Source organism: Tiliqua scincoides, chromosome 1 (assembly GCF_035046505.1).
Source record: "Tiliqua scincoides isolate rTilSci1 chromosome 1, rTilSci1.hap2, whole genome shotgun sequence".
Lineage (NCBI taxonomy): Eukaryota > Metazoa > Chordata > Lepidosauria > Squamata > Scincidae > Tiliqua > Tiliqua scincoides.
In genome coordinates, this window is record NC_089821.1 from 83055124 (window position 1) to 83199302 (window position 144179).

At 43.1% G+C, this 144179-nt stretch overlaps 3 protein-coding genes across 5 annotated transcripts; 1 reads left to right on the forward strand and 2 right to left on the reverse strand.

Moving 5' to 3' along the window:
* Positions 1–16213: 16213 nt before the first annotated feature.
* CCDC93 (coiled-coil domain containing 93) lies at positions 16214–61876 on the forward strand. Of its 2 annotated transcripts, XM_066611862.1 has the most exons (24): positions 16214–16355; positions 18676–18789; positions 20725–20819; positions 21958–22069; positions 23629–23727; positions 25099–25155; positions 31820–31920; positions 32282–32299; positions 34077–34113; positions 35554–35646; positions 36332–36382; positions 37349–37435; positions 42206–42322; positions 47551–47613; positions 48404–48477; positions 49310–49391; positions 50339–50410; positions 51453–51524; positions 51813–51921; positions 57275–57357; positions 57622–57659; positions 58943–59027; positions 59480–59593; positions 60223–61876. In XM_066611862.1, the coding sequence occupies exons 1-24, from the start codon at positions 16314–16316 to the stop codon at positions 60274–60276; spliced, it is 1869 nt and encodes a 622-aa protein (XP_066467959.1). In that variant the 5' UTR covers positions 16214–16313; the 3' UTR covers positions 60277–61876. The 2 variants fall into 2 exon arrangements, with proteins under 2 accessions (XP_066467959.1, XP_066467960.1); XM_066611863.1 differs by lacking the exon at positions 32282–32299.
* LOC136645251 (5-hydroxytryptamine receptor 5B-like) lies at positions 60170–72524 on the reverse strand. The gene is made up of 2 exons (XM_066621492.1): positions 71559–72524; positions 60170–63016 (listed from the first exon to the last, which is right to left on the reverse strand). The coding sequence occupies exons 1-2, from the start codon at positions 72522–72524 to the stop codon at positions 62684–62686; spliced, it is 1299 nt and encodes a 432-aa protein (XP_066477589.1). The 3' UTR covers positions 60170–62683.
* A 17438-nt stretch (positions 72525–89962) lies between these two features.
* Positions 89963–108460, reverse strand: DDX18 (DEAD-box helicase 18). 2 transcript variants are annotated; one of them, XM_066632851.1, is made up of 14 exons: positions 108333–108460; positions 106959–107141; positions 105714–105866; positions 104567–104702; positions 103804–103904; positions 103482–103681; positions 103276–103390; positions 102240–102379; positions 101105–101266; positions 98107–98259; positions 96606–96719; positions 94871–94927; positions 92886–93063; positions 89963–91512 (listed from the first exon to the last, which is right to left on the reverse strand). In XM_066632851.1, the coding sequence occupies exons 1-14, from the start codon at positions 108433–108435 to the stop codon at positions 91367–91369; spliced, it is 1941 nt and encodes a 646-aa protein (XP_066488948.1). In that variant the 5' UTR covers positions 108436–108460; the 3' UTR covers positions 89963–91366. The 2 variants fall into 2 exon arrangements, with proteins under 2 accessions (XP_066488948.1, XP_066488940.1); XM_066632843.1 differs by having other exon boundaries at positions 108306–108460.
* Positions 108461–144179: the final 35719 nt, after the last annotated feature.

Genomic DNA, 144179 nt, shown 5'->3' on the forward strand with positions numbered 1-144179 from the left:
TCACCTCTTCCCTATTTGAGCTTGGTGATGGGAAGGATTACTGAAGACCCAGATATATATACACCCCAGTAGCATTGCTAAGAGTGTAAGGGAGGTACATTGCCCCAGGTATCGGGCCTTGAAGGAGTGTCAAAAGAGCTTGACACTAGTGGCCAAAATTGTGGAAACCTTGGATTTTTGAATAATACCATCATATTATACAGTGGCGTCACTAGGGGGTGCGGGGGGTGCGGGCTGCACCGGGTGACACGCCCAGAGTGGGTGACATGCTAAAATCACAGTGGTTATGAGTAATACTGTCATGTTATATATCGTTGGATGTGGAATTTCCAGCAGAATGCAATGCATAAAACTAGAGTGAAATATCTCCTTTCTATCGAAAGTTATGGCCAAAAAACTGGAGGAACAAAAAATGCATGAAGCCCTATGGAAAGTGAAACTGAGTTGTATTGCGTATTTACTTGTGAGTAGGCAAACTTGCATTAGTCCATCGAAAAGGGGAGGCTGAGAGGAATCCAGTGACACCAGAATGGTCCTGATCCAATGAACGCAGCCCCCAAAAACACCTGAGAAGGAAGTCCCTCCCTCCAAGCAGATGAATGCCACCAGAATGGTCCTGATCTGATGGAACTGGAGCTCAACAAATGCTCCAGAAGGCATCCCCCCCCCACTAAAAAGGATCAAAACAGAGACTTCAGCTGATAAGGTGAACTTTTTTGAGACTTGCAAAGCCAGATAGATCGTGACAGTGATCTGGTTGAAACAGAAGTTCTTAAATTGAACTGGGCAGTGGGTAGGGCTGAAAACTTTACTGATTTGGGGGGGGGGATGTTAAAAAAGGAAACCAAAAAAGGAAAACACAACTGCCCTTTGTAACAAAGTGTATTTTTAAACTCAAAACTGACTGAGACTGATTGTTACAAGAGTCAATAAAGTGTTATTACGACACAGCAGTGAACCGATAAGGCAGTGGTTCTCACACATTTAACACAGGGACCCACATTTTGGAATGAAAATCTGTCAGGACGCACCAGAAATGATGTCATGACCGGAAGTGACATCATCAAGCAGGAAAATTTTTAACAATCCTAGGCTGTAATCCCCCCCACTCTTACCCAGGAGTAAGTCCCATTTACTGTCATCGTTTGAAGAATATACATAGTGGCTTGTTAAAAGTACAGGTCTGTAACATTTCCCCAGGTGCAGTCACATACCAAGATAGCATCAAGTCTAATTTATTAAAAATAAAATATTGAAATTTATGGGAACCCACCTGAAATTGGCTTGCAACCCACCTAGTGGGTCCCGACCCACAGTCTGAGGAACACTGCAATAAGGTGTTCATATTAGCCAGCTCTAATTTCCATGTATCATAATACAGTTACCCCTGCTAATTGGGTAAAGAGGCTGTTTTTCAGTTATTTGACTTTGCCTGTGAACCACTCTGTGAACTTTTTTATTAAAAAGTGGTGCATAAATATTTTTAATAATCATCATAAGAACTAATACTAGAACTATTCAGTTGTGAGCCATTAAGCTGGCTACTAGTTTTTTATTGGTTACTGATTTGTTGGGTGACCAGTGCTCCCCCCCCCCCGCCTTTGAGGGGGGAAAGGGTGCAAAAACCGCTATGTGTGCAATAACTCCAAGCACACTGTAACCTGGGGAGAATTGCCAGTGACATCACTATGTCACCACAATTACTTCTGGATTTTGTTTTGGGTGTGTGTGTAAAAAATTGTTGTGCCCCCAGATGCCTTAAGATACCTTAAGGGTCCCTATTTTCATTAGTGAGGTACCAAATTATTTTTTTAAAAAATGTAATATAGTTTAAAATGTGTGATTTTTAAATGGTTTTATATTATGATACTCAAGGGGGCTCTCTGAGACAAAAGACTGGCTATAAATGAAGCAGGCAACCAAATAATAAATAAATTGCTTAAATTCTTTTGAAACACATTCTAAGAGAAGGACATATACAATAAGTCTGAAACTGAACTTCTATTTTTGGAGACTCTGTATATAAAATTTGACCACAGCCAAGCAAGTAGTACCAAACATAACAAATATATAAAGCATATATACATACAGAAGGATAAGGCAGCAAAGGGAATCCCAAAGAATTTGTGAGGTTAAGTCAATATATAAAGCAATGTTTTTCTGAATGAATTTACGTGACTTGTAAGGAAGATCAACTTAAGGCGTGTTCAGATGGTGTTTAAAAAACCCAGGTTTCACCTCCTACATTTATTTACCTCACTGGGGTGGTGAGATTGGTGATCAGCATCACTAAAAATAATTAATGAACCTTAGGTTTTCCTCTCCATCCACAACAAGGAAACAGAATCAGTTTTTGGCAATCTGAGATTGTTAGTGAAGCTTTTCACCTATATTTATGGATTGACTTGAGTTATATATTCTTTGACCTGTACTTGAGATTTATTGGCAGATACATAAGTCACAGTAAATAACCTAAGAAGTCATTGATGCGCTGCACATTTTTTTGCATGGATTGATTGACAGATTAAGAAGCTTGACTCCATCACAAGTGATTGAAACTTCATGCGCTGCTTGTTATGAATATGTGTAGTGGTGTGTTGTGCACGCATTTTAAAAAAAAATGAAGATCACAATGCAACCACAAGATTAAAAGCATATGCAAAGTATGATCCATACAGAGAGAGACCTGAAAAGAAAATATGTAGTTAGCCGTGCTATGATATGGATAATGAAATCATGAAGTGAACCTGATGGCTCCAAGAGCAATGTACCAACTACTTCTGTTGAACAACTTCCATCCATTTCAGAGAGGCTTGTGCATGAATGTACAATTGCCTCTGTGTGTGGGTGTGTGTTTATCCCTACTAGAGTGTTTAAGATCCTGTTCAAAAGTTTGTTGAACACAATGAGAGGTTCCCCCCCCCCTTCTTTATCTTAATGGGTTTATGGATATGCTCTGGATGTCACATCTCTGGAGTATCTGGTAAGTATCTCTGGTACAACTGTGCATCATTGACTAAATGCATTATGGATAGGCAAGGGAAAGAGAGTCATTTCTTCTGGAGGATCATATACCATCCACAATGTAATCAGGGCATCAAATGTGAGTGATCAGTAGCTTGATCTGAAGTGGTAAATCCTATATCCCTTATGGATTATATTTTATGGTACCTCTGTTTAATGTGGGCATGGTATTGAAATTAAGCAGGCTTCCAAATCAATATTTCAAATTATGTTCCAAGGGAAAATAAAACTTGACTTTCTGATTCTCTTTTTTAATGTGAAGGAATGTTAAAAGTGATGACAAATATTCTGGCATGCCATTATTTCCCCCCTGGAAAGTTACAGTAAGTGAGAAAAGTGAATGAGAGAGAAATAAGAAAGAATATTGTTAATTTTAGGATTTTCAAAATGTATATTCCCTTTAACGCTTAATTTTTATCTATAAGTAAACAATACTTTAATGTTGCTCCTTCTAGCAACTGGGGGAAAGGGGGCTCACCAGATAACATTTTGTTACATTTTTATTGACAGAACACAGACACAGCACAATCCTAGGCATGCCTACTCAGAAGTAAATCCCACTGAGTTCAATGGGACATATTCCCAGGTAAATGTACATAGAAGTGCAGCCGTAATAAACTACAAGGGAATGTATATTAAAATGAGAACAATATCATATGTGAATGAGGTGTACAGTAAACACGCACCCCTCCCCCCCCCACACACACACATTGTTAAGACACACAGACAGTCAGTCTTCCATATAAGAGCTAGAATGTGCGCTGGCACATCCTTGATTAAAGTGCGATATTCAAAATATTTCTGTTATCAAAGATAGTAATGCCAATGGAGATGTGCTAAGAACTTTGCGTTTAACACCCCACCTGCACTGAATCTCGACCCCATGTTGACAGTACCGGGCATGCTTCCACATGACCTCTTTCCTCAGAAACCACTGCATTCCTGTGATTTCATCACATGTTTTGAAGGGGCTGGTTTATAGCCATTTTTTGGGTATCAATCAGAACAGCAGTGTAACATTTCAGGTGTGAACTGAGGTTGCGCTATTGTCTCAACTGTCTCCAAGTATGGCTTTCACCATGGAGGGTAATGTCATGTAATTCTGCCTCCCTTTGTTACCTGTCCCATTCTCTGCTTCAGAGCTCTTGGTAAGGATCACCTTGTCAATTTCATCTCTACCACAGAGGTCATCCTAAGGCACTTGCAGGCTTTTCACCCCTGCTTGTCCATTTCTTTCTTTTTTGCATTATGGTGCAATCTACTACAGGTGCATACATAGAGCATCTTCTTAGTGCAATAAAAAAACTTTAGTGCATTAAAAACAATGGCCTTTTAGTGCATCAGAAGTAACAGAGGCAAAAGCAGGGAGTAGGGAATGGCTTGAGAAGACCATCTTCCCTCAAGGCAAGAGGCAATCTAAGCTTATTTCATAAAGCCTTGTTTTAATATAAACATATATTACAATGCATTGGGGCATGCACGTGGAATTTTGAAGGATGAGAAAATCTCTCTTCTGAGAGCAGCAACAATGCAGTGACGGGAATAGTGGTGGATGGGTGAAGTTATAGCAGTTCCTAGGTCCTTGTCTGGAAACCAGATAATGCACATTGACTACAGAACGGAGCTAGTAGCAGTAGAGTGTTAGTAAGGTATGATGATGATGATGATGATGATGATATGGTCATCTGAAAAAAGTTCCAAAGAGCTGAAATTTCAGGTTTTTCAAAATTTGCACCATTACATATCATCTTAAAGCCATTTCTGCCCAACGTTGCATATGCACAACAGGGATCAAATGTGTACACCTGTGGGCTGGGCAGAAATGGCTTAATCATTCCATCATCCACTCAGTAGACATGGGCCAGATGATTCAATCATGCTGTTCCCCATTAGTCCAAAATAGTTCACAGGCCCTGTTGTGAGATTGGTGCAGGATGGGAATTTGGGAGAGCTGGTTTTTTTTGTTCTGAAGATAAGAGATAACTGTAAAAAAGAGATTGACCCTTTTTTTCTTATTATATTGTCCATGTGTCCAGCTGTATAATATATATAGAAGGTACAGGAAACTTGGACTCCCATGTGAACATGGAGTTGCTCTGCAAATATTTCTCAAAGAAGGATAGGGCCTTTACATTGTGCTGAAGGCAGAATTGATATTCCATTGTTTTTTGTGTGTATGACAGAGAATGATTGCAGCCAAGTGTGATGGTGGGTTCTAGTTTAGATGACTTTCAAAAAGAATCAGGCAAATTCATAGAGGTCATAATGAAATGTATCAGCCATACTGATGGCAACATACCCCTGATCACCAGATGCTGACAATAAATGATGGGGTGCAGGTATCTCTAAGGTGTTCTGCTTGTGAACTCCTCTGACTGCAAAAGGTTGAACTGGTCAGGCATGTGATCTGGTCTATCAAGGCAATTCATAAAGGCTCTTTGTGTGTGCGCGCGCGCGCGTGTGTGTGTGTGTGTGTGTGTGAGAGAGAGAGAGAGAGAGAGAATAGGCTCATTGTGCTACATATTGTCTTGCCCCCCAAACCTACGCATTTAACATACCTCATCTAGCCAGCCAGCCAAATTTGACAGCAGGAGTGAGTAAGATACACCACAGTATTGTTGCCTAAAGGACAATATTGTAAATTTACTTAGGAAGAGTAAATGCTATCTTAAGCAAGTTGCTTGCTGGGTGTTACTGCTACTCTGGAATGTCAAGAATAGGGCAAATAATTATTCTTTCCCAAACTCAAAATATGTGATCAGTTTAGACACTGGAAGTCCTTCTTTCCAACAGAAAAAAAAATATATCTTTCTATGACTGCCCACCAAGCACTGATCTCTGTTTGCACTAACTGGGCAGCCAAAATTCATTTCCTTTTTCAAGGTTGATTCATTTGCTTAACTTCAGCGCCATCTGTTGTTGATTTAAGGGAATTAACCATGCCAAATTTGAGTGGAAAACTATAGAGAATTGAAAACTAATTTTCACTTTCAGTTGTGTATAAAAAGCAAAGAAAGGTGGGATAAAAGACTTTTTTCTCGGTGAAAAATATGGAACTGCCCCAATGCAACAAACAGTCCAAGCCTAGGCGTGTCTACTCAGAAGTAAGTTCCGTTTATTTCAATGGGACTTATTCCCAGGTAAGTGTGTATAGGAACACAGCCTCAGGGTTGTCACCTTGTTTTGTGGTGCTGTTGCAATGTTTTCAACAATAACCTGTTTGATCCACTGAAATTTAGAAGGTTATCCTTCCTATCATGGAGAGAACATAAAACGAAAAGATTCACCTGCTTAATTTTTGTGCAGCAGGTACAAGGTACCCTAAAAGCAAAGGTTTTTTGCTTGTCACCTCCTTCGAGGAAAGTTGACAACTTGAAGCAGGGCTTTGGGTCGGCTTTTTGACTGGGCTGGCCTTCAACTGACAAGTGTAGCACCTTGTCAGACACATCTTTTCTCTCAGAGTGACCAGAAAAACCATATGAGAGAAAACTGGAGCCCATTCCAGGATTTGGATGCCTTAATTCCAGGTCACCAATCTTACTTCTTATCCTGCTTTCTGGCCTCTTATTAAAGGTATAGAAGTTCTGTGTTTCTCATGCTGTATGCTGGGTATAATTGAAACTTTCCTAGCTTACTTCTGGCAGCAGAAGGAGGGAGACTTTGAACCTCATCCTCAGCATTGGCACCGGTGTTGGATGCTGAAAATGTGCTGTGAGGTATATCCATGACACCCTGTGGGGAATCAGCACCCAATGCCAGTCGGTGTTGAGCTCAGCACCGGACAGATGCTGCCCGGAGCAAGGTAGAAGCTCTGGACAGTGGTGAGGGACATGGAGGTGGAGGGAGGTGTCTGGGGTAGGGGAGGACAGGGTGGGGGGAGGAACTGGAGAGGGAGAGGGGTGGGACCGGTGGAGCCCTGCAAAGCCCAACATAGAGCACCTCCAGACTGCACAGGCAAAATAGCAAGTGCAGAATGGAGGAGACCCATTGTACCCTTGTGCCCTTACTTGGGGGAAGGGAACAAAAGTCCCCTTCCCAAGTGGAAACCTCTAGCAGCCCCAGCGGCAACTCTGGATGCATTTGGCACCACTGCACCCAGCGGAGCTGCCAGGGATAGGACTGGGCTGCCTGTCCCTCCAGTAACACTAAGGAGAAGGAAAGAAGCAGTGCGGATGGCTGCTCTGTGGGATGAACCACCAGAATTGTGGAGCTGAACATCTTCTTGGGCAGCATTCTCAGCCTCTGGCTTCACTCGGCACCCTCCTGCTGCCCATGGCTCCAGGGCTTAGGGATGTGTAGTTAGTCTGTGGTATTCCTTGCCACAAGATGTGGTGATGGCAATTGGCCTGCATGCCTTTAAAAGGGATAGGACAAATTTCTGGAGGAAAAATCCATCACGAGTTACAAGCCATGAAGTGTATGTGCAACCTCCTGATTTTAGAAATGGGCTATGTCCAATGGGCTATTACCTCTGCTGATTGGGAAAGAGGCACTTTTTCAAGTGGGTGCTCCTCTTTTTAGCAGGGGGAGAGTAACTGGCCCGCCTCACCCCAGCAGTGTCTTTTCTAGTGGCTGTCTGCTGGTGTTCTTTTTGCGTCTTTTTAGAATGGGAGCCCTTTTGGGACAGGGAGCCATCAGTTATTTGATTATTCTCTGTAAACCGCTTTGTGAACTTTTAGTTGAAAAGCAGTATATAAATACTGTTAATAATAATAATAATGTCAGAATGCCAGATGCATGGGAGGGCACCAGGATGCAGGTCTCTTGTTGTCTTGTGGGCTCCCTGGGGCATTTGGTGGGCCACTGTGAGATACAGGAAGCTGGATTAGATGGCCAATGGCCTGATCCAGCGGGGCTGTTCTTATGTTCTTATGTACTTCTGCCGTCTTGAGTGCCCTTTATTGGGATGGAAAGGCAGAATATAAATAACTAACTAACTAAATAAATGTCTACTCAGAAGTAAGTCCCGTTATAGTCAATGGGGCTCACTCCCAGGAGAGTGTGAATAGGATTGTAGCCTTACTTCTGAGTAGACATGAATAGGATTGTGTCTGCACATGATGATGAAAATAGCAGCCAGCAATAGATGGTAACAAAACTCTAGCTAAAGTGCATCTTATCAGACTTGACACAACAGTGCATACCTAAGTGGGATAGAGACATTCAGAAATATCCAATGATATCTAGCTTTCTTATTTGGGGGGGAAAAAGGTCTCAGTTGCTATACAGCCCAATCCTGAGGTGCCTGGGGTGCAGGACTGCATCGGCGCTGAAAATGGCTACCGCCATATCCTGCGTGCTCCAGGCAGCCGCCAGCAGCTCCTCAGGAGAAGTGGACTTTCTTCCCCTCCCCCCAGGTAAAGAGAGTAGCCTCACAATGGGACTACTCGATTCACTGCCAACCCAAAGGTTGGCAGGGAATCAAGAGCCTCTGTGTAGGGCGGTGAGCCCAATGTGGAGGCTCTGGATCTGGTGAAGTGAAGCTCCACTGGTCCCGCCTCCCTCCCTCCCCGCTCCCTCCCCCAGCACACCTCCTCCCCACCCTCCGCCCGCCTCCCGCCTCTTCGAAACACCTCCTCCCAGCCTCCCCCACACACCCCTGCTTACCTCTCCACTGCTCGGCAGTCCGCGTGACCACTGAGTGGCAGAGCTCCAATGCTCACCCGGAGGTAGCCCAGCGCCGACCAGCACTGGGTTACCACCAGCACTCACCTGGTGGTAGGGCCTGCAAATGTGCCTTATGGCATGTTTGCAACAGTGCATGCCAGCGGTGAGCTGGCACACCAAGCTCAGGATTAGGCTCTTAAACATCAGGAAAAATGGCTGTAGAATAATCTTACATACTAAATGTTGCAGGAAATACTTAAAAATCTAAGAAGTTGGAAACAGAAAATGTTGGTTCTGCAAAAAGAACAAAGAGACACCCAAAAGGAGCCTTCTATAGTATCTGTTGCAAATTCAATAGAGCAGTAATCCTAAGCATTTTGGAAAATGGTGATTGATGTCTAAAATGAGATTTTTTTAAAGCTATGTTTAGCCTCAAATCCAGCAATGTGTCAACTCAATTTTGCTAAAAATATAATCCTTTGACAATGTCTTGAACCTCTGCAGCATAGCTGACATTTGCAAGACACTGGAAGACAGAACAAAATTGAAAGGCTTAGGAAAATTTGAAAATTAGTATCTTGGATTAAATTAATGGCATATTGAAAATCCATACCAAGTGCCAAGCCATTTTCAAAGACTGGAATTCATCTGTCTTTTATATATCAGGTCTATGATAATGTATCTTATTATTATTTCAATTGGATCTAACTATTGCTCAATTTTGTTATTTGTGTCCATATGGATCTGTTTACAATCATGTCTAATATGTATCAATGTTTGCTTTTTTCTCTATTTATAGGTATTTTTTTTAACTTTCTAAAATTTTACTACACACAATCCAACATTTATATAGTATAACAGGGTCAAACCAGAGGAATGCCCTATTTTTTATAGTAAAGGTGAGGGCCTGAGCCATCCTACTCCACTATTACATATTACATAAGGCATTTTTTCCTTTTACATTGGATACTGAACTCATTTACTTTGCAATAGCATCCTCCATGAAAGATTAAAATCCATTTAAAAAGCAAAAGCGTGATTGTTCTTTGGTTATAAGATATTCTAGGAAGCAGGGAATTGAACCAAACCTGAAGCCAAACAGTTCAGAGAAGTCTTTCCAGAGAACTGGAATGGAAATGGCTCTAATGGAGCCAATTATAAGTTTGCCCCAGTGTGTGCATCTGATCTTCCACTCTCTATTCAGAGATTTAACTTCTAGAAACCCTAGTAAAGAAGGGAGCTAAACCCTGCAGAATGACAATTTGAACAATACAACTGTTGTATAAACAACAAAGCAGCGTTTCTCAGACAGTGGTACTCATACCACAGGTGGTACTCAAAGTGGTGTCTGGTGGTACCCCAAACCCACCTCTGGCAGTGAGACCAGCAATGCAGTGCAACAAGCAGTGGTAGGAGGCTTGGCTCAGCAGCCAGACCTTCAACATGAGTTTTTCACGTGCTCGAAAAAGCCCTCCCTTCCACCTGGAGCCTCTTACCAGTGTTTGTCGTGTTGAAATTGGCCTCCCAATCCAGAAGCAGAGGCGTAACGAGGGTGGAGCTTGAAGGGTACCTGCCCCAGGTGCTATACCAAGGAAGGCACATGACTGCCCCTCAGGCTCTACCCTAGTTACAGAGAAGGTGCTGCTTTGTGCCTCCCATTCCTTCTCCTTCAAAGGGGAGCCTCCACTGGAGATGGAAGCCCCTGCAGTGACTGCCCCCTCCTCTGGAGAGAACCCAGAAGTGATGTCACACCATCATGTGACATTGTGATGTCACTGCCCCAGGTGCTGGAGAAGTGCATTACGTCTATGTCCAGAAGTAACTGGTGATGACATAATTGCCAGTAACTTCCGGTGGTACTTCCAACAGGTGGACAATGCAAAGTTGTACAAGAGGGGACAAACATTGAGAAACGCTGCAACAAAGCTATTGTTTTACTCAGTTGGATGAAGATTTGGTTTCAATGCTGCTCTTTAATACTTTACATTCTTTTAACCTGTTATTATATATTGCCATTTATGTTGTGCATTTTGTTCTCTGCCATCTTGGGCTACCTTTTGAAAACATGAAAATATACTTGAGTAACTCGTGCTAACAAAAAAAAATTAACGAGGTGGCCCTCAAAGATGAACATGGGATTAGTAACTTACCAGGAACATGGACTAGAAAACAGGGACAGCTAGACTGCAACCCTGTACACACTTTCTTGGGAGTAAGTCCCATTAAACACAACAGGGATTACATCTGAATAGACATGCCCAGGACTGCACTGTTACAGCTGTCCATCTGAGGCAGAGTAAAGTGGCAGTAGTGATACAGAATTTAGTGATACAAAAGACCTCCAGTTCAATCCCGGCATCTCCACATTGGGCTAAAGTCCCCTGTCTGAACAGCTGAAGCACCTCCACCAGTCACCCTTGACAGTACTGACCTAGAGCAGTGTTTCTCAAGGTTTGTCCTCCGCCATACCACTTTATGTGGTCCACCTATTCGAAGTACCACGGCAAGTAACTGGTGATAGCATCATCACCAGTTACATCTTGGTTGGGAGGCCAGATGCACCATGAAAAACATGAATAAGTGGACAAGCTTATTCATGCTTGGACAGGAAGGACAGGAAGGACTTTTTCAAGCACGGAAAAGCATGCTTTGAATTCTGCTTGCTAAGCTGAGCCTCCTACTGCTGTTTGTTGTGTCACATTCCTGGTCTCGCTGCCAGGTGGCAGGTGTCCAGGAGTCCTGCGAGTACCACCAGACGCCACCTCAAGTACCACTGGTGGCACCCGTACCACTGGTTGAGAAACACTGACCTAGAGGGTCTAATGGTCTGACTCAGTAGAAGGCAGCTTTATATGGAACATGTGTGAATAATAATAGGAATAGTAAATCCAATGCAGAAAGAATATCACTGGACCAATTTTCTTACATCTGATAGTAATTTTGCAGGCAGCAGGATTATTCGAAAATCACTTTAGCCCCCATCATCTCCCCCTGGGGTAAGTTTTAGGCTATTTGCATTGTGGTAGGTACCCTGAAATATGGGTATCTGTGTTTGTGCTCTCAAGTGACTTTCTCTCTGTGCAGTTAGAACAAATGATGTTGCTGTTTCCAAAGATTACAAAAGCTGTGGTTCCAGCCCTCAGAGGTAAATCCATGTGTGAACAAGGCTTAAATTTATTATGCATGTTGTTTTGCTTGTCTGTTTGCCGTTGAAGTGTCAGATATCAACCGCTGCCAGGCGCAAGATGGATCAGGCACAGCAGCTCCTACTACCTGCTTAGCTTACTAACAAATAATTACTACTGAAGTCAATGTTGCTGCAGAAAACTGTGAGATAGTTTATCACGCCCCCTCATGCACCTACAAGGAAACTGCCATCTTACTGCTGATTTTCAAATCAGAATTACAGGTCCTGATAGTAGGAGCTGAGCCATGAAGCAGAAGAAACAGGGCTTGATTTCCTGATACTGTGTTGAGTTTTGCTTCTTTTTTGTAGTCAGAAATAATCTTATAAAATGAGCATCGGAGAATATGGAACATAACCATGGGATGTTGCAATGGCTTTCATTTGCTTATAACACAAGCTGATGGAGCATTAATACATGCGTGCAAGTAGATAATACAGCAATGGAGTCTCATTGAGCTCATTTCCTTTTCTTTGGGGTAGGAGAAACAGGAATCATGAGGATCTCCTCATGATGTCATTCAGTGCCGGGTTGCTGTGAGTTCTGCAGCAAATCTCTGCACTGTCCCCCATGGCATCCCACCTGGTGTTATCTCTGATGTTATCACTGCCACTGGTACTGAGGGATCAGGGTTTAGCCCATTTGCGTGGACTTTCTGGTGGACCAGGCTGGATGAAACCTGATGCAATTCTGACATTATTCTAAAATAATGTTCTGATACCAATGCAAAGAATAAAAATCTCTTAACCCACTTCTCTCTCTTTCTGTCTCTCTCTCTCTCATAAAATATCCTGTTGAACTGACAATCAGCAGTAAAACAAGGAGTTTGATTTGCACCACAACTTGTATGGAACCAGTTGATACAAACAGTGTGTGTGTGTGTGTGTGTGTGTGTGTGTGTGTGTGTGTGTGTGTGTATCTGCAGGGTCCTAAAATACAAGTCTGCAGCAGGGTTTCTCCTAGGGTAGGGGTATCAAACGTGTTTCATACATTGGGCTGAACAGCATTCATGGCGCTTGCTGAGGGCTGGTAGTGATGTTATTAAGCAGGAAGTGACATCATTAAGCAGGTGATGACCATAAGAAAGCACTTTTTCTCACTTAGGACATTAGCTGAAAATGACAGAAGAGAAAATACTCAAATCTTGATCATATTTTCAAGATATGGGAGAGCCTTGATATCATACAGACTGCCCTTTCAGCAGCACTGCTTCTACTGAGATGTCCCTTTGCAGCTTTGCTCTGCAAAGTGACATTTCAGCAGAAGTGGCACTGCTGAAAGGGTGGCCAACATGACAATTGGGGTCTCCCAGCAACTCAGCAGCATCTTCCTTCTCACACCTCTTCGCCTGTTCTTTCCCTTGTGCTGGTCCTCACATTCTGAGGCCTCCTCTGTCTCTCCCTCCCAGTGCCTCCACAGATGCTGTGCTGCTGAAAAGGCAGAGCTGGGAAAGCTCAATTAACACGTGGGATGCCCCTTCAACAGTGACCTCAGCAGAAGTAACACTGCTAAAAGGATGGCCTGCATGATAATTGAGCTCTCCCAGTACCACCTGTCAATGCAACACTTCACGGCTCAGTAGCTGGTGGTGGTGCTGAGAGAGCCCAATTATTACAGGGGCTGGATATAGACCTTTCATGGACCATATCCAGCCCATGAACCTTATGTTTGACACCCCTGTCCTAGCCAAGAGAAGGGGGGGCACCGGGGAGACTGGACTGTCCCTCAAGAGACAATGCACATTTAGCTAATTCTGCTTCACTAAAGTCAACACAGGCAACACCTTCCAGCTATCCCCCCCAAAAAAAAACCCACTTATTGTTATGTAACAGTACTGCAGAGCTGCACTGTTTTTTAAAAAAGTATTTCTATCCTTTTTTCCTCTATTCACTTTTCCAAGTGCTCAAAGCAGCTGCTAAGCAGAAATAAGCACACGGTACAAATGGAATGGAACAAGGATGCTGAGCAACAGCCAAGCAATTTGCTGGCCTCAGCCTGCCTGGGATCAAGGCCCAGCCCTGCCAAGAAGGAATCTCAAGGGGGGCAACATCTGACATACTGCCTCAGGTGTCAGGATGCCTTGGGCCTGCCCTGGAAAAACCCCTGCGCCTCTTTCCCCAATTTCCCTGTGTTAAGTAAGTTTCTCTTTCATGTGTTCCAATAAACTAGGGGTGTCCAAAGTTTTTGGCAGGAGGGCCACATTGTCTCTTAGACAATGGCCGGGGGAAAAAAAGAATTAATTTACATTTAAAATTTGAATAAATTTACATAAGTTTACATAAATGAATATATTAAAGATGAACTTATATGAATGAATGACGGTCTCGCAATAGCTGAAGGCCTATAAAAGGCCTTGTACAAAGCAAGGCTGGCCTTTCCTTTGCTGCCACGACTACATCACAGACGTGAAACAACAAGCAGTGGAAGGAGCCCTCATCCCACAGCTCACACGAGAGGTCAAACTGTCTCCCTCAAACTGAGAGCAGTTGCGTTGGGCCAGTGTGGCCTCCAACAAATCTCCAGAGCGCCAGAGGCTCACTGGAGACTGGGGGCTCCCTGAGGGCCGCATTGAGAGGCCTCGAGGGCCGCAAGTGGCCCCAGGGCTGGGGTTTGGGCACCCCTGCACTAAACATGTGGATGTTTGAAACATGTCTAGAGGGGGCATCAATGCCCCTTTCCCCATACCTTTTCAGAAGTGGAACTGCTGCAGTGAAAACTGAAGACAATGTAGAGAGTGTTTTCCTGCATAATTATATCCTTTAAACAAAAAACACCAAAATCTCATTTTAAGGCTGCAATTCTATGCATTCTTTCCTGGAAGGAAGGCCCATTGAATTTCTGAGTACACAGTCATAGGATTGGGCTATAAGGTTCCAACCCTATCTAACTTTCAGTGCTGATGCAGCCACAATGCAGACCTGAGGTAATGGATCAAGTGTTCCCTTAGCTTGAGGAAGTCTCCATGCATGGCTGCATCTGTACTGGAAAGCTGGATAGGATTGGGCCCTAAGGCTGCAGTGCATAATCAACTTAGAGCCCAATGCTACCCATGCCTACCCAGAAATAACCCCCATTATAGTCAAAGGGCTTATTCTCAAGCAGGGATAGGCTTGCAGCCTTAGTTCTGGAAAAAAAAAATTAAGGCTGCAATCTTATATTTATTTATTTTATTTATTTAATGTGAAAAATTTATATCCTGCCTTTCCCATACCAAAGCAAATGCCAAGGTGGCTTACAAAGTTCCATTGTAAATGTACAATGTATTACAACAAGTAATCACAAGTAATGCATCACAACCATTTTATATGCCTGTACCTGAGAGGAAGCCCCTGTGGGACTTCTGAGCAAATACAGATAGGCTTGAGTTACACCACAAGTTGCTCACCTTGAAGACAGCTATGTTGGGGGCAGCAGTTGTGCTATCAGAATTTGAGGGAGGGGGAAAGATGGTGGGGACCTCAAACTGACTGCTCAAGCTGGTTCTCTAAGAGGTACTGTGAACATAAGTTACTGCAGGACTATTTTCTGCAGGACTGCACCTCCATAAGAAGAGCCCTGCCGGATCAGGTCAAAGGCCCATCTAGTCCAGCTTCCTGTATCTCACAGTGGCCCTCCAGATGCCTTGAGGAACACAGAACAAGAGACCTACATCCTGGCACCCTTCTTTGCACCTGACACTCTGAGGCAGCTGACTTCTAAAATCAGAGGCTGCACATACCCATCACGGCTTGTAAAAGTCTGGATGGACTTTTCCTCCAGAAATCTGTCCAATCCCCTTTTAAAGGCATCTAGGCCAGATGCCATCACCACAACCTGTGGCAAGGAGTCCCACAGACTAATTACATGCTGGGTAAAGAAATATTTTCTTTTGTCTGTCCTAACTCTCCCAACACCCAATTTTAGTGGATGTGCCCTGGTGTTGTGTGAGAGGGAAAAGAACATCAAGAGAGACAGTAAAGGCATCCAGGTCAGATGCCATCACCACATCCTGTGGCAAGGAGTTCCACAGACTACACACTGGGTAAAGAAATATTTTCTTTTGTCTGTCCTAACTCTCCCAGCACCCAGTTTTAGTAGATGTGCCCTGGTGTCATCCCTGGAATAAAGGTTGGTCCTTTAAAACCCTCCTTGTTACACAGGCCGCCTTATGAGGCATAGAAGCAGTAATGTATGGGCAGGCACCGGTCTCACTCCCATTGCAGCTTGACGCCCCTTTGCTTTGCTTCAGCCACGTCTAAACCACCCCTTCTGCCTCTTTCGTTTCAGGCAGTCACATGAGCAGCCTGCCTTCTCTCCTCCTTCCCCCCCCTCTTGAGAGAATAGTACAGCCCTACAAAGCTGGGCGTTCCAACGCGAGGGACTAACCAATGAATGCGAACGGGGGGGGGAGAAGAGGAAGAGCTTTGCGGAAGGAGAAGACGCCTCTCCAGGCTTGGAGTGGAGGCTTCCAGGCAGCGCAGCCAGCCAGCGGATGTGACAGCAGAGCCAGGAGCAGGCATGGGTGCCCCCAAGGGACAGGACCACCAGCCTCCCCAGGAGGTAAAGAGGATGCTTTGCAGTGCTCCTGCGCATCTGGTTGTCTTTCCTTGCGTTTGGTCTTCAGTGCTAGCAGAGTAGTGGAGTCAAGGCATCTGTGCAAGATGAGCATCTTAGGGAGCACCCCCCTTGCAAGGGTGGTTCTGTATTTGCAAAGAGCTCTCTATGAAATTGTGGGTAGGCATCACTTTTTCATGCAAGGCTTGGTTTAATCCAGTCTGTGGGACAGTGTTAGGGGCAGGCTGCAATCCTATCCACACTTTCCTGGGAGTAGAGCCCCCCCCCCCTTTGAACATAGTGGGACTTACTTCTGAGTAGACATGCATAGGATTGGGCTGCTGTTAGTCGTGAAGGGCCACCAAGATCCTTCATGGTTTTGGTAAAATGGGAGCTGCAGGCTGGAATCTTGTATAACCTAATTTAACATATGTTGCAGGGTTAGTTAGTTGAGAAAAAGTTATACCCTGCCTTTTCCATGTGGAAGCAAATCCCCAAGGCGGCTTACAGAGCTCCATACTAAATGTACAATGCATCAAAACAAACACTTAACCCATTGGTTCTCAAACTGTAGGTCTATGGCCCACGAGTGGGTCACAACCCAATTTTTGGTGGTTCGTGAAACTGACAGACTAGATTAAGCTATGTGCATCAAGGGTTGCACAAGCTGCTATTGGGGGGCAGTTCTGCCCAATCACCATTATAGCCACCATTATAGCCACAGATGTTTGAGTGGCTAGCAAAGTGAAACTTTTTTTAGTGGGGCCTGATTTTTTTTTTTAAAGCTTGAGAACCACGGACCCTAGCCCACAACACCCTGTATTTGATCATTGTTGAAAAGAACCGGGTCTGACTAGAACTCAGGAGCAAAACCTAGAACAGACTGAAGTTTTCCTGAAAATCTTAGTCCTGGGGTGTGTATGTGTGTGTTGTGGTGTGGGAGCCAGTTAGGATTACTTACTGCTGAGTCAAAGGCCCTCCATACTTCTCTATGGTATTACTGTAGTTTCAAATGTTCTTTGTCTAGAGCTAGTATTGCAAGGAGGCCCCACACTCCAGCTGGGCATATCTTGTTCCTGGAACAAAGCTCTGCCTTCAAAGTGTGTAGGTGCTGTGAGTGAGATTATTCTGTAGAGATTCTTGTGTAAGGTGGTCAGGTATTGACTTGGAACAGGGAAGACTGTATGTTCTGTTCCAGAATATATTTTCGCAAAATTTAGTGGATGCTTTCTCTTGTATTTGAAATGCCAGTACTCCATAGGGGAGGGGAGGGGTTACCTGCAGTTTCTTTCATGTTCAGGAATCTGTACTGGTATTTCAATATGTGTGTATCCTAAAGATCTCCGTGTTGTGTGCCTGTGGATTGTGCAGTGATGGTCCATTTTGCTGTAGTGCATCTACTTGGACTCCTGAAGGCAGAAACTCTGCTTCCTTAGGACTACAGAAGCCATCTCTTACGTCTGTATTTTGCCACTTTTAATTTTGTTTCAGGCTATTTTTATTCTGTTAAAGCATTTTGAGGGATTGCCACAAAGCAATCTAGAGCAGCAAGACTCTTTTTCTTGTGCTACATGCACCCTTATACATGAGTGTGGACCAGCATGCATGAAAATGTGGCAGTGGAATGGATGTGAAGTATCGCAGACTGTCTGCCTGATCAAATCCACAAAGTGTGTTTAAGGTGACTTTTAAATAGTGGAATAGTTTGTCTGTGAATTAGTTCAGCAAAACTGTTGCCGTTGTTAATTCTAATCAGTTTGGTGGGAGGTAGACTCAGTAATACAGTATTTTTGTTTGTTTCTTTAAAACATTTGTATCCTGCCTTTCCTCCTGCACCTGAGATGCCCAGGAGGCTTACAATCAAGTTATTAAAAGACAGTGCAGTTAAAAAAAATGCAATACTAAAACAGGCAGCACATAGCTAGAACAGTAAAAACAGCAATAAAAGCAAGCAGTGAAATACAACAACCCACTCCTTGACTAGCAAACCTAAAACAGACAACTAAAGCACCAGAAAAGAAACTAGGTTAGAAAACTTAAATGAAAAAGAGACATTTGAAGCCCTCACCAGAAGGTATATGTCCCAATAAGTTGAAAAACCTTTGTCAGCCTGTTTAAGGAGTATGGTGGGCCTTGGTATCTATGGGGGATGTGTTCCAGAAACCCCCCCCCCCCACTGTGGGTACTGAATTCCACAGATAATTAAATCTGTGTTATGATATAACCTGTATATCTGCTATGAGGAGATATTTTCCACTGTATTACTATAGTGAGGCTTTAGAAAGGGGGTGGACTTTTTAAATTGAAACTTTATTATATATTTTAGGTTGAAACCCGAGAGGATGAAGAACAAAATATTAAGTTAGCTGAAATATTAGAGTTGCTGGTGGCAGCTGGATACTTCCGAGCAAGAATTAAAGGGCTGTCTCCCTTTGATAAGGTAAGCTTGTTTTGCAAACCCCTACATGATGCAGAACCCTGATCAGGCAGAGTTCCACACAATGGCGACAAACCCTCCATAGGTTCAGCAAGGTCCCCTTCAATCAAATATCAAACACTTGGTTGTCTTGGGGAGTGGTGAATGTTGCTTGCAGCTGCAGATGCGATCCTGTTCACAGATTCACTGAATGTGTGATGAGAATTTCTGAAGAGAGTTGTTGGCAGCCCTTTTTTTCCTCCTTGTAGAACATCCACAGTTCTTGGAAACCCATCAGATGTTGTCCCTGAGGAGAGATCTTCCCCAAGGTTTAGAATGATTGGATATCCAGTGTTCTGGATCTTGGGGGTGAGCTCTCCCTAACTTACAGCATTTACTTCTGCAGGCAAATACTGTCTCTGGGTGACAAACAGGGGGTGGAGCTATGGAGCATGTTGACATCTAGCTGCAGTGCTTGCCTCCCCTCCATCATTGCGGACACCATTCAAACCATTATCTGGTGTGCTCCCTGGGGCATTTGGTGGGCCACTTTGAGATACAGGAAGCTGGACTAGATGGGCCTATGGCCTGATCCAGCAGGGCTCTTCTTATGTTCTTACACTTTTACAGTATCTACCTAAGGGCCTAATTCTATCCAATTTTCCAGTGTCACAAAAATGCTTTCCAATAAACAGCTGTCACAAAATGCTTTCCCATGATTAATGCAGGATTATCCTCTTGAATATGAAAATGGTTCTCAGTATGATTTGTGGTGTTCCTTGCTGTGTTAGCAAAATTATAAAATTCTCAGGTTTTCAATCTTTACCCTTTTTAGGGGTAGTCTCCCTTTTCTTTGGCGGAACTTCAGAAGTTAATGGCTTTAGCAGTTTTTCCTTTTAGAATGTTTTCCCTGGCTGCCTGGTACATGGTATCCCCAAAGGAAAATGAATTGTCATTAATCTTTTCCTTCCTGTGAGCAAGAATGTGACTAGATACAACATTACACCAGAAATGAATAAGTTTTCCCAGTGGGATAATTTTGTACCTTAGTTTTTGATACGCTGTCTTTCTGTATTCCAGCTAGTTTCTCCACACTATCACACAATTTCTTTTGGTCTGAAAAAAGTTCAGAAAGAATTCTGACTGTCTGTGTTTTGAAAGATAATGTGAATGGTTAGCCCAAAGTAATCTATGTAAAGAGGGAAAATAGTTCGGAAGTTCAGACCTTATTGAATTCTGTATGCACTTACGTGGAAGTGTGTTCCACTGAAGTCAATAGTAGATATCAGTTGCGGACCTACCATATCAATAATAGTAGATTATTTTTAGTAGATATCAGTTGCAGACCTACCATAAGGTCTGATGGGGCTAAAGCCCCAGGCGCGATATGCTAGGGCCCCACAGAAGCCTTTCTGAGGCTCCTGACAGGGTCGGAAACTGTGCTTCCAGTTTCCCGGAAGCACAGTTTATAGCGTCGGGAAACCTCACAGAGGTCTCCCCGCTGTGGGCGGAGATCGCATGAGGCTCCAAGAGCCTCTGGTGAGTGGGGGGGGGGTGGATTTCTGCACGGGGGGTTGGCGATATTGTGGACTTTTGCCCAGGGCACAGAGCTGGGAAGGGCTGCTGCTGCTAGATATAACATAGGACTGCACTGAATGTGCATATGGAGTGCAAATGTGTACCACAAGACTCAAGCACATGCATGTATTTTGTGTTTGTGTTTTTCTTTACAGGAAATGTAGTGATGTATAGTACATACACGTATTGCTACTATAATATATTGCCATTTTCTTGGGGTTTGTTAAGAAAACAAAATCTATCTGGGGTAAAACGTTAACTCCTCCAAACAAAAACTTTGGGTTCTTTTTATGTTTCCAAATCAGGGTTTAAAAAAAGTCTGTGATTTATGCATTCTTTCCTCCTATCATGGTAATTGGTGTGTGATTTGCCTTGTTTTAGGTGGTAGGTGGCATGACCTGGTGTATCACAACATGCAGTTTTGACATCGATGTGGACTTGCTGTTTCAAGAAAACTCAACCATTGGTCAGAAAATGTAAGTTGGCAGAGAAGTGGTTAAAAGTAGGTACTTTCTCTTGTCTTGCCTGCTGTGTTCAGCACAAATTGTGTTTCAGCAGAACTTGTTCAAAGGAATGAGTTTTAAAAGCTCTTATCTTCTTAACCAACTGGTCCTTAAGGACTGTCGTTTGACTTTCCCCACTCATCTACCACCACCACCCACCCCCTCATTAAAAGGCATTTTTAAGCATAGTCTGGGTTGAAAAGATAGCTGCCTAAGGCTGAGGTTCTGTACACATTTTCCTGGAAGTAAATCCCATTGAATTCAGTAAGATTTACTTCTGAGTAGACATGTCTAGGATTGTGCTGTAAGTTGCATGGCAAGAATATGTAGAAACTCACAAATACTAGATGCTGTTGTATTTTTTACCCCAGTAATTGCATGCTTTTTCTGCAGATGCATTTCTTCTTCAGTATCAAAAACTGTTAGAATGCAAGGCACTTTAGAGGTCATCTAGACCAACCTCCCTCTCAGTGGAGGCAACTTCTGCAGCATCCCTTACTGTTGTCCATCCAGCCTCTGCTTGTAGGCTTCCAGCGAGGGAGAACTCATGACTGCAGCAACGCAAGCAATTCCAGTGCCAGGGTGTTCTTAACTTTACTAGTTTTTGGAATGTGTTAGGCAAAATATTAGATGTAGTCCGATGCATGCTTACTTTCTAATAAGTACGCAACTTATTTCAGAGTAAACATGGTTTTGTGATAAGCAATATTTTTGTGTTATATTTACCTTGGAAAGCTCAGAACAACTTAGAGATTCTGTTATTTCCTGTCCAAGCACAGATCCAGACTTCAAGACTTGCCTAACTTGAAGAGCACTACAACATTTGTATGATGCCAGACCATTCTTGGAGTGCATTCTGAAATATTTTCTTAAGCCAGTTCTGCCCAAGGTTGCATGTATGCAACAGGGATCAAATGTGTACACCTTTGGGATGGGCAGAAATGGGTTAAGTATATTACTGAACACTGATGAAAGGCATTATTATTATTTTTTGGTGGTTTTTCTCCATTGTAAAAATACTCTTACTTTATATTAGCCACTAGAGGGCGCATTCATGCTGCTATATGTTATTGGGAACATCTAATTTGTCTCTCCCTTCACTTACTTGCAGTGCCTTAACTGAGAAAATTGTATCTGTCTTGCCAAAAATGAAGTGCCCTCATCGCCTAGAGCCTCATCAAATACAGGGGTTGGATTTCATTCACATATTTCCTGTTGTGCAGGTACAGGATGAATATTTGAAAGGCTGTCTCAGAACAAGTGTCCTGTTGTGGTCATCATTTCTCAGTGTGTGCTTCAGAGAGAAACTTTATGGAAGAAAATGTATCTTATTTTCCCTTAGGACGTACTGGTTTTTTGTGGGGGGTGGGAGGGCAAGACCTTCCTTAGTTAGTCAGAAAATAATAACATAGTAAAGTTAATCAGAAAATAATTCTCTATTGAATCATGGTGAAAAGAATCATCTTAAAACTGTTCTAGATTAATGGTTCCAGCGTCTGTTTTCAGAATGAGATGCTAGTAGGATAGATAGGGGAACTTGGTTTTTTTCTTTTGTTTTAGTCTTTTGCAGTATAGTGATTACTAAAGCCACGTCTATGAAATTCTGTAAGACTCCGTGTATTTGACTAGTGCTGTACGTATACAATTAAATAGTGAAATTATAGCGTTGGCTCCTGTGTTCACCAAGTAGTGAGAATCTGGTTGGAACCAAGTCAGTGATTGCTAAAGGGTTGTTGCAGCATGCTAGTTGAATATATAGTCATGCTTCGGCATCTGCAGGGGTTTCGTTCCTGGCATGGCCTTTGGAATGCTTGTGAAACTGGGAATAGAACCTGGCACTTCATCTCTCTTTGCCCCTCGACAGATTCTCCTGGACAATCATGGGTTCAGTGTCTGGCTCAGATCACACCATTGCACCTTAAGTAACACATTTTTGGGATGTAAATCAATGATAGAGCACATGCTTTTCATGCACAAAGTGTCACGCTCAATTCCCAGCTTTGCTAGCTAAAAGATTTGAGAGAGCAGGTACTTGGAAAGACCAACCCGTACTTTCCTGGATCTTCCTTTCCCTCTTTTGGTTGGGAGGGAGTGACTGGCCTGGGGTCACCCATTCAACTACTTGGCTTCAGTGGCATATGAAAAGGGTGGCCAGGGCTCCCCAGGTCCTGGTGCCAGGCTGTGGGGGGTGTCAGAGAAGCTGTCCCAAGATGGCAGTGGGGGTGACCCTTGCTGTTAATTTCTTAACTTTTTTTATTCAATTGTTTGTTTGTATAATTATGTATACTAAGATACAAAGTTATGTGTAAATATACAAACTTGAAAGCTTATGTAATTCAATAAAGTTCTCACTGCCTGTTTTTCAATGGTTTTAATAATAATAATAATAATAATATTGTCTTAACTATTGAAAATTTTGTCATGAGGGTGCCAAAAATTTATGGACCCCAGATACCAAATGACCTTGGTACGCAGCTGCTTGGCTTATCAAAAATTTGAACCTAGGTGTCCCTGGTCAGAGTGTAACACTCTTTCTACTATGCCACACTTACTCACATGGTCATAACATGCCATAATTCAGTTGATGGTCTTGTTCAGTGCCTAAATATTCCAGAATAGGAAAAGGTGTGGCAACAATACATTAATGTCTTCTTTTGTGGCTATTATTGGTTTTTCTTTCTTGAAATTTCCTTTTTGATTAAATGTATCTAATTCCATGTAGGCGCTTTTAGAACCATGTTTTTGCTTTACTGCGAGCAGTTCCTCTTTGTTTTGTTCCCAGTGGCTGGTGAAACGTGCCATAGAAACCCGGGAAGAAATGGGGGATTATATCCGCTCATATTCCATATCTCAGTTTCAGAAGACGCACAGTCTGCCGGAGGTAAGCGTTCAGCTGCTTCTCTTGAAATTCAAAACTATGAAGATCAATTTTTTTTAAAAAAAATCTTTAAATTGGATTAGTTTGTTGTAGGTTTGTGTCAGCTGAGCTGGTTCACAGGCTTTAGGACATAAGCTGATAGATCAAATTCTGTGGGGTTCCATTGAAGCAGAAAATTGTAGCAGAGTAACTCAGTTGAAGTCCTTAAGTATCAAATTTTCAGCTGTGTGTATCGCAATGGTTTATGAATTTGCAGAGCGTCCATGTGATACATAATGTTGGAAGCTGTTATTGTAAGTGTTTTAAGGAAATACTCTTATTCGGTATTGACTGTTGTGGGAAACCCTCTTTTAGCGCTGCTGTTGCAAGAGGCATTTTGTTCTGGTTTGTAACTGCCTGTGCTTGTGCAGTGGCATCACTCATTATTCAGCAAGCATCCAGCACTAGCATGTCTCCCTTTCAGAAAAGTACATCGCCCACCATTTTCTAGTGCGGCGGTCTCCAACTGGCTCATGGCATACCAGGGTTATTGCTCCAGGTGCAGCGGTGGTGAGGCCTTATCGTGTCGTAGTCACCATTGTCATGCCAGATTGTTGCAGAAATGTGCACTGGGGAGCCGCTTCCACCGAGTAGGCTCTGCGCCCTGAGTTCCCAGGGGAAGTGGGTCCCCAATTTAAGTTTCTGCAATGATCCTGTGTGACAATCAGTGGCCAAGGAGTAAAATGATAACTCGGCCACTACCATGATACACCCAGATCGATAATCCTGGCAGTCTGGATCCAGCCCTCGGGATGGAGTTTGGAGGCCAATGTTCTGTAAGTGCTTGGAACTTGGGAAGGAAGTTTGGACGTAATGTTTTTCTCTGATTAAGATTGTTGTTATAAATAATCAATCATTTTTTAATCATTTTAATACTGCGCCTGTTTTCAGGAATAAGATATGTTGCCCAAAATCTTTCAAATGCAAAATCTATGTGTTAGGAGCCGTCATTCACATTTTTGAAAGTGCTTGGAGGAAAACGACCTCAACGGGTTGCTTTTTCCTATATGATGCTTATAACCGATAAAGCTGAATTACCACTACATCTCTGCTTTGCTTGCCAGTGTGATAATTCTGATGTCAGTGCTGTACAACAGTTTGATAGTCTTCCTATCTCCTTGACCAAGTAACTTCAGATGTTTATTGTGAGCTCCATTTATCTGGTTTTAAAAGCAATCCATTGAGTATGATTATACAAAACTGGCACTTCTCTCCCAAGTGAATGTAGAGCAGTACTGGTAGTAGCCACTTCAGCTGGCCAGTCTTTATTGGCACCATTGAGGTTGAAACTGTGTGTTAACAGTTAAAAAGTTAACTGAATTAATTGCTTTGCAGGATGATGACTTCATGCAAAGAAAAGAGAAGGCCATCAAAGCTGTTGGTGAGATCTTCGTAAGTATACTATACAGAAGTGAATGTACCAGAGAGTTTTTTAGTGTTCTAAAATGATTAGTTGGGATCAGATTTAGCACCTGTTTGCTTCTTACGTTTTATTTTTGCTCCCCACCATTACCCTGCCCTTTTTAAATACTTACTGTATGTTCCCTTGCATACGTACACACAAGGGATTATCCCCTCCCCAAAAAATTAATTAGAGCTTTGAAACTGATACTGGTATTGTATCCATTCATTCTGTTTCTAATTAATTTTATGAAGTAATGGAAAATTGCTTTAGAAATGGAAAATTGTCTGTGAAAAATGTAGTGCAGGAAAATTTTCCATTTCCCCATCATTGGCTCACTGAGTGCTTTCAGGTCAAGTTGTGGAACGTTGAAGAGAATCCCAACCCCTTAGTAATGATATGCATTCCTATAATTCACACCACTTCTCCTGGGTTTGCGTTAGAGGAGACTCCAGTTAGAGGCCTGGTGTCGTATCTTGATTTGAGGCAAAAGTCAATTTATCAGAAACTATAAGACTTCCAAGAACATTACAGTTTACATAAAGCATATCAACTTCCCTCATAAGGAATGTCTCTTGTATGTGTTATCAAATAATCCTTAAAGCTAAAGAGCAAACTAAAACACCACAGAGAATCTGGGATATGGATTTGCTTATAACTGCCATCTCTCATTTTGGGACACAATCCTAACTCCTTATTCAGTACTTTCCAGCACAGACATAAGGGCAATGCAGCTCTGAGGTAAGAGAACAAACATTCCCTTACTTTGTGGAGGCCTCCGTGAGTGACACCCAACTGTAGGATGCAGCACACGTCCCATTGGCTGGAAAGTACTGACATAAAGGGTTAGGATTGTGCCCTTGATCTCATGCCTGCTTAAACTGGATGCTTTTATGGGAAGGTGGAAAACCAGGATTACTCTTATGACAGAGTTACTCAGTTGATGAATTAATATGATATTCTCTACCCCCAAACTCCCTACCTTTTGAGCAGTTTACTTTTTCGCTCTGATTCCCCTGAACTGCTGTTCCACCTGGATCATGTTTTTTGTTAGGGCTTTTTCTGGTTAACTATGTGATCAGAGTTGGCTATATGCTAATGGCACTGATGGCAGAAGAACCCATGGCATTGTTCTGAATGGAGGGGCAAAGAGGAAGTTGAACTCTCAATTGCCAAGGCAACTGGGCATGTTCTTTTCTTGCACTGCCTGCTAGCACAGTATAGTCGTGGCAACAGGCTAGTACATTTCCTCTCCCTGTGAATGCACCAAAATATCTGAAAAGGGAGCTTTTGAGGGCTTTTGAGGGGAAATCCAAGAACAATCACAAACATGCCCCCATCTTCTTTAAGATAATCACAAACTGTAGGCCTTTCTGGGACACCTGGGTGAGTGTTTTGGGCTGCCTGCCTCCAATTCCTACCTAAATTCCCATGCTATGATGCAGTGGTGCTGGCATGTGCTATGCTGCCTCCCGTGGGAGATTTTGGACTGTGGAAGTCTCCTCAGGGTAAGGGGATACTTGCCCCAACAAGTCGCTGCTACAAGTCTGAGTTGACTGGTGCCAGCAGATTGGACCTGGGAACAGGGTTGAGATACTACGCACGCCACCCCCCCCCCCCGTGGGCCTGATTTTTCCCTCTCTCACCTATCTGCTCCCTACCGTCCCCCCACCCCTGCACTGGACTTACCTGGTTTGGCAGGTATCCCAATGACTGTGCACACAGGAAGGTTCCAACCTTCCCTCTCGCACACTGGCTCTCTGCACTGTTGCAAAGAATTTTACAATGCTTTTGCAACAGTGCACATTGGCATGCATTCTGCCTTTGGTCCTTTGGTAAGGATCAGGCTGTTAGGCTGCAGTCCTATACACACTTTCCTGGGAGTAAGCCCCATTGAACACAATGGGCCTTACTTCGGTGTAGACATGCATAGGATTGTGCTGAACTAAGTGGTCCATTGGTATGACAGTGCATGATATGTTGTCCTGATCAACGAGCACATGCTTAAGCCATTCCCAATGTTGGGATCCACATGGATCTCCATCATATCTCCTCATCTAGTGATGGCAGGGAGGAGATATATGAATCTAATCTCTCATGTGTTAATCAGTACAGGGAGTTGATTTGGGAAGATGCCAGGTATTACTTTCTACATGTGAAGCAGAGTGTGGGGACATCATAACTGCAGTTTGCTTCTCTCAACTTCGGTAGGAAATAGAGTGTTTCTAGGACATTCTTATAAGCCCTGCATTATTCAACTAAATAAGATGCATTTAACTTAGCAGCATTTTCTTATTACCTAGTATGCATACTTAGGACTGCAATCTCAATTGGCTGCTTTCTTACCTGAGGAAAGTTCACTGTGACAAGGTTTGGATGATATGGTACTACTGCGTTTCTCCTAGGAAAGATAATTGGTGTTGTCCAATTACTTTTCTGGAGTCTGCTTCTGAGATGGAAACCTTCATAATTGGGTAGGGATCCCATAGGTGCGAAGTGCAACCAGCACCCACAAGCAAGTTGAAAGATCAGATATGAAAGTTGTGGACTGGTTTCCTTCACTGTATTCTTCAGCAGTTGATGACTGGTAGCTTCTTAGTGTTCCACTGACCTCTGCAGATGCTTCAGTAGTTAGTGAAGTTTCTTTCATTCTGTAGAAACTATAGATCTGTCCATGTCTCTGTGGTCATTGTTGCTTTTTAGTTGTTGAGTTTTAAGATTTAGCAGTTGACTTTAGTAAAAATACACAGGAAGAATAAGCTAGCCAAGCACGCTATGGCAAAAGCTGCTCTAAGTTAGAAAAAAGACTGTGAAGCTGGAATTGTCAGATGCAGCCATCACCCTCCTCCTCTCTCCATCACACATACACACGCCCATGTATTTAAACTGTATCTTTTAATGGATTAAATTGCAAGCTGTTTTGGGAGCTGATCTTGGCTGAAAATCAGGTCATAAATATTTTCAAGCACTAAATACAGTCTGTTTAGCTTCACTAACTTCACATCAATGCCTGTTTCAATCGCCTCATGGTTTGTTGAGGTTGGGGGGGGGGGTTAGAATTCCAATTGTATAGATTTTTGAGTGCTAGCAATGTGTATTCTCTCTGTTGTCTCTTTGTATGAAGCTATGTCAGTGTAAAATACCACATGAAATGAAACATTATGCTGCAGTGAACACAGAAGTGTGGAATTTGAATGGATTCTCTTGCATCTCAGCTGATATGCTCCAGTTTAAAAAGATTTCCCACTTGTGAAGCTGCCAGCGTTGATCAAAACCTTTTTTTCCAAAAGGAGAAAAGCTCTTGACATATCTTCCTCAGGCAGAGTCAACAGGGTAGAGTAGCCAAGTTGTGGAAACAATGATCTCATTTGTCATTGTATCTTGCAGAGAGTAAACTGCCTTTGTCATTGTGTCTGGAAGAGAGTGTGGAATGTCATCAAAAGGAGTTAAGCGCTGCTGTTCGACAGCAGCTCTTTTCACAAAGAGTGTCTGGCATTGATTAGTTTTTTAATTTTAGTATGGTACAAGAACTGCTGGCTGTTTCTCTCTCTCTCTCTCTCTCTCTCTCTCTCTCTCTCTCTCTCTGTGTGTGTGTGTGTGTGTGTGTGTGTGTGTGTGTGTGTTTTAGAAGAGGATCTATTTTGAACTTTTATATTTGTATTTTGGGGGGCCTTTGAATACTACTTTCACCCTGTGTCACCATTCAGTACAATTGCAAAGCTGTCTCTGCAGTAAAAAGCAGTGGGTGACCAGAAAGACCCTGGGAAAGCTGCATAATTATTTGGGAAGGATTCATTACTTGGCAGGCAAATGTACGGTTTTAAGCCAGGCTCCTTGGAAGAATGCGGAGTTGCAACAGTGAAGCACAGAAGATCAGACAGTACGAATCCTTTGCAGGTGCTGTTCCAACATTCGTACTGTTCTGCAGCCACTGAGAACCAAACTAGCACACAAGCCACAAAATGGCTTCTTCCTACAGCTGTGTTGGCACAATCTCTTTCTTCCACAGGGCTCAGGAGAACCATGCAAGAGGTTTTTTTATTTGAGAGGAACTGGGATGGAAGTTGGCACTCTCTGACCATTGTGTGCTACCTTTTAGTATCACCCCCCCCCCCCGCTATAACTGCACCTATTGCATTAAAAATGTCTTGGAAACAGCTTTGCTTACCAGGGAGAGGATGCTGTCTCATTTTATTTTGCCTTTACATGTAGGAAAAATGATTGCTCTAGTGAGCGTGTTGTGAAGAAACACAGCAGAAAGGCTTTTACATTTGGAAGAGAAAAGAGTGAAGAGAAAAGCCTTGAAACTTAGCAAGAGTGGGTTGTCAGACTCTGAAATGGGAAGGCAGTTGGGTCCTGTTCATACCACTGTGCAAACGGTGGTTGAAGAAAAGACCCGGCTCAGTGCTGAAATAAAACTGCAGCCTCATTGCAAGTCACAATTATAAGATGAGGAATTCTGGCTGAGATAGACTTCCTAGTTTAGTGGATTCACAATTGTGCTCTGCCCTGTGTTCCTTTAAACCTTGCCACCATTCAGTCTAAGACTTCCAGTATTTTGGACACTGAAAAAGCAGTGCAGGAGGGATAAAAGGGTGAAAGTTTTAGTTCAAGTAACATACTTCATATCCTTTGAAGATAAGTATGCATTGCACTGAAGCTGTTAGTGGTGTTGCAGTTTAAGAGGCAAATGGAGATTTCCCCAAGAAACTTGTTGAAGAGGAAAGTTGTTGTTTTAGACAAGTCTTCAGCACTGATTAATTTGGGCTGTTTTGGAAGAAGATACCTTTGTGAACCTACATTGCCCAGGAAAAAAAATTGGTGCATGTAGGGGTGTCAAACGTAAGGCCTGCGGGACAAATGCAGCCCCAAGAAGCAATTTATCTGTTGCCCTTGTTATATTTGGGCTTGATGATGTTCCTTCTCTGTCATGTGTTTTTTTCCTTTCTGTACTCCCAACCCCTACAAAGAAGAACTTCCTAAACATAGCAGTACTTGTAACACTATTATTGTTTTTTTTTAATGTCCTCTATAGTTAGTTAAGCACACTTATTTGTATTCAAAAATGCATAAGGGTGCAGTCCTAACCGGCACTTATGCCGGCATAGGGGCCCCGGGAGGGTTGCAAATGTGCCGTAAAGCACATTTGCGGCTCCGTGGAAGGAGGCTGCGTTAGCACATGTAGATGCATCGGTGCACAGAGGCTGGCAGAAGCCTCCACAGCAGCTTCGTCCCCGCCGCTTGTGCCAGCGCACCCATGCTGACACAAGCGGCAAAGGTAGGCATGGAGGAGGCAGGAGGGGGCGTTTCTGGGCAGAGGGAGGGCAGGCAATGGGCGGCCCGAGGGCGGACACGCGGGGAGCCAGGGGTGGGGCTGGGACCCAGCGGTTATGCCGGATCCCAGCCCCCATCCCCGGGGAGAATGGAGCGGCTGCAAGCTGCTCCACTCTCCTTGGACTTGTGCCACCTCTAGAGGTGGCGCAGGTCCGAGGAGACCCATTGGGGCGTGCATCCCTTACCCAGGGGTAAGGGGAAGAGCTTCCCCTTGCCTCTGGCTGAGCTGCTGCAGCCAATGAACCTGCATTGGATGCAGTGCAAGCCTCTTGGCTTGCCTGCTCCAGCGCAGGTTTGGATTGCACCCTAAGGATCCTTGCCAGGAGCATAACCCCTGATTTCCTCCCCCCCATTGTTTCTGTAGCACTTTTCCTAGAAACATAACCTGCCATAAGCCTGCCTCTGTGCCACTTGGTTTGGTGTTATTGTTTCTGTTCCAAGCAAAGCTGTTCCTATCAGTATGACTTTTACCCCTGTTAACTGGTTAAGACACACATTTTCAAGTGGGTGCTCCTCTTTAGCAGGGGGAGAGTAACTGGCCCTCCTAACCCCAGCAGTGTCTTTTCTAGTGGCTGTCTGCTGGTGTTGCATCTTTTTAGATTGTGAACCCTTTTGGGACAGGGAGCCATTAGTTATTTGATTTTTTCTGTAAACTGCTTTGTGAACTTTTTGTTGAAAAGTGGTTTATTATTATTATTATTATTATTATTATTATTATTATTGGAACTCAATCCCTATAAGAAATACAGTCATGTATGCAGAAGAAAAGAACCTGCTGGATGATGGTGATGAATCTCCAGCTGGAGATTCACTCAACACGACAGTGACTTTTTAAATTGAGATGGTGTGAGCTATAGTTTGTCTTGCATTATGTAGTGGAGACTTTAAACTAAAATGGATTATTGGGTCCAGGTATTGGTCAGTTCTTCTGGCTCCAATTTTGCTACTGTGTCTTAAATCTAAGTGGTCTGGCTTCTATCTATTAATAGATGCTGTAGTATATTTCTTCATTTCTCTCCCCTCCATCCATTACCTTAAAACCAATTTTCTTGTATGACTTGTTCAAGCAGCCATAATTAAGTAGATAATAATTAGACGTAATTATTCAGTAGGTGGCTGGAAGTAGAATTAACAAGCACTTAACTTCAGTGACTCAAAATTAAGTCTTTAATTATGTGTGATATTAAAAATAATTCATCAGCATATTGTTTCAGATGTCACACAGATCTGTTTAGGGTTAGGGTTAGTGACGGTGTTATCCATAATTCATGTACTAATAATGTAACTTTTGAAACACTGTGCTCATTTGTTGTCTTGCAGGAAGTGTATAAGCCACAGAGGAAATATAAAAGACAAACAGGACCAGAAACGTTAGTTGATGAGGAGTCTAAGGTTCACTCTACACTGCTGGAATATGGCAGGTAAATTTATCCTATTAAGAGCAAAGGTTTTCAGACTGCATTCTGAGGATCCCTAAGGTTCCTTGGATGATCATCAAGGATTCCTCAGTGAGAAATTCAGGAAAAGTGGACAAGTTTGTCAGGAAACTGCTTGTGTCATGTTTCTGATTTTGCTTTCCGGTGTTTCTGTGTGCCACTTGGAAGGAATGAAAGCAGTTATGTCAAAGTCTAAGAAATTGATTTAGCCAGTGCCTTTAGTTTTTGTCTGAATCATTTCTCAAGGAAAGACTTGGGGGGAATTGTTTGAATAACTTTTCTTCTGCAGTCTTAAGTCATATTTTCATTTTCCATCTTTTTGTTTTGTTGTTATCCTCCCTCTTAGTTTCACTGATTATTTCTTGTGAGTACTTTTACTCTATGTGTGTCTGTGTGGTTTTTTTTTTGTTTAACTTTGTATGATTTAACACCAGAGTTTGCATTTTTCTTTTCACATTTTGTTGTTTTTGACATTTACAAATGCTGTGTCAAGTTTTCATGGGGTTGATTTTCACGGCAGAAGTTGCCATGGGGCACAGTGGGATAGGAAGTCTGCTAACCCCCTCCTGGCCCCTAGTGTCTTCTGTATGTTTTTATAGCCTGTTCACAGCCACTTCTTTCTCTAAATCTGCCACTGCTTCAATACAATTTCTTTTTCAAGACCTTCATGTTATGATCCCAAGCTAGGAATCTTCGAGTGAATGTGATGATGTCATGGAGACAATCGGATTTAACTACATAGTTCCATCAGTAAAGGCAAGCAAAGCTGTATTGCCCACACTCTGAGGCCTCCAGTCTTGCCAAAATTTGCATTTGAGTGCACATATTCAAGCACTTATTTTCATTGAAGAGTTATGTCCAGATCCAAATCTGTACTAATCTTGTTTGATACAGTTCCCTTCCCACTCAACTTGTCTTGGCCACTGATGGTGCTAAGGTTTAGGGTTGATCAGATATCCAGTCAGACCGCAGTTACTCAGTTTTCTTGAACTTGCCCCTCCCTGAAGTTCTCCACCTTGTGCACTTCCATTGCTTAATGCTGGTAACTGCTGAAGGAAACACATGGTGTTCTGGGTGCAGTTGCATACATCCCCATTACTGCTACCTGTAAGGCCCTGTGATTGCGGTACTAATGTAAAGCTAGAGTCTGAAGAGTGAAAGGCTCTTGGAATGAAAATGGGCTGTTTGCAAACTCAGCAACAAATTTGTGAGCAGCATCCTCAAGCTGAATTGTGCTCAGAACTGTTCAACTTCCACAGAAGGTGAAAGTCATCAAGGTTCTGTGTGTTTGCAACTGATTTCTGTTTAGAAGTAAGGCTGGGTTTTCCTGTTCAGAAACGTGAATTGCCTGCTTGTTCACTTGGGACTTGGCTGTACTGCAAAGTTTTGGGAAGCACTATAGCACGCTGATGTAGGATACTGTGAGAGAACATAAAAGTTCAGGGTCATTTGTATCCCTGCTTTCCTGTTCTACAAGGGAGGCATTCACTGTGGCTTACAACATTTACTTATGGATTTATACCCTGTCTTTTGATCTCAATGCTCTTGGGGGTGGGGAGGGAAGCCTTACAATGCCAGTAGAAAACTACCCAAGGTACCCTGAGTCCTCTGGCTTAAAGCTTCTACTCGTTTTTCCCGTCCTCAGGCAGCTGGCAAGTTGTTTTTAGGCATGGAGGGGCATATATATATATATTTGTTGTTGTTAGAAAACCCTTTGCTTGCAGCTTAATTCAGTAGTTCCCAAACCTTTTAAGCATTGGAACCCACCTAAAAACAAGTTCCACTTTACCAGTCACTCAAGCTTACGTGGCTGTAATGGTGATTGGGCAGCAGTGCTTCCTCCGTTGTTTAACCATTGATGCACATAACCTAATCTGCATTGTCAGCTTTGCAACCCACCAAAAATTGAGTCTCAACCCACTGGTGGGTCCCAGACCCACAGTTTGGGAACCGCTGGCTTAGTTGGAGCATACGACTAATTCCAAGCTCTTTCTCATAGTTTGCTTTAAAAAATAATTCTAAGAAGCTCTGAGAGCATGTCTGACTTGTGCATGTACAAAGAGGCATGTGTAAGAAGTTGGAAGTGCAATCTAGCAACACAGTCTGACTGGTTTGCTTTCCCCCATCCCCATGTATTATAGGAGGTATGGATTCAGCAGACAAGAAAAAATGGAGAAGGTAAGATTCATAAGCAAGAACATATGTCAATCAAAAGGAGAGGGAAAAAATGATAAAAACTGTAAAGCAATTAAAAGGCATGTAGTATTTGGATTTTTAAACTTATTTTTATTTAAGATATTTATCAATGCATCAATGCATGTTATCCACTGGAGATGTTACTGGTAACTCCAGCAGATACCAGATCCATGGATACAGAATCATTGATCCTATAGAAACAATTAGGTTAGGGGGAGGGGTAGCTAACCTGGTCAGGAATGCCAGTCGTGGAAGGATTCAGAATAGTGCAGATGTCCACAGTAGCAGTTTGCAGCTAGCTGAAAATAGTCAGTGGATGGCACGAGGTAAGTTACAGTTTGTTCCCTGCAGAGGAGCGAATCTGCAGGAAAGGAGTGCGCAGGTAAAGAAGATTGACTGTGTCACAGCACATTATGTAACATTTTTTACAACGGCAACCATCAGTTAAAAAATTATATAAAAAACAGCAAAAAAAGGCCAGCTCTTTCCATGCCTTACTTTTAAAGCAGTATCTCTTCCCTTGCCGCCCATAGTATGATGGTTGTTCAGTCACCCTGTGGTGACAGTTGGCAAGTGGAGGGAGGTGATTGGCTGTATCAGAAGGAGCTGGATAGTGCAGTTATGTTGCAAGCTATTGTTATGGTTGCTGCTTCTTACATAGATTGCCACTTTTTCTTGTACCATCTCTGCATATGACTCTTCTGACTGAATTCCCTCTGTGCTCCAAAGGACTGTGAAGATGCTTCTACCAGCATTTAAACTAATTTGTCTTTAAAATAAAGTAGCATGTGTCAGCTAAATGAATCCTGGAGAATGAAGAGTTCTTTGCCTTGGAAAGTTACGGATCTTAAACCAATAGATCTTCATTGTCTGTAGCTTGTATCCAGCTGAGGATAAAAAGTAGCATTATATTTACATGTTCAGAATCTACAAACACTGATTTTTGCGAAAGGGCCAAAGTGTCATGTAGAAAAGTTCAGCTCCTAAAGCCACATCACACTTTTTTTTTTTGTTGTGGTACAAAATATAGGAAACATTTCCTGTTGATTCTGTGCATTTATAGAATATATAAATGAATAGAATCACATTCCAGAACCACCTTTCAGAGCGCGATACCATAGTCTTTCAAGACTGAAGGTTGCCAACATGGTGATAGAATCACATTTTTTAGGATTTGATGATCACATTTTTGAGGACTGGGAGGGTTAGTGTGCAGGCAAATGATTTGTTACCAAAAATTTTTTGTTTGTGTTATATATTTCTTATTAGGTGTGTCTTGTCTGTATTTTCAATATGTGTAAGTGTTGTTCTTGTTTGCCATATGTATAAACTGTATGGATATTTTTGGGTGGTTCTTTCTTTCATATTTTTCTTCAGTGGAAATAGTCCTTCTTTCAGCTGACTCCATTTTGATTTTAATAGTCTGAAGATAAGAAAATGGTGCTGCCTGCAGGGCTTGCATCAGCTGGGAAGACAGATGCCTATACTGAGGATGACCTTCAGGCGGCAGAAGAGGTGCACTTTACTGCAACAATTTGAGGGCGGCTTAAATCCAGGGTGTTTTCTCCCTACTACGTTAAAGCACTGTGTTACTTTGGACCGGTTCAGGCAATGCTATCAGAACCACCCCCCTCCAGTGCAATTGGCACATCTCGCTCCCCCTTCTAGCAATTTCCATTCTAATATCGATGTGGAAGTACAGTGGTGCCTCGCAAGACGAAATTAATTCGTTCCGCGAGTCGTTTCGTTTTGCGAAATTTTCGTCTTGCGAAGTGCGTTTTAAAACAAACCAAAAAAAAAGGAAAAAAATTCGTCTTGCGAAGCACGGCCATAGAAAAATTTGTCTTGCGAGTCACCAAAAAAATCGCAAAACGCTTTCGTCTTGCGAGTTTTTCGTTGCGCGAGGCATTCGTCTTGCGAGGCACCACTGTACTTCTAATCTCCTGGGGGAGGGGCCATGCATGTGGTCCATGTGTCATGAATGCCTATTATGACTGCTTTTCCAAAGGAAGTCAAGAGTTGCATAATTTCTTTCTTGGTTTAAAAACCCACTTTGAAATCCTTGTAAATGTACGTATCGCTGTTTGCTAATTGCTATACATCTGGAAAAGCGGTCAAATGAAAATTCTCACCTAATGAACAAGAGCTCTGTACTTTGAAATCGAGAATTCTGATCCTGTTGCTTATTTTTTTTCACCAGCTCCGTATTAAGACACTGATGACCGAGATGGCTGCAATGGGGACAGAAGAAGTGAGTAAACCGTAGCTTAATTGCCCAGTTTCAAAATTAAAGGCAAAACTATCGTCTTTTTGGTGGTTTAACAGGGTAGCCTGAGCAAAACGTGGCTCATGCTCAAATCCTTACTATCTGTAAGATTCCTTCTTCACAGGACTTTGAACTGAAATTAGAGTGATCTGTGATGTAAAAAAAAAAAAAGACACAGGGAAAACATAAAGAATTTATTGTTCCCCAGTCACGCTCTGTACCTGTTAAACCAACCTGGTAATGCAGTGTCTATAACAGCTACACCTGCAGGTTGACTTGAGAGCTGTCATAACCCCTGAAATAGGGTTAACTGGGATGAGACTGCCAGAGGCATTGCTCTTCAGCATAAATTGACATGGGAAAAAGACTACAAAGCGTACACTTCTCAAAAGGTGTATTTTTTTGTTCTCTGAGCTGTGTTATCTATTGTGCCTATATCTAAAAGATGAATAATTTTAAATTGTTCAGTAGGAGAGACAGTACTTGCAAATTCTCATTGTAAGAAAAGCATTTACACTCTTGAAGAGCTTTCTTTCTCAGCCAGGCTGTAGCATGACCCACTTTGTTCTCATTCATAACTGATCTTCTGCTCCCTTGTCTCACAGTATCCATGTCAGTGCTTATGCCTTCTGAACAAGTATGCACACTCCTTCTGTGAACTCCCATGTTCATTCACAGGCAGATTTTTCCCACCAGATCTTGTAAATTGATGGCACCAAAAGTGCCTTGGAAGCTGTTGGCTGCTCTTCCAATAACCTTTATGACTCTTTTTAATATTGTTATCCCATACTGCCCAAACTCCATCCTAGCCTTACTGCTTTCGTGAAGGCCAGATAGTGCATTTAGTTCTGCTCGCTTCAGAAAGAGAGATTGCATTTATGTTGAATTGCACTGGTTTTTGAGAAAAGTTGTGACCACTGATCATTAGTAAGCCTTGTGTTGTACTTTCAGGGCAGACTGACCGCAAGCTCCGTAGGCCAGATTGTTGGACTTCAGTCGGATGAGATCAAGCAGATTGTGTCAGAATATGCTGAAAAGGTATGGCACTGACCTGTAAATCATATAAGGACAATTTTTATATTAAGGTTTCAACTTTTAGGGCTGCAACTTGGTTTGTTTGGTTTTCAAGACTTGCTTTCTACCATGGCAGTGTTGGTTAGCTTAATCCCAGTTAACAAAAACCCAGAAGTACTGTCATTTTTACTTGCAAGCAGTTTATACCAATAGCTTGTAACATTGTATTCTGTCATTCATAAAGCAGACAAATAATTCCAGCTTTGTTTTTTCCTTCTCTTTCTCTCCCTCCTATCCAATTCCTCCTACTTAGTTGAGCCAGATGCCTAAAATCCATTATGAACAGATACTTTTTGCTTTTGAGCTGGTATAATGGATTTCCAGTCAGTATGTGATGAAGACTGCTTAGAACAATTGGGTTTTTATGTTCTTATTTTTTGAGTCTTTGAGCACAGTGCTTGATATAGAGCTGTTGCTTCATTAAACCTTGAATTCAAGGGAAGTCGATAGTGTTGTGGTTGTTGTGGAATCAAGATATGGAAGCTGTGTTTGGGAGATGAAAAGGGTGAGGATAAATTCATCTTGCTTGCACTGAGAGGGACAGATCGGTAGAACTGCATGGGCCCATCTAACCAGAGGCAGTAAAACTGAGGTTCTCAAACTGAGGCATCGTAATGGCCCAGCCTGAGAGCTCCAGCCTCTGGCCCCTTAATGGGTGGGGGAAAGGGGAAGACAGCAATGTGATCCCCAGGAAAAAAGGGGGGTGACGCAGCAGCCTCCTGGAGATGTGGGGAGCCCCACAGAGCCTTCCGCAGGGCTCCCCATTTTGTAGAATACTAAAAATAAGTGCTTGGAAACCACTTGGTTTTGGAATCCCGATACCAAAAGTTATTTCCAATTGCTTATTTTTAGTATTCTACAACTTGAGAAGCTCTGCGGAGGGCTCTGAGGGCTCCCCACACATCCGGGAGGCCGCTTCATCATCCAGTAAGTAAAACATTCCCTCTTGGCCCCTGCCAGCAGCATGATCCTGGAGATCACAGTGCTGCCTTCACCCCTTCCTGCCAAGACTTACCTCAGGAGTTTTACTCCTGAGAAGTTTGGGAAGTCCTGAGAAGTTTGGGAACTGCAATAAGGAAAAGTACTGGACATGCTTTACATCAGGGGTCTTCAGACTCTATGAGCTAGATCCAACGCACCAGCCTAATGAGCCTGGGTGTGGTAAAGCCTTCCCTTTTCGCCCCACAGCCTCCTGTCTTCGTGCCTGATCTTTGCAGAGCCTTGCGCCAGCTGCGTCCCCCAGGAAATTGGGGCACAGAGCCTTCTGGGGAGATGTGCTGCTGAAGCGGCTGCCCAGTGGAGGCTCTGCAAAGATTAAGAATGAAGTCAGGAGGCTGTGACATGAAATAGTAAAGTTTCACCATTGCCACGCCACACGTGAGCTGATTACGTTGGCGCACGTTTGGAGACCACTACTTTACATAATAGCTGGAATGTCGGAAAGGAATGGTGTTGTGCGATATAGCAGCTATGCTGAGAATTTATTGCAAGTTTATTGCAATAAATTTATTGCATGTTGGGTTTTAAGGATGTGGGAAGAGATTGGCTGTCCTAGGGCAATAGCGCTCAGATGGCTGTCAAGGATGCAACCAGCTACTTGGGGGGCACTGGGAACTGTTTTGTCAGTAGCTGTCTGATCAGTGTCATAGGAAAGGGTTTCAGAAAGGGGTGTTCTCTTGAACAGCATTGAGAGAACAAGGAAAAAAATTGCACCTTTTGTAAATTCAAGAATATTACTGCAAATTGCAAAATTGCCCAGCTCCTACAAAATTTGAGTAATTACTACATTCTCCTTTGAAATAACAACTTTGAAGCTCCAGGGGAGGGAATTGGAGTTCATTGTGATCATTGTGGCATCTGTTGGCTACAGATGATCGTGCATCAACCAGGCTATAGAACTGTCTCAGCAAAATAGTCAAAAGATAATTATATGCATACTTATTTTTTAAAAATAACTTTTATGCTACCTTTTCCCTCCAAAGGGCTCTCAAATTAAGACAGGCTGAGGGCATTTAAAACTTTCCGTTCTGGTTCACTATGCCTCCCCCATTCTAAATATCTGATTGTTTGAAGGCCCTGGTAGTGACACACATTATGTTATTGTCTAGATCTGCTCAGGCAACGAGACAGTCTAGATAAGACATCGCCTTGTCTAGTTTGAAGCTTATTTTTTTTATCATTGTATGTGTCATGTATATGTTGCCATGTGAAGGCCTGATTTGGATTGAGACTGCGGTGTGGATCCAGAGGTCAATAACCCTTCACCTGCGCAATGTGTTCACGCCAAAAATCTCCTTTCTAAGCTTCTACGGATCCCCATGGATACAAATTGCTTCGGTAGCACCTTTTGGGACAGTGGAGGGTGAAGCGATATTTTCAGCAGGAAAAAAAATGCACAGGTTAAACAATCCCTACCCCTGTGCTGCAGTCCCAGTCCAGATTTTGTTGTCTATTCAGCTGCTAATTTTAAAAAGAAAGTAACCCACAGACCGACAGTTACATGCTTCATGTTGCATCTGGTTTGTTCCAAGGACCACAGAAAGCCTCTCTGTCACAGTTTCAGACTAACTGACCTCCTATAGTTTAACTCCAGTGTCGAACCAGGTAATAACAGACTGTAGGGAAAAGTGGGAGTTGAACTCCAGCACTAAATGTCTTTGTACTTGGAGAGCAATTCTGGGAGCTTGCAATCACGGACCCTGTTAATACTCGTGATAATGTTCCACCCGCTTGCTACAATGTTGGCTTTTGTGAGTTACTATTTCGTAGCTTGGAATGTTGTTATGGTGATGACATCTGTCATGGGGTATGTGTTGTAGTGTCATAAACTCAATTTACTCAGGGCAAGGGCATCCACAGATTTCTGGGCATGATGCAAGGAATGGGATTTTACTTTAGCCTACTCTGCTTCAGCCTTGAGTTGCCGCAATCATGCCTGTTTTGTAAGCCACCTCCAGTAAGGTGTATTCCTTTTTTAATAAGACTAAAGATACTTTCTGCTGTGTTATTCCACTCGTAGTGTTGGCAACCTGTTACCTGGGTGGCCCTCCTACAGGCAAGAATAGTGTTGCCACCACTCGGAGGATGACTGTGGTTCTGATGCTTTAGTCAAAACCACTCCGAGAATTGCACTGTTTAATATACAGTTCCTTAGCCTGTTTGTGGCTCAATCTGGGCTTTAAAGTTTATTCTTTTTACCTTGAGAAATAGTTGGTGGTTTTTTGTATTTATTTATTTATTTGCTGCTCTGATGCAGGGACAGATTTTCATGTGGTTATTTTTTCCCCTCAGTCAATCAATTAAGTGGCAAGTTGTTAAAGCAATGTAATGTTTTGTTAAAGCAATGTCGGGGGTTGTAACAACTGCTGTGCATCTTAATTAGGAGTTTAAGAATAAAATTGTAATCTACAATGGGATTACATGCAATAAACATCTCTAGGCTTTGTCATCCATCACTGAATGAAAGTGAGTGCAGATTTCTCGAATTTACTACAAGGATATTGGCATGCTTTTGTTTGAAACTACTACTAATCTGATGTGGGTTTAAAAATTAATTTAGTAGAAACATTTGGATTTCAGTTTCAATTAACAGCAAGGAAGCTTCAGTCATATTGTGCCATATGTTTTATGGATCCCTGCTTGCCAAACCTCTTATTTCAGCAGTGGCTTCGCTAGGGTTTGCGTCACCTGGTGTGGGAGGCCAGCACATGGCCCCATGATAGACCTCCCCCCCCCCGCAGTGGACAGGGCAATGCAATGGGCAGTAGGTGTGGTAATGTACCATTGCCCCGCACCCTCTGGTTATAACATGTGATAGAATAGAGATTTCAACACAGTTTGTTTTATTGCATTCTGCATGAAATTACGCATCAAATGACATATAACATGTTGGTATTCAAAAATACAAAGATTTTAAAAAATTTTGGCCAGTAGTGGTATCACCCCCCTGTACACATCATCTGGGGAAGCCCGCGCCCCCTGCACTCCCCTAGCAACTGTATTTCAGTATCACAAATAAATTCATTCACAGGTTTATTTTACAGGGCAGATGTTACTGATGGACCATTTTTCTTAATAGCGTCAAAGATAAATCATGGACAAGTTTCTAGTAGCTGAAATTCTGGTCTTTAGCACAAACAGTTCTCAAGCAAAACAAAGTGCTGTCAGTTGCTACCCAAGTGACCATCTCTGCTGCATTTTGCTATGAAAGTGGGCCTCCGATTGGAGCACTTGCTCATTACAGTGTTATAGTATTGTAGGCAAGTTAAAACAAAATCGGTAGTCTTGCACCACAATCCTATCCATGTGTATTCAAAGCAAGGAACATTTATTTTCTGTAGGACTTCCTCCCAATAAAATGCATATAAAATTGTAACACGGTTGTATATGTGCTGATACAGAAATAAGTCCTTCTGTGTTCTGTGGGGCTTTCTTGAGTAAGCATGCATGAAATTGCAGCTGTAATTGGTACATTTAAAATTGATGCTAACACTAAAAGGTGCTAAAGGTTGTGCTCTTCTTTCTTGCTGTAGAGCTCTTCAAAATTAGCTTGCTCCCCATAATGGCAGAGACGCATGGGGGAGATGCATACTCCTGAATTCTTGTATGAGGCTGTGGTGGTCCTACCTATGCAGAGTTAGAGAGATGCATCAGTCTTCTAAATCTGACAAAGTGTGGAGCAGTAAAGCATTAATTTCAAGTTCTTCTCTTTTCTTTTTCTCCCCTCCCCATCAGCAATCAGAGCTTTCTGCAGAAGAGCGTCCAGAGAGACTTGGAGCTGCCCAGCAGCACAGAAGGAAGGTGGCATCTCTAAAAAAGCAGATATTGCAGAAGACCAAGCAGCTGGATGAAGTATGTCTTTACCAAACTTCATTTCAAATGAATAACAGCCCAATCTTATGGAGGGCTGATGGCAGTGGATCACCTGATCCACCACTATAAGTCCTCTAAAGATATAAATGGTGCGCAGCTATTGCTCACTACAGGGCTGCCAGTGCAAATTGCCAGGGCCCCTTGCCCACATCTGTGGCTCCCAGATACCATGGCTGTAGGGTAGTGGCAGGGGCAGTCTGGGAGGGGGGGTTCAAGGTGGGGAGTGGGCCAGGCAGGGTGGCATCATACAGGCTGCTGGGGTATAGGATTGGGTTGTTAAAAATTCTTGATTCTTAATGGTAAATAAAAAACTAAAACAATATATGGCAACATAAAAGCAACAAGATTTCAAGAGCAGATAAATGAAACTGCATAACAAACAATTTGGCTGGCATTTTTTTCAAAAGGTCTAGGAAATATAACACTAAAAGGTTTTTGTGCGCTCAGAGGGCCCAATCCTATCCAATTTTCCAGCACCGATGCAGTCACAATGCAGCCCCAAGGTAAAGGAACAAATGTTCTCATACCTTAAGGAGGCCTCTGTGACTGCTGCCCCACCACAAGAAGCAGTGCACACCCCATTGGCACAGCTGCACCAGCACTGGAAAATTGGATAGGATTGGGCCCTGAAAGGTTTTCGTGTGCTTAGTTTAGTAAAGAGGCTAGCAACTGTTTAGCCCTATCTCTGTCCAGTAAGGATTGCAGTGAGTGCACCAGGCAATGCTGGTGAAAGCTGCTGCACATTGGTAACCCCTAACGTTAGATGGAAGCAACCCCAGGTTACAAACCTGACCCTCCAGAAATTGTACATCTCCATTTGTGATGGCTGTACAGTCTGGCTTCTTGATTCCATGCTCCATCTTCCATCCTTCAGCCACTGGTGGGGGGAGTATGTAACCACCTGACAACTGTTTGGTTATTTTGGGTTTGATGGGTCACAATTTGTACAGCCTGATGGTGCCACATCTTGGAGTTGTTATGCTGATTGACATTTTTCCTTAATGGTTTAAGGAGATTTGAGAAGATTTGTGGAGACTTAAGGAAAGGAGGAGTGGGTGCCTGTGTTTGGTAGTTGGTTGCTTTGCATTAGATCAGGGGTCTCCAAACCCCAGCCAGTTGCGGCCCGCAGCAAGCCTCCATCCGGCCCGCAGCCAGCCTCTCATTCCCTGAGAGCCTCTGGCCCAGCTGACCAAACACAACCAGGGTTGTGCTTGTGGGGTGAGGGAATGAGGGTCCATTTCAGTGTGTGCTTTATTTCTTGGGCTGTGTTGGTGCTTGAAGAAATCCTGGACATTTGAACCCATTCATCTAAATTTTATATTTAATGTTCTTTTCAGCCCTCGACATTGTGCCAAATATTTGATGCGGCCCTTTGGCCAAAAAGTTTAGAGATCTCTGCATTAGATGCATGTGCACATTTTCTACTGTGTAAACATGGGTATGTTGCAGTCGTTTACTATTAGATTAGTTCTGGGTTGTTTGCTACTTGGCCAGCTGTTGAACCAGATTGTGCTACATTTGTGGATAGAAAACTTTGAAATGCTACAACAAAAGCTGGGAAAATGCTGCTTAGCAACATGTTAAGCTGGTATTTTCCTAGGTTTGTGTGAGAGCCTAGTACCACTGAAGTGCCCACAGATTGTATTTGGAAATGCTGCAATACAGAAATCGATAACATTTTGTGTGTGCAAAATGACCTAGCGTCCTCCAGCAATTGAATGGGGAGATTTAACAATAGCTTATATCCCTGCCTTTCAGCCTTTGTTGGGTTTTTTTTCTGCAGCATCAGATGAATAATACACCTACCCTTCTGCAACTTAATAAACTTGTAATGCTAAAAGAAGCCAAATATAAGACTGCTTGTGAGCTTCTCAAATGTTAATGGAGTTCACAGCATAGCAGTCTTAAGGCAGGAAAAGAATAGCATTGGAACAAGTCCTTCACTGGATTGATCTTGTCTTGACTGAAGTGCTGTGCCTGTAATAGTTTGTGTCAGGCAGCAGGTCAACAGATACAACTTTCACCAGCATTTGCCAGCATGGGATAACAGGAAGGGTAAAGTTGTAGAATTTTTGCATGCCAAATTTCTGATGACTACTGTAGCATAAACCAGTATCTGAATCTGAAGAAAAGTGTACAGAAGAGAACCCACTCCACAATTGTTAATACACATGAATATTGCAAGCGTTACCTTTTCTATAATGGTTCTGTACATCACAGAAAGAGGTGCTGCTTTTCTCCAGAAGTCAGGGAAGAAAACTCCTGTTACTTCACTAGGCTTATAATAGGGGCACTTTCCCCCATTTTAACCAGTTGTTACCTTGAAATATTTTTATCTTCATAACCTTCCTTTTTAATATAAATAAAAATACTGCTGCCAGTGATTTGGTGTGAAAGCCACAGTTTGGGCACAGACACTGGGAAAGTACCTGCATTTTAAGTCTCATTGGGTGCAATCCTAACCAACTTTCCAGCACTGACATAGCTGTGCCAGTGGGGCATGTGCTGCATCCTGCAGTTGGGGAGGTAATCGTGGAGGCTGCCTCAAGGAAAGGCACTGTTTGTTCCCTTGTTAGAGTTGCATTGCCCTTCCTCAGTGCTGGAAGGTTGGTTAGGATTGCGCCCACAGTCTGATTATTAAAAAGGTTTATAGTTGATACATCAAACCTGCACAGAACTGCTGTGTTTAGGGAAACTTTCAGAGGGCTGCAATGCATTCTCCAGATGTTGGAAGGACCTCCTCAAACAGCTTGCTACAGTTCTGCATTGGATCCATGCATGGGATCTCTCTAACCCCTGCTGAAGGATTGCTTTGCCCGTCAGAACCTGTGCACATTCACAATATTGTTGCCATTTTTTTTCTGTTACCATTTCTATGAAATGCAGAGGAGTATAGTTGAGTGAGATCAACCCTCTTTCTAGGGCATGATCTACTAAATTTGTTTCATCATACTTTTTCAGTATTTGCTCATGCTGCCAGCATTACATCACTTAAGAAGAGCCCTGCTGGATCAGGCCAAAGAGCCATTTTGTCCAGCTGTCTATCTCACAGTAGCCCACCAGATGCCTCGGGGAGCACACAACACAATAACCTGTATCGTGTTACCACACCCTTGCACCTGGCATTTCAGAAAGAGCCTACCTCTCATGGCCTGTGATGGACTTTTCATCCATTAATCTATCTGATCCCCTTTTAAAGGCATCTATGCCAGACACCATCACCACATCCTGTGGCAAGAAGTTCCACAGCTTAGTTACCCGCTGGGTAAAGATGCATTCTATGTGCTTGGTGTGATATTGTTGTGTGCTTCTGTTGGCCCATGGGTGTAACACACGTTAAAAACCAATTGACATCATCTGCTGCATCTCCCTGCATCTTACTCCTCTTAAACTACTTTTGAAGTCAGTGGAAAAAAAGATGTCCTGCTTCCTTTTGCCTTGTCCTGTATGCGTAAAACTGCAGTAAGCTGAGCCATCTTAGAGCCACTTCTGTAATAACCACTGTAGCTACTTGCATATTTGTAACCAGAGAGGTACCACTGTTAAAAATGCTATTGGGAGCCCCACCTCCAATGTGCTACATCAGTGGTTCTCACACATTTAGCACCGGGACCCATTTTTTAGAATGAGAACCTGTCAGGACCCACCGGAAGTGATGTCATGACCAGAAGTGACATCAAGCAGGAAATTTTTTAGCAATCCTAGGCTGCAATCCTACCCACACTTACCCAGGAGTAAGTCCTATTGACTATCATTGTTAAAAGCATATACATAGTAGCTTGTTAATAGTACAGTTCTGTAACATTTCCCTAAGTGCAATCATGTACCATGGTAGTATCAAGTCTAATATAATAAAAATAAAATATTGAAATGAATGGGGACCCACCTGAAAATGGCTTGCAACCCACCTAGTGGGTCCCCCCCCTACAATTAGAGACACTGCTACGTAACTCTGCCCTCCCCATATTAGAGGTTGAGCCTTTGTACTTACAGAGAGAGAACTCGTCACAGAGACAGAGTTTGCCTGTTCAGATAAATGCTGTCCATGGAGCGGGCAGAGCTTTAGAGCATGTTGTGGAGGATCTTGCTAGCACATTCCTCAGTGTGCTGTAACTGTGGACCCTTTTTCCTCATTTGGATCACATTTGAATAGGACTTTTTAACTATTGCTCATTTCTTGAGAGTATATTTCAGTCATGGCAGGACTCCAGGAAGCTATTTTGATGTATAAATATTCAATATGGGAGTAAGCAATATGCTTTGTTTCAAGGAAGACACAAATATGCTGAGATGTGCTTAGCTTCTTTGTGCGACAGAAGCTGCTTTCAGTTAAAGAAGTGTTAACTGGTCAGGAAAAGTGTGTGGTGCAATTCTTATGGAACTGTATCTTTTTCAGATGCCTGAAATGAAAGTTTTTAATGTCCTTGACATTAGAAAGTCCCTTCACTTGTGATGTTAGCATGTCAGGAACAGCATATCTTCATAATGTGCTTTTCCCATTTCAGGAATGACGGATGCAAGGCAGCACAAATTTTAAACACATAAGCCCATCCTTTCCCTGCCAGCTTGCCATTCTAAGATGATACTTTCCTGTGACTCCTCCACCATTGTGGAGTGTTTGACTCTCAGACATCTGAGCATGTAGTCAGAACATTTGCATGATGTAGACAGAAAGTTTAAAAGGCAACCCTGAAGTGTTTTGTGTCAAGGGCAACTGTTCATGTTGCCCTTGACACAATATCAACTGTTGTGTCAAGGGCAGTAAAATATCAACTGTTGCAACCACCATTTGCTATGCCATATGTATGTCATACACAAAGCCTTACCTCAGTTTGGCCAGGAAAGGGTTGTAGTTTCTGAAGTTCTGTCAAATTTGAAAAAGAAATGGTTCCTTGAACATCCCTTGAATTCTTGTACTGTGTACATCAATAGGTCTAATAGACTGCTGAGAATTCTCTTTCAAGTAGGGCAAACATGCCTACTTGTTTTTTTAATCTACATTTTGTGTAAATGTTTGTTAGAGCTCATGGAATTTATTCCCTCAGAAAAACTTGAATTAAAAAGTAGATATAGGGACCATTGAGAATAATTCCAGAGTATGTATTATTAACTGCCAGTAAGTCAGAGTGTTGCAGTGTTTGTTTAAAAGATAATTGTTTTTGTGATAACTTGACTTTCCTCTTCTTCTGTTTTTCTCTTGGTAATAGTTGCAATCGAAATGTGCCGACCTACAAACAGGATGTAATGAGGCAAAGAAAACACTAAATGAGGTACTCATCCTTCCACCACCCCCCAGCCTCTGTCACTGGAAAAATGATGAAGGCCACCTTTTAATATGCATATTTGCACTACCACATATTCAAATAGGAGACATCTCATCCTACCTCTAGCATTATGGTTCTCCTTAGGGTTATTCACACATTTTTGCTGTACCAAGTTATACAGGTTGAGCATCCCTTATCCAAAGTGCTTGGAACCTGAAGCATTTTGGATATTGGATTTTTCTGTATTTTGGAATCTTTGGAATACTTGCATATACATAATGAGAGATCTTGGGGATGCGGCCCAAGTCAAAACACAACATTTATGTTTCATATACCCCTTATACACTTAGTCTGAAGATAATTTTATGCAATATTTTTAATAATTCTGTGCATGAAACAAGGTTTGTGCATGGAACACAGTTTATGATTTTATTTATTTAGGCAAAAAAGTAAGAAGAAAAATCTGTAGTTCGGAATACTCTGTATTTCAGAATTCCAGATAAGGGATGCCCAAGCTGTATAATTAAAGGTTGGTTGGCAACCTTCAGTCTCGAAAGACTATGGTATAAGCCTACAGCATCCCGTCTCCCATCCAAGTACTAACCAGGCCTGACCCTGCTTAGCTTCTGAGATCAGACGAGATCAGGCATGTGCAGGGTAAACTGGCTACCTATATAATTAAAGTCTTAAAGGGCTTTGCTTACAGCTTTCCTTTCTGGTGTAGATTATCTTTATAGAAAGACAAAATGGCTCTACTCATTATATTTCTCACAGTCTATTCATTCTAACCCTTTAGGTAAAGAAACATAGTGAAAAATTGAACAAGGAACTGGCAGCCTTGGAAGCAGTTGAATCCCAAGCAGACTCAAAGTATGTGTTCAGTTCTTCTCGCCTTTCCCCAAATTTGTATGGCTTGCATTAATTCAACAGTGCTTTGCTGTCAGTGGTTTTTAAACACTTTAGTGCTTTAATACTGATGAGTTGATATAGTACAAAAGATTTACCCTTTGGATAATAAGATGAAGTACCTTTTATTTTGGGCTAGATTCTCGCGTTCATTTCTCAGTGCGGTACAGCTACTGCCAGAAGACTATTACCTATCACTTCATTCAGATCAGTATGGATTTTCAAGGACTAGAAGTTGAGAATGGCTGTAATAATACTGAGCACTTTTGAATGATCAAAATGCTTGTTACTCAGTAATTCTTTGAGTAAGTATTAAGGTATGTCTGCAGTATTTTGCACATAGAAGACTGAAGGTCTTGCGTACTGCAAACCAGTGATATTTGGACTAGATTTCCAGATAGAAAATTGGTTCACACATATTGGCTTTGAAAATGTCTTCATCTTATCCTATCTGTACTACCTCTTCAGAGAGATAATGTTGTGCATATCCTAACCATACATACAACCCAATGTTATACATGTTAAAGTCAATCCCCACTATCCATGGGGTTAGGTTCCTGCAAAACCCAGAGGGTAGCAAATCCACGGGTACAGAGCCTCTAATCCTATGGGAGTAGCAATATCCTGCTGGAGATAAAGGCATCAAATTGTGAGTGGAGACTCATTTTTCATTAACATCTGCTTTTGTATTTGATTTGGTCCAATTGAGAATTCACATTTTGTGGCACCATTTAGATTGTTTGTTTGAAATAGAATAAATGTCTTCTCCCTAATTTTTTTTTTTAAATACCATTAGTATATTGCAGAAGCTTCGGGCACTGGTTGCGATGAACGAGAACCTCAAAAGCCAAGAGCAGGAATTCAAAGCACATTGTAGGGTAAGTTGTAGAAAGTTATTCCAGATTGTGTTCGTACAAGGCTTCCTTTTGAGGATCCAGACATACTCTGGATTTGTCTATAAGAACTGGTGTATGGGTTACTTTAGTAACATGCCAGTGTGGAAAACACTTCCATATTGTGATAAAGATATCACAGCAATAGCATATGGAAACCATTTTGGAGATCCAGTGATCAGAAAGCAGAGTGCAAACATTGCAATTGCATAATTACTTGGATCTCCAAAGTGGCTTCCATGTCGAAGGTGGAACTGCAGTATGTCAACACACTAACTAGTACATTGGACTTCACCAGCTGTTCCTGTTGGTATTACTAATTGCTTTGGAAGTGGGATAAATATCAGAAAAAAATAATTTGTATTGTGAAAAGGCATTTGTATAAATGTAAAAGCATGGAGGAACAGCATGAAATGAGGCAAAATATATTTGAATGTTCAACCTCTGTAGCTTAGTGGTTTTTGGATGCTGGTTACATATCCCTAGCAAAAAGTATTTCATTATAATTTGGGAGCACTGTACACTGCAAATGGAAGACCATTTGGAAATTATTTGAGGGCTTCAGTAAGAGCTGTTGTGTGCAGTAGTTATTGTGGTGATAGATGATTTGTAATGAGTGCTGACAACTTAGAGCTAATTTTTTTCTCTTGGGCCCACCTTCTACACGTGCATTTGCATAGGAAATAGACTGTGTATATCCCATCCTGCCCCTAAATATGAACCCATTGACACTGTTGCTTTACATAATGAAGAACTTTTGCCTCTGGTGCCATAAGCACAGAAAGTCGCAATTTGTTTTTTGTGAACATGTTTGCATCTCAGGCTTCTTTCAAATGCATAATTCATGAAAGGCCTGTGACTCTGGCTTCTGTGTGCATAAAGAGCATAGTAATTGCTAATGAAAAGAAACTATAATTGTCTTGTTCCTTAAGGAAGAGATGGCACGTCTCCAGCAAAATATTGAGAGCTTAAAAATAGAAGCCGCTGAAAATGGAGAGGAGAAGGTAAATGGCACATATTGGATGTACTTGTTAACCAGTTCTGCAAACTGTTCTTCTCGTGATTACTTTTGCTCCAGATCCCCTTGCCACTATTAAAGATGTCATCCTTGTTTATGTGACTAGTGTTAGTTCTGTTAGTGGAAGCTGTTAGGTTTCAAAATGAACATTTGATTTCTGTTTAACAAACATTGACTATTTTAAATTCTCTCACGTTCTCATTGAGGTCAGCTTCTCAACAAGAAATCAGTGTTTATTAATTTTATTATTGTCACGTAAGGCCATTGATCTATTTATTAGGAGAATTTGTGCCCCACCATGGCAGCCTTCTCCTTAGGGAAGCTAACAATCAATCAGATTAATAAAACAGTTATTAAAACAATTTAATACAATAAAAGCAAAATCAGAAAAAGATAGCAGTGAAGATAAACACAGCCATCAGAATAAAAAGCAACTGAGGCTAATCTTTTAAAGGACCTGGAAAATTAAAAGGTCTTCACTTGGTACTGGAAAAGCATGAGAGTATATTTGGCTGGGGTGCTACCACCAAGAAGGCCCATCTGATCACTGCTTGTCTAACCTTAATGAAAAGAGCCTGCCTAACTCAGAGAAGCCCCCGTTTCTACCTCAATGCAGAGGCAGAAGCATTTTGAGTATTGAGTTGTGACTACAAACTTTCCATACACTGCAGCATGCTGAAAAGTGTTTGCAGTGCATCCCATTTTTAGAATATACTGACCCATAGGTGCAGACTTTTTCTGGTTACCAGTTCTCTGGTGGTCTCAAGGATTCCTGTCTTGGATGTCATTAACTGTAGTTTTCCAACTTCCTGCATAATACCAACTGTGATGAGCACCACAGGGTCACCTGAAAATAAAGCCACATGTCAGGGAGGAAACAATGCAGCAGCTCATTTTCAGTCCTCCAAACCACTGAAAACTATATCTGTAAAATGACATCTTTTCCTTGTAATACTTGATTTTGATTGGTTTTTTTTAAAGTAGGTCTGGATCAGGAATTGATTTTAATTTTGTATCTTTAATGTTAGGAACCTGCTAAAATTATAGACCAGCAATACAAGATGGAGAAAGATAAACTGCAAAAGATTAGGCTGCTTCTGGTGAGTTTTCCAAATATGAATTCTGTGCATTTGGAAGATGTGCCTGTTAAAACTGCATTCATGTCTTGTTGAATTTCTGGTGACATGAGAATGTCAACTTCCTGTAATGAATGGTCTGAAGTGCAAGTGTCATTTCCAACTAATTATCTGAAAACACTTCATTCTGCAACAGAGAGCCTGAGGACGTGGGAAGGAGGGGCAGTGGAGCTCTTGATTTCATTATCGGGTTGTTTCGGAGTGTCAGTTCATTCAAGCAATCCAGTTGTCTTTTTTCCTAACTCCCCTCAGGCCCGTCGAAATAGAGAAATCGCCATTTTACAACGCAAGATTGATGAGGTGCCTAGTAGAGCTGAATTAACCCAGTACCAGAAGAGATTTATTGAACTTTACGGTCAGGGTATGTATATCAAACAAAAGTGTATTTCTCACAGCTAAGCAGTGGAAAGGCGCAATTGCACTATAAACCTGTGGAGCATGACAACTGTACCTTGCTAATGCTGTTGTAGTGACGGCTTTCTGACATTCACATCATATGCCTCTACTTACAAGGGTTCACAAAACGCCTATAAAACGTCCCTTGAGGGCTGACGACGGGATCCTTTGGAGTGATTACTAATATGTTTCACGGTTGGCTTACCCACCTAGATCAATGATATTTGCTTAAGAAATGTTGCTTTGAGTGGTGTCATATGAGGAGCCTATTTATATAATCAGTGGGTGGAAAATCTGTATATGCAGTAGATACTGGGATATCTTATAGTCTTACTCTTATAAGCGTAAGAGTGTAGCTCTTATAGTCTTACAATTTTGTGGGTGTTACTATATTTAAAAAAAGAATTGAAGCATTGTTTCCCCAACTCTTCTGTTGAAAAGATAATCAGAATGTCTAACAACATTAAAAAAACAACAGTACATTATTAAAAAAGTAGCTAGGAAGAACAGAAGCCAAACAATCCATTAAAACACTTCAGTAAAAAGTCTGAAAGGTTTGTTGAAATAAAATTGCCTTTACAGTCCACTAATAGGCAAGTAAAGATGGAGCCACTGTCCATCAATGGAACTTTACTGTCCAGCAATAGGCAAGTAAATAGGCAAGTAAAGACTGGGAGAGCATAGGTGCAGCAGCAGAAAAGATGCTTCCCCTTGCACCAATCCACTGCACCTCCTCAGCTGAAGAGACATGGAGCAGTGACTCCCAAATTAGCGCTTAATGTTCAGGTTCATGTGAGAAGTGATGCTTCTAATGGTAGCTTGGTCCCAGATTTTTTTTAAAGAACACTGCCAGGACTTTTGAATTGAGCCTGGAAACCTCAGAGCCAATGGAGCTGGCTTAGTACAAGTGATTTAATATATAACATGCTAGCCTTAGAAAACTGTCTGAGAGTCTCAGTTTGAACCCTTTTAACCAATTTGCAAACTGTCTTCAGTAGACATTAGATTGTGTTAGAATCATCCAATCCAGGTGTGATTAGGGTATGAATAATCAAGGTTTCACTTAGTAGGGATCAATTTGGTGTACCAGCTGAAGCTGGGAAAAGGCTTCAAATGTATTTGCATCCAGTCCCTGGCATTCATGTCAATCAGATGAACTAGGGAGGGAAGGACCCAAAGAATTGCACACATACCATCACATGCCCTATTTTTAGATGTGGTACGTCTCTCAAGATACCGTTCTTGCCTCCCCCAGCAAGCCTTAATATAGCAAATTGGTGATTTAGGGGAATATTACCGTATTGTGTATTACCATGATTTAAGTGAATAATACTCATGAGAATATTACTACTCATGTACATCAGGAAGCAAGATGGGAGAGCCTCACACAGCTAATGTACAGAATTTGGGGCTGGAAAAGTGAGATCTGGCTCGCTGGTCTGACTGCTCAGCGGAAACCCCTTTAAGAGCAATACTACATCAGATGACAAAGGTCTCCTTGAGTTTTTTTTCCAAATGCTGGTTATTCTAATAGTAAAAATTTTTTTATGAGGGGACCTTCGTGGGAGATGGGGTATTGCCCACCCATGCAAAAGACAGAGAAGCTGTTGATGATATTAGTAGAAGAACTGGAAAATATCTTGCTTTCAGTATGTTGATTTTTGGCTCTGGAGTCTCCCTCTAATGAAATCATAGCCTGTAGAAGTTTCAACTGAATTGCTCAGACGCAACATGCAATTGCAGTATTGAGTGTGTTTAAGTTGTTGCCCAAAGATACTTACTTCCATGTACTATATTCCCAGTTTTAATTTCCACACCTCCACTGTTGTTAGCTGATCATGCTTCCAATGTTTAGCAACTTAGAAATGTGGGGTCCCAGTCCATAAGTGTACAGCCTCCAGATTCTCACTTGCATTTGAGACTTCAAGATTTGACGGTTCTTATTTATTTTTTTACAAGCATCTTTCTAGTCTTTTCATAGTTGCCATGACTTACACTTAACATTCTGATGGCAATATTTACTGGTGTAGAGTTCTGTCTTGAACTATTTCCATCACTACTGCTGTTTTCTTAGCCTGGTTTGTTCCTTTAAAAAAAAAAAAAGATATTTGATTATGATATATATGTACACATGGTGTTGTGTTCTTTATCAGCAGCCAAAGCAAAATAATATATGGCTTTTGCTGCTCCACCTCTTTAGGCTGCTTGGTACCATTCAATGGTTATAGAGTGCTCCGTGTCAAAAATGGCATTACATCTCTCAAGATACCGTTCTTGCCTTCCCCAGCAAGCCTTAATATACCAAATTGGTGATTTAGGGGAATATTACCATGTTGTGTATTACCATGATTTAGGATAATAATACTCATGAGAATATTACTACTCATGTGTAAGTTAAAAAAATATGCCTTAAAATTGACCCTGAAAACATGGGTCGACTTATACACAGGTCCATGTGGTGGGCAGAGTTTCTGCAAGCAGCTGCTTGGTGAGGTGGGGTTTGGACTGGGCTGAGAAGCAGGATGCAGGGGGGTGAGGAAAGAAAGGAGCAATTTTACTTACTAGTAATTGCTCTGAGGCAGCAAAAGAAAGATACTTTTTTTTGGCTATTTTAGAATCTTCTCCAAATAAGAAGATGGCTAAAGGCACTTATGAGAATTGTAGACTGTAGGAGGGCTGCTATAGAAGTGCATCTCTTTACTCCTCAACCTTCATTTCCCTTCCTGTTTGGAGAAGAATGTAAAATGGTTCCTTTTTTTCCTTTTTGGCTTTTTGCTGCAGCCTCAGAACAATTCCTGGTAAGTCAATGTCAAAGAATTTCACACTACCTTAAGTTTCAACCCTGACTTATCCAGGGGTCATAGAAAATTCCATGATTTTTGGCTCAAAACCTGCCCTCAACTTATCTTGAGATCCACTTATACTTGCGTATCTACAGAATACCTTTGTCTTTCTGATCTATGCTAAACCAGCATTGCAAATCATTTAGAATAACCCTTCCTGCTTTACGAGCTAAAATTGTGTCACTTCCTATAAATTTATGTGAGCTACAATTCACAGCAGGTTGGTTTTATGTTAAAGATGTATTGCCTGAGTTTTTTAGGTTAGCTGAATACTTGAAGGGTATACTTTTTCTGCCTGTGGTATGAGAACATGTTTAAAACTTGGGTCTCTTGACAAAAAACAGTATTTGCAGACTTTGGTCCAGATCCCGAAAAAGAGCATAAACTGGTTGCTGCTCCTGAATGTTTGCTAATTTTTCTTTCTACCAATACCCTGCTGTACCTCACTGAATGATATTCCAAAGGGTTCCCCAGTGTTTCAGGGTGGAATTTCAGGATGGGCAGGAAGGAGGAAGCGGGAAGGTTAACAAACATGGAAAACCCTCATGCTTTGCAACATTTGGATCACAGCTGCTAGTCTACGGAGGTGTAATGAAAGGATAGCCATTTGTATTAAGTATCACTATACTTGTACTTTTAAAGAAATACTTTTATCTTTCCTTTCTTGCAAAAAGAAACTCAAAACATCTGGTCGCCCAAGAATGGCGCTAAAACAAATTATACAATACTGTTGGGAACAATAGTATCTAGAAACACTAAACTGTATCATAAGTTTAGTCATGACTGACAACCCAGTCTTAAAGGCAGCGCTGCCGGCGGGTGCAGCAGCGCCAAAGCAGCTACTGCTGCAGCCGCCAGAGGTCTCCTCAGGGGAAGTCCTAAGCCCTGCAGTGAGGCTTTTCAAGTCTGCACCAGCTGTTTTGCGGAGTTCAGGATTCAGTGGAGAAGGGCTCCACCAGTTGCATCTCCCTTCCACCCCAGTTTGTCCCCCCTGCCCCTAGACCCTCACCACCATCTGGAGCTCTTACTTAGCTCTGGACAGCATCCAGCCGGCACTGGGCTCAACACCAATTGGTTCTGGGCTGGTGCCAACTTGGCGCAGGGTGTTGTGGGCATGCCTCACAGCATGTTTGTGACACCCAGTGCTGGCGGTATGCTTGTACTGGTGCTTAAGAGCTCAGGATTGGGCTCTGAGTTAGCGATGACTATGGGTTGTATCCTAAGGTGCAGAAGTTCCCACATGGAACTTTACTGCACACAGCAGCTTCCCAGGGTCCTGAAAATCCACATCTGATGGTTGAGGAACTGTCTGGAGTAATACTGGCTGCAGCATGGGGGAATGGAAGACTGTTGGGAATGGGGGCGTATTTGACAAAAATCCCCCCTGCATAGATGATCAGTGCAAACAGAAGGCATTTGCAAAGTTAAGATACAACCCTAAATCCCTTTGAAATCAATGGGGCTTAGTCATGATTAAATACATTTAGGATGCAACCCATCATTTTCATTTCCAGCATCACACTATGCTTTCTTGAAGGCTTTGTCAGTGTGCAATGGTGATTTTTTTTTTCCAGAGAAACCTGTCACTTTGTAGTGTTCACACATTCCATTTTTCCATGATAACAGGTATTCAAAGATTACAGTTCAATCCTCTTAATGGTTATGCTTCAGATTATGGGTTCTCAAAGATACTAGATATTATCAGGGACTGCTCTGCACATTTCCCTGAATGTACCTGTTGAGCAGGTGGCCCTGGCAGCCAAGTGGATGATGGGAAGGAGACTTTTTAGTCATCAGTGTTGCTACTGAAGAATCTGAAACCACTTTTTTGTCCCTGGTAGATTTGGTAACCATATTATCACTCGGGACATTTATAAGGTGTTCTCCCTGGGCAGCCTCACATACATTTGGAAGCTTGATCTATTGAAGAACAATGCCCTTCTGAGTGTGTGTCAGTGGGAATGCATTTTCTCAAAGATCCAATACCAGTCTCTTGGGCATAATGGTTACAATGGCTATTGGTTTACAGCTGATTAAAGCTGTATTCACTTTGCATCCTGCAATTCTCTAGAAATTGCTCTCTTCATTATGCTGCTTAGTTGTTCATTTTGTGGTGATGTTCTACTACAGGTTGAACATCCCTAATCTAAAATGCCATTTAGCACTGACAAGTGGAAAATTTCACATCTGACACATTTGCTTTCTGATGGTTAAATGTACACAAACTTTGTTTCATGTGCAAAATTATTAAAAATGTTGTATTACCTTCAGGCAATGTATATAAGGTGTATATGAAACAAATTTTGTTTAGACTTGGGTACCATCCCCAAGATATCTCAATATGTAAATATTCCAGAATCTGAAACATTTCTGATTTCAAGCATTTCGAATAAGGGATACTCGACCTGTATAATACAGGTATATAGATTGTGAACACACCCATGTATTTGTTAAATTCTTCATATTTGTTTTCAGTGTCAGCAACTCACAAAGAAACCAAGCAGTTCTTTACCCTTTATAACACGCTGGATGATAAGAAAGTTTATTTGGAAAAAGAGGTAAGCTTCTATTTAGATGTTGGGGCTGCACCCAACACCTGGTGCTGGAAAACTGTATAGGATTGGGACCTCAGACATGATTCTTTTTTGGTCCACATGTTCAGGTAGTCATCAAGCCATGATAAATCTTTACAGTCCACATCTAAACCAGTCCACATCATCATTACTGAACCAATCCTATTGCTTGAATGACATTAGATTTTACATTAGCTTATTGCATGGAAACTTTCTATAAACACAATTCTTTCACCCTCTACTCTCCAGGTTAACTTGCTTAATTCGGTTCATGACAATTTCCAACAGTAAGTAGTAATACTTTCTTTCTAGTGAGCTAGTAAGAATAATCTTAGTAGTTTGACCATTAGATCTCCTCATGATGACCAACCTAGATAAAGAAATATTTGTACAAGCAGAGATTTGTGTCTTTTTTGGAAAACTGCATAAATGGGTTTGAGTCAAAGAAACAAGAAGGAAAGTAGTGGAAAGGAACTTTCCCACCCACCCCTGCTGAGAAGCAGTTCCTGAGAATTGGTGGACTTTTGAGAACAGGGAGCTGCAGGGGGCTGTAGATGGAGGCCAGGATCTGCAAAAATTCTGAATCTGCTTTCAGAATATCTTCTAAACATCTGCTTGCTCAAGGTGCTTCCACTCAATTTTGGTGGATTCCGCTCTCCATCTCCCCTGTGCCATTTTTGCCCCATGCCATCCATGCCAAAGGTCTCTCAACCCGCATCTCCTCAGTTGTGGCAATGGAAACAAGAAGGCAGGAAAGTCCCATTCCACAAGCCTCCTTCTGCTCACTTTTGGTTGGATCCAAGTCTATATCTTTTTACACATAGGAGACGTTCCGTGTTATAAATGAAACCTAATGTAGATAAAATGCTGCTTTTCATGCACAAACAGTTGTAAGAAATTGTTTTGTTGCCCTGCTGGATGAGCACATTTTTAGATCTAGCCTCAAATATAACAATTCATATATTTCATTGGCACCAATAGAACTTAAATAGATATCAGTTGGATCTAAAGAACTGAGTATGCATTTGCAATTGTCTTTTCCAATAGTGAGTCTTTGCACCCATGGCATGTCACTATCAATGGCTCTCTAGCCTTGGGGGTTTTTTCTCAGAGACCCATGCAGTATGTGAGGTTCCGCTTGTTGGATTCTTCCCCATGCCATATTTTAATGAATGAAGTCAACATTGTATTTCTGCACATTTGCAAATTGTCAGGAGCTCCCTAAGAAGTCATGAGCTTACTAACCTTTTCGCCTCAGTAGCATATAGGCTCAGCTGATGATTTTGTGAAAGATTGGGTGGTAGTTCTATTACTCTTCCCCCCCCCCAATTAAAAAAAAACTGAACACAACACAGAGAAAAAGGAAGCTGGACAAATGTAGTAGAACCTCTTTTTTTTCAGTGTCTATTTTCAGACTCTGTGGTTTGGCTTTTGTCTTTCTGTCCATCACCTGCAAACAAAACTTTGTCTGTTGAGGTAATTCTGAAAGTAATCAATACAGACTGGAAACACGTAGCATGGATGCTTGTTCCTTAGTTGAGCTCTTTCCTTTGATACCCTTTTCTTTCAGAGCCATGGCCTCTTCTGGTGCTCGAGAGCAGTTTTTGCGGCAGATGGAACAAATTGTAGAAGGAATTAAACAAAGTCGAATGAAGGTTAGATCATTTCCTATTTATAGTAATTTGTAAAATCGTACAGTTTGTGTCCATTAACCAAACATTTAATAGATGCTTTTATTCATTATGTTACTACATGGCCTTCTTGCTTCTTTAAATATACAGGCCACGAAATTCTAAATATCTAAATAAAACCAATTAAAGTACAGTAAAAATGTTTGGAACACAGTTTGCCCTGAAAACACATGTCTGGAATTCAGCAAATGTATACTGTAACCAGCCTTTGTCAAATTATGCATTTGTTCTAACTTTGCCAGGAGAGGCACTTCTGGGAGTAAGCATGTCTCTTTACAACACAATTAGCTTGCATGTCTGGTTTGATTCTGAGGTTCCCTTTTTACTAGAAGAAAAACCACTTGAGAATTGAAAGATCTCATGAGTTTGTATTCTGGCGGTACCTTATCTCCCCTCCCCTTCCCTGTTACCTACAGATGGAGAAGAAGAAGCAAGAAAACAAAATGAGAAGAGACCAGTTAAATGATGAATATCTGGAGTTGCTAGAAAAACAGAGACTCTATTTCAAAACTGTAAAAGAATTTAAAGAGGTAATTGGAAAGGTGGGATGATGGTGGAGCTGTAGCTATGGGAAAGAATGCATATGCAGAAATACTGTGACTGTTCCAAAATGTTACCAGATACCTGACGGAAAGTGGCTTGCTAACACTCTTGAAGTGAGCTACTTATTTACAGGATTTTGAGATGTCACTGTGTGTTCATTACTTATAACATTGTTGGATTGAAGGAGAAATGGAAATGCATAGAAGTAATTGTAATTATTGAAGGCTAAGGGCAACTAGAGAGGTGGTAAATGGGCTTGCATCAAAGACCCATGAGCACAAGGAAGCTCATGGAAGGCTCTAATCTTCAGAACCCTCCCTCTTGTGCTATAAAGGAACAGTCCAACCAACTGTCCCATCCAGTCACACACACCCCTCCCCACACCCGGAATGTCCTCCTGCCACCCACTCAGACCCCTGATGCTGTTGGACACAAACCTACCTGCTTCAATTTGTGCAGGGACAGGATCTGAGCTGGTAGGCTGACGTACGGTGCAGGGATCCTGCACCAGCTCAAGTGGACTATAAGATTGGACTGTCTCATTGTTTAACCTAAATACTTCTTTGCTTAATGCTGAAGACTTCATCTGTTTGTTTGTGGCTTTTTTTATCAACAGGAATGCCGTAAAAATGAGATGCTTTTGTCCAAGCTGAAAGCCAGGTGTTCTTGAAGACCGTGACTCATTTGTATGTTTGTCATTCTATGTCCCCTGCCTCATTTTGATCCAGTGAACTAGGTTTATTCATTTAAAGCGTAAAGATTGAATGCAGTGCAGCAGTCGGAAATATTACCTTATTTGATTTCATGCGTAAAAAAAACTGTCATTCCTTTGAGTTGTTCCTATTTAGATTTACTTTTGCACTAGCTAAATTTTCAGCATTAATACACATATATTAGAAAATGTTTATCATGTTTTAAACAACAAATAATAAATCCATATGCATTAAAGTAAAAGCACCAAACTTTCTTTGTTCATTTTAGCATAATGATGAATGCTACTTTTAAAATTTAATTTGGCATTTCCTAATAAATGTTTTTCATCACTTTGTTTCACATACTATCCATTGCTGAAATATATCAGAGTGTCAGAACCAGAGGTGGTGGAAGGTGGTCTGCCTCCTGCCTGTGCCACATGTTCTCTGTCCAGAAGGCAGCAAGCCTGCCTCCTACCCTTTTACTATTCCTCATCTCCAGTTTTTCCCCAACTCAGGAGTCTTTAGGAGGTGGCTTTGATCACAAAGTATCAAATTCAGGTGGAGTTGGAGCTGGTAGGCTTCATCTGAATTCTGGAGATGTGAATACTTCATTTGAATTTAATGAATAAACAAGTTTCCATTCAAATTCCACTCATTGGACTCCATGAATCAAAGAAGCGGTTACATTGTTTAATAGTGTGACTTCCTGGCTTTTGGAGCTATGGCCTCTTGCCAGCACCTCTGTAAACGGCCACATTACTAGTCTAGCCCTTTGCGCGCCAAGCAGACACCGAGCATCAAGTACCTGTGTATAAAAGTGTATTTCCTACACGCCTTGAATTAAACAAATATTGACCGTGCAAGAACTCTTGGGCCACCAAATGTTCAAACCTGAACTGGCCAGTTAACACTGATGGATACAGAAACTGGGGGACTGGCCCTATTGTATTAAGTTACACGTCAGCAGTCTAGAACTCTGCATAGAAAGTCTTCATTGTGCTCAGCAGCCAACTTGATATTCATGGGTTCCAGCCCATATTCCAGCCAGATTTTTTAAAAAACCTGATGAATACCTACATGAAGAGACTATAAAAAACAAAAATACGCTATTAGCCTTGCAAGCAACATATGTCTTTGTGAACAAGAATTTAATGGAATAAAATGCTTTTGTCCCTTTTTGTGGAGAAAGAATATACTTGGTACAAGGCAGCTGTGGAAACACAAGACATCTTCATCTTTTCACCTTTGCTTGAACAAACCTGTGGAACTTTGTATCGTGGGAACTGCCTCTGGAGTCTGTCATAATTTAACCACATTTTCAATATATGTCAGCATATATTAAAGTTTAAATAAATAATGAGATGATCAAGCTTATTGTTAAGTTGATAAATACATCTTAACCTATTAAACAGATATATTTTGAACACATAGTACTTTGATAACATGTTGATTCAGGTGGACAACAGTGGGGAACTTTTACATTTTTTTCAGAAATTCAGCAGCCCAAAACATCATGCAATATTGTAATGAAATGTGCTAGGGTGGACTGAGCACTAGTGAATAAAAATAACTGAAACTGAGTACATTTGTGGGTGTGAACATTCCTATACATTTAGAATTTTCTAAAATATTTGGCTTTCAGTTAACTGCTGTATTCTTAATTCTTAGCACATGGCTCTCTGTTTTTGAAAAATGGTTGGCAACCTTCAGTCTCGAAAGACTATGGTATAAGCCTACAGCACCTGGTATTCCCAGGCGGTCTCCCATCCAAGTACTAACCAGGCCTGACCCTGCTTAGCTTCTGAGATCAGACAAGATTGGGCATGTGTTTCAAAATGTGCCCTCAGTAACAGTTGTGGCCAAGTACATATTGTTAATGATGAAAAGAACCAGCCCATGTTGTACAGGAAATAAGTCCATTAACAGATTTCTGGAGGAGTGGGGCTTTGTTCCTCCCATGCCATCCCCCCCCCCATGACGGACTTTCTAAAGTTTTGGCTATAGAGACATTTAAACTTTAAAATTTTTTAACATAATCTTACTATGATGCAACTTGTTTGTTTTTGGCATGGAATTACTCTTACACACTTTTGAACGTGATTGATTTTACGAGTTCTCTGCTTCATGTAATGCTGTTGTATGCAATGGAGCAGGAGGACCTTTCACCACAGTTAGATTTTAGATAGTGCTGGAATTTGTGCTCTGCACTGCAATGGAAAATTGTAGTGGGCTACATTTCTGATGTGCCCTTGACACTTGAGCTTTTGTCTTTATTATTGCTGAAGCCCCATAGGTAGATGATGTTCTGTTGTGCATTTTACTGATGCAAAGTTCTCTGCCCAATTGGAGCAGAACAATACAAAGAACCTGACAGTCATCTTTTCATCTCTGCCTAACAAAAAAGTTCTTGATGGCATTGTTGTAATTTTTGTTAAATGCTGTATAAATAAGAGGATTGAAGAAAGAATTAGAGTAGCCCAACCACAGGAAGATGCTCTTCCAGACAGGTGATATGGTGCAGGAACAGAGGGGGCTGATTAGTTCAGTCACAAAGAAGGGAATCCAACAAAGTACAAATACACCAATTAAAATGCCAACCATCAGAGCAGCTTTCTTCTCTTTCTGTTCCCTCCACGTTTCTGTATCTGTCTGGAAAGTGACAGTTGTGTGACGAGCTGTAAACACCATCTGTGGCTGATGAGAAGCTTCTTTCACCTCAATACAAAAGCAAATAGGAATTCTTACCAAGAGGATAACGATTATTTTTTTTTCTTTGCAATGGCAACAGAAAATCTGCATAAATCCACACCTGGGATTCTGAAACATATAAATGTAGTCCAGATTTCTGACTAGTATGAGTGTGTGGAGGGGGCGGTTCTGTAGCCCAGAACATTCAGTCTAAATAAACTATATGGGTACTGCTCATCTACTCCAGAGGTTTTTCTGAGCCCCACAGAGACTGCCTGCATGGCTCAGAATGCAATAAAAAAAAAAAGCCTCTGGTTTTTTGACAAAACTGGACATAACATTTTTATGCATTTAAAAGGCATTATAGGGCCAGGGAAGCCCCTTTTAAAGGCATAAAAACATCACTTCTGGCTTTATGAAAATAACAGCTTTTTGGCTGGGTGGACATGCATGACCTCTGTGGGGCGCAGAAGAGCCTCCAGAGGTGAGGGGAGCAAAACCTCTCCTTGCTTCCAGTGGGGATGCAACAGCCCTCTGCGGATAACTGAAACCGTGGATATGGTGCCCCTGCTGTATACCCTGCTTTTCTGCAAAAAAGTTCTTAAAGTATAGTAATGGCACCTGTAATGCTGTGGATATGTTTCTGGAAAACAAGTGTTGTGCACAACTGCCAAAGTGATGGTCAATTACACAACAAACACCAACCTAATTTTAGCCCCCGTACAGCATCGTTTCCAGTAGCTGTGTATTTTTTAAAGAGTGTGAGCCCTTTGGGGACAGGGATTATCCCATTCATTGACTGATTCCAACACTCGATTATATGAACAGTATTCTTATATAAACCAGTCATATGGACTAAAGATGCTCTGTATGATTACTCAGTTCAGTGATTGTACTCTGAAGAAACACACCAGAAACAGCTGCTTGTTAGGTGTTCACACTGACACTCAACTAAGAAGCTACTAAGCAATATTAAATGTCTAACTCAGGGGGCTCCTTTAGGGAACTAGATGAGTCTTCTCACAGTTTGTGTGAGCTTCATAACTAATGAGCCTGTTGAGTAGGCTAGCAGGCCCAGAGAGGCAGTCAGCAAAGTCAACTATCAGTCATCAGGATGGATAATGCTATCTTCATCTACAGAAAGGAAACAACTCTAGAATGCAGGAACACAGAACAGAACATGCAGACAACTGGAACAGGTCTGGCTCCTAAGAATGGAGATGTCCTTTCTCTGCAATGTGTCTTTTTAGGGGATACATTAGAGAAGTTTTGTAATTAACATACTGGTGTTTAACTATAGCCACAGGCATGACCTTCTATCATGTTATGTCAGAATGCCAGATGCAAGGGAGGGCACCAGGATGAGGTCTCTTGTTATCTGGTGTGCTCCCTGGGGCATTTGGTGGGCCGCTGTGAGATACAGGAAGCTGGACTAGATGGGCCTATGGCCTGATCCAGTGGGGCTGTTCTTACGTTCTTATCAATGTCTACACGCCTTCCCTTTTATAGAAACAGTTTCAAAAAATATTTCTCCGCTAACTTGTATGGAGAGAAAGGAAAGGGCTATAGCCATTGAAACCAATATGTGGAAAGGAATAACACACACTTGCCATTCTCACCCCCAGCCTTGTTGCTTCCAGAATAGAATAGTGTAGTAACCCCCCATCAATTGTTCTGTATTCTAAACAGGCTGTTTCCATCTGCATATGGGGCAAGTCCAGATCAAAAGTCCTGCTAACTACGTTTGAAAAACCGTGGTGGAATCGAACTCCTTTAACAAAACAGAGTTGTTCCTGATGGTGTGGAGCTGAATGGAAGATTAGAAGAACCAGATACTCTGAAGCAGTCCCACTGCTGTCAGTGAGTCTATGAAAAAAGTAATAGATTGACGGCTGCAGACCCCAATGGTTTCAATCCATTCTTTGTATCCAGAAGGCAATTCCTCATTGTTTCCCCTCTACTTAAAATAGATGGAGCAGTGGGGAAGAAGCTCTCCTAACTTACTGTCTAGTTCTATGTATCGAGGGGCACAAGACTGCTCTTTGCCATGTAATGCATATAAGATACAACCATGCAGCAAGATGACTGCCTTCAGCATCCAGCCAATTGTAAGGTAAGTTTCATCAACAGAGCTACTATGGCTGCAGTCCTGTACACGCATTCCTGGGAGTAAGCTCTGCTAACACAATGAGACTTACTTCTGAGTGTACATGCATTGTGCCCTAAGCCATATATTTGGATGATTACAGATGAACGCGAGTCCTGTTCTTGTTAAAGCAACCCAAGCTCTGCCCCATCCTGCATTGTTTTGCAACAGCAGTCAGCCAGAAACCTCTCAGACAGGGCATGAAACTAACACTCCTTGAATCTAGAATGTAAACATGGGGCGGGGAGTCATTTTACTATTCTGTCAGATTACTTCTGAAATTATCACTGATTTTAACAGGTGGCATTAACAGATTAGACCACTTTGCACAGATCTATAAAATGTTAATGATGAGTAAATACTTTCAATTGTGAGGGCAAAATACTGCAACTTGTTACATGGCTGGAAGCCACAGCTGCCTCCCACATCCACACACAAATGCAGCTATGACTACTGGTTTGTTTTAAAATTTACTTTCATATAGTAAGTGGTCCTTCTCAGAGCCATCACAGAGCTCAAGTTCCAGGAAGAAGAATCTTTGTTCCCTGGCTCTGAGCTTGATCATGCATGTCATGTGAATTACTGAAGCAAGAATTTTTTTTCAGAAATGTCCCTCTTGAGCATTTTGTAGCAGCACAGAATCTTTCACAAGTGTGTCTGAAAAGGAGCTGCAGGGAAAACAACGGCAATTACTTCTACATATATATGTTTACAATCTACCATAATATATATTAGCTTTACATCTTCCAAGCACAGGGGTTGGCTTAGGTGAATCAGGCTCTCACCTTAACTCTCATGTCTAGCTGTTCTTGTTCTAGTACGAACTGGTGTTGTTCACTTCTGCAACCTCAGAAGCCTACAAATTTATTTAATGCCAAAATGAATTCAGGTAAGTGTGAAAGACACTGTGTTAAAGATGCAATGAATGGTATTAATTCTACTTCAAAGTTTTCCATGCCTATTATACAGAAGTCCTGGAATGGAGAGCAAATGGATTTCAACAAAATGGACAGCAAATTCTACACATCTGAGCCACACATTAAACAAAATCTGATGTAGTAAGTGTAAAGATGTCAATCTTGGGTTGCCTCCTCTGTCTACAGCCAGGAAAAGAGAATCCTAGAACTGCATGTTTGTCATGCCAAATATGCAGAAAGTGGGGAAGGCAGGAAACACAACTTTCTCTGCTCTGGGGTACACCTAAAGAACTGGATGTAGATGTCTGTAAGAACTCTGCCTATAATCCAGTTGCACAGAAACTACAAGTTTGACTGTGGTCATAGAACACTTCCCTGCTCTTGCTACAAGCATTTTAAGCAGTACTATCAATTCAGACCATGCTGATCAGCCAATGAGGGGGAGATGCCAACCCTAGGGAGACTTGAAGCCCAATCCTATCCTTGAAGTATGTCAGTGGATCACACCAGTGCAATGACGGACCTGCCATTGTAGAAGCCTGCCCACCATGGACACTTGTGCAATGTCAGAGACGATGTGTGCTAACATAGCTCAGATGTCAGACAGCAGCACAACTCCACCAATGGAAAACCAAAAACAGGGAGGTGATTGGGGTGTGACATAGGAAGGATGAGGAGGCATCAGTGTACATGATAGCTGAACCTCTCTTCAGACAATATGCCCCCCAAAGCCATAAAAATGCTGTGCCAACCACAGAAGTGGTGCAGGTAGGAGTAACCCCATAAGGGGGAAGTAAAAACATTAAAAATTCTACCTCCTGCCACAGCCCACTTTTCTACCACTTTCCACCCTGTACCCAATACAGCACAGGGTACAAACTACATTTGACAGCCAATCACAGTGCACTAATCCCAGTACTAAAGCCCCTGTCAGGGAGACTACAGATCAGATGATCAGGCATGCAGCATGGTGCAATATTTCTCTGGTCTCTCAAATGGGAACTCTGGTGATGTGAACCATGGTGAAAGGGCACACAGCCAACTTCATGTTTCTCACAATGTGTGTGCAAAAATACTGTGTTAAAACTTCTCAGAATTCTGATTCTGCACAATCAGACACTTGCACAAAGAGCTGCACAAAGACACTTCTGAAAGCAGCTAAAACCTTGCTGGATTGGACAAGACATCTGTTAAAGTCAAAATGAATTTTTAAGAACAGCAAAATAGCGGGAAACCTAATTTAAAGAAGGAGGGGGAAATGGAACATGAAGCCACCAAATAAAACCTAAACTAACAAGATTATTGCTGCTGCTTCGTGTATGAATGCTTTTTTGTGGTTTAAGAGCATCTGAAAATTAGCTATCTTCAGACCACTCATTAACAAAGTAAGGCATGCCACATGAATATCAATATTATGTAGGGTTCATATATTTGCATGCAAAAAAGTAACTCAGAACTGCGCAGTCTTCACAGAGTGGAATCAAATTGCTAGGCAAACATAAGTTATCTAGGATTTTTCCATTCATGTTTTAAAGGGTGTTCCCATATGTAGACTTCACCTTTCAAGTAAAATACCTACTGGGATGTTCTGTACAGTTAAAACAAATCTACTTTTCTTTTTGCAGAATAGTTAATATTTTATAAAGAATTCAGGCAATGATCTGATCTACAAAGAATTATCAATTATGCTTTCCTCACTCTCAGCTATTTAAGATACCTGGGAAGATAACCTGGTATATTTTCCAGTGACTGAACTTCTGTAAACGATTTTATGACCTCTGAAATCAGGGGAAAATTACATGAAATGGTATGGTTTTTCTCCCTCCACAGGTTGATTTGATGGCTATAACTGACAGCGCAATTCTAATGTGCTGTTGATCTGGCGCGGCTGTCCCCATGCCAGCGCAGAATGTCACAAAGGATAGCAGGAGGTCAATTTGGAGATGGGAAGGGCGGAACAGGAGAGGATTGGATCTGGGAGGGAGGTGGGGTCAGGGTCAGTGAAGGCCTCCTCTACCATATCCTGACCCCTGCTTCCAGCCCAGGCAGCCCTATGCAGGCTTCCCAGATTTGCACCAGCTATACAAGGGAAATATATCCCCTTATCCTGAGGAGATCTGCCTCCAGCAGCAAAGGCCATGCAGCCTGGTTGTGCCAATGCAGTTTAAGATTGAGCTTAGTAACCCACATCTTTAAGTTAGTTGTGTGTGTGTATTATTTCCAGATGCGTGATTATAAAACGTCCACTTTCACTGTCACAAATATACTCCAGTTTTATTCAGAAACTATCAAGCCTCTATTTTTTACTCTTGAACTCCTCCTATCGTTACAAACCTGACAATTATGGACCTGACAGAAAAGGAAATATATATTTTTTAAAAAAACAGCAATGTTCAATTACCATTGCAAAAACCAAATAAGTGTTCCTACTGTGTGTCTGTTAGCAAAAGATCAAACAAGAAAATCCAATTAGTTACTCTCCTGTTGAACAGAACAGCATAAATCCTCAGCAATACATGTGTTATGTTTGGAACTAGAGCGATAACCTCATTTAATTGCAAGATGCAAAATGAGAATGGAGATAAAACACACTCCCAAAGGTTTTAACATTTGGGGCTCATTAAGGACTTCTGCAGTATTCTACATAAAGTTAATTCTGAAGCTGTACAGTCCACCATAGCAAACCCATTAGAAACATCTCAATTATTCTGAAACATAAGCCCTGCTCCTGAGAAATGGAAAGTACTTCTGCCACCTATACTAGTGCTTAGTCTCACCAAAGACAAAGGGCCAGATCCAAAAACCTTTATTCTATTACAACACTAGTTCTCTCCATCACAGAGTATGAGATTGAAGGAGATTAGCCTACACATATAAGCAAGCAACAGAACAGGATGCCTATAGAGAGCAGCTCCACACTCCGTTCTGTAAAATACACAAAGCATGCAATTCACAAAATATCAGCGTATGGGAAAACAGACCAACTAGAAGACGGGCACTAGAGAAATAAACTTTGGAGAATTATTATTATTATTATTTTTTAAAGGGAAACAGGAGGCAGAAAAGAAATGTGTCAATGAGTCAGGAAAGCATGGATTTCAGGTACAGCACATAGGTACTTCATGAATTATTTAAAGCCAGAATCTGTTGCACTCATTCAGCACAAGCAATGCATCACTTTACAAAACAATCATCTAAGATCATTTATGAAGAGAGGTTACAGCCAATGCAGATCAATTAAAGCCAATGGGAACTTGCTTGAATTCAGTGATTCTGGATTGCAGCCATTGAGAGAAGGGCATGGCAGAAATAAACAAAAAATGTCAGAATGCTCTGCTGTAGGATTCCCTGGCTGGTCACTGTTGAATGCTAGATGAAATGGAACCTTGGACTGACCATTTTTTTATGTTCTCATTTAGTGACATATGAAATTCATTCCAGCATACTCCCACCCCTTCCACAGTCCTTACTTCTTGCATGAAAAAATACAGGACTACATGCAGATGAATCACATCCAGTTCTTGGGATGACAAAAGCATAGATGGCTCAACAATTAATGAATCCAAGGAAGATCACCATTACTAAGCTCACACAAATAAAGCAAGTAACAGAGTAATTCATTGTCAAGACACTCCTAATACACCACAAGAACAAAGTACAAGGGAAATGTATGCATGCCAGAAACATTTTTAATTATATTAATTATTATTTACATTATATTCCATATCATGACTAATAAATGCCCCCAATCCTACTTACATGAAAAAGAGTGGATTCAGCATAAAGAATTAGAGTGAGGTTATGTGTATAAAACAAAATTTAAAAATACACTCTTTTCTCTACTGTTCATACCCAAGGATAAAAAAAAAATTATATACCAGAAATTCTTATGTCATTTTTGCTTCTTCTTATATACAAGGTATGCATTCACATTCATTTAAGGTGGCTTTTGAGACTATAAAGAAAAATCAATGCATTCATCTATATTCATCTAAGCATCAGCACTTTTACATAAAACCATATTGCTGCAATCCTATACACACTCACCTGAGAGTAAGCCCCACCGAAAACAAAAGAACTTACTTCTGAGTAAACATGTATACATGTGTGTTGTAAGATGCCTATGAGACTGTTCCCAGTACTACAGCCTCTTTTACAGACAGAAGGTCCCAGGTTCTGTTTCTGGAATTTCCAGGTAGGAAACCCTGGAGAGTCTCTGCCAGCCAATGTAGCTCCAATATTGTGTTAGATGGACCAATTCAAGAACTTCCTAAAACATCTTAGCACACCAATTCCCAATATCTTCACATCTAACTCCCATTCCACCCATAGGATGTATCTGCCAAGTCAGAGTAAATTCTGGAAGAAGCACATCTCTCCAGCCTCAACACATAAGCACCCTCTCAAGGAAGAGAGTACAGCTTTTAAGCAGGCTGCTCATATCAGTGTATAAACTAAGCAATATCTCTGCTTGACTGCACTTCTTCACTTTTCCAAGCTTCCCCCTTCATTCCAACTATTGCATCTTTCCATTTTCAAACTTCTGTACTGCACTTAGTTCCTAAAATGAAAAAAAGAGATGCCTTTATTCAAGCCACACTGTTTCACAGGCCGATCCTTGAAGCTAAGACTCCGATATGTGTGGCTACCTGTTGGTCACCTGAGAAGTCACCCTGTTGCCCAAGGGGGCTCAATTCTTTATTCATTAGGCTCAGCCCTGACAATGGAAAGAGTTTTGATGCCTGTGCTGGTTGGTTCCTAAATGAAGCTTTGATTCATCTGCTTTGAGTAACTCCTCACTCTTAAGAGCCCAATCCTTTGCATGTCTATTCAGAAGTCAGTCCCTTTATGGGGCTTACTCCCCGGAAAGTGTGGATAGGATTGCAGCTTAAGGGCCCAGTCCTACCCAACTTTCCAGCATTGACGCAGCTGCAATGCAGCTTTAAGGAAAGGGAACAAATGTTCCCTTACCTTGAGGAAGTCTTGGTGACTGCCCCTCTACTGCAGGATGCAGCACACACCCTGTGGGCATGGCTGCATCAGTTCTGGAAAGTTGGATAGAATTGGGCCCTAGTAGCAGCCCAATCTTATGCATGTCTACTCAGAAGTAAGCCCCATTGTGTACAATGAGACTTACTCCCAGGAAAGCATGGACAGGATTGCAGTCTCACAGCCCAATCCTATGCATGTCTTCTCAGAAGTAAGTTCCATTTGAGTCAATGGGGCTTACTCCCAGGAAAGCGTGGATAGGATTGGGCTGCCAGTCTGTAAAACTGCATGGCTAAGAACAAGTTGTGGAGCTGAGATTCCAAAGACGGGATGCCTGTGGCATTACTTGGCCATACTGAGATGGCATCTTGGGTGCCTTCTGCACATGCTCTGAGGCAGTGCCTTCTACCGTCTGCACATGCTCTGAGGCACGGCAGCCTGGCTTTGGATGCAGGTGTTGGAGAGCACCCTGGTTCCCATTCAACGTGGTGCGTCTCCTTCTCCCCCCACTGCTCACCTGGACGACTTCCGGGAGGGGCACGACGGCGTTGCACCTCCGGCGGCCCCCGAGCCGGAGCCTGGCCGCCCTGTAGATCCTGCAGTAGACGAAGAGCAGCAGGCAGAGGGGCAGGTAGAAGGCGCCGCAGGTGGAGAGGACGGCGTGGGAGGGCCGCTGGCTAAGCTGGCAGCGCTGCTGCGGGGCGCTGTAGTGGATCTCGCCCCAGCCCAGGAGCGGAGCCAGGGCGATGCCCGCCGAGAGCGCCCAGGCCAGGGCGATGAGGAGGGCGGAGGCGCGGCGCCGGGCGCGCCAGGTGTAGCGCAGGTGCCGCGTGATGGCCCAGTAGCGGTCCAGGGCGACGGCGGCCACGCTCCAGATGCTGGCCGTGCAGCAGAGCACGTCGAGGGAGAGCCAGGCGCGGCACAGCCCCCGGCCCAGGCTCCAGCGCCGCCCGGCGGGCAGCTCGGCGGCCAGGCTCAGGGGCATGACCAGCGCCGCCACCAGCACGTCGGCCAGGGCGGTGGAGGCCACCAGGTTGTGCGGCGCGCGGCGGAAGGCGCGCACCCGCAGGACGGTCGCCAGCACCAGCAGGTTCCCCAGCAGGGTGGCCGCCGTCAGCAGCGCCAGCAGGCTCAGCGCCAGCACGCGCAGCGGGGACAGCGGCTCGCCGGCGCCCCCCGCAGGCGGCCAGGTCCGGTTGCCCCCCGCCGTCCAGGAGCCGTTCGGCGCCATGGCCAGCCCGGGGCAGCAGGCGCTCTGCGCGCACGGAGCCTGCCTAGCCAGCAGCCCGCCACATCCAGCCCTCCGCCTCGAAAACTCCTCCTGCCGCTGCCGCACGCAGGCGGCCGGCAGAGTCGCGCCTTGCATTGCGCTGCGAACAGCGCAGCAGCCTCCTCCCCTCGCCGCCACGTGCTCCTGAGTCTGCCGGGGGGAGGCTGCTGCTCTGCCTGCCCCTCGCCCAGAGGCGGCTAGGTCATTTGACATCCGGGGCCCATAAACTGTTGTCACCCCATATGACTTAATTAACTAATTATTAATAATATTGTTTAATTAATTAATTCACTTTTTATCCCACCCTTCCTCTAAGCAGCTCAGGGTGGTGTACATGGTTCCTCTCCTTATTTTGTCCTCACAACAACCCTGTGAGGTAGGTGAGACGGAGACAGTAATAGTTCATGGCATGGAATGAATAATAATAATGGCCAGAAAAATAAATGCAGTGAATATTTCCCACAAGCAATGGATGAAATTCTGCATCAAATTGTAGATAACATGATGTTATTATTCCTTAAAGTCACGATTTCCAGAATTTTGGTCACTAGGGTGTTGTCACCCCCCCCCCCCAATGTCTAATTGACCTGTTTTGAGTTAAGGCAGTGGTTCTCAAACTTTTAACACTGGGACCCACTTTTTATATTGACAATCTGGCCAGGAACCACCGGAAGTGATGTCATGGCTGGAAGTGACATCATCAAGCAAAATCAAATAATTAAATTAAAGAAAAACAGATAAATAAGGGGAAGCCAGCCCCGTTTCACCAAGTGAATTTTCTCTATAGCCTGCCTGCAATAACAACCCCCCCCCCCACACACACACACACAAAGCAGTGAGATTTTCAGCCCTCCCCAGTGCCCACCTTACCAGCTCAAGCCTCTGGTTTATTCTTTGGGGGGGGGGGGCTGCCTTCTGGAGCACTGTTGAACTCCACTTTCATCAGATGGGGACCATGCAGCTAGCCTTGCATTCCCCTTTGACTGACTTGACCAGGAGCCAAGGCACCTTTGCTTACTCGTGAGTAAACATTACCATGTGGCTTACTTTTGCTTTCCATTAGGGCTCAATACATTAGTCTGCTTGGAGGGAGGGACTTCCTTCTTGGGTTTTTTTGGGGGCTGCTTTCATTGGATAGGAACCATTCTGGCATCATTGGATTCCTCTCAGCCTGCCCTTTCCGACGAACTGTGGCAAGTTCACTTACTTGTGAGTAAATGCGCGATATGGCTCAGTTTCATTTTCCTTAGTGTTCCATGCATTTTTTGGTTTTTTTGGCCATGACTTTTGATGGAACGGAGATATTTCAATCCGGTTTTTTGCATTGCATTCCGCTGGAAATTGCACATGCAACTGTATATGGCATGATGGGGTTACTCCGAACCTTCATGATGTTACAATGTTGGGGCATTTGTGGTGTTACACCCCCCCAAGGGTGGTAACCGGGGCGGACCACCCTTCTGCCCCCGCTAGCTATGCCACTGCCCTCGCCGGCAGGCGGAGAGGCTTGGCTGAGCACACCGAGGTGGGATGGCCAAGGAGCGGCTCGCCCCCTTGATGTCTGTGCTGGTTGTTTCCCTAATGAAGCTTTGATTGTCTGCTCTGCTTTGAGTAACTCTTTGCTCGAAGAGCCCAATCCTATGCATGTCTACTCAGAAGTCAGTTCCATTATAGTCAATGGGGCTTACTCCCAGGAAAATGTGGATAGGATTGCAGCCTTACAGTTCAATCCTATCCAACTTTCCAGCACTGATATAGCTGCAATCAAGTCCTGAGGGCACCCAGGCAGACAGGACCAAAGAACAGGGGCAAAGCCTCTCTCTCTCTATCTCTCTCTCTCTCTCTCTCTCTCTCACGCACACGCGCACACACGCGCACGCACACACTTGTGCATGCACCATCAAAGTTTGGAGTGTACCTTAACTGGAGAACTGTATTATTTTGTGTCACTTTTAAGAACATAAGAAATGCTGGATCAGGCCCCGGGACCATCTAGTCCAGCCTTCTGTATCTCACAATGGCCCACCAGATGCCTCAGGGGGCACACAAGAACACAAGAGACCTGCATCCAGCTGCCATCCCTTGTACCCTGCATTCTGAGGGAGCCATGAAAAAATGTGTGTTTGGTTATTCAAGTCCAAGTCTTACTGGTTGAGTCACCAATCCATGGTACAATTTTGGAAATTATATTCATGCGGTATTACAGTTTTACTGTTTCCCAACCAAAACACATTTTTTAGAAAACAGTAGACTGGAATAATTGGCGCTAAGGCATGTTCTTGTGTATGAGTCAGGCTTTGATGCTGTCGGACCAGCCATTCCAGTGTTAAAATTTGTTTTGGCTGGGAAAGGATTAATAAAATCATAATGCTGCATGGATGCCATTTCCAAAATATTGTTTTCATTTGTCTCCAACATGTCCTACAGTTTTGTTCTCCCCCTCCCACAATGATGAGTTTATCAAATGTCTCTTCCAGATTGTTTCCAACTGGGAAGGCATTAACAAAAGCATAATACTGGAATGGTTTCAGAACTAAAACCGTTGTTCCTGTGTGTCTCCAACACATCCCACTGCCTTTTTTTTTTTTAAATCTATTAAGGACCTGTTTCATTCTTTTCTATGTCTTTTACACTGTCCCCATGAGAAAGTGGCTCCCATGTACATGGCTCATTAACAGGACAATTCTATGCAATATGTGGACATATAATCCATGCCAGTTAATACAGTGAATCACCACAACTTAAACATTTGCACAAGTTTGCTACTGAATACTCAATAATATTGAATATTTAATAATAATAATAATAATAATAATAATAATAATAATCAATAAACCAGTCCTAAGCACATTATTAGAAAGGTTCCATTTAGTTCAGTGGGACTTCCAAATAAACTACTTAGGCTAAAATCCTATACTGTACACACTTTCTTCAGAGTAAACCACATTGAACACACACAGACTTACTTCTGAATAGATATGCCTAGGATGGTACTGTAAGTTTATTTACTATACTGAGCCTCATGACCATCTTAAACAGGTCTACATTTTTCAATGTTATTTCACTACACACTCTGTTTTCTTAATTACAATTCTTCTAGTATTATCCCTTTCACCCTCATCAAGAGCTAGACCTCCCTTCCTACTTCACTATAAATACAACTTAGAAATTCAAAATATCTGCCCATTAAATAAAAAAAGAAACTGTTACCAGAAAGGGCTGTTTTGGTTTAGGGCAGGGGTGCTCAATAGGTGGATCGCGATCTACTGGTAGATCGCGAAGCAAAATGAGTAGATCGCGGAGTGCCGACCCCCCCCTTCAGGTGCCTCTGGGAGGAAATGCCGGAAGTAAGGCCCATTGTACTCAATGGGGCTTACTCCCAGGTAAGTGTGGCTAGGATTGCAGCCTCACAGCCTAATCCTAGGCATGTCTACTCAGGAGTAAGTCCTGTTATACTCAGTGGGGCTCAAGGTACACCAACATACATTGTACACATAAATGTTATATGTTATGATGGCGCAAACACTGTAAAAAAAACTCTGGTAGATCTCCGGGCCTTGCTGGGTTTCAAAGTAGCTCTCGAGCCAAAAAAGTGTGAGCACCCCTGGTTTAGGGGAATTAATACACTACCCTTTTGGAACTTCAGGATCGCAGGCTAGATAACAAGACGACATACTGCAGAGAAATTCCCTTTTAGCTTGAAAAGAGACTGAGAGAAAGATAACGTTCAGTAAAAGATTATATTTTTATTACAAAGCACACAGGTAAACATAATGCACATGAAAAATGATAAGTATAGCCTAGGTTTCTAGTACTTGTATTTAGTGTACCTAGCTTATGGTGGTTACATGTGAGCAGTATTTGGTGCATCCGAGGAAATCTGGAGGAAAAATCCATTACGGGGTACAAGCCATGATGTGTATGCTCAGCCTCCTGGTTTTAGAAATGGGTTTTGTCAGAATGCCAGATGCAAGGGAGGGCACCAGGATGAGGTCTCTTGTTATCTGGTGTGCTCCCTGGGGCATTTGGTGGGCCGCTGTGAGATACAGGAAGCTGGACTAGATAGGCCTATGGCCTGATCCAGTGGGGCTGTTCTTATGTTCTTATGTTAAAAGGGAAATTTGTAGGGGAGGATTTTAGGGGTCCCTGGTTTGCCAACCCAGTTGCTGACTAAAGATGGGGAGAGAAGGGGAGAAAAAAAAGGGGGTGAGAAGGGAAAAGGTTCCAGACGCAGATATAGTTACCTGTCCTGAGGAGCAGATGGATGGGGGGGGAGGGAAGTCCTGGAAGGAGGACCTCTGCCTTGGAGGGGCAGCCAGACAGAGAGAGACCATGTGGCTGGAGCTCTTTCTTAAAAGGGTTTTTGCTGACCTGGATGACACCTAGAGCTGACCTGGATGCGCATGCTCACTACACACAGTGGGGCACGTGGAGCATGCAAAAACAGGATGATCCGGAACTCAGCTATCAGCCATGGCTGGCCTCCTGGGTGGGGGTAAGAGTGATTGAATTAAGTTCAAATCTGCAAATGGTACTTAAGAATGGTTGAGTTATAACAATAAAACAATAGGAAACAATGATTAGCTATGCCAGCCTGGAGAGGTGGAGGTTGTACAAGCAACCTGGAAAGGTGGAGGTTGTGTTGTAGCTTGACCAGGGATTTTTGGAACTTTAGCCTGTGAGAAGTTTAATGTGTTTGCATAACCAGTGATTGGATTAGGAGACACAGTGATTGGGTTAAACAAATGATTTGCTTTTCCAGACTTGTTTACCCTCAGGAGGGTGATGTTGTCATCATGAGCTTGACTTGACTCCTTTTGTGGCCTGTCTGGGAAGTTTGGCTTGTATGATATTTTAGTTCATAATAACATTACCAGGTATAAAATCACAACTTAAAAGGAAAAAAGGGGATTTTCACGTAACAAAACCAGTTAATGAATCCTCTCAAAGTCACTCAGTTTCCCTCTGGCTAGCATAACATGTCTAGAAAGGAAGAAAAGAAGAAATCTTACATCCACCCCAGCTTCTTTTGCAGGAGTAGGAAAGCTTAGGTCAATCTTATAGACCAGGGGTCACCAAACCATGGCTTGCGAGCCACATGCGGCTCTTTGACATATAATGTATGGCTCTCAGAAATTTGTTGGCTGAGCTCCTTTTTGCATCATAATTAATATAAAAGGGAAATAATAAATTTTCAAGCTTTGTAATTTTTACTGGGTATAAACTGAGGGTATAGTGGATTAAAACATAAGTTTAATGTTCATGGGGAGTATATATATTTAAGGATTTAAATGCTTCTTAAATACTGTGGCTCTCAAACATCTGAAGTTTATTGTATGTGGCTCTTACATTAAGCAAGTTTGGCCACCCCTGCTATAGCGCTTTACTGAGTCATAAATAAAACACATAGATTCTTTTCTGGAGGCCTCATTCTACTGCCATTTCTAAAAAGGGAAGAAACCGTAAGAGACCTTCCAAGCAGTAGGGAAGACTCCCACTTTTTCTCACCTCCTCCACATGCCAGAACATATGCGCGCTCTCTCTCTCTCTCTAGCTTTCTGAGCATGCTAGAGGATACAGTGGAGAAGAGAGGAAGGAGTTTGATGTTGATCACAAATAATAGCTCACTAGCAAGTCAGCTCAACACTTGTAGCTATGGGGATTGGACTTGATGGTCTTGAAGGTCCTTTGAGTTCTATGATACTATGGCTGCAATCCTAACCACACTTTCCTGAGAGTAAGTCCCATTGAACAAAATAGGACTTACTTCTGAGTAGACCTGATTAGGATTGTGACCTATGATTGCTAAGAGAGTATGTGACCTAGGCCAAACTTGTGTTGTTCTTCACCAGGTGGATGCCAAGGGAGCATCAGGATCACAAGCTACTGGAAAAGTCAAAACTTGATTCTCAGAATATACTGCAACCATCAAACCCCCCCCCCCAGCTCAAAGAAACCTCCAGTAGCCTTTCAGAAAAGCATACAGTATTTCCAAAAACCCTACCAACCTCCTAGAACTTGAAAGTAGATTATTCTTCCACCTAACCTGTGTGTGTGTGTGTCCACTTGTGCTGACTAAGGATTCCTGTCCATCTAATTAGCAACCCCAGAATTTCTGTGTTACTACAGGCACCTATGATAAACCAGAAAGGCCATGAGTTGCCTTGTGAGAACCTCCTGAACCTTCTTCTAGGAAAGTATCCTCAACTCTCTTGCCTCTCTTCATCTTTTTTAACTGCCTTGGACCCATTGGGTTTGCCCATCAAACCCTCTGTCTTTCCTGTGCCTTTCTTGGACTGTTGTTTGTAATTGGGAGCATGCAGAATCTCAGCTATCTAGCCTTGCGGCTCCTGCCTCACTTTGCATTCCTGAGAAACCACATCAGCAGAAATGGATTGGTAATCTTGGCTACTGACTCAGCTATACCTTCTATATGTCATGTGCAGCCAAATTGGCAGGAAGTATAGCCAATCTTTTCCATCTTTATTTGTTCACAGTATGTGTGTGTTATTGCATGTATACATATGTAACTTTTAAGTCTTTCACTGCTTATGGTGGAGGCTTAGAGATCAGTCCCAGGCTGCCTGACATACTGTTCCCTTTTAACTGATCCAGCAACAACTCCATGACCTTTGACTCCAAAGGGGCAAAAATCAATCCAATTGAGAGCATTGGTGCATCTGATAACAGTAATCTTACAGTGGGGGAGACTAACTCCTCTGCCATGTGTGACGGGCTCACTTCTTGCCTGTAACCACTATTCTAGCTATAACCATTCCCTACTCATACCTCTGCTAGTCTTTTCATTTTCTTTCCTCTTCTTCTCCAAGCTTCTCTCCTCTGCCTTCATTCCATCCCCAAACTTGCATCTTCTCTGGGGAAACATACTGTTTTATCAAAAGACACAAATATCTCTTCTCCCATCTCATCCCCTCCCCTTCCTCTTTCTCCACACTTTCCCCATTTCTTAGGATGCTCCTGCATCTACTAGTGATTTCTACTTAATAAAGTTTAAACTTCAATCCCCCCTTCCTCTTTTCATGCATTTAACCCCACAGTAACAGCCTGTTGCACCTATCCCAATGTCTCTCTCATCCTTGTCTAGCATTGTATTGGAATCGAGGAAGATCTGGCGAGGATGGAGTGTGAACAGTGGCCCCTTTAAGGGTAAGGCCTGGGCATCCAGCAGAGTGTGCTGCACAGCTGCAGCCACTTGAAGGCAATAGGGCCATCAGGCATAAAAGCACCTGGTGAAGGGAGAGTTTGGGGTGGGTAGCAGAAGGAGGAAAAGCTTGAGGGGAGACATTAGTGAATGGACTTTGGAGACTGCTGGAGACACTGGGGTTTGGTGTGTGGCTACTGTGCCCAAGACCTGCTGAGGACCAAGGGTCTGCTGTAGTGGTGGGAGGCTGCTGGCAGGAGAGAGGACCTCTGCAGTTTGAACAGGTGAGCTACCCTGGAGGTGGGGTCCAGCAGGAGTGCAGGGCAAAACCAGGGTCATTTGTTGGGGGAAAGAAGGGGAGCTAATTTGCTTAAAGTGGGCATAATTCTCCAGGCAGAGCTTGGCCTTGGGATTTGGCAGAACAAGCATCAATTTCCACTTGAGTGAGTCATAAGCCAATAGTTACACACGTGTTTGGTCCCCCATGCATGTGTGTTATAAAACACATGTTTCTGAACATACCTGGTAACAAGTGAGGCAGATGCAATAGGAAAGCAGCAAAAGTGAAGTAGATAAGGAGTGGGAGGTGGCACTCCCAGGATTTGGGAAGTATTGCCATCTTTGGATTAGTGGCTGTACATGAGTGGGATGAAGTAATTGTGTACCCCACAGAAATATTTCCACAAGAGAGACCACCTCACCTTATGTTGCTATTATTCCCTTCTCAATAACGACTGCTTAATGTTTCTGAGAAAGTTGCCTTTATTGTCATAGATCATCATTCTCTATGTTGCTATGGTAACCCTGTATAGCACCTCAAGAGCAAGGCTGCAATTCTGAGAAAGAGAAGACTGATTTAGATGATGACGGAGAAGAGTCCCCAGATTTTCATAAATTACAAATAATGGGAAGGCAGTTGCCTGACTAAATGGAAATGGAGAAAAAATGCAGAGAGGCGAGTCTTACTTCTTCCACAATACAATCGTTAAGTGTAAAGAAAAGAAAAAAGCAGCAGTGGTTATTACATTTGCAATTACAGTCATTCAAAATGTTGTATTTATTAACCATGGTAGAATTATGGTTTGAGTTCCCCCACCCACGTTTCCCCCTCTGTGACTGAAGCCATAATCTGTGGTATAGCCTCACTTCAATTTCCTGCCTGTCCCAAGAAGCCTTATGCCATGCCAACTGATACAATCACTTTTTTCATTATTTTTTTATCAGTTCTTTTATTACAAGTCAGGAAATGTAGGAATGATCAGTGAATGCAAAATAGCAGGAGCATGCGTTCTGTGGACCCATGTTTCTCAAAATAAAAGGGAAAAGGCACGACAGAGATATCATTGCTGTATAAACAAATGAAAAATGGGTCTCCTACGAAACTCTTCTGTCAGCTCAAAACTGAGGGCATACGTATAGTGGAAGAGCCAGGGCAAGGAAGGCAGCAGGACATTTAATACAAGATAAGTGTGTATGCTGTACAGTGTTTGAAAGTCCAATGGCATAGACCTCCATGTGCACCAGTGGAGCAGCTGTTCCACCAGTGTGCGCTGTCACTGATGTGCCATAAAGCACATTGCATCTCCTTTGACATGCACTAGCAATACCCAAGGAGAGAAAAGGGGCAATGAGGCTATTGCTGGAGGGGATAAGATCTGGCACATGCCATCGCCACCAGATCCACCCAGTCCTGCAACTTCCCTGCCCCGTCCCTCCCTCTCCCCACCCAGTTTTGCTTCCTTCTTGCTCTTGTTTCACCCTCCCACCTCGCCTATCATTTTACCTCCCTCAGCAAGCCTTTGCAGGTCCAGAAACATGCACAGAAAGACTCCAGTCTTCCCACTAGCACTCTGGCAGCACGCTACTCAGCGCACTGCTGGAAAGTGCTTTGTGGCTGCTTTTCAGCTGCCAGCACTGGTGGAACAAGCATTCTGCCTGCGCTTTCAGTCCATAGGATTGGGCTGTTATCTTTAAAAAAAAATAAATGAAGAGAGATCAGCAGCAGCCACTGGAAAAGATGCTATGCTGGGATGTAGAGGGATAGTTGCTCTCCCCTTGCTAAATATAAGAGGACGCCACTTTGAAAGGTGCCTCTTTCCCCAGTTAGCAGGTGAAACACTACAATTATTAAGACCTAGATCTGATAAGTAAGTTTCAAACATGCCACACGTGGATTTATATTGGGTAAATCCTTCATTGGGTACCTTTTTCAGTTGCAATTTCTGTGTGGATCATCATTTTCCACCTTGCAACCTTGTTCCATGTGTCATGCTGTGAAAAGTGGATCCCTTTCATACACAGGTTGTACGCTCTTTCAGTCAGGGACCTTTCTTTTCTTTTTTTATGTGCAAGGCACTGTGGTTCGACTGATGATGGTGCTAAGCCATCTGAATAATCATTGGCCTAAATATATCACATAGCCGCAATTCCAGAAGGGAAAAGGGTTGTTGCTGCATCCAGCTCATGGCTGTTTGGCATTTCCTTTCGCAGGTTCTGAATTAATCTCCAAAGTAGCTCACACTGGAAAATGAAACAGACAGAATTTTCTTTATCATGTATCCCAGCCATCTCTTATCCTTCATAACACCAATTGGCTCTCCTGTCCTTCCTCATCTCTGCTTACCCCAGGATGGAAGTAGAACTAAAGTAACATTTTGACACCATTTAATGTATTCCTTCATCTCTGTTCCCTGAAACCAGTTAATAATGCTGATGGGCTTGGTATTTGCATTTCTACTATCGTATTGGCAACCTTCAGTCTCGAAAGACTATGGTATCGCGCTCTGAAAGGTGGTTCTGGCACAGCATCTAGTGTGGCTGAAAAGGCCAATCCGGGAGTGACAATCCCTTCCACACTGGGAGCAAGTGCAGTCTGTCCCTGGTCTGTCTCCCTGGCTATGGGCCTTCCTTCTTTGCCTCTTAGCCTCAGACTGTTGGCCAAGTGTCTCTTCAAACTGGGAAAGGCCATGCTGCACAGCCTGCCTCCAAGCAGGCCGCTCAGAGGCCAGGGTTTCCCACTTGTTGAGGTCCATCCCTAAGGCCTTCAGATCCCTGTTGCAGATGTCCTTGAATTGCAGCTGTGGTCTACCTGTAGGGTGCTTTCCTTGCACGAGTTCTCCATAGAGGAAATCCTTTGGGATCCGGCCATCATCCATTTTCACTACATGACCGAGCCAACGCAGGCATCTCTGTTTCAGAAGTGCATACATGCTAGGGATTCCAGCACATTCCAGGACTGTGTTAGGAACTTTGTCCTGCCAGGTGATGCCGAGAATGCGCCAGAGGCAGCGCACGTGGAAAGCGTTCAGTTTCCTCTCCTGTTGTGAGCGGAGAGTAGAATTGCCAACATGCTTGAATGGCCTTCTACCCAAGATGGTAGTATTGGCAAAAATCTTCATTTAGAGGCAGATGACTAATCGGGCTAGTAATCAGAGAGTAATCAGTTTGGTAAAAATAGCCTGTTGTGGAAGGAAATTTTTTTCAAAGTCACCTAGGAGAATTTCAACAAACCTTGTACCTGACTTTAATGATAATATAAATTGGTTGCGTAATTGTGTTACTGTTGTACCTTTAAAGTGCTCCATCTATTCAAATTTCATTTCAGTGAATAGGCACCAAGAGAGAATCTTGAGGAACTAAAGCTAATATTCATATCAACCTGTATTCTTTCCTTCCACCTTGGTTCAAAGCCATGCATTGGACTGCTACAATTACCATTTGCAGACGTTGAGGAAGAGGTTTCTCTCATTGTGGGAGAACATGATAAATGCTAGTCAACTCTTGCTTTCTTGGTTGGCTAAACTGAGGAAACAACTCCGATTCCTGCTTCCTTTGATTTCTGAATGACTATGGCTACGTGGTAAATTTTTCACCAGGTGTTGAATGTTGGACAACCAGCTTCCATATGTTTGTCCACCCAACAGAAAGTTATCATTGCCAACGGTAGGTAATGGCTGCGTGTATTCCTCTTGAGTCAGCCAGCTGGCTTCTTAGATTTTGTATGACGCAAATGGAATTTTCTAGTTGTATCTCCTAGCCAGATGTGATTGGACCTTTCATGTGAATAAGTAGAGGGGATCCCCCTGACATGATCCACTGCTTAATGAACTCTTCTTTCCATAATAGTGTACAGATACAGTAACCTAATATGTGAATGAAACAAGGAGGGAAAACACCAGGAATTCCCATCTCCTGCATCCCCCTTCCCCTCCTACTTCCTTGCAAAGGACCATAGGACACAGACTACATCTGGCAGCCCATCACAGCCCCAGTAGAGAAGCTCCTGCCAGGTAGACTATAGCTCAGATGAGAAAATATGCAGCATGGGGCTATACCTCTCAGGTATCTCAAAGGAGAACTTTGCTGATAGGAATCATGATGAAAGAGAGCACTTTGCACAAACAACCTCATGCCCTTCACAGCATGTATGGGAAAATATTGGGTTAACTCTTTTCTCAGAATTCTGACTGCAAGTATTCTGCCCAGGTGGTCTCCATACACAAATATCCATATGGAACCTTTACCTTACCCTAAGGTAGGGTGACCAGATACAATGGAGGACCAAGTACCTATACCTTTAATTGTTTTATAGAGGGAATTTTGGCAGGTGCAGCTTTTTAAACCCTTCCATGCTGAGCTGCACCTGCCAACATTCTCTCTTCTATACAATGGTTAAAGGTATAGGCACTTGGTCCTCCACTGTATCTGGTCACCCTGACCTCACCACCACCACCACCATAGGGGAAGCAAGGAAAGCAGGAGAGGGGAGAGAATCCCATGCTACAATGTATTAATGCTGCATCTCTGTCTAATGTCACTGTTCATCCCGCCAATACTGATTGCCAAACATGTCTTTGTTGTAAACTGTGCTGCCTCAACTGTCTTTCCTTTTGCAGCAGCTTGGAGTAAGGAGTGTCTTCTTCCTTTTGAGGAATGCCAGGGGCTCCAACCATTGCTGCTGGTGACCAAACACTCATCTGAATCCCTTCTGTGTTTCGGGGGCTGCATCATTGTTACAAGGACTGAATGTTGGCTCCCTGCAGAATTCCACTACAACTGCTGTGCACCCTGCCCCAAGAGGAAAAGGAAAGGCTCTGAGTCACCCTGCATGTGCCCCTACTAGGGAACAACTGCAGGCACACTCTGGTGTCACCACTCTGCCTCACAAACACTGAGTATGCATCTTAAACTAGAGACCAGGTGTGGCTGATGCTGTTTGATATCCTTGGTACTCTCTATGTATTTCTCCAGGCAGCTGTCCCACAGGCAAAGACACTGTGCAGCCCCCAAGGGAAGCCTGAAGCCTGCATGCAGTGATCAGTGTGAGCCCAGCTACTGCTCAGCGAAGTTGCTGATCTGTGTTCCAGTTAGGTCCCTGTGGCTTTGCTGATTCCATGGTAGACAGTGAACCAAGTGGTGCAGCAAGACCTCACAGGCCCCTGTTACTCAGTTGTGGCACAAGAGCCTTGCTGGGAGGAGATGGTTGGCAACCTGACTTGCCTGTTTCAGATGCAACTATGTCATTGATTTAGTTCCATTTAAGACAAAGGGTTTGCTCCAGCTGTAAATGCTCCCATGGGTACCATGGAGAGACTTACCTGTTGGTTTCACATGGCTGCCCTCTTCTGAGGAAGCCATCTTTCTGCCCTTGCTAGGTTCCATTCAAAAACATATTCTTTGTATGTGTTTGTGAGTGAGATGAGGAGACCTGAACCATGGGTATGGGGGCTTCCTGGCCATTCTTAGTTTTTACTCCTTTTGCTGCTGATGCCACAGTAGCTCCTGTAGGGGGGTGTCCTTGGGGCATCTCTGCATGGTTGGCAGTTGGGCTTATTCCTGTACTGCTCTTATTCCAGCAGCAGCCACTCATTAGCCTTGATCCCACCCCACCACCTGTTCAGTTCACCCTAGAGGCACATCAGTTGCCACCAGCATTGCCATGATTAGGTCTTTGGATGTCAAAACAATGAGGTGCCAATACCAGGATGCTGCTGCCTGGGTGAGGGTCTAGGTCAGGGTTTCCATGGACACTGTCAGCATTACTGGGAAGGGCTGCATGGAGTGACATTGCCTGGACAGGCTTATCATATGACACATGCACACTGGCATTGGTGTGCTGTCGACACAGTCTCTGAATAGGACTGGGACATTAATCACATTCCACCAAGCTAAAAAGGCCCAAATATTGTTACCATTCCATATTAGAAAGGTGCTTCAGCCATCCAGACATTTTGGTTGCCCCCCTTTCCACCTTTTCCGGCTCTACATCCTTCTTGAGGTGTGGTGACAAGAACTGGATACAGTATTCCAAATGTGGCTGCACCATAAATTTGTATAGGGACATTATAGTATTAGCAAACGTATTCTTGATCCTTTCCCCAATTACCCCTAGAACAGATTGATGTTGTCATTGAACTATCCACCATGACCCCAGGATCTTTTCCCTGGTTTGTCACCAACTAGAAGAGTCCTCTTAAGTGTATGCAAGCCCTTGGCCAATATACTTTGCCTGGCTAATAGAAGGCTCAACAAGGACACAGGGTGCAAATGGTGCTTCAACTATTGCCCCAACACCTTCTGTGCTTAAAGCACAGATATTCAAACTGTGATCACCCCAAAGAAATGTATCTTGCATAACTGCAGAGTGCAATGAATTTAACTCTGCTGATGGTAACCAATCTTACACTCCCTATGAGAAATGGATCCAGTTCCCCTCACAAATAACTGCTCTTGTGAATGGCTTATGTACACATTTACTTGTAGAGATAAATATTTCTGTGAGATCCAGCTCTCTCTCTCCATGATCAAGGTACAACTTTTTCTGATCACTGAGATATGGGCATAGCCCTAGAATCTCACTGTGAATAATGCTGGATAGGCCAGGCAAAAAGAGGAAAACTTGAGAGAGGGTCATGAAGCAGCTCTGTGGTTGTGAAGATGGTTTAGTTCAATTATCTTCAGTATTTTTGTGCCACAGCCCCAATAAATAGACTGGGGACCCACTGTCAATCCCTCTCCCTGTCTTAATCCTGCCCCCGTAAGCAGTGGTGTAGCTAACGAATGTGTAGCCCAGTGCAGAACTTTAAATGATGCCCTGGAAGTCATGTCACAACCGGAAGTGACATCACACCTGGGCTTTTTAAAAACTGCAAATTGGGGGAAGCTTGCCTCCTCCCCCCAGCAGTTCAGCACCCACTTGATCTGCCACCTCCCCCCAGCCAGAGGCATAGCTAAGTCTTCTATATACTACCTGGGATCAAAGATTTTGTAGCCCCCCTCCACAACAAAATCAAATTTAATTAAGTAAATGAATAAGAAGTGTGCCCCTTATTGATTAGACACTGTGTTGGGGTGAAGAGGGACAGTTATTCTCTACATGCTAAATATAAGAGGAACCCCACTTGACACAGCTGGACACAGTCTCCTGGTACCTGAAGAGGTCCATTAGATGCCTCTACCTTTACCTAGTGATGCCGTAGTCCAGTGGCCTTCAACCTTTTTCATTCCTTTTGCTGCAACCCCACAACTGAGGCTTTGTGACCCCATTGAGGTCCAGACCCCAAGGTTGAAGAACATTGGCAGCTTTTCCGAGAAAACATTAGAAAAGATATTTATGCTCAATGGGGAGATGTAAAGATGACCAGGCAAGAAGAGACAGACAGCTGCAGCAATAAAGTGAGGAGCGGGCAAAGAGCAGGAAAAAGTGGCAGAATAGTAGTCCTGGCCAAGGCCAGATTCATCCCAAAAGTTTGTACACCTTTGATAAAATACCAACTTTTATGTGGAAAAAGATGCAAGTGGAAAGTGGAAACAAGTGGTAGTTTGTGGAATTGGGTAAAAGTTACACTATCTTCCCTGAAAATGGCAATATTTCCAAATCTTGTTTATATAGCCATCCGTAGCACACCTGAAGATTGTTCAAAATTACATATATGGCTCAAAGGTGCACATTTCCCCCATTACTACTGCAAAAATGTATTGTAGATAAGAGGCCTAGCTCATCCAATTTAAGATACCCTGGCTGTATGGTTCATAAATCTTCCACATTCACTCCTTTAGTTGTGGTGCTTTTCATAGTAGTAACTATTTTATGTCCTTACGAAACAGCACAGCATCATAAACATTCCCTAGCAAAGAGGCCTAATTCATATCCACTGTTGTTAGTAGGCCCTGCAGCAAGGCAAGTGTGCTTTCCTTTATGGGTCTATAGTGGGGTTGTGTTTAAAGTCTCCCTGCACACTCATTTTGATTGCCTCTCTTTAACCGGCTTACAAAGTCCAATTTCCTCCTCAAGGTTCTCTGAGTGGGAGGCAATTTCTCAAGAAATACAATATTAGTCCCCAAACTATCAGTCATCTTTATGAGACAAGCCTTGAGTGTGTGATGGCTGAGGTCTATTAAGGACTCGTAAGATTGATAACAGGAAAAGTGCTCAGGAAACCTTAGCTTTCCAGTCCAGTTTTATAGCCTTTTACAGCTTCCTGTAATGCTACTAGTAGGAGAACCGATGTTCAATGAGACTAAGCAACTATGCCAGCATCTAATGCTGGGCTGTACAAAGTTTTTGGCAGGAGGGCCACATCGTCTCTCTGACACTGTGTCAGGGCCACGGGAAAAAAGGAATTTACATTTAAAATTTGAATAAATTTACATGTTTACATAAATGCATATATTAAAGATGAACTTGTATTAATGAGTGAAGGTCTTGCAATAGCTCAAGTCCTATAAAAGGCCCTGCACAGAGCAAGGCTGGCCTTTCCTTTTCTGCTGCTACTGCATCACAGACGTGAAACAGCAAGCAGTGGAGGGAGCCCTCACCCTACAGCTCACGCGAGAGGTCAAACAGTTGCCTTCATGCTGAGAGCAGTTACTTCGGGCCAGTGTGGGCTCCAACAAATCTCCAGAGGGCCAGAGGCTCATTGGAGACTCAGGGCTCCCTGAGGGCTGCATTGAGAGGCCTTGAGGGCCGCAAGTGGCCCCAGGGCCGGGGTTTGGGCACCTCTGATCTAATGTAACAGATCTAAACAGTTGCTTAGAATCACAGAAGGGGCTTGGTTAGCTCAGTAGGTTTTTTTTCCTGTTTTGAACATTTGCCACATCATGCAATATTACGAATTGTTTTCAAAGGGTTCTGGTTTGCCATGCACGACAGGGGAACTATGGTTCTAAAGGTTCCTTGGGTTCATGTAACTAATCTCTCAGTGCTTTGTATCCTGGCATAACTAAAAACAGGGAAGTCAACTGTATCTAAACAATCAAGAGAGAAGCAATCTTTGTAGACACATACTTTTGGAGTTAGTCAATTAGAAAACTAATTAGTAAAGAACACTGAAGGAAGTTTTTATTATTGTTCAATTCAGCAAAATCAGCCCAAAGTTACTAGTGTATCTTCCTGATGCAGCTGTGTCAGTACTTTGAGATACACACTAAAGGAACCTGTAAAGTTTTAACTTTTCTGCCTGTTCCTCTCAAGAACATTTATACTGTCAGTGGTAATCTGGTGAGGTCAAAATGGCCCACTATGTAGCAGTGAGGGGGCGGGGGGAGCAAGGTACACAGCACATACAGGTGCCCTTCCCAGTCACCAACAGGTACCTCCCAAGTGGTCAGGACCAGCAGAAAAAGAGTTGAGTAGTCAACATATTCAAGTAACCTCTGCCAGTGCTGTAACAAAACACAAGCTGGTTCGAACTAACCAGCTCTTTCTATGGCTGTGGTTTTCAAACTCTCCAGGAGTTTGAAACTCTCCAAGTCCTTGTAGGGGCAGGGTGAAGGCAGCGACACGATCCCCAGGGTTGCGCCACTCAGGAGGCTGCAGGGACTGGGATGCACTCGCCAGTCCCTGCAGCATCATCCTGGGGGTGTGGGAAGCCCTGCACAAGCACCTGCAGGGCTCCCCAGCTGGTCTGAAGTGAAAATACAGCGATTGCGCTCCACTTCCGGTTTTATGGAAGTGGAGCACGATCGCTCTTTCACTGAACGTATCTGAAACTCTTTTAGGGTTTCCAAATGGCGTGTTATAATTTTGAGGAGCTGAGAATCAGGCAGAAGTTACTCTTATGTTTGCCTCTCTCTCTCTCTCTCTTCACAACCCCCCCCCCCCAAGCTTTCTCTCTGCCTTCTGAGGCAATCTTTAGGAAAGCCTCTTCAGCAGAAGCATCTCTCTGCACAAGGCTCTGCCTTCCTGGCCTGTCAGCAAGTTGCTGCAAGGACAGTCAAACCTCTCCACTACAGGCCAGATCAAATCGTCCAGTTGGTCAGATGTGGCCTCCATGCTTGGGTTTGGAAACCCATGTCATAAACCATATTATTTTCTGTACCAGCCCTCCCCCCTCCTGTAAAGACATTCTGTTATTGAAACAGGAAGAAGTTTGTGAGACCACAGAAAGGGATTGTTAACCAAAGTTACTCAGGTAGCACAAGCTCCTTTGAGTTTGGGCAGCTGTTTAGGATCCAGTCTGTTGCCTTCCAAGAAGTGTATGTGGATATAAAGTTGACCTTTTGTGCTGTCCCACATGCAACTGCACAAGCACATGCAAATGAAATTGCACAGCAATGAGGCACAGATACCTTGCACTCTGTGTTGCCAAAGCACAAAGTCAGGATTTTATTTGGACTTCTGCAGGCAGGAACTTCAGCTTTAGCATTCCCACTTAACAAAAATGGGTGGATAATTTAAGATCAAACTCTGGGTGCAGATATAGGGTGAGAGACCCTCTTTTTTCCTAGATTACCTTAAAAGACTGACTTTAATTGTGAGAGTCTGTAATCAGGACAAGTTTTCCATGCTACTTTCATTAATATACAAGCACCTCATTAGTAGGAAAGCCTAGCTTCGAATAATAACACAAGTACAATCATCTTGATAAACAAGTACCTTGTGCATCTGGGTGCTGTGCTATTATCGCAGTGTCAAAGGGGCAATTCAGTCAGGTACAATTAACAAACTACATGTACACACAAAGTGCAAGGTACTACATCTGAAAGACGATCAAGAACAAAGGAAGTTTGCTGGCCAGAGCCAGCTTCCCAAGCGGGGTGGTTCTCTGCCCAGAGCTCTAAAAGAAGCTAATACATGTCACAGAAAAATATGCTATTTGGTTTCCTTCTTTCTTCACACTTTAACTATTTAAATAATTTCACTTGTGGGCAATGCTTTTAAACTTCCCGATACCATCTTACATACATCTTGGATACAGATTCTTCTTCAATCATCTTTTATTCTTCAAAAGGCAACAAAGAGTGTTTTGAAGGTTTGTGGGAGAAAAGAAGTGTCACTCAGAAAGGCAAACAATAAAAAAGCATTCTTCTCTAAAATTAAGTATGGTCCCACAAAAGCTTCTGAGCATTCCATAGCTAGGAGACAGTCCACCTTTGCTTTGTTTTTTAATATAAAGAAAATACAAGATTCTTGCAGTCCAAAACCTTCAAATAGAAAAAAAAGAACTAAATTCATGATTCTTTGTAAAATTGATGCTAACTACCCAAAGTTGTCTTGGTAGAAAAGATTGTAGACTTTAAAGAGTGCACCAGTCTTAAAAAATACACTTTTGAACACAATTCAATGGATTGCCAGAACAGCACTTGCAAAATCCCCATTCGCTCAATAGATTCCTGTTTTCCAGAGTATGAGAAACTTGCACTGTGAAAAGGTAGGGAGGCTGGATGGAGATGCATCCAGAGACCTCCCATTCTTCCTGATAGTCCATTCTGCTGTCTATGCAAGTGCCATAAGCTGGGGGAAAGCACGGGAAGAACAGGGCTCTATTTGACTACATAGGAATCGCAGGATAACACAATTTATTTCTATACTGAATGCTTCTTTGTTGTAGAGCATGGGCGTAAATAAGTTACGTTTCTCTTTAAGTCATTCCAAGCAACATGAAGAAACACTTCAGCGAGAAAATTGTCTGCTATCTGATTTTTTCTTGTTAACGTGCTTGAAAATTTTGGATTTCTGAACATTCTTTGACTTCTGATAGCCGAACCCTCCTCCACCACCTCTTTTCTGCAGTTTCCTCCCATGGCTGCTGTTGACATCTGAGAATTGTGTTAAGGTTCATAAAGACAAAGCTAGATTATGTGAAAGTGTCCTAAGAATGGGGCCAAGTTCATGGAGGGAAAAAAGATATAATGTGCATCATGTCTCAGAATCAACTTGTACTTGTGGCAAGTAAGAAAGAAGAGCCTATCGATACTTGGTATTGATGGGCATTGCTCTGGGTTTTCTACTTGGTCTTCCAATGCAGAGGAAATTTACTCTTTTTAGATACCACGGTAAGCTTCCCACTGAACTATGAAGCTTTATGCTGAATCAGACCTCATACTGAGTCAGACACATTGGTTTGTCTACCTCAGTATTGCCTACCCGTGGTTCCCAAACTTTTTAGTGCTGGGAACACTCTATTGGGATCCACCTACGAGAGTAAAAAAGTTTCACTTAGCTGCTCAAGCCTTTTATCCTTTTTACTACAGTGAGGAGGGGAGAACCATCTTCTGGAACAATTGTTGAGCTACACATTGGGTACATATTGGATTGGGACCAATCTTGTGGTGTATTTCCCTTTCCAGTGGGACTGAGGCATGGTCACCTAAACATGTATGTGTGGGTCAATTTCATTTTCTATCTGACTCAATACACCATCCTTGTCAGATATAAGCTTGTCAGTTTTGTGACCCACCAAAAATCAGACCGCAACCACTGGTGGGTCCCAACCCAGTTTGAGAAACACTGGTCAATACTGACAGGGGCTCTCAAGTTTGAATACAGGAATCTTTCCCAGCCCTACCTGGACATGCCAGGGATTGAAATGTCAACCTCAGCAGGCAAAGCAGGTGATCTACCTTTGAACTAGGGCCCTATATGTCAGACTTGCAGCTGAAGCAGTTGTGCTTCTAAAGGTTAAACTATTCTGTGTATACACAACGTGAGTTTGATAGGATGCAGAGGAAGCATTTCTAGTTCAAGAGAGAATGAATGAAATACAGCAGACATTCGCTTTAATAAGATCTTACACCAAGGTGACTAGAAAATAATTCAGAATTGGGCGATTCCATTTCAGCTACTTGGGGAAAGGCTATAGCTCAATGGTGCCGCACATGCTCTGCATGGTCCCGGATTCAATCCCTGGCATCTCCATGTCAGGAGACCACAGGAGACGGAAAGACCATTGTCGGAAATCATGGAGAGCTGCTACAATCTGTAGATAATACCTATGTAGATCAACCAACGGCCTCACACTCAGCACATCGCAACTTGAGACTAGGCCTGTTTACAAAAACTGCTATTTAACCTGCACAAGTACTTCACTGAAACGTACACAATGGTTTGGTGATTAGACAAGCGAATGGTCCCAATGTATTTGAAAGAACATGCTTCAAAGGAAGACAAAGACCTTGCAATAAAAGGATACTGAGATCCACAAATGGTGGGACCTTGAATCCAAAGGACAGAGCAACCTTGGGCAAATCCAAATGATTGACACTGTAGATCTGCTTCAGAGAATGGGAATCATATGCTCTTATATAGGCTTTGTATGCTTCTTGGGCTGATTTGTGGAGAAAGTAGTTTTTCTCAATCAGTTTTTCCAGCTGAAAATATAAAGACACTACAATTCTATTCCAAATCACTTTATAAATGAGTAAAGCAGGACATCTTGTAGGTAATTGCAAACACTGACATTTTCCCATATTCATTTTCAAGAATGGAGCAAGTCAGCTGAAAAGGCACACAAAATTTAAGATGTATTTATTTTCTCATCAACGCAATCTTGAAGTACTAGACTCCTTAACAGTATGATTTTAGAAGTTTCAATGAGTATGGAATTTGAATATTAAATATCCATTTCCTCTGTGCAATACTGCATGAACATTTCACCTAGTGTTGTGTTCTTCAACTTTTTTTGTGTCAGAACCCCAATGAATGAACAAAAGAGAGTAGGGACCCACTGCCCACCCTGCCCCATCCTGTAGCCACATATAAGATTTACTGTAGATATTTGCCTATAGTACATAAAATTTTTGCCAAGTAATCAAGCTCGAATTATCACTTCGCCTTATCTCCTGGTCAATCAGAGGGCAGAGCCTTTCAACTCTGAAAAGTTTCATTTCTCAGCTCAGGCAGGCACCTCTTCAGTTTCTATAGTAATTTTCCTGGGAAATTCCAGCCAAAATTAACCTTTTATTCTCCTCCAGAGAATTTTGCAAATGTTGCTGCAGCCTGGTTCCCTTTTGCAAAGGCTTTGCATTTGGCAGAGGTCTGTTTTTTGAAACACCAGGATGGGATCCTCCTTTCCATTTGAAACAAAGTCCCAGGCTACAATTCAGTGGACCATTACGTAATAATAACACCCATGGAAAGCACTGGGTCTACTTCTGAATAAAAAGGGCTGCAACTATATGCAGCTCATCTCTCTGCTGGGAACTGAATTGCACACTCTCAGTTATGTGTTATAAGTTGTATGTTATATATGTAGAGCTTTGGGCTTAAAGGGGGATTTGGTTCATGGTTCTCCTGCAGTGATTCCCAACCTTTTTCACTTGCATATCCCTTGGCAGCCCATTTCCATAAATTGTACCCTTCCAATTAGCAAAACATTGTAATTAATAATACAAGCCCTCATCTCTTCCACATGAAAGCCCAGACATCATGTATTTATCAGTGTTTTCTCTTTTCATCTGTTTGAAGAACAGAAGAGTCTGCCTTTGCCCTGTTTTGCACCAGAAGTGTGCTGAGAAATCCTGGGTGATTGATCACTTTCCATATTATGTTTCAGCTTTTTTACTGTGCTAGTTTTCAATCACTGGTGCATACATGAATTGATGACCAAAAACTAGTTTTTGGTGGGGCTTTCACAGCCAACTAGCTACCTCCCTTTCTGCCTTGCTGGCCCTGCAAGCCATTCTGGAGCATGACCTGCATTATGCCATTCTTTTTCAAGTACCCCTTAAGGTCCTGTAGAGTGACCCTGGGGATAAATGAATCCCAGGTTGGGAACCACTGTTTTACGGGTATGTTGTTTACAGTGCACTTACTCTGATAGTGCTTACAAAAAGGTGGTGAAGACCAGAATTAAAAAAAAAATAAAAATGTATCTTATGATCTTTTACTATGTTTTTCATAAATTACAGATTGTACAGTTCTTAGGTAACAATTACTGGCAGGTTATTTTTCAGGATCTGGCCTGGGGTAAAAGCAGACAAAACTATAGTCAGACACCCCCCTAAGTTTAACCCCTGACTTATCTGAGGGTCATAGAAAATTCCATGACTTTTTGCTCAAAACCTGCCCTTGACTTATCTGTGGGATCGACTTATAGGCGGATGCCTGCGATGTGTAAGAATCTGTTTGGTAAGATTACACCATAATAGCATCCAGAGTAGAAAAAAAAATTCTTACCTGAGACTGGATGTCAGAAATTTTGGCCCAAGAAAATTCAAATTCATTTAATGGTACCTAAAGTGAAGAGTTTAAAAAAAATGTAGTACTGAGTAACCATTATTTAAACATTAGTTCTTAACAGTGAGAGCTATTTACCAAATTGAAAATGAAAAGGAACTGTCCAGAGCAGTGATTTTCGATTGGTGTGCCACAAATGACACAAAGTTGTACCACAGGAGTTTGGGGAAGGGTCTTTTATTAGTAGGGCCATTAGGAGATGTGAGCCCCAAACAAGCAGTGTGGTGTGCATTGTCAATTATCAAAAAACTGATAGTGTGCCTTGACAATTTTAGTGCTTTCTCAGTGTTGAAAATTGCTGGTCCAGAGCATAACTATCACTTGACCTACACTGAACTTCAGCAAGCCTCTGGAGTCCAATTGTTCCTCCTGTTTCCCTAAGCTCTGATCCTTTACATCAGTGGTTCCCAAACTTTTTGACTGGTGGCTTCCTTGACCTACTGGGTCACTGGCTGTGGCTTGCCATTAGGGCTACAGTCCTATATGCTGTATAGAGTGGTGGGCTTTTCACAAGGATTCTGCAGCTTCCCTGGCTGGTTAACACGGCTTCCTGGGGAGCCACAGTTCACTTTGGGAACCACTACTTTATGCTAGCAAGAGTACTTACAAAACTCAGCAACAGCAGCCATACAATCTGAACTGTGTTCTCGACATGGGTATTTCAGTATTACCACCTGAACAGCTGTTTAGCAACTGCTTTATGATGCACCTTCATAATGGAGACCATTTCACATTTTTATATATTTACAACTGTCATGGGACAGTAACTCTGATGGAATCCTGTCCGAAGGAATCAAGGAAGTGTCTGTATATGCGTAATTCCCATAAAAGATGTCCATGAGTCATCTTAGGATGGGATACAACCCGAGATTAGCATCCCTTCCCAGGCTCTCTCAGATACGACAGCAGTACTTCTCCGTGTCCCCATAGTGCTATTGCCACCACCGAGGCCTTTGCTAGTCTAATAAAAATTTACCATATCCTTTTACAGACACTTCTACACTACTTCTGTGACTGTTTCTGGAAACATGGGAATTAAACGTTATTTCTCCTTTCCAGTACTGTTGGAAATATGACAGAACCAGGAGGCAGAATCTCAGGGCAGTGTATCAAATTAGCATCCATTTTGCTTCTAAAGCAGTTTGTTTAATTTCCCCTGTTCCTTAACTCCAGTCAGTGGACTGAAAGTACATTCTAAATATGCAGTTTTGTTAACAGCTGCTTTGCATATCTACTAACTTTCATCTGTTTAATAGAGTTGACCCTTGGCATCTGCGGGAATTCCGGGAACAGAATCTCCACAGATGCCAAAACCCGTGGATAACCGAATCGGCAGATTTGGGCGCTCATCTGACCTCTAAAAGTGACTGGTGGTGCCTTTCTAACACATCCGAAGGTGTTCTGAAGCCCAGAGAGGCCATGCATGGATTCCCCAGGCCTCAGAAAGCCTCCTGGACGTGACCGGAACAAGTTTCCAGTTACATGTGGGAGGTCAGATGGGGCCCTCAACCACAAGTTTGGAATCCGCAATGAGTCAAATTAGCAGATTCTGAACCCATGGACAAAAGGACCTACCTGTATTCTCTAGGCAACTGGACAGGTGGAGAGGATTGAAATATCTGATAAATAACTGTGACAACTGGCTAATTAGGTGGAGTTCTCCAGCATGACTTACTCTGGCTTGCTTTAGATAACGTAAGAAACCCAGCTCTTCTGGTCGCAAAATTAGCAGAGCGTGTCCTCTTCCATTGATACCCCGGGCCGTTCTTCCAACACGATGAATGTATTCCTTTTTAACAAAACATACAGAGAGGAAGCCAACACATTATGAAAGCTGATATTTTTATGGTAAACATATGAGGGTGGCAAGGAAAGTCACACATATACAAATAAGTAAGCCTTCTATTCCTCACATCAAGTTCTTGCATCAATTACTGATTTACATTTGAGAAGCTAAATATCAAAAGTAGCAAGCTTCAGGCAGTAAAACATGCACCAACATGCTCCACTGAGCACCATGCTCAGTGGCTCACTTATGTGTCATCCTATCAGCCTTTAGGCTGCCAGTGAGTCATCTATAATGATACAACTGAACCTGAATGATTACAGTAGCTAGCTTTGACAGACTCTAACTGGCAAGTAGCATCAAAGGGTAGCCATGCCACATATGCTGTGCCTACAATGCAGCTATTATTCTGCATGCCAGCAGCAGATTTTAGAAACGGGCTACGTCAGAATGCCAGATGCAAGGGAGGGCACCAGGAGGCAGGTAGGTTTCTTGTTATCTGGTGTGCTCCCCGGTGGGCCGCTGTGAGATACAGGAAGCTGGACTAGATGGGCCTGATCCAGTGGGGCTGTTCTTATGTAACCCATATAATCAGGACACCAGTTTGGGCTTCTGTACCTCATGGGATAGGAACGTAATGGAAACAATATCGGAAAGAACTGGAGAAATAAAGAACTCTGCAGAATGCTAGAGGTCTACTACAATACTCCAGGCTTTTTGGCTCTTCTGCCATTTTCCCTTCCTTTTTCAAGTCCTTTTGCAATCCTTATTAAAAATTCTCTTTTAAAAGTATCCTGCACAACTATTAGAATTTATATTAGACCCTACAACAGCTACTAGATAAATTCTTTAGTCCAAACACTCATCTAATACTGTTTAAGAGGGTTTCAAATACACTGAAACTTTAAAAAGTGCCCACCACATAGGGCTGTAACCTGTGGGCAGCTCTCCCCTTCTTTGGTAGTCTTCCATTCTGCATACTGCTCCAGGGAGTTTCCCTGATCCACAGGAGTGAATTTTTGGGTGTTGTAAGAAGCTGCTATGAAGAGGAGAGATGGAAAGGTCCTGTACAGGAACTTCTGCATGCACACCCTAGGGTTAGAATACAACCCACAGTCTGTACGGACATGATGCAACAACCCTGTTAAAACAAGTAGGTCTGTCTCTGGTCATTGCCTGATTAAGAAACCACTTCAAAATCCTATGTACACTGCCTTTAGGACTGAAAAAAGGCAAGATGTAAATTGCAATACAAAAATAATGTGTCAAAGTTAACAGGATTTGAGAAACTGTATTTGTTAAATCCCTATCTAATGTTCTCAGATGACAAATCCCTATAGCCTATGAAACCACACAAACTACCAGAAAAATAAAAATAAAAACTTATTACCTTTGGATCATCTGGAGGGTCATACTGAACTATCCAGTCAACCTCAGGAATATCCAGTCCTCGAGCAGCTACATCTGTGCACAAGAGTATTCCAGAATCTGCATTACAGAACTGGAAAAATGTTGTTGTGCGCTTAGTCTGTTTCTGCTTGCCCTGGAAGAAAACAAATTCAAGATTAAGTTGATCAGCTGTAGAATTTTGGACATGGAATTCAAGAAGTAAGGTCATCTCATTGTAAGAAAATATCAAGCAAGCTTCAAAAATAAATTGCAACAAACTGAATAGTGCCAAAGCAAAATATGCATTACAAGGAAGACTAAAATTATTAATATGTGCACGTGTTACCACTAGTGTGTTACCACTACAGTGCAGAAAATGATCTGGAGAGTCGCATTTGAGAAACAGTAATAGCAGTACTCTGAACATATTTACTCCTCCCTGTTTTTCTGAATTCTTAGAAGATAGGCCAGTATCATCCCCATTTTGCAGTCAGTAGGTTGAGGTGCGGACAGGGAGCTGACCTAAAGCCACCAAGTGCGTTCATTGCAAGGTGAAGCTGAAATCAGGGACACTCTGACTCACAACTCACACCGATAGCCACTACATGACTCCAGTTCTCAAATGCAATTTAAGTAGCTATGGGCAGCTGAGAAGAAAGAAGGCAACAGCCACTGCTTTTTTCAGGGACACAAATTGTAGCTGCTCATAACTTACACCTCATTCCTGTTATATATGGCCATTTCATTTTAGGGACAAAGTGGCACCAAAGTATTGAATTAAATACTTTCTGAAATGAACAACTAGTGACTTCAGAAGGCTATGCTGCATGATAATGGTTAATCCCACTAATTGAGAAACTAATGGTTATTCCCAAATGCTTTGTTTTTGCCCTCCATTGACATGGTAACTAAAGCAGAAATCCATAGAAATCTCATTATTTTTTCAAACTCAGTTTATTAGGACTGTTTGTTGTTGCGGTTTGCTTACTAATTCTAGCTGAATAGTAACTTTCTTGTTTCTATAAGGACATCCATCTCAAGACACCCATCTCTTCTACTTTAAGACTGGAAAAACAACTTTGGGTCACCAACCTGGAGTCACTTAAAATGGTTAACTGACAACCAATACCATTCTAATAAACAACTTCAACCTTGCTAACAGAACATCGTTCTTCAGACAAGCACTTTAAAGACAGGTTTAAGAGAAAGGTTCCCCTGATGGCATTTAAAGGTTAATTTATGACTCCATTGCTGAAATCTTGCTGAGATGTTGACATTCTTGTTATACACTTCCAGCCTTCATAAAGGCCACCTGCAATTTACAGTAACGTCAAAACAGTGAACATTATTCAGACTTGAAAGCCACCAAGAAACACAGCTGGGGACACAGGAGTGGGTCTCAGGACACTGCAGAGTAGGAAGAAGCTTACTGTCACAAGAAGAGATATGTTCTGGAGAATTAACACTGGCCTGGGGATCCCATAAGACTGAGGTCAGCTGTGTGTGGGCATTTGGACTGGCCAAAATTATAATTGGCAAACAAAGCCAAAATGCTTAACACATCATGATACACCAAAGAGGAGGAAGAGATTATAAAATTACAAAATTAGCATACAGCTTTTCAGATGAATACAATCCATTTTGAAGAATTTCAAAATCTATCTCCTCTCCAATGTCTCACTGGAAAGTTGAGAAAAACCAGCAGCTTGAACTTTCTGCTCATGCCTAGGAAACTCTAGCTCAAGCAGATATGCACAGAATAAAACGTAAGGTAAAAGTATTGCTATTTATTATTAAATATCAGCATATACTATGTTGCAACAAAAAGTTATCAAAGCAGTTTATTAGTTTTTTAGGGCCCAATCCAACCCAACTTTCCAGCACCAGTGCAGCCACAAAGTAGCCCTGAAGTAAGGGAACAAATGTTCACATATTTTGAGGAGGACTCTGTGACTGCCTCCCCACCACAGGATGCAGTGCACTGGCACAGCTGCACCGGCCCTGGAAAACTGGATAGGATTGGGCTCTTAGGGTCCAATCCTATCCAATTTTCCAGCACAGGTGCAACCGCAATACAGCCACAAGGTAAGGGAACAAAAGTTCCCATAACTTAAGGAGGCCTCTGTGACTGCTGCCCCACCACTAGATGCAGTGCATATCCCATTGGCATAGCAGCACCGGCGCTGGAAAATAGGATTGGGCCCTTAGTTATCAAGTCTCAAGATAGGACATTAAACAAAATACTCATTGCCACATATATGTAGAGGTGTTCTTAAATATCTTTATTTTTCACATATTTTGATTCCTCCCCAGGAGGAAACAGGCAGAAAGTGGCGTTATGTGTTTTATTCTAAGGGCACATTTTTATAAATTATAAACTCTTTAAAAGTATACTAGGTAAGTGATACAGGGGGCATAGTGTCAGCAGATGCAGCCACTGATATTACCCATGCACCTCCCCATCCAGCTAATTTTTTTGCAGATTTTGGTACCGCTTCCTCAAAAAAAATGAGAGGTGCAGAAAATTTTTTTAATTTCACTATTACCGAAAAAATAACACCTCTAGATATATAGATCTTACAGAAACGGTATGGTAAGAGAATTTGGAGGGCATCTGTTTGTGTGTGCACAAACCAACAGGCATGCATACATTTTTGCTAATACAATGGCTGCATCCTGTAGGTAAATTTATTAAAACATGGTAGTATACCACAGCAGCAACTGGTAAGTCACATTCAATGAAAGCACATGACTGTGTGAACTGCTTCCACTGAAAAGCACTGTCTTAGGTGATGTTCAGCATTATCAAAATTACATCTGCAGCACTCAATCTGTGACGCACGTTTTGCTATTCAAACAGTGGATGCTGCAGTCATCAGAAGATGAATCTTCACAGGCAGACTCACTTAACAATGAATGAGAACAAAATCATGGCTGAAGATAATTGTGCTTGAGTTGCCAACTCTAAATCATACTCAGTTAACCAGCCTCATACTTACATGAATGGCCAGGACTGGAAGGTCAATATAGTTAAGCAGCTCATAGTGGTACTTCACAGACATGCAGGACGAGAAGAAAACCATAAGCTTCTTCTTCCGATTCTTCTTGAGGAATGTGAACAGCAGAAGGAATCTCTTTTCTGAAGGACACACTACATAACCCTAAGAATTATTTAAAAACAAATTACTTTTCCCCCACTGATTCATCAAGGACCCCATCCAGACCCGTACTTGGGTTGACGCAAGTCCCTTGCGCCGGCCTGCGAGCGTTGCAAAAGTGCTGCAAAGCACTTTTGTGCCACTCAAAGAGAAGATAGGCCTCCCTGAGCTAATGTGTGCCCCAGGGAAAGGGTGAGTTGCATTGGCCAAGCTCGGCCGACACAAAGGTCTGAGGGGGCGTGGGGAGGGCAGGAGAGAGACGTTTCGGGGTAGGATGGATGATGGGCAGGACTATAGGTGGGGAGCAGGGCCAGGACTCGGCAGCTGTGCTGGATCCTGACCCTGTTCCTGGGCAGCACAACATTGCTCCAGGCTGCACGTCTCGTCAGGTGGTGCAGATCCAAGTAAACCCATTGAGGCTGCTGCAGTGCGACACAGGGTAAGGGGAAAGGTTTCCCCTTGCCTCGGGCTGCGCTGCTTTTTGCCCCAAACTTGTGCTGGGTACAGTGCAGGCCCACTGGTCTGCCTGCTTCCAGTGCAAATTAGGATTATGCTCAAAGACATTCAAAGCAGTTTACAAAATCTGACCCAACATCACTTTAAAGTATATCACAAACAAGGACTATAAAAAGAACCTGCATGATTGTAATTGAAACCTGCCTGAATTAAAATGTATAGAATAATGTCTGACATTTTTTATTCGATGTAATGGGGCCGAATGAAGCAAGAACCTATTCATATTTCACACAGCAGCATGGAATGTCAGAGGATTTTTTAAACAGCAACTGTGTTAATTCATGTATAAATGAATCAGGGCTTCATGGATCACATATGAAGAGATAATGCCAAAATGAGAAAAGATATGTGTACTGAATAGTGCATACCTGTATATGAGGATGTAATATCAGTAAAATAAATGAGAGGAAAAATCCAAGATATAATAGAGAAAAGAAACACTAGAACTAGAAACAATTACCTGCTCAAGACCCTCTACAGTTGCAGTCTCTTTGTTGTCGTCAACCCCAACATACAATGGCTCCTTTTTAAGAGAAATCTTTGCCAGATCTTCAACCTTACGGGTCTGCGTAGCAGAGAAGAGCATAGTCTGCCTGCGTTCTGGGAGGAAAGAACAATGGCAAGCAACCGCAACAAAGTGAAAATGCCAACAAGTTATTCAGGTCTTTGCAAGATAAACACTAATATCTCTAGAAATAGAAAGCAATTGAGCTTCCAAGTTAAGGTACTGCTTTAAAAAACGTCCCATATTAAAAAAGAGTCTATTTTTTCATGCCACTTTTTCAGATCAGATTGAATCTAGAGCATATGGATTTTAAAAAATCATCTGCATCTATATTGATCCAGATACAAATATACTTTTAAATGTACTCATATGCTCACTGTCCAAAAAGCATGTCAATTTTCTATTGAGTTTCATCCTTAACTACAAATACACAACATGGAAAAAGTGAGCAAACACAGTATCACAAAACCTAAGGTATGTTATACTCTCACCATTATCTAAACCAGGGGACCCCAAACCCTGGCCCTGAGGCCACTTGCGGCCCTCAGGGACTTATAATCCGGCCTGCAGAAAGCCCTGAGTCTCCAATGAGCCTCTGGCCCTCCAGAGACTTGCTGGAGCCCATGCTGGCCCAATGCAACTGCTTTCAGCATGAAGATGACTGTCTTACCTCTTGCATGAACTGTAGGATGAGGGTTCCCTCCACTGCTTGCTGTATCATGTCTGTGATGCAGCAGTGGCAGTGAAGGAAAGGTCAACCTTGCTTTGTGTAAGGACTTTTATAGGCCTTGAACTATTTCAAGACCTTCATTCATTCATACAAGTTCCATCTCTAATATATTCATTTATGTAAATTTACTCAGATTTGAAATGTAAATTAATTTGGCCCCCGACACAGTGTCAGAAAGATGATGCGGCCCTCCTGCCAAAAAGTTTGGACACCCCTGATCTAAACTATGATACAATACAAAACATTTGAACTCTGACTTACTTGGCAGAAGTTTTATGATCTGTTTCATTTCCTCCTCAAACCCAACCTCTAAAATTCTATCAGCTTCATCAATTACTAAACACTGCAGGTTCTTGTACATAAACCCTGGAGTATTCTGCAAGATATTAAACAAAAAAAAATATTACTGTTGCCAGTTATCAAAACAGACAAATCAGTCATCCACAGACACATACTACTCTTCCTACCTGCATATGGTCCAGAAGTCTGCCTGGAGTTGCCACAATGATGTTTATGCCATTTGCCAGCTTCTGCGCTTCAGCTGATCTATTACTGCCACCCATTATCAAGCCATAGGTATGAACATGATGAGTCATCAGTTCCTTGAGAACACCATAGGTCTGCATAGCAAGCTCCCGAGTAGGTGAAAGAATGATAACACCTGTTCCTGAAGGTGGTGGCAATAAGAGAGAGATAGAAAGGTGTCCATCAAAAGCAAAACAGTACCTCATGATTACCTCCATGTTCTCGCCAGACTTTCAAGAGAAAAGGCAAGAAGGAAAGTCTTACCATTCCTGGGCATGAATTTTAACTTGTAGATTAGTTCTATTACTGGAATAAGAAAAGCAAGGGTTTTGCCACTGCCGGTTTTTGCAGCTGCTAGAATATCTCTGCAGATGAAATATACGGCAAAAACAGAAGTTAGGCATGTAAGCACATGTCTGCTTGTGAGATAAACAACATTATGCTTCTCTACAAAAACTAAAAGACCTCCTCCCCAAAAAGAAATAAATGAGAACACTTTAAACTTTCATTGTTTTGTGTAATTCACCTTTGTTCCACTGAAAACACATACCTGAACATAAAGGAACTGCATTGGTTTCACCCAATCCTAAATATTTTTACTTGCGGGAACTTTTAGTTAATTTTAATAGAACACAATGGTCACAATACAGAACAGAGTTAGACATGCACACACGCACACAATTAATTCATATGCAAGATTATTCTGAAGCCAGTTCCACTGGATTTGCTGGGGCTTACCTCCAGTAGGTATACATTGGAGGGCACTCAACTCAATTTCAAACAGGATTAAGTATGCGCACCTAACTCCAGTGTTGGATTGCAGTAGTTCTGTATAAGACAGGCCTGCAAATTCTCCCAATTTTGACACATAAGGCCCATACACAAGTGTACAAAAGTAAGCAAAGATAATAAAACCAATCTATTTCAGTCACATAAGACCCATTTCTTCAGATGTCTGAATCCACCAAATTTGAATTAAGAAAAAGAACACTGACAATTCACACCTATTTTCAAGGTCATTTCTTACCTGCCTTCTAGGAGTGGTTTAATACTTTTATGCTGAATTTCTGTCATGTGTGTAAATCCCATGTCACCTATTCCTTTCAATGTGTTCTCACTGACAAGGTCACTGAGAGAAGTAAATGAAGTATCTTCAAAAGCACCTGAAGAGGAAAAAAACAATCTTAGCCTGTTTCCTTCAAAAATCTGCAAACCAAATTTGGTGGCTAATTTAGTAACATCACTTTTGTTTAGTTTAGTAGAATGGCCTTTAATTTCATACCAAGGCAACCTGGTTCAGCAATATCAAGTTTCAGATATACAAACTATAGAAAAGAAATAGCTGCGCATCAACAGAAACGTCATAAACCCAAAAAACAGTAAGGTTGGTTTCCCCAAGGCGCTTTATCTTATGCATCTTATCCAATCAGCTTCTTTCTCTTGGGTATCAGCTAATTTAGTTGTTTTAATATATTCCAAAGACAGCTATATGCAAAAGTGCTGAAAAGCCCATCCCATAATTGCAAGAGAGTCACACAAACTGTTTAATAATTTCGGCCATACACAGGATCAAATGTGCACAGTAACTGTATGAAGATTTGTCAACTTGTGCAGAACCAACTTGGTGAAAAGTCCCATGAGGTGTTCAGGCTATTTAAGCATTCCAGCTGTGTGAGAGATGCTCACAGCAAAGTGATTCCAATGAATCTGAGAGGCCATCTAAAAAGGTACTTCAAGAGACCTATCTAATTCATCATTTAATTTTCAAATCTTTCTAGGCAAGTTAACTCCATGCAGGAACAGAGTTGCAGTCCTGTCAACAAATAAACTAACCAAAACAAATCACTTGTTAACTAATATCCAAGCAAGGTTTGCCTGATCTCCAAGTCAATAGCAATCAAAGTTCAAATTTTAGCCTTGCACTCCAATAATAAGTATGTCTATTGTACTGAAAATAAATATTAATACAAATAGCGTGGTCTGGGGAAAAAATCACAGAGAGTTCAGTGTGGCACAGATTCAGTTTACTTGCAAAAGAATAAAAGGATCTTTCTGTTTTAAAGTAAGAAAAAAAAGTCAGTACCTCCTAAGAAAAGTAAGTTTCCATACACAAACTACAGACACTACAAAATACACTAGTAAACAGAACAGAGAGACGGGGAAAAAAAACTTACCTGTTAGTCCATGTGGCAAAGTAGGTCCTTCAGAATCCTCAGCAACTTCTTCATCATCCGTACTTTCATTTTCTTTATCTTTTGGGGGTTCCCCATTCACAATTTCTTCATCTACTTTGGCACACTCTTCCTCAATTTTTGCTTTTTTAGTTTCTGTGTGAACACAAGGAAGCTAAATTATGTTCATGTTAACAGCTGACATGTACCCATCAACCACAATAGTTAGTGCCTTCAAAAGATACAGTGTGCTGATCCCTAGCTGTAAACATTTTTTGAAACTAAGGGAAGCAATTTCCTTATACCAAGTACAGCCTTATATAACGACTAAAGTAGTGGTACTTGAGGTGGTGCCTGGTGGTACTTATGGGACCCCTGGACACCTGCCACCAGGCAGTGAGATCAGGAACTTGACACAACAAACTGCAGTAGGAAGCTTGGCTCGTCGGATAGAGCTCCAAAGCAAGCTTTTCCATGATCCAAAAAGCCCTCCTGTCCACTCTGAGCCTCTTACTGATGTTTGTCATGTCGCATTTGGCCTCCCAACCCAGAAGTAACTGGGTGCCATCGCCAATTAGTTCCAGTGGTACTTTGAATAAGTAGACCATGTGAAGTGGTACAGTGGAGGACAAACATTGAGAAATCGCACTAAATAATTTTGCATCTGAGATGAAGTGGAAAGGAGAAGCCAATTCTGCAGGATATGGAATATTATCTAGAAAACAGAAGGGTATAGAGTGTAAAATAATAATGGAGAGTTAAAATGATGGCAATTTCATGTTGCTGAATAATCAATCTGAACCCCAAATTTGTTCCCAAAGGAAAGCTAACAAGAGGATGTCAGCTGTTTTTTTATTTTTTCTCAAGGCATGAAATATACTGCCTCTCAACATGGAGATTCCATTAGCTGCCAAGGCTGATAAGCCTATTTACCAATCTGCCTAATTATTTTTTTAGATGCCACCTAGGTTTTATCCTACTGTAGAGCTGGCAGCCAGGTCATGTGCCTACATTGGCAGCATCATAGTTTGATTCTTCAGGGAAATCAGGCATCTTAGCGTGTATTTTACATGGAAGACACTCCAGTTTCTTTCACCACTATTACTGCAGACAATAAGATCAAAAATAAAGAAGAATAAACCCACAGAAGCAATGTTAAACAAAGTCATTGACTTAAAATAAGGGGAAATAACAACGAGAGAGAGAGAGAGAGAGAGAGAGAGAGAGAGAGAGAGAGAGTTGCACTACCATTTTGTGTATCATTCATAATTTTTCTTTTCTTTTTTTTCTTCTTTTTCAAGTCCGGTTTTGTGGATTCAGCATCTTCAACATTTAGGGTTACATCAGTTTGTCTCATATCCTTTTTTTGTTCTTCCATAGCTGCTTCTGAAGTATAGGAAGCACCTTCAGAGATGTCTGCAGTTACTGTTCCTAACAAGGTAAATAATGATAAATTAGAATTTGTCAAATATTTTTTTAAATTATTTTTTATTTATTTCCTTTGCATCAGCATTGGAGTTTCTTATCATGTTTCACACCTACTTCCCACTTTGCAGTTGGGACTGTTCATCAAACTCGTCATGGGGGGAAGGAAACAAAGTTGTAATATATGAAGGCATATTAGTTAAAACAGGTTCAAACTGTTTCAAAGCAGGCAGATTAAAATGTCTTTGAAAAAATGTGTGATATTTATTACACTTATATCCCAACTTTCTGTCACAGAACTCAAGGCAATCCACACAAGTTCCCCCAGGCACTCTCCCACCCAGAAACTGACCAGACCCCGCCAATGGCAACAGGGGCTTCAGACTGCATCAAGCTGCATCTGATGAAGGAGGCTGCAGTGCACAAAACATCTAAACTAAAATGAACTTGTTATTATTTAAGATGCTACAAGATTCCTTTGCTCTTCAGCTTAGGTGAATAAAATAGGTTCTGCAACAGTCTTCAAATCATAGATCACCTTATTGCAATCTGTACAACAACCTTGTACTATCTTACTATCAGAGTTTTCCTACTACAGCCTACTTTTCTCTCGACAGGAGAAAAATTCCTATCCGGCTCTCATGATAAGCGACCAGCTAATCTCAGACTTTACATACTCATCGCGGCTTCTAACCTGTGGAGTTTTCCTCCAGATATCTGTCCACTTCCCTTTGAAAGGCATTCAGGCCAGATACCATCACCACATCCAGTGGCAAGGAGTTCCACAGACTAATCCCCTCTTAGTGGCATCAAGGCCAGATGCCATCAACACAACCAGTGGCAGGGAATTCCATAGACTAACCCCTCATAAAGAGTTCTAAGCTAGGTGCCTCCATCACATCCAGTGGCAAGGAGTTCCACAGACCAACCCCTCATAAAAGGCTTCTAAGCTAGATGGCAACCCCCCCATCTTGTGGCAAGGAGTTCCACAGACTAACCCCGTCTTAAAGGCAGCTAGGCCAGCTGCCATCCAGTGGCATCACCACATCCAGTAGCAAGGAGTTCCACAGACCAACCCCCTCTTAAAGGCACACAGGCCAGGCACCATCACCACATCCAGTGGCAAGGAGTTCCACAGAGGCGGCGCCCGCTGTCCTCGCCCCTTCGTACCCGCCTGGCCGGCAGCCGGAGCCTCACCGGTCCTCTGGCGGGCCAAGTTGCGCTGCCGAATTTTGAGGTTGCGCTTGTGGAGCTTCTGGCGCAGCAGCCGCATCGGCAGCTTCCCCGCGTTCGCCGCCATCCCTCTCCCGCAGCACCGTCCACCACACGTGCGCGCTGGCAAGGGACGGAGCAGTCGAGGGAGCGGCCGGAAGCGGGAGCGGCCGCATGCAGCCGCTTCCGGCTTCCGCGCAGCCCGTCGACAGTGACCTCTAGCGAGCGAGAGGAGGAAGCGGCGTCTGGGTGGAAGTAGAGTTAGGAAAAGACAAGAGTGCCCCACCCTCACGCGGTGATGCGAGATTCCGGGTTTGCTTTGAGACACAGCAGTGGCCACTTTTGCGCTTCTGCTCCAGCTGGCCCCAGGAAGCTCAGGACTGGGCTGCGAGTCCACAACAGCGAGGCTCTAACTAGGGGTAAGCAGATGAAATTGAAGTCCCTTTGGCTGCTTGGCAGATGGCAGAGCACCTGCTCTGGGGCACGGTCCTTGCTTGGGTGTCCCAAGGAGTGGCTGGCAGCATGTTCCAGTGTGAGTGGGTCAGCCTTGTGCACACTGGCCCAGTAGCAAGTATATGTCCTGTTTGTTACTGGGGCCAGTGTGCACAGAGCTGACCCGGGACATGCTGCTGGCCACTCCTTGGGACATCCACATCACATGTTTGGCGTGGCCCGAGTGGTGGTTGGCAACCTTCTGTCTTGAAAGACTATGGTATAAGCCCACTGCACCCAGTGTTCCCAGGCGGTCTCCCATCCAAGTACTAACCAGGCCCAACCCTGCTTAGCTTCCGAGATCAGACGAGATCAGACATACGCAGGGTAACAGTTGCTGCTTCAGAAAGCACATAAACCACTGTCTTTGTTGCCAGCCTTCATTTCTGTGTGCAGATGCTGCTGAGCTACAGAAAAGCCCCATTGATTTCTATGGGCAGCTCTTCTGTAGTTTGGGCGATATTGATATCGGGCTAATTTCCAGAGCCGTTGCAAGTTTGACCCAGGTAGCGCATGGGAAACAATCCGGTCTCCAGAGATTGATTAATGAAGGTGACGATAAAGACTATATGCTCATCTATACACTGAGAAATATAATGTGGTGTGATCCTTACAAAACCACAAATGCTACGGATTCTGTGAACAAAGATTCCGGTCACCTTTGTCATTGTCTTGTTTAACTTGCAGAACATTTTGTAAAAATCTGAAACTTGCCACAAAGACTTTCTTCAGAGTCCAGACCGACACTCTTCACGTTCAGCTCACTTTTGCACCTCATAATCATTACACTAAAATAGTATTTTGGAGTCTCTCCTGCCATTTTGATTGTGCCCCCATTCAGACTTATGCTTTTTTTTGTTATAAATTCTTGAATTTGTACCAGTGTTTATAGACACACCCTGACAAGTTTGCATGTTGCCAAAAAAAGGCTATAAAGTTAAGATCTCTAAGGGCCAGATGTGATGTTGCCATTTCCTTTAAAATATATAATCATTATGAAGAAAAAAGCATGTTGAGGCATCTGATTTTAAAAAGTGTGTGGCTGAGGGCTCAAGAGCTGTCCCCCAAATGCAGCTCACCTCCCTGCAGATTCTTTTCCCCAATGCTTTTAATTTTAGCTGAGCTCTGATTTCAGAAGTGCCTTTAGCTGGGGGGGGGGGGAAGCTTGAAGAAGAGGTAAGCCAATAGTAGGTGAAGGTTGTCTACCCCTCAACTGTGTGTCACTCTTGTTTTTACAACAAATTTCCATCCCATCCCCAGCTTGTGGCAGGGGTAGAACAGTTCCGTGTTTAAGCACCATCACATCAAGGGGCATCACGTCCAGATCGTCTCCAGTGCAGCACTCCTTCTAAGCACAAAAGTCCCACTGAATTCTGAGTAAACATGCTTGTTATCAGGCTAAATTTGAATGAATGAGGGCCCAATCCTATCCAATTTTCCAGGGCCAGTGCAGCTGTGCCAATGGGGCATGAACTGCCTTCTGTGTTGGGCAGGTAGTCACAGAGGCCTCCTCAAGGTATGGGAATATTTGTTCCCTTATGTTGGGGCTACATTGTGGCTGCGCCAATTCTGGAAAGTCGGATAGGATTGGGTCCTGAAATGGCACAAATACTATACTTTGTTTTTAAAAAGCTCCAACAATGAAGGAGGGTCAATGGCCAAGATGAGGGACATTATGAGACTTCCATCTAGATCAACCAAGGACAATTTCATGTTTCTTGAATGAGGGATGAGAGTTTTGCTTAAAAAAAATAGGCAGTGAAGCAGAATCAGTGACATATCACAGGATTCTTGTGGGCCAAAATGCCTCCTTGCCTCAGGGCTAAAGTGGACATTACCAAAAACTGAACTGAAACTGATCCATGTCTCTTCCCTGTGTCTCCTAGGAATAGTTAGTTGGAACAGATGGATGGCATGTTGTCATTACACCTGTCCCCAGTGTCTGTCCATTCTCATTATTTGCACACAGCAGGAAATGAAGTGTTATGGAGGCAGAAGACAATGACTTCATATCATGCACTGACCTCAACTAGACAACAGAGATGCATGAAGAATGTAGATTGGCAAAACCGAAACTTTCAAGTGGGCCGGGGGGTTAGCAGCAGAATGTGTGAAAAACTACCTGACTAGATTTGTCTGTAACTGCAAAATCTTTCTACCCATGGCAGTCGGGGATGGATCCTGAAGTGCTTCGCTACAGTATTCTGACAGAGTATCCATCAGTTTCCTTACCCACGCCTGGTGTTAGATGGCACTACTATAACAAGATTTTGATTTTTTAATTGAACTGTTCATTTAGGACTTCAGTGTAGCAATCCAATGCATCTCTGCTCAGGAATAAGCTCAACTGAATTCAGTGGGACTTACTCCCAGATAAGTGTGTGCAGGATTGGGGCCTTTGTTGAATCCCTGGGGTGCAATCCTATGCACACTTTCCTGGGAGTAAGCCCAACTTTACACAATGAGGCATACTTTTGAGTAGACATTCATAGGCTTGTGCTGTTAGTTGGGCAACTTCCATATACTTGGTTACAACCCAGTCCTAAAGCCGGAGGCTGCACTGGGCATTGTGGTGCCAAAATGGCTACCAGCAGCAACATTAAGGCTGCCAGAGGTCTTCTTGGGGGAAGGAGACTTTTGTCCAGCGGTATGTCCAAGGCTGCTGGAGGTCTCCTCAGGAGAAAGGGACTTTCATTCCCTTCCCCCTGAAAGCTTCACGCCCTGCAATGTGGCATTCTGCCCACTCCCCACCTCCCCCCCCCCATCCTAAAACTATTTACCAGAGCTCAGCACTGGCACTGAGAGTGTTTAGAATTGGGAACTTAGTCAGCTGACTTTTCCTTAAGCTCTTTTCTTTTAGCAGTGTGCACAGAAAGCTTTCTTTCGAATGTCACCTCTGCTCTCAGTGCCAATCACCAAAAGACACTGTCCTATTGATCTGCTTGCAAACACAATTCACACACTTTTTGGACAGTAGATGGTGCAAACAGTACAGTTATTCTGCATCAGTGCTTTGCTGTCACATCCCAAGAGCAGCTATGTGTGTTTTTTTGCAATCTGAATAATTTATTATAACCAGTTATGACTAGGAACTTGATAACACATCACTTTTCAGTGCAGAGATATTGCGATTTTAATGTGTGAGGGGAAAAGAAAAAAGCCACCACATTTAATTTTATTCTAAAGAAGCCCCAATAAAGTTTATTTTTTTCCGTCCTATTCATTTTGATTTCTGTTTGGGAGAGAATGCCATAAATTATGGAAACAAATTAATGTTTAAAACTGGTTTAAACTTGAATGAGGTTGGATTTCACAGACGACTTTAAAAACCAAGTCAAACTGTTTATTCTTGGAGAAAAACTTCTGAAAAGTTTGGGGTGGCTTGGACGAGGAAGGCCTTGCCAGATGACAACTTTGTAAGAGTAACCTTGGGAATGCATTTCAAGTTGTCACTGAAGGTAAGAAGCTGCTAATTGGAGGTGCAAATCCTTCATGCGGGCTTCATTCTCTCTGGCTTAGAGAGACATTTCAAGCACCACTTGTCACAATTTGTGATTCTAAATCTTGACAGTTTGCTGAAGCATCCTTTCCCCAAGGAACAGGGGAGGATGTCAACGAATTTAACCTTGCCTGCTTTACAGCAGTGACTCTCTATTTTTGGAGAGCTTTGTAAGGCCATCTGTAAAGCTTGAGAGCTTGAAGTAATTGACCCTTCTGCAATGCCTGACTCCCAGCCCACCCTTCAAAACACAGGCAAAGGCAGCCTCCCCAGTTTTTATTTCTTTACATTTCAGTGACCCTAGTTTGAATGGTGTCATATGGTCACTAACCACAATTTAAAGGAGTTTTATATTAGCAGGACAGCTTTGGTGGGTGACAGCTTTCTGGGTGGCAGAAAAGTTGATCCTAGCTTGAGTTCACTTTTAGGTCTGGTCCCCAGATTTTGCAGGTCCTTTCGGTGAGATTAACTGATTTTTCTAATATGGTAGGTGCAGATTGTGTAGGTGATGGACAGGAATTTAGGAGTATTCTGCTGAAAGAACATTGCATAGGAGAGGCAAGAAGTCAGACCCACAATCTGCCTTCTGGTGGTTTCCAAAGAACACCTTCCGATATCTCAAAAAGCTCCCAAGTGGCTTTTTTCAAAGGAGTAGAGCAGCACATTTGTGGGGTCCTTATTACTTTGAGGATGGAAGAGTATGTGAGAGTTTTCCTAAATAGACATGTAGGCTGGGATGAGAGAGAGGGAGAGAAAGAGTCCCAGAATGAAAAACCCACTGCCGCTCACCTCCTTCTGTGTTTCACATCTCTCTAGTGGTCATAATGAGCTGCTCCAAAGATGGGAAGAGAGCACTGACCTGCCATATAAAGGAATAGCTGAGTCTGGGTAAAGCCAGAGGTTTTCACTTCTGTTCGTATATCTTTGCCATACTTGATTCTGCCAGAGCTTTTTTCCTCCTTTAATAGCTGCCTAACATATAGAAATGAAAGGTGAGTGTGTCCTGACAGACATTCATTAATGGGGACTGATTCACCTGCTGAGTTTCTGCCTTTAATACTGCTGTTGTGAAAGGTACAGGAATCCTGCCAGAATAAAAGATGGCAGACTTGTGTCTAAAGCTGCAAGAAGGATTTTGCTTGAAAAACCCAAGGACCCTTTTATGTTACTGGAATCATTTCTCTTAAGAATGCCAGGCAGGCATTTTTCTTAACATGCATTTTTCCTACTCTTGTGGCCTGGCTTCTGTTTGTTGCCTTTTCTCTTGCTCATGCTGTTATTTGATAGTTGTGTCTCTTTTTGTATTTGGCATTTTGAATGGACAACCTGATCATGAAGTGCTGCAGGCAGAAAGGAACCTGGATTAGGCAGCCATGCAGAGAGAAAGGCAGTCTTGATTGCATATCCTAGCTAAAGATATGCCATTTCCATAAGTATGGAATAAAAATAGCTGATTTTGGTACAGTTGAAGAGTACAGTATTCACCACACTTTGGTCCAGGAACTGGAAGTGTATTTAACCTCACTTCTCACTTTAAACTGACTCAACTTATAGGTAGTTATTCTCCGTAATAACAGTAGTAGTAGAGGATTCACACTTAGGGAACATATGCACTGAAGTATAGCATCACATATACTTACACATTACATTCATATTATATACAAAACCCCAAAAACATATGTAATGATATACGACAGTATGGAACCCCCCCCCCTTTTTTTTTTTATTATGAGAATTCTCATGGGAAAGTTTTCTAAATCATACTATGATGAAAAATTAGCAGGGCCATCAGAGGTCATATGAAATTGCTTTGGAAGCTGCATAAACCTTCCATTAGTCATCCCTGATGTCAACAATTCTTGTTAGGCTAATCCAGTTGGCTTATGTCTGGATAACATTTGCTTCTATCATTGTGTATGTGGTGTGTTAGTGTGGTGTGATGGTTTGAGTATTGTGTTAGTGCAGAGTCTTGGTTCGGGTATTGGATAAGGGGAGTCCTCTTTTGGACTAGAAATGTTCATTGACACTCAAGAATCTTTTCTGGGCTGTTCATCTGAATTGTTTTGATGTCACCTCTGGAGTTTCCCCCAAATCCTCACCCTGCCATGCAGGGCCAGGGCCAGCCTTAGAAATTGCAGAGCCCAATGCAAAACATTTTTTAGTCCTCCTATGCACTCCCTACTCACCAGGATGAGCTGTAGTGGTGAAGCACCTAGCAGCGGTGTCACCACCAACTGCTTCTGGAGGGGGGGGCTATTTCAAGCCAATCGGGCCATGCGTGGGAGGGAGTGGCAATTCTCCATTCACAATTCACTCTTCTTGCGATGCCTTGGCTTGGAAGATTCTGTGCCAGAACCTCAGTGACAAAGTGCTGATTGCGGCTGCAGGCACTCCACTCACCGCCCCAGTGCAGGACCCCTCCAGGTGCAGGGCCCAATTTGGTCAAATTGCCCTAAGGCCAGCCCTGTTGCCATGAATTTCACTAGGTCACCTTGGGTCAGTCATGCTCTCAGCCTAACCTACATCAGAGGGTTGTTGTGATGATTAAATTGGCAGATGGGATCACATACACTGCCTTCAACTCTTTGGAAGAGCAGAAGGGTAACATTAATCCTCCATAAATGTATGGCTCTTTAGCAAGATATTGTGCAACTGAATGCTCAATAAACATCTTCAATGCCAGGTGTTAGGAGTTTAAATAGCTCATTCAAATGTTCCTAATAGATTCTTTTTTTGCAAAGATTGGGACATTTGTTAGATGTCAAAGAGCAGCCCCTTGGGGCATGTGTCTCATTTCTGTCCGATAGATTTAATCCTAACTGCTTCCTCTCATATCATTCGATCATTACAAACAGTGGGGTTTTCACAAATAGCTATTGAACTGTTGTCTCAAATCCAAGAAGATTTAGTATGGGAATTTGTGTGGGAAACCAATGGGCTTTGGACTAGAAATGTTCCAACTCAACCCAAGAATCTCTTCTAGGTTTCTCATCTTTAGAATTCTTTTGAATCATCCCCATACTGTCATTTTACAAAGGTTGCTAACATTTACAGTGCAATCCTCTGCATAGTTACTCAGAAGTAAGTTCTACTTTGTTCAATCAATCTTACCTCCAGGTACATGTGAATAGCATTGCACTGGAAGAAATATTGGGTCCATGAAGTCAAAGTAATGTCCTTGTTCACTTCTTTTGAATCATTATTAGATTAGCATGGCATATCTTAAAACAAACAAACAGCTTTGCGATTATTTTCAGCCTAATCCAGTCCCTTTCCCCCCCCCCAGCATAACTATAGCATTGCTGCTTTTACAGTAGTCAAAAAGCAGCCTCTGCCAGCATGCGCTGCAGGCCTCCTGGTGGGGAGGCCAGAGTGGCCTCAAGAGCTTCTGCAAAGAAAATCTGTCAACCACCCACCCCCAATAGCAGAAAAACACAAAAAAAGACCAAGAAAATAACTGAGAAATTGGTAAGAAGGTTTCAGATCAGAACTAAAAAGGTTACTAAAAAAACTCCACAGTCAGGGAATTAGAGGACAGGTCCTCTCATGGATTGAGAACTGGTTGAAGACCAGGAAACAGAGAGTGGGTGTCAATGGGCAATTTTCACAATGGAGAGAAGTGAAAAACGGTGTGACCCAAGGATCTGTCCTGGGACCAGTGCTCTTCAACCTCTTCATAAATGACCTGGAGACAGTGTTGAGCAGCGAGGTGGCTAAGTTTGCAGACGACACCAAACTTTTCCAAGTGGTGAAGACCGGAAGTGATTGTGAGGAGCTCCAGAAGGATCTCTCCAGACTGGCAGAATGGGCAGCAAAATGGCAGATGCGCTTCAATGTCAGTAAGGTCATGCACATTGGGGCAAAAAATCAAAACTTTAGATATAGGCTGATGGGTTCTGAGCTGTCTGTGACAGATCAGGAGAGAGATCTTGGGGTGGTGGTGGACAGGTCGATGAAAGTGTCGACCCAATGTGCGGCAGCAGTGAAGAAGGCCAATTCTATGCTTGGGATCATTAGGAAGGGTATTGAGAACAAAACGGCTAATATTATAATGCTGTTGTACAAATCTATGGTAAGGCCACACCTGGAGTATTGTGTCCAGTTCTGGTCGACGCATCTCAAAAAAGACATAGTGGAAATGGAAAAGGCACAAAAGAGAGCGACTAAAATGATTACTGGGCTGGGGCACCTTCCTTATGAGGAAAGGCTATGGTGTTTGGGCCTCTTCAGCCTAGAAAAGAGGCGCCTGAGGGGGGACATGATTGAGACATACAAAATTATGCAGGGGATGGACAGAGTGGATAGAGAGATGCTCTTTACACTCTCATATAACACCAGAACCAGGGGACATCCACTAAAATTGAGTGTTGGGAGAGTTAGAACAGACAAAAGAAAATATTTCTTTACTCAGCATGTAGTTGGTCTGTGGAACTCCTTGCCACAGGAAGGCCTGGCCTGGACACCTTTAAAAGGGGATTGGACAAATTTCTGGAGGAAAAATCCATTACAGGTTACAAGCCATGATGTACATGTGCAACCTCCTGATTTTAGAAATGGGCTATGTCAGATGCAAGGGAGGGCACCAGGATGCAGGCCTCTTGTTTATCTGGTGTGCTCCTTGGGGCATTTGGTGGGCCGCTGTGAGATACAGGAAGCTGGACTAGATGGGCCTATGGCCTGATCCAGTGGGGCTGTTCTTATGTTCTTATGTTCTTAACTACAAATTCAAATCCAAATTTCAATCCCTGAATAAGAGGGTAGAGAACTCTGGTAAGGTTCAGCCACAGTTTCTGCCTATGCAAATGTAATGCTAAAGAAAGTGAGCAGACTATTCATATTAGGGAGCAATGGGAAAGGAGTGCACTTTCCTGAGGTTGGCTCCTGATCCACAAACCATCATCTGCAAGGTCTGTGCTACATCCATACCAGACTTATAGCCCAATCCTGGCCAGCGCTGGTGCAGTGGATCCACATGGTCCATGCTGTATCCTACACTGGCCAGGAGCAAGCTGGAGGAGTTCTTTGGGGAACCTTACCCTGGGTAAAGCTCCAGCCTATGCAGTGGGGCTACTCAGATCTGCATCAGCAAAATTGCTGACACATGTCCAAGAAGCCCTGTGTCAGGCTTTCAGGACCAGGAGGGGGAATAGGATACAGTGTATTCTGCTGCCACTGTCCCACCCCCTCCCAGGCCTGATCTGCTCCTCCCTGCCCTCCTCTAACTCCTTCCCTACCCCCCATTTCACCTTACCCTGCCCCAGCGCCCCCTGGGTTTACCTGCTCTGTTGGGTGCTACTTTCAGATCCAGCACCAGTGGGACGGCTCAGGTCTTCCTACCAGTGCTGCTTCCTACCAGTGCTCAGGTCTCCAGGTGCTGCAGACATGCTTTAAGGCCAGATTGTGACACCCTAGGCCAGTGTAACAGTGACGCACCAGAGTAGTTCAAGGTCAGAATGGCACTAAAAAGCTGCAAACACACTTTCCTGCAGTAAGCCATAATAAACACAATGGACTTCTGAGGAGACGTCCTTCTAAGGGCACAATCCTGACCCTCACTTGGGCCAATGCAAGTTCCTTGCGCCAGTCTGGGAAAGTTGCAAAAGTGCTTGCGTCAGTCGAGCTCAGCCAGCACAGGGGTCTGGGGGGGGCCATGGGGAGGGCAGGGAGGAGGTGGGAGGGAAGCGTTTCAGGGCAGGGGGAGGGCAGGGCGGTTGGGACCGTGGTGGCAGGTGGGGAGCAGGAGGCAAGGCCAGGATCCGGCAGTTTTGTCAGATTGTGACCTTGTTCCCGGGTGGCCCAGGCCAGTCCCAGGCTGCTTGGATTTGCACCACCTTGTCAGGTAGCGCAGATCCAAATAGACCCATTGGGGCTGCTGCAGCGTGACATGGGGTAAGGGTAAAAGTTTCCCCTTGCCTCGGATTGGCCTATAGTCAGCCCCAAACTTGCGCTGGATACAGCACAGGCCCCTCTGACCTGCCTGTTTCCAGCACAAGTTAGGATTGCAACCTAACAGGATTAAGCTGTAAACCAGTTAACCAATGAACCCCAATCAAAAGTAATTTATCAAATTCCAACTGATGGGCTAGAATTTCAGTTTTATCTCTTAAAGAGATATTGCAGGAGAGCTATTTTCCCTTCTGCAACTGTTTAGAATAATGAATATTTGAAATTATACTTGCTGATGAGATAGAATGGTAGCTAAACTAAACTCCTGGGAGTAACAATGTTATATAAATTGTTTGAAATTCCAGTTTAAGGTTGTCAGACACCTACATTTTAATGCATCTTCATCTTTGCCGCTCAAATATTGTTTATAAAAATGCTTTGGGACATACATCAATCATTTGCATTGCAGTAATTTCAAACCGTCTAAAACAGGGGTGTCCAAACTTTTTGGCAGGCGGGCCACATCGTCTCTCTGACACTGTGTTGGGGACTGAGAAAAAAAACAATTAATTTACATCTAAAATTTGAATAGATTTAAATAAATTTACAGAAATGACTATATTAGAGATGGAACTTATATGAATGAATGAAGATCTCATGATAGCTCAAGGCCTTAGACCTTGTACAATGCAAGGCTGGCCTTTCCTTCACTGCTGTTGCAGCTTCACATATGTGAAACAGCAAGCAGCGGAGGGAATCCTCAGCCTGCAGCTCACATGAGAGGTTGAACAGTCAGCCCTCATGCTGAAAGCAGTTGTGTTGGGCCAGCACAGGCTCCAGCAAGTCTCTGGCGGGCCAGAGGCTCATTGAAGACTGAGGGCTCCCCATGGGCTGGAATGCGGGTCCCTAAGAGCTGCAAATGGCTCTCAAGCCTGGGTTTGGACACCCCTGGTGTAGGAATTTATAAAACTGAAGAAGCTTAGATGTAAGCAGCCTCATTCTAGACTGCAGATGTGAAAATCAATAGCCACCCCACTGCATCCAAACTCTTTATTCTCAGATGACGTCTTGGGCATGCGCAGTTGGATGTTATATTCTTTTACTGAACAGCTGAGTCCGAAAGTAGTAAGAGAGAAAGTTAACCGAAGTCCCACTTGCAGAATAATTCTCTCCGTTAGTTCTCACAGACCACTTCCCCCCCCCCCGAACTCTTTGTAATTTGGTAGAGCACAAACGTCATAATGGACCTTAATTCTGTATTTCTGCTGAACTGATGTATAACATCACCAGAATCAACAGGGCAATTCCAGAATGAACAGGGCAATGTTTTTTCAGATATATTCATCTAGCCAGTGTCTTGAATAATGGCTTTTATTGGAACAGGGTGCATCATCAGGATACAATATCTAATCTCAATGACTGGAAAAGGAATGCGTGTATAAAAAACAAGTTAGGGCACAATCCAGCCCTTGATTTGGACCGGCACAAGTCCCTTGTGCCGGGCCAAGAGGGTCACAAATGTGCCATAAGGCATGTTTGCGCCTCCTCAGGAGCCTGCAAAGGCTGGAACAAGCCTCCACGCCGACCGAGGCACTGAGCCTTGCGTCAGACTGGCTGGGCCGACACAAGGCTCTGAGGTAGGCGGGGGTGGGAGGGAGGCGTTAAGCCAGCAGTTATGCCAGATTCCAGTCCCCATTCCCAGGGAGATCGGAGCGGCTTGAAAATGCTGTGCTCTCCTTGGATTTGCACCACCTCAAGAGGGGGCGCAAGTCCGAGGAGACCCATATGGGCAAGGGCGCCTTGTCCAGAGGTAAGGGGGAAAGTTTCCCCTTGCCTCTGGCTGAGCTGCTTTTGGCCCCATCCTATGCGGGATACAGTGCAAGCTTCCTGGCTTGCCTGTTCCAGCGCAGGGTAGGATTGTGCCCTTAGTTAAACAGAAGACAGTTAAACAGAGGCTGGCAAGAAATGCAGATGCTTTATAGCTCTAGGTACCACATTGTGGTGGGGGGGTGTAGTCCTCGGTGTTGACAAATCCTACCATTCTTAGAGCTTGTGCAGTTAGGATTTGGGCAGGAGATCTGGTCTAGAGGGTAGAGCCTCCGTTAGCCCAAAGATAACATCAGAAGGTCGCCAGTTCGAGGACACCGGCAGCTCCCTGAATGGCTGAGAATGGCGAGACCTAGCAGCTGACAAGCCCAGCTGAGTGATTCCATCTGCTCTTGGTGTGAGCAAGAAGTGTCTTGGCTGCCCTCCATGTGAGAGATGGAACTGCTTGTCAGCCTGGAGGCCAGAAGTGAGATCAAACCAGGAAGATCCATTCTGAAATGTTGTTGGTTCTTGAAAGAGAGAACCTCTATGTTTGTAAAAATCCCCTTGAGGGATTTAGAAACGCCTGCCTATGTAAACCGCCTCGAATAAAGTCAGAGGAGTAATCCGATGACCAAAAAGGCGGTATATAAATACCTAGTTGTTATTATTATTTATTGTGAGTTTTAGAATCACTCATTGGGTGCAATCAAGGCCTGCATTCCCATACATCTTTCATGCTTCAGTGAAGCTCAGCACCAAAATGAAAGCATAGGAAAATCAGGTGTTTCTGTTTCCATGCTTCCATTTTACTTTCATGTTTTTTTTTTGTAGTTGGAATTGCTACCTTGTCTCATTAACCGTGCCTCTGATCTTGTTATCTGCTATGCAGAGACCTTCTGGAAGCTGCAGGGACCTTCAGAATGGTGCCCGTGACCAGCGCAGACTCCTTTAAAATGGCCAGTGGAAGCTTCCATCAGTCATTTCAAAGGGGTCTGCACTGGTTGTGGGTGCCATTCTGAAGGTCCCTACAGTGTCTGGACAGTCTCTGCAGTACTCAGGGATATTTTGGCACTTCCTACTGCACTCTACTGGCTTCATGAGAGTCTCTGTTGGATTCTTCTGATGGCAGGGATGGTACTCCTTCCTCTCCCAAGATACCCCTTGTACCTAATCCCATTGATCCATGGTTTCTTATCTGTGAATTTGCTATCTGCTAGGGTTTCCAGGAACCTAACCCTGTCGGAGTTAACCTCGAGGCAAAATACGGAGCTGGAGTCCCTGAGGCAGTTCATGGCCGAACACAGTCACGTTCTGGCAACTCCTGTGATGCCGTTGGAACCAACTGTTTTGGCTTCTGCCTTTCCATTGGACCATTTCAGCGATGTGGAGAGGGGGAATTTGCTGCATGGGTAACAGCCTATCCTCCATATCTACTTTACCCAGACTTCACGCACTGGAGAGGACACTCTGTTCCAGAACCACCATTCAGAGCGCGATGCCATAGTCTTCCGAGACTGAAGGATGCCAATGTAAACCCTATCAGATAATGTATTTCTGTTCTCTGTATGCTTCAACTAGTGCTGGGGATGAAACTGCTGGACCTTATACTTAAGTTGGGGGAAACTGTGATGGACTCACCAACTTCTTTCCAGAAGATGTGCAACCTGATATCCTGCCTTGGCATCTAGTGAAGGGACTTTGTAGAGATGATGATCCTGTTCCTTAAGGACAGCCGCCACCACTGCCTCCTCCTTTCCTCTTCTACCTCTAAATGGAAAAGGAATCAGCCTTGGGCATCTAGGCAAAGAGAGCTGCCACTGGTATTGGTACTGAGGCAGGGATTGAGGCAGGTAGTGAATGTGGGCCCTTGTGTAGGGGTGGCAGCAACAATGGGGGGGCTGAATTTCCATGGGGCTTCACGTGCGATCACTATTTGGGCTAGGCTTGGATACTCCTAGATTGTGGACCCTATCCTTACCTACCCCTGACAATGCAGCCACACTACCGAACCACGCACTGCATCCTGCAGGGGAGGCAGTCCCAGAGATCTCCTTTGGGTAAGCTTCCAGTGCGAGAATGGGTCTACTCAGTCCTGTGCCTTTGATTTCACTGGTATAAGTCTGAGTGGACCTGGAAAGTTAGATCGAGGCCTGGAAGAGGGATAGGATATTGGCGGCACTACTATCACTGACACTGCCCCCTTCTAGCCCTTGTTCTGCCCCCCATTCTGATTCCCCCATTCCTATCTCTTCCCCATTCCTCCCTCTCTGCACCGCCTTCCCGTCTCTTGCACTGATTTACTGGCACCAGGAATGTGATGGATCTGCTGGCAGGTCACCGCCACTGCTTGTCACTTGCAGCGGCACAGCCCAACTGCTCCAATCAAAGCATCACATTTATGACCACCTTACACTGGTTCCAGAGACATAAGGACACCTTAGGATCTGGCTTTGTGGCCTATTTGGACTCTTCAAATAGGATGTCTCTGGAAAGAATGGCAAGAGTGCATTTGAACAGCTGAATATTTCCATTTTTTGGAGAGCACGCCCTGTGCAGATTTTGCAAAATGTGCTGCAGTTTGGGTCAAGTGAATAATGAGTGGATTAATCAAAAGCTGCAAAATCAGCAGCCAGCTCATAATTTACAGACTTGGCAGGTACACAGTCCTTAACAGTTTTCTTCAGGGGAAAAGGCTTCCTAGAGTGCATTGTCCGTACTAATTTTCAGTCTCCAAATGAAGTAATTACTGCTCTTTGTTCCAAGAAAACTGTACTATTTTTGCCAATTTATGGTGTATATCTATTCATCTGCGAAAGCTTTTTCTAATGATAAATTAAAGGCCGTGCCCTGTGTGGGCTTCATCTGTGCAACGGCTTTTTATTTTCTGAAAGCCAGGAAAGCACTGTGTTTCTCTGGATTTATGACACAGTCCAGGCATGAAAGTTCTCATGCCTTTTTAGGCTGCTTACATATGTACTCTCTTTGAATTTCCAGGATTGGCTTTTGGGGGTTCTATAGATGTGATATGGGAGTTCTATTATAAGGCTCTCTCACATTAAAGAAAATTTATCCAAAAGGGGATCTTATCTATTAATTATTAGAACACACATTTTCAGGATGATGTATACCAAATACATTATTTTGACCATTATAAAATATGGACATGGAGAGATACAAGTACACATTCTCTTTTGTACTTTTATATTTTTTATTTTCATGCCCTGAACATTTGCATTAAGTTTTGTATGTGAATTAAACTGTAATTAGAAAAAATGATTTATAGCTGCGGGGTTAAAAAAACCCACTAGTTGCAATAGGTATTTGTGTACTTTCAATCATGGGGTTTAATGGCTGATTCAAGGCTGGCGAAAGACCTTCTGACCCTGAAGGCGGTATGCCAAATGCTATCCTCCTTACCCAATGATAAGCCAGCCTTTCCTGCTCCCAATGTTCTAGCTCAGAGCTCTCCTCCCCTCCACATTTCCTCTTTCTCTCTTCCTTGTCTAATCCAGGGAGTGGAAGGAGCAGTGGAGATGTCTGACAGAGATGGGTGCTCCTCCCCAATCTGCTATCTGAGGTGTCCACTTCAACTAGCCTCATGGATGGGCTAACCCTGAGCAGATTAAAGGGTGGTGATTTAGATCAGGGAAATGGTGTGAGAAGAAAGAGAAGTTCCTCCAGATGTACAATTTTTATGAATGGCAAGGCAGCCATTTGGGATGCTGGCTCAGTTGGTAGAGCTGCCGCCTTGTATACCTGAAGATCTGAGGCTGCCAGTTCGAAACAACCGGAAGTACCCAAGAGGCCAGACTGGGAAAGAATCCAGCTGGAACAAGGAGTTCTATGAAAGACTAGAACTATTCAATTGTCAATTGAATTCAATTGAATTCAATTGTCAGTTCAACCCTACAGGGGTTTAGAACAGCCTGCCTATGTAAACCACCTTGGATTAAAGTCTGAGGAGAAATCTGACGACCAAAGAAAGGCGGTATATAAATACCTGTATAAATATAAATAAACAGTAAAGCAAACACACACACCTACTGAGCATTTGTATCACATCTACGTTCATCTATCTGATTCTTGCTAAATTCAGATAACAAACTGGCTGCACACTTTTTCTCTGCTCCAACTGACCAATATTTATGAATGTCACTTTGCCAGGATTAGGGTCATCAGGGAAAACAAAGATTCCCTTTATGACCACTTGTTAAGTGACACTTTATGCAAAAGCATAAGGATCAACCGTTCAGCTTCATCAAACAACCCAAACTCACAGCACCAGATATTAACCACAATCAGAGTACTGGGTTGTCAACAGGGAATCATACTTTTGTAATTTGGATATTTAGTTAATGTTTCTGTGCCCTCTCTGTTAGCCCACTGCTTTCTTAATTCCTGTTCTGGCTATGCACCGATTAATGCTGCTATTCAGCCTTTTGTGCGATTCCTGCCTAAGAGTATATGCAGTTTGTCTTAAACGTACTGCACAGATCTGTGACTGTAATAACTTTGCTCTTAAACTTAACCTACATAGTACAGTAGTAATAAATCTGCCTGTGTAAGTTTCAGCGGAGTTCTCCTTTTATTATCAATGGCATTTTCCTGTAAAAGTTCAAAGCAAACTTGACTTTTATGATCAGGCACATTCATTAAGCAGAGTAGCACATCCCCCCCCCTTGGCACAACATTTTATTTTAGTGAAAAGCCAGAAGATGGCACTGTTTTTTAATACATGAGAGAAAAGTAAATACATAAATAAATAAAAAATCCAGGATTGGGAGAATGGCAGGTCTGGGAATACAAGCTGAAGTTTTTACTTGTTCTGTAATTCTTGTCCTGTAACTCTGCTGAATTCGAAGAGATAACTGGCTTGAGAAAAGATGAGCAAGACAAGGTACATAGCGAACTAGCTAGAAATTAAATCATTCAAATACTATGTCAGGACGAAGCTCATGACTCATCCAGTTCACTGGGATATGCTCCAATTATTATTTATTAAACACCCTGCAAACATTTTTCAGTGCATAAAATGCTTTATAATTAATATCTCCAGGATCTCATCTCTAGGCACTTGTTTTGGGCGATGTAAGGGGTTGGTGTACACAAACAGGAGTGCAGGAAGAGTCCTGAGAAAAGGTATACAGTACATCATTTCCTCAAGCTGAGAAGCTTGTTGTGTGGAGGGCATGATCCACTTTGATCTCTATGCCAAATTGTGTGTCACGTGAACCAACCTGTACAGAGATGAAACATAGCAAGCAGCTACTGAAACCAGAACCATCCCCAGGCATTTCTTGGAAACTGTGAGGTTTCAGGGAACCATGAAGCATCAGCAGCAAGATAATGAAGCCGCACCCATCACTGTCCCTTAGCCACATGAAAAAAGCCATGTGGCCCAGCAGCTGACTGCCACTTTTTGCTGCATTCCAAGATTGGAGCACAGCAAAAAAGAGGTCACATTGATCCTGGAAGTAATTGGTGGTGACGTGGTGATGTCTTCGCCAATAACTTCCATCCCTGCACCCTCGGGGGTGCGCCCAGGGTCATCACCCCAAGCGGCAAAAAGGGCTGCTACACTTCTGAGCCACAGGGGACTTGGATCTGTTCTAGGATGCACCTTCAGTACTTACAATATCAGGCTTATATTAGATAGGATAAGCCTAACAAACTTTAACTGACTGTGAGCCCAATTCTAAACAGGCTCACCGCCGGTGCGCACTGTCACAAACGTGCTGTAAAGCATGTTTGCAAGCCCTTAGCACTGGCCCAGCACTGGAGCTAGCCCAGCATCAGTCGGCACTGGGCTAGTGCTGGTGGAAAGCCGGTGCTCTGCGGCTCGGCAGTTGCCCAAACCACTGGGCAGCAGAGAGGTAGGTAGGTAGGGGCGTTGACGGAAGCAGGGAGGAGGCATTCTGGGGCAGGTGGAGGTGGGGGGAGGGAGAGAAGGAGGCATGCTTGGGGGAGGGAGTGGGACGGTAAGAGGATGAGACCAGTTCAGCCCCCTGCTCACTGTGGCCACCACTTGAAGAAGTGTTCTTCGTAGTATACTACAGGACATAATATGTGAGGTGGTAGAGATCTGTCTGATGAATACTTCTAAATAAAATAGCATCCTTAGTGCCAACATCATAAATATAAGGAGAAAAAAAAATTATACCCAGAATAATGCAAAGGACTCCCCCTCTTTCTTTTCTCCATCCACTGAACAAGTTTTACAGTCCAATCCTGAGCTGCCTGGTTTTCTGGGCTGCCACTGCACCAAAATGGCTGCTGCAGCATCCTAACCATGGCAGGAACTGAGCAGCATCACTTCCACCCTCTCCCACCCCCTCTGTGCCCTGCTATGCCTCTCCACCCTCCCCCACCCAGGAATGTCTCCCCCCATGTCCCCACTTACCTCTCTGCTCCCCGGCGCTCCCACGGAGCACTGGGCGGTGGTTGCTGGTCCTCCACCCGGCACTAGCTCAATGTGGGCTTGTACTGAGCCAGCACCCACATTGGCTGGGCAGAACGTGTCACAGGCATGCCTTATGGCACATTTGCAACACTGCGCATCAGCGCTGAACCAGTGTGCAAGGGTCAGGATCGGGCCCTTGAAAAGCCACATTCACATCCAGAACAGAGCTCTCTAAAAGAAACATTACAGATTTCTTCCCATAACCTAAACATACTCAACCATCTACACATTCACCATGTGCTACAAATACTGAAGGAGATTTAGCTGCCTTTTCAAACAGTAGCAAACTTCTATGGGAGTTCTAAGCATTGAAAAGTTCCGAGAATCTCATAAGCTGGCACACCAGTTCCTTCTAGAAATGCAGCCATTTGGCCTTAGTTAAAAGAAGACTCATTTGGGATCTGAACTCATTCTGCAGCATTAAGCCAACTATGTGCCCTCAAAAGCTGTGACCATACAGCTTTTCATATCTGTACATTAACCAGACGTGCAACACAAAAGGTATAGGTAATTATGCAGGTTTTGATGGGATTCAGTTTTTTGTAACTGATGTGTTATACCCATCAGACGCATTCATTCTTTGAGGCCTTAATAACTGCAGGCTAGAAAGGGAGGGGGGGAACACAGGCAACCAAAATGCCCAGAAAAGAGATAAAATAAAAAGAAATTAAAAGAGAGGCAGTAAAACCTGGTGTGCGCACATCTTCTGAATGGTAACAGAATACTGTAAATATCTTACACACAGTGGGAAGCAGAAAGTATGAAAGATCCTAGCATTTCAGTTGGTGAAATGACAACTTATTAAAAAAAAAGTTCTTAGCCTGGAATAATGCGAGTCAAGACAAATAAATCTACTGGTAGAGACGAAAAAGTTATTTCAGATGTAACAGAGTTAAGATGAAACTAAGGCACATGAAGGTTTTCATTACCAATGTCCTCAGACAACCTGACCTGTTTAATCTGTGGGCGGGGAGGTCAAACAATTGCAGTGTCTACTAGTTCAACAGGAGTCTTGAGTTCATATTAAAGTCCAAAGAGAGCAGAGGTATCACAAAGGTTTGTGTCACCCAGTGTGAGAGCTCATTGCATCACCCCTATGATGGACTTCCTCCCATAAGAGAAAACTAACCAGACGTGGTTAATGCACAGCCTAAATGCAGTGGCATCACTAGGATTGGTGAAACCCCCATTAACTTTACTAATTCATTTATTTTAATATACAGTAGTACAGGTCATACAACAAATCAGTAACCAACAAAAAACCAGTGGCCAGCTTGATAACACTCACACAACTGAATGAGAGTTCTAATGTTAGCTCTGATACATGGAAATCAGAGCTGACATACTAACATCTCATTGGTCCCCTTCCGTATCATAACAACACATCATTGGCTCTTGGAACAGTCTCATTGGACAGTTGAGTTAAGGAAATCCACACTTTATGACATAAGACCGTTATGTTTTCTTTTTCTTGTTATTTGGCTATAGTTTTTGATAGAATACAGATATTTCAATGCAGGTTCTTTCATCACATTCTGCATGAGCATGCCTTTCCAAGGATATATAACATAATGGTATTATTCATAAACACACATTTTCCGAAAGGTTTCCAAAATGTTGGCCACTAGTGGTGTCACCCCCTTGAAAGTGTCCGTTTGCACCCCCTAGCGACGCTGCTGGAAAGGGGCCATTGTATGCCAAATGTCTGGTTTTAGGGCACCACTTTTCCCAAGTCTTCATAAAGTACCTAAGCAGAGGGCTTAGAAAGAACAAGACCTGAGACACAAGCAGACTGGCACACAACCATATAGCACCTGAGGTGGTAGGCCAAATGCTGGGCCACCTTACCTGGCATCCTGGGGCAGGGGAAGGTCAGGGGGAAGGCGGTGGAGGTGGAGCAGAGCCGGGGGCGGAGATGGTGGCAGGCTCTGCTGCAATATCCTAACTCCCCTCCTGGCCCAGGAGACCCAATATGGGTCTCCTCAATTCTGCACCCACTCAACAGTGGGCACAGATTCAAGTAGACCCATTGGGGCCACCTGGTCACTACATTGAGTAAGAGACTGCAAGCTCCCTTACACTAAGGAGACCTGGCGCTGCTTCACAGCCCCATTGGATGCAGTGGTCCCCATTTTGGCACCAGTGCAGCCCTGGATGCTGGGAAGCATGATTGGGCTGTAATTGGCTTAGAGTAAGGAGGTCAGATCATGAGATCTGGCACTCCTAAAACACATTGTCCCACATCCCTCTGTTCATCACTGGAAACTTCTTCAACCTAATGTTTCCCAATTGCAATCCATGAGAGCAGTTCTGGCACACAATGTGCAGGGCTGGCCCAAGACCTCCTGATGCATAAGATGTCAAGCTAAATACCAGTGGCAACACCAGCATAGGCACCACCTGGAGTGCGGGTCACTCCCTGCGCTGCGCAACACCCCTTTATTCAACCGGAGCAATGCGCAACACCTGGAAGTGGTAAGGCGGTGATGTGATGACGTCGTTGCGTCATCGTGTGCACCTCTGAATTGCTTCTGGAGTGGCTGTTTGTGGCCGTTTGGAGCCTGGGAGTGGAAGGGCCCATCCACCGCCAAAGGTAGCACAGGCTTCTGCTCGGTGCACCCATCACCTCCCAGGGTGTGTACACCCGGGCGCACCACCCCCACTTGCTATGCTACTGCCAAATATTGCCCCTCCCTTACCTAGTGATGCATCAGTCTCTGCAATTTGCATTCCCTTGAGATGCTCTAGCCTACCTCTCCCCTCTTCTTCCACACCACCCCCTCTTCCCTTTCCTACTCAGGGGAGAGTGGGAGAAGCAGCAGTGGAAGGGAGCGCTTGGACAGAGGTGGGTGCTTCCTGCTAATCTGTTGCCTCAAGTGACTTCTTCAGTTGGCCCCATGACAGTATGGCTACATGTTATTGATTTCTGTGCAGCTTAAGCATGCTGGTTAGTATCCACAGTGCTCCTGCTTCTGTATAACCTTCTTAGCACTAAAACCAACCTATGCTAGAGATCCATGCATATTTCAACTGCTCATTTATTAACAGGAAACAGGACAGTTAGATGAAGAGCGGAGCCATGTAAAAGATGGAGATTTGACTGAATGAGTGAAATAAAAGAACCCTCTGGGTACAATATTTTAGGAAATGAATGTGACAAGAAGGCAATTTTTTTAAAAAATATAGAGAGCCGGTCCACTTATGTGCATTAAGGAACTTATGCAATTTAAAAAATTTTGCCCCAAAAGTTATGGAAAAAGAATAATTACTTCTAAGTCAATTTCCTGTTCATTTATGCTGCCTGAATTTTTCCCCCCAAGTACATTATCAGATTGGTGTGCAGAGGTATATGTGCAGATCTCGTTATCACTAATGGGAATTTCAAAGCAGCATATAATTGTACTGTGCTATTTTGTCTAACTTGTATTACACCTGTCAATCTGATTTCCTTCTGCTATTTCATTAATATTTAAAGGTCAAGCTTAGCTTGCAGTAGTATTAAAAATCTGATTCTTTTCTGGTTTCTGGGAGAGCCATGTGGGACAGGATTCATCAGATTAGAGATATGTGTGACATGAAGCAAGGAAATGAAATCCACCCTTCCCATTCACAATGTCTTCATTTCTCCCCACTTGCGTACTTTTATCCAGATCCATCCCCCCCCCCCAATGTAGGGGGCACTCTTGGTGGTTAAGAATCTCCCAGAGAGGCTTTAGATGTTAAGGGCACAATCCTGACCCTCATTTGGGCTGACGCAAGTCCCTTGTAGCAGCCTGGGAGTGTCACAGAAGTGCCGTAAAGCACTTTTGCGCCACTCTTCTGGGAATACAGTGGTGGACCTCCCCAAGCCCCACACACTGGGGCAAAGGTCTGCGATGGCGCCCCCTGCAGGCAGTCACCGCCTCCCCACGCAAATCTGCCACCCCCCCACTCACCTGCGGCACACAGAGCCTTGCACAACCGCAAGCTGCCTTGGGGAGGCTTTACACTGTGCTTCCATTTTTCCAGAAGCACAGTTTCTGACCCTGTCAGGAGCCTCAGAGAGACTTCTACGGGGTCTTAAAGGCCCGCACCTGGGGCATTGCCCCATCTCTTTTAATGGGAGGTCCGCCACTGGGGAGATAGGCCTGCGCACAGACATGCACTGGCCTTCCCGCACTGCTGGGAAGGCCCCAGGGACTGGGTGAGTTGCATCGGTTGAGCAAGTCAGTGATCTTGCAGAATACTATAATGTGAGAGGCTGCCACTAAGAAGGAAGGCTGTCACTTGAGAATATCAGAAGTTGAGCTCCTGAGTGCTACAAAGGACTCTGATGGTCAGCAACTGAATCTAAGGAATTAATTATGTAGAAACTTACTGCTTTTCAGTTCTGCTATTGACTTACAGCATACTTTTTTAATTCAATAACAGTAAAAAAGCAAAATTAAACAGAGATTTAAAAATTACATAATGGAAGCAGCCCAAAAGAAAGTAAATCCTTGACATAAGTAAAGTAAACATAACCATAAAACACTTGAAGCAAATGAGTCATCAGAGGATGCCAAAAGGAGAGAAGGGGAAACACATGGAACCTTCTGAGGAAGTGAGTTCTACCTGAAAGAGATCAACACTGAGAAGGCCCTCCTAAACATATCCTCCAGCCTCACAACTGAGGAACATGCAAGTTGGCTTCTCCTCTCCCAGGATCTCAAGGCATGGATAGATTCATGTGGGAAAAGACTGGAGGGAGCCATGTTGTTGGCAACCTTCTGTCTCGAAAGACTCTGGTATTGCGCTCTGAATGGTGGTTCTGGAACAGCGTCTAGTGTGGCTGAGAAGGCCAATTCGGGAGTGACAATCCCTTCCACACCAGGAGCAAGTGCAGTCTGTGCCTGGTCTGTCTCCCTGGCTATGGGCCTTCCTTCTTTGCCTCTTTCCCTCAGTCTGTTGGCCAAGTGTCTCTTCAAACTGGGAAGAGAGCCATCAACATTTATATATTTGAAACTAACCTACAGTGGCTTCTATGAGCATGACCAAGACCCAGCAATGAAGCATCTTGATAACAAAGCACTAAGGGAAATAGGAAGCAATCCAACAGGTGAGTTAAGCTTCTCATAGGAAGAGAAGATAGGTTTAGTTATTTAGGCTGCGATACTAACCACACTTTCCTTAGAGTAAGCCCCATTGAACAAAATAGGACTTACTTCTGAGAATACCTGGTTAGGATTGTGCCCTTATTTAGCTAACTGAGGTTTAAAAAAGGACACAGCAAGGCAGGGCATTGATGGTCAGGGGCTGAATCGTAAGGAGTTATTTCTGTGGTAATGTACAATTTTTCAGCTCAGCTGTAGCAGTTAAAGCTTGATTGCCTGCAGCAACACTCGGCTAGAAACACAGACTAATCCTGACCTCAAAGACTACTGTATATAAACTGAGAAAAGCCATATAGATACATACAAACTGAGAAGGATTGTAGGGAACGCTTAGCTACAGGGAGCACCCTGAAGCATCAAGGTTCACAAACAGGCAACTTAGGGCCCAGTCCTATCCAACTTTCCAGCACCAATGCAGCTGTGCCATCAAGGTGTGCAATGCATCCTGCAGTGGAGGGGCAGCCATGGAGGCCTCATCAAGATAAGGGAACATTTGTTCCCTTACCTTGGGGCTGCATTGCTGCTACATCAGTGCTGGAAAGTTGGATAGGATTGGGCTCTTAAGCATCTGTGTGAGTTGAGGAGGAGGTTGAGGAGATCAATACGCTTAATGTCCTCCTTCCCCAAAACCAAGTTCCCTAAAATAAAGTGCAGAAATAATAAGCTAATGAGACTTAGATCGAAGTGAACAAGCCACCAAACTCTCCAAAGACAGCCAAAACCAATAAATACGTAACAACTTGCTATGAAAGGAAAATCCAGCAGAGTGGGTTCTTGTCAGTGCATTGCATAGAGCAGGGGTGCCCAAACCCCGGCCCTGGGGCCACTTGCGGCCCTCGAGGTCTCTCAATGCAGCCCTCAGGGAGCCCCCATTTTCCAATGAGCCTCTGGCCCTCCAGAGATTTGTTGGAGCCCGCACTGGCCCGACGCAACTGCTCTCAGCTTGAGGGAGACAGTTTGACCTCTCGCATGAGCTGTGGGATGAGGGCTACCTCCACTGCTTGTTGTTTCACGTCTGTGATGCAGTAGCAGCAGCAAAGGAAAGGCCAGCCTTGCTTTGTGCAAGGCCTTTTGTAGGCCTTGAACTATTGCAAGACCTTCATTCATTCATATAAGTTCATCTTTAATATATTCATTTATGTAAACTTATGCAAACTTTAAATGTAAATTGATTCTTTTTTCCCCTGGCCCCCGACACAGTGTCTGAGAGACGATGTGGCCCTCCTGCCAAAAACTTTGGACACTCCTGGCATAGAGTTCTGTATGGATGACTATCTGCCTATTGACAAAGGCTGTTCCTTAGTGCAGTGGGCCTCTCACTTTCAAGGAACAGGTTTGCTCCCTTGATGCCAAGGCAGCTGAGCTGGAGAAACTGAGAGGGTCATATGAGTATGAGACCTCCTGGAACGCGATAGAGGTGACCTGCTCCCAAGCTGGCAGGCCTACTGCTATCCCAGAAAGTGAGTCTCAAGGAAGGAGGACAATATTTGGAAGAAGGAAATAATTCGTTAGAAGGGACCCATTCCTTCGGTGATGCTGATGATAGGACAGCTCCTCATAATGGGTGTCTCAATCCCATTTGTGATGGTCATATAGACCATATAGTGACTTGCCGTCCTGGTGTGAATGTTGTGGATGTCATGCATTATCTAGGCAGGCTGGTGGTCAGTGCTGGAGAGGAGGTAGCACCCAATTGCACCCTCCATATTCCAGAGGTCACTGTTTTCTCAGTGGTCCATGCGTTGTGACATCAGCCAAGAGAGTGTTCTTAATAGTACTTGCAGAGATAGGTTCTCAGGAGTGCTACAGGTTGATGAAACTCTTACCTGAAGATTTACTAGAGCCCTAGGCTAACCATATTTCCAAAATGGTAGAAGAAATTTTCTGTGTGGGCTGGCGTTTGGTAGACAGGGATAAGTAATTGGAGGTTCATTTCATTTATCACCATTTACTACATCCCCTGAGCCCCCATGAGAGGGCTGCATACAAGCTCAATTAACTAAATACATTTTCTGGCATCTCAAGCCAGTAGCGAGTTTGATCTGCAATATTTACGTTTTGAGCAGTGATTACAAGTTGCTTTAGCCTCTTGCCTCCAATCTTTCATTCATCTGAAATTTATTCACAGCTCTGACTTCGTACATTTCTGTTCAGTGTGTAGCCCTTACTAAATTCTGTTGTCAGACTTGAGAGTGGAGAATTTAAAAGGCTTCTAATTTTGAGCATTGGAAATGATGATCAGCTCCACAGCTGTTTATTCTAAATGTAATCTCATTTCTGCAAATCTAAAAGGAAGAGTTGATGGCAAATCATGACTAATTTTGCAGCTCTTTCCATTTCTCCTAGTTTAATATTGTTAATTAAATTAGGTTCTCCCTTCCAGCTGTTTATAAGACAACAACCAGATGCCCGTCTTCATTCCACAAATGCTTAATTTTTAACACAAGAAAAACAAGAATATAAAGAATGGGGAGACAAAAATCACCTTTTAATATGTCTTTTGCTTTATAATGGGATCGCATTTAGTAATATAAATTCCTGCTGTTTTATCATTTCTGGTGTGGCATCAGAAAATAAAAAAAACAACCAATATTTTATATGATAAGAGATTGTCCTTAAATTCAATAGTTCCTTTGAATAATAATTTTTTTTTAAAAAACCCTCTCCACATTTCCTGCTGCCATAGAAACCATCTTTAGCAGATTGGAAATAGAGACACAGCCCTCTGGCTTTACATTTATATTACATTTCCATTCCTTTTTAAATCTGAAAAATGATGCCTCATTCCTGTTTGATACACAGTCTATTGATCACATCTTTGGATTGAGGTTATTTCTATTGGGAAAAGGCTTAAGAAACCCTTTCGATTTAAGCGATGGTAATTGCATTGAATCAAAAAGTTGTGTGGGTATGAACAAAGTGGCCACACCCACCTCTTAATGGAGGTCGCCGGCAATGAAATGGATAGCGGGGAGCTCTTGCGGAGCTCACCAAGTGGTTCTCAAATCAATGCAGTGGCTGGCGTCTGATACCGTTACAATTTTTCTCCAGGAGATGTCACTGGTGATAACAGATGAATGTTTCAGTCACCACCCGACAGTCTTGTCTGCAAAGCCGACCAGAGTTACTGAAAAAAATGCTCCAGATGCCTGATCTCATCTGATCTTAGAAGCTAAGCAGGGTCAGGCCTGGTTAGTACTTGGATGGGAGACTACCTTGAAATACCAGGTGCTGTAGGTTTATACCATAGTCTTTCGAGACTGAAGGTTGCCAACCAGAAGAAGCGGTCTGCATAGTTCAGTTTTCCCTCCTGTACCTGAGCCTCGGATAAGAACACTTCTTTTGTATCTTCTCTGATGGCTGGTATAGTGTAATGGTTAAGAGACTGAGCTGCAACTTGGGACTTCCCCAGTTTGAATCTTGTTTCTGCCATGAAGAAGGGTACTTTGCTACCCTGAAGAAAAACACTTTCGGCCTAAACTAAAATAATTTGGGAATGACAACACTTAACTTCATGAGAAGTCCTTTGTGCGCAACCCCTGCTGAGTTGCTTTTCAAGACACCTTCCCCCTGAGAAGCTCTCTTGGCTCTCTTGCATCGCTTCCCTCCCATCAAACAGCGAGGGCTACTGCCTGGCCCTCAAAGCTTTCTTTCCCTTTACATCACCTCTGAATGGAGAGGTCGGTGCACCTTGGCTAACTAGCCTCGTGACTTCTCCATCAACCCAAGCTTTGACCACTGCAGATACAGATGGATAATCTTTGCCATTGACACCTCTGTGTGACGCCTGTATCATTGTTTTTCTCGTTCTACACCAATTCACTGAGATCATGACTCCTAGGTCCCTGCACATGCTTTCAAATCTCCTTTGTGTGCATGTGACATATGTCTTGGAGCAATGTGGGTAATATAGTGCCCATCTTAGTGGCTGTTATTGGTGTCTCCTTTGTGTCTTTTTATTTTAGATTTTATTTTGAGCACCTTGAGGTCAGGGAACCATCTTTTCATTTCTTCTGCTATGTCAATTTTTTTCCTGTTAAAATTAATATGTAACAATGTCTGCAGGGCAACACTCTCAGGTTGAATTGGCTCAGGAGGAGGAGTAAGGGCACGTTTGAGGCAACTGGAGCCTTGATATTGGTGGACAGGACGCAAGTACCAAAGCAGCATTGTGGGGTAGTGTTTTATTCATAATTGTACTCTAGATCAGGGGTGCCCAAACCCCGGCCCTGGGGCCACTTGCGGCCCTTCAGGACTCCCAATGTGGCCCTCAGGGAGCCCCCAGTCTCCAATGAGCTTCAGGCCCTCTAGAGATTTGTTGGAGCTCGCACTGGCCTGATGCAACTGCTCTCAGCATGAGGGCAACTGTTTGACCTCTCGCGTGAGCTGTGGGATGAGGGTTCCCTCCACTGCTTGCTGTTTCACATCTGTGATGCAGTAGCAGCAGCTAAGGAAAGGCCAGTCTTGCTTTGTGCAAGGCCTTTTATAGGCCTTGAGCTATTGCAAGAACTTTATTCATTCATATAAGTTCATCTTTAATATATTTTTTATATAAACTTATGTACATTTATTCAAATTTTAAATGTAAATTAATTATTTTTTTCCCTGGCCTCCAACACAGTGTCAGAGAGCTGATGTGGCTCTCCTGCCAAAAACTTTGGACACCCCTGCTCTAGATCCTTTGATTTTCAGAGGAACATTTTTGGAATTGTAGGTTTCAATGCTAACATCATGTGGAATTGTTGGTGTTTGTCCAGCTCTGAATCACTTCCTTCTTGTATTTTAATAAAAGTATTTCATTTGACAACATTTGGGCTCTTAAGCAGGAAAGAATTGGGCAGCAAGACACATATTCAGGTTTCAGATTCTTAATAGCAGAGCACAGTATCAGAGATGGATCAAGAAGTGTTAATGGTGGACAGGACATTAATGGAAATATTCACCTTAATAGAAAGCCTCTCAGTGAGTGGTATATGGTGCTGCCTTAGAGCCCAAACCTAGGTATGTCTACGCAGATGTAAGTCCCATTATAATCAATGGGACTTTCTCCCAGGAAAGTATGGATAGGATTGCATCCTTAGATGTATCAGCTTTGACAGCTTCTCCATTTTGACCTTGGCAACCTACACAACCACAGGAACAGTTTCACCTGGGCATGTATTAGAAGTGACAAGAGTGGTCAGTATTTGTCTCTAATTGGACAAAGGGCCATGAAGAAAATGCCGGTGTCCCTGTCCATCGATCAAGTCCATTTATTTTGGCCAAGGGATGGTCCAGGAGCCTAAACTAAGGCCCTGCCTTTGAGCAACTAATCAGTAGAATTTTGATCCCAGCTGAAATCCAATTAAAAGAGCCATGTAGTTTGCACTGGTATGAATTTGATGGCACTTGCAGATGTCACTTATACAATACTGACCTTCTCTCCAGCTCTGGGGAACTCTCCAGCTCAAGGGAACTGCAGCTAAATAAATAATTCATAGAAAGAGCTTTGGGTGGTTATGTTTTATTGTTTTCCATTTTTGTCTCTAATTTCAAAACCTTTTCAACCTTTTCCCATTCAACCTTTTGCTTTTGCAATTCTTATTATATGTATTCTTTTTACAAGGCACTTGCCTCTTTCTTTCAAACCAGAGTTAAGAGCTGTAGCTACTTTTTCCCAGACAGATCACTTAGGGCTAACGCTAAAAATGGCGAAGGTGCTTAGGACCCTTAGATGGGTTTGACCAGGTCAATAGTTTATCACGTTGCAACTTCAGCAACCAGCGCCTGAGCTGAGGGAATTCTGGTTATTGAGCTACAATAGGAAGGGTGAGGAAGGTGACCCCCTAGCACATTTTAACCCAGCTCTTGTGACTAGGCTCTAGTATAAACGTAATACACAGTCTTACAACTTCTGATGCTACTTCTTTAAAGCTGTGAACAGGCCTTACTCGTGCAAAAGTGGTGTTTGAAGTAGTGCTCTAATTTTCCAGTGCACCCCTTTAAAAATTCTTCAGATGCACATCAGCACATGGGTCCTACTGCTGCCTCCTCCTCATTTATTTACAGGACTCATCTTTCAGGAAGTGGCCTGGTGGGCAGCAAGAGGGCATGACAGTGATCCCAGAGCAACTAGCCCACTTACCTTGACCACTGCCCCCCCCAGCTGCTTTTTCAAACAAGCAGGCTAGGCAGGACATGTTAGGAGAAGAGTCCTCTTCCACTCCCAGCATGCTCCACTTGAGCTGTTTGATTGAAAAAAAATCAGCTGGGTAGGAACAAGCAGTCAGGGGTAGTAAAAGTGAGGGCTTAACTGGGTGCCCATGGCTGAGTGGGCAAGAAGGAAGCAGAGGCAGAATGTTTTTGAGCATAGTTCTCAGAACAGAATCACTGTAGCCCCTGCTGTTGCTTTCTTCAGCAACCTTCCTGCAGTTTTCAGAAGGAAGATGTGGGTTGCTGCTACCCTGATCTTTCTTTTGCTCACTTTCAGAAAGCAAGAAGAGGATCAGAACACAAGGTAAAGTGGCTGGGTGGGTATTGAGCAGGCAGGTATGAGGCACCCTTTGTCAGAGTGCCCCCTCCTCCGCCTGCCATGCAAAGGAGCTGCTTCAGCTGGCCCAATGGCCAGGCTGGCACTGACTGGGAGTTTCACCACAAAATGTAAAAGCCTTCATCTCTCTCTCTCTACCATCTACAGACCCTGTTCTCCTGTGGTCTTCCATCTCTGTATTGCCTCTGCTTATGCTATCTAATCCATAGGCTTTCTGGATCTTTACTCATGTACCCCCCAAAGAAATACACCAGGCTGTGGTTTGGGTTTAAACCAGGCTGTGGTTTGGGTTTAAACCAGGCCACTTTTATTTAACTTTATGATGCATCAGGGCCAGATGGGGGATGGATTAGGTCTAATCCGCACCCCCATGGCACGCGGGGACCTAGTGTCAGGGAAATGAACTTAGCTGTCTACTTCCCCCAGAGTCTCTAGGACAAACCATCTGACTTGAGGCTATTCCCAGTCCACAGCCTGGGGTAGCCTGTCAACATCACCCCAGAAGGGTCAAGATAGCAGGACTGCTTAGCCCACAGGACAAGCCTTGCCAAGCCTGCAAGTCCAGTCAAAGGGGCTTGCCAGCCTGCTTCATCAACCGGTAAGGCATCATGTGAGTGGTACTGGCTTACCCCTTGACTTTGGAAGGACACTGAGCTGTACCTACCTGCCCAGACCCCGCATGCTTCATGCCAAAGTGACCAGGGAGTAAAACCTTGACAGGGAATTATAGAACGTCCTTAACCAATGTCAGTTTGGGGCAGGCAAAAAGCTGTCATCCAAAAGCCAATCAGGATAACAGCAAAAAATTCCTAACCGGTGCTGCAAAAGCAACCAGCTAGTCTCAAACTGAACAAAAGGGGGAAGGTGGGGTCGCAGCTGCTCCCAAACTGAACCTGGTCAGTCAAAGCCTGCCTGCCCCAGACGCTGTTCCCACCCACTCCCAGGATGTGGCCAATGTCATCACAATGTGGCCAGGATGTCATCACATTATTGCCAACTACTTCTGGGTCTGCCCAATTGGGGTGTGTGTGTGTGTGGGGGGGTCATTGCACTGGCATTCCTGGAAGAGGGAAAGCAGCAAGTTTCTTCAGGTACTTGGATGCCCATGTAAAGCGGCCCCTTCCCCTTGGCTTCCAAGACATTTGGGAAGGTGCAGACATGACTGGTTCAGAAGCTGAGGGGGAGGGTCCCCTTTACACAGGCATCCCAGCACCTTATGAAACTTACTGCTTTTTCCCCTTTCCAAGAATGCAAGTGCAATGACCCCCTCCCCCAACAGGGCAGACCCAGAAGTAATTGGGATTTCAGTGCCTGAAGTAACTTACTGCTTTGCCCCCCTCCAGAAACACCCATGGGGGTCACACCAGGGTCATAAAGCCCCCCCCCCTCCCAGATGTTGGACTGCCCTGTTCTAGGAAGTCAAGTGACCAATTCTGGGGAAAAATCTGCTGAAGAAGACAGCAACCCTCCAATGTATTTAGGAATTTTCATCAAGGCAAGGGGTCTTCAAGACCATGAACAATGAGGCTTTAGACTGCCTTTGTGAAATGTACAGTGTTGCAACAGGCAAACTTGAAGACACGATGGAAACAAGTGACTTTCCCAAGGTCACACAGGAAATTGGAAGCAGAGTTGGAACTAAAGTCGGCTCTCATAGTCACTTCAAAGTGGTGCTGAAAACATCCATTTAAAAGTGCAGCAAAGTCATCTGTGATAATATTAGTGCTTTCTCCGGTTGGCTAATGGAATCCAGCGATGTTATTTCTCATTGTGAACCTGTTTGAACTCTTTGTCTTTACTGATAACTCTGAAGCATGTGACTATAATAGAGGCCCTTCTGCCAACTTCAGATATTTGTAGGAACTATAAAATTACAGCTTCTAATGTTTTGCCACCTAACGCACATTACTGGCGCATCTGTTCTTTGATGTAATCTGAGATTACACACTGCAGCCCAGAATTTCTGTGACCCTTTTAGTCGCACAGTAATGACTTTCTGGACAGATAGGAGCAAACAATTGGAACTGGAAGAGGGTTATGGAAAATGAAAGGGAATCTCTTTCGCTTATTATAAGGAAAAGTTCCATAATTTCCTTAACATTGTCAAACTTCCAGAAGGTACATTTCGTAAGGTAGGTATATGCAAGAAGCACTACTTTCACCACACAACCAACACTGTGGACCCCCCCCCTTTTTTTTTTAAAGCAAACACAGATGTCATAGGTTTGGATCCTAATTCCTATTATGCTGGGTGGACAACCAAGCTTGAGGGACATTTTGGTTATTCTTAAAATTACCTCTAGGAGATCAGAAATTTGTTTATGGATAGCCCTCTTTATACATTATCCCCTATGTGTACAAGTACACATGAGGTTTTGGAAGGGTCAGGATGAGCATAGCAGCACCCATGACCTGCCCCAGGTCATGATCCGTGTTTGTCACTGCAGATAAATGTTGATCACAGGGAAGACGGGGTGCATGGGCTCACATGTGTAGCCACTGCTACTGTCCTGCCTCCCTCCCCACTCACTCACCATGCATACAGGAACATTTGGGGGATAATGTGTGAAGAAGACTTATGGTTTGAATAAATAAAAATTTGCAAATCCCTGCATGCATGCAGAACTTACTGTTTTGTTTGGTACATTATCCATCAAAGTCATGAGAGAGGTTACAGAAGCGATTTTTTAAAAAAGAGGTATTTTTTTTTGTTGAACAAATGAAAGGGGCACTGAAGACACTTCTTGCAGTTTGGTCTTGGGAACAGTTTGGTCTTGGGAGTCAGAATAATAATAATAATAATAATAATAATAATAATACAGGTATTTATATACTGCCTTTCTTGGTCATCAGATTTCTCCTCAGACTTTATTCAAGGCTGTTTACATAGGCAGGCTATTTAAATGGTTGGCAACCTTCAGTCTCGAAAGACTATGGTATAAGCCTACAGCACCTGGTATTCCCAGGTGGTCTCCCATCCAAGTACTAACCAGGCCTGACCCTGCTTAGCTTGCAAGATCAGACGAGATCAGGCATGTGCAGGGCTATTTAAATCCCTGTAGGGATTTTTACAAAGAACCACAACATTTCAGATGTTTCTCTCTGATCTGGTTTCACATTCTGGCCTCCATCCTCCCACGCTCAGAGCAGATGGAATAGCTCGGCTTCAGCTTGTCAGCTGCTTCAAGGTCGCATGGTGCCAGTGGCCTCGAACTGACGACCTTGTGGATGTTATCTTCAAGCAAATGGAGGCTCTACCCTCTAGACTAGACCTCCTGCCCCCCATTAGGAATGGGATTTGCCCAATAATTTGTAATAAATATTTATTACAGAGGGGTTGAGGGTGATTTAAAGCACAAAAGATGCAGGCCTAGAAGCTGCCCCCCCCCCCGTTTGTCCCCTGAAATCTTGGATACCAGAAGTAAAAACAGCAGTGGGCTGATAAGGGCTTCAAAAGCACCCTCTGCCCCTTTTGCATTTTAAATTCCAGTTCATTGCTTGGGGAAGCTGTGTTATTGTTGTTGCTTGATGTTTGACCCTGAGTAGGCAATCTGGAAGAAATATAAACAATATAATCTAGGAGAAATATAAGAAATATGTGGCATGACCAATCTTCCACTTTGCTGCTTCCTCTCTGTGGTGTGTTTTAAGATCATTGACATAAATTTATTTAGGGTTTCAGAAATAGAGTTGTTTACCATAAGATCATTTCTACTTATGACTCTGTGCTCTTTATACTCATCTGAAACCTTCACAAGTACATGCAACATTTTAAACCAGATTAAGAATTAAGCTATAATCTTGGGGAGAGTAAGGGCACAATTCTAACCCACTTTCCAGCACTGACATAAGGGCAATGAAGCTCTGAGGTAAGGCAACAAAGATTCCCTTACTTTAAGGAGGCCTCCGTGAGTGATACCCAACTGCAGGATGCAGCACATGCCCCACTGGCACTGCTATGCCAGTGCTGGAAAGTTGGTTAGGATTTGAGGCTAAATTCAGTAACTTCAATATCAACGCTTTTGCGTACAAGGTCCTTTCATATGTTTGAAATGTTATAATACTGTATTCTAGCTTCTTATATTGAGGTGCTTCATCATTGCAAGCTCCTTCATGAGCAGATGGCGAGTTGTGCCTGCACAAAAGGTCCTGGTCCTTTCCCTAATGGACCTGGCATGCAACTTTCCTTATGTTCATAGAAGACACTTATGGCTACCAAGTGCCTCCATGCAAAAGGTTAGAGTGCAATCCAGTAAAAAAGTACGTTGTGTTCAAAATGATGAGGAGGAGGATGTGATATTTCAATTGATACCTTTGCTTCACATTCTGAAAACCATACTCTGGAGCTGAGTGTTCTATATGCTGTAGAAATGGGTCATAAGAATCACCTTTGCTGGATCATATCCAAAATCCAACAAGTCTCACAGTCTTAATCTGTGATTAGCAAGATGCCTCTGAGAATCTAACAGGCAGTCCATGATGGAGATGGCATCTTATACTACATTCTTAACCTTTGCGCTAAATAGCTATTAATAGATTCAACCTCCATGTAATCTCCCTTGAATCCATTACCCTAACCCCCATTATTATCATCTTGCATATCACAGCTGCCCGTTTTTCAGCTGGACTTGGTGTTAATTACTAGTCGGGCCCCACCTGGGGTCCTAGGATGTCCATAAATGTATTTATGGATAATGTGTGCTGAACCAAGCAGGGTAGCTTTTTGAATCTGACCGATAGTGGTATTGTCAATGTTCAGATGTTTTAAATGTAGCATTTTTGGGATGATGATATTATACAGGGTGACCCCCCCCCCCCAAAAAAAAACAGAACCCACAAATCTTTGAATAAAACTGTTAATTTTAATGTTTCTTCTTTTTTCTTTCAGGGTATACAAGTCGACTTTGTGCATGAAATATTGGAACAATAATCTTCTCCAATATGTCTTGGTCAACCAAGGAAAAGTTTCTTGAAATTTACTGGACCTTCGTAGGATTTAATACAATTTTTATGGGTTCTGTTTTTTGGGGGGGTCACCCTGTACTTCCATCACAGCCTATGCCAGTCTGGTTATATTCTTCAATTTGGGATCTAACCAATATCCTGGGAATCGCAGAGCTATCTTCATAGGATTCTTGCTGTTCCAAGTAATGTTGTTTTCTGGAGCACTGCTGGTGTATTTTTGCAAGGCAAAGACTGTCAAGGTATTTCTTCTGACATCTAGACACTGCTGCAAGGGGCTTCATTCACAATTGGCACAATATTGACCTTCTCCCAGAGATGATCACAGTCTTCTTGGGTGATGATGATAATTTAATTTAAAAGCTTGAAACCAGAAAACATAAGACTACGCATGTAACAGACCCAGTGGCTTCACTAGGGTTCGCATCACCCAATGCCAGCGCGTCACCCCCCATGCAGTGGGCAGGGCAACAACCCAGGTGGTGGGCATGGTGATGCACCATCACCCCACCCCCACTGGTTTTTTGGCTGTACCTTTTGATGGAACACAGATATGTCAATGTGGTTTGTTTCATTGCATTCTGCATGAAATTACACATTGATTGATATATAACATGATGGTATTATTCCTCCAAACTGATTTTAGTGATTTTGGTCACTAGTAGTGTCACTCCCCCCTCCCCAGGTGTCAACTTACCAACACTTTATTGCAGCAGTTCTCAAACTTTTAGCATTGGGACCCACTTTTTAGAATGACAATCTGTCCAAGACCCATCAGAAGTGATGTCATGGTGGAAGTGACATCATCAGGCAAATTAAAATAAATAAGTATAAATAATTAAAGTAAAACAAATAATTAAATAAGCAGAAGCCAGCCCTGTTCCACCAAGTGAATTTCCTCTGTAGTCTGCCTGTAATGCCCCCCCCCCCAGGTTTTCAGCCCTACCCAGTGCCCAGTTCAATTTAAGAACTTCTGTTTAAACCAGATCACTGTCAGGATCCACCTGGCTTTGCAGGTCTCAGAAAAGTTCATCAGCTGAAGCCTGTTTTGATCCTTTCTAGT

What these genes read in the sequence shown, in the direction of transcription:
- CCDC93 (XM_066611862.1), top strand. Translation starts at nt 16,314, where the DNA reads ATGGGTGCCCCCAAGGGACAGGACCACCAGCCTCCCCAGGAG. An exon ending in TCAACCATTGGTCAGAAAAT is followed by an intron (nt 20,820 to 21,957) that starts GTAAGTTGGCAG and finishes ACTTACTTGCAG; the next exon opens with TGCCTTAACTGAGAAAATTG. An exon ending in TGTCAGAATATGCTGAAAAG is followed by an intron (nt 37,436 to 42,205) that starts GTATGGCACTGA and finishes CCTCCCCATCAG; the next exon opens with CAATCAGAGCTTTCTGCAGA.
- LOC136645251 (XM_066621492.1), bottom strand. Translation starts at nt 72,524, where the DNA reads ATGTCAAATGACCTAGCCGCCTCTGGGCGAGGGGCAGGCAGAGCAGCA. An exon ending in CCCTCCCGGAAGTCGTCCAG is followed by an intron (nt 63,017 to 71,558) that starts GTGAGCAGTGGG and finishes TTTTGTATTGAG; the next exon opens with GTGAAAGAAGCTTCTCATCA.
- DDX18 (XM_066632843.1), bottom strand. Translation starts at nt 108,435, where the DNA reads ATGGCGGCGAACGCGGGGAAGCTGCCGATGCGGCTGCTGCGCCAGAAG. An exon ending in AAACCACTCCTAGAAGGCAG is followed by an intron (nt 103,905 to 104,566) that starts GTAAGAAATGAC and finishes TTTCATCTGCAG; the next exon opens with AGATATTCTAGCAGCTGCAA. An exon ending in GTTATCTAAAGCAAGCCAGA is followed by an intron (nt 94,928 to 96,605) that starts GTAAGTCATGCT and finishes TCTTCACTTTAG; the next exon opens with GTACCATTAAATGAATTTGA.